Source organism: Bubalus kerabau, chromosome 4 (genome assembly GCF_029407905.1).
Source record: "Bubalus kerabau isolate K-KA32 ecotype Philippines breed swamp buffalo chromosome 4, PCC_UOA_SB_1v2, whole genome shotgun sequence".
Classification (NCBI taxonomy): domain Eukaryota; kingdom Metazoa; phylum Chordata; class Mammalia; order Artiodactyla; family Bovidae; genus Bubalus; species Bubalus kerabau.
Window position 1 is genome coordinate 25,312,921 of NC_073627.1, and position 132,212 is coordinate 25,445,132.

The window sequence follows — 132,212 nt, forward strand, 5'->3', positions numbered from 1 at the left end:
CCTAAAGAGTTTTGTCTTTTTTTTTTTTTTTTTGGCCTGCCCTAATTTCTGATGTCAGGTCCCCAGGGTATCTGTGCTCTGCCTCCTTCTCAGTGAATGTATATTTTATACAGTGTGATCGCACTTTGAACTAAAATAGACCATATCTAGAAATCTGCTGGTATGGCTTCCCAAGGACTAAAGAATATGAATAGTCTGAATTGCTTTTTGTTTCTGTGGCTTCTTCTTGAGTCAATCCACAATACAGAGATGATACCCTCTAAATTTTATTTTGGAAAAAACAGGCACCAGATCTCAAAGGCTAGCCTCCATATTCCAAGACTATTTTCCTAGAATAATGCAGAACATCTGCAAATGAAAGGGGACTAGATGCCTACCTTTCGATCTCTCTTCCCCTCTGGCATTATTATTTTATTCATTTTTTATTGAGAACAAGATAACTTTCAGTTCAGTCCTGTGCATAAGCAGACCACAAGCTAATTTCTAGCTCCCCCTACACTTTTTAAGTGTTTATTTATCTTGACTCCAATGCAAATTCTGTAGGGAGCCTGGCAGCAGCAGATTTTCATCCTGTTATTTAAGATATGGCTAAAATTTCAAAGGCAGGTTGGCAGGCCTTAGTATTTTGAGTGTCTTTTCTTCACCCCACCCTTAACCTAGGGTTAGACATGGGTGAGATTATTCTCTTTGAGGTAAGGGGTCAAGACTTAAGGGAGGACTAATTCTGATGTAAATTATTCTTGTCAGGGATTTAAAAAACAAATAGAAATAGAGCCAAGGGTGGAGAAACTGAGGCTATGTGACTGTTGCTAAGTTGCCGAGACAATGCTCTTGGCTACTTCACTGGTCTAGTTCAACCTGAGCTCTCACTTATTTCTTTGGGATTTGAAGTCAAGACAACACCATTGCTAAGTTAATTCTAACATGCCAGCTCCAGAAGAACACTGTAACCTTTAAAGACATGTGATTTCAAGGGAAATGTTGTAGCAGCATTCCAGGGGCCCACGCATCAGACACAGATATATGCATTCTTCCCTGCAGCAGAGGGCGTTGGCCTTATTTTCTAATTCATGTTCTGCAAGAGTCTGGTCACTGACCCTTCATGAGAGGACAGGGCCAAACAGGCTCATCTCAACTTGAAGATCATCAACAAAGGGCGTGCGTTTAGTCATAGAGTTGCCCAGTCACTTGGGATTGCTAAATAATCCTGGACTGGTGTTAGTGCAAAAGGACGCAGAAGTACTCGGAAAGGAAAAAAAAAAAAAGAGGGGAGGTGCTAGAAAGGAAGTTAAGACAGGTGGAGGTGGAAATGCATGACTTTTTCAACTTTCTGATGGAAAGATACCAAGAGAAATAAAACTCTTTCCAACTCTGAGGGCCTTTCTTTGGCCATATTTGGATGTATATAATGTCATATTGCCATCCTCAAATAAATAAAGGAATGAATACATACAGACACACATACATATATCACCTGTTATGTATCATTATTATCCACATTTTAAATAAAGCATATGGAATTAATCTACTTCTCTTTAATGAAGAACACAGGATAGGTAGGCAACATTCTATCTACTCCCCAACGGTCATTCCAACAGCCATTTTAAGTCACAGAAAAGAGTGAAGGCTGGGATCTCATGGCATCAGCTACCTATGGATTGCTCTCCAACTTTTTGTTTCCCTGGTTTTTGGAACCCCTTCACCATCTTCCGCAGGTAAGACTCTACTTAGTGGAACTAGAGTTACAAGTTCAAAACTGACATTGAAGCCTATAATTTCTAAGTCAGTGAAACTAAATGGTTACAATAATGATTTACTTTCATGTAATGTGGGGAATATTTTGGATCCATAACCCAGTTCCTTCATATTCTCTTTGCTGTGAAACATCTCCTTCAATGACTTACATTTGCCCTATATAGTTGACCCTTGAACAGCATAGAGATTAGGGGCGCTGACTACTCCCTCCAGTCAAAAAAATCTGTCTCTTAATATAACTTTATAGTCAGTCCCCTGCATCTGAGGATTCAACCACAGATCATGTAGTCGTATAGTTTGTATTAAATGAAAAAAAAACAAAACAAAACCCAAGTATAAGTGGACTGCTGCTGCTGCTGCTGCTAAGTCACTTCAGTCGTGTCCGACTCTGTGCGACCCCATAGACGGCAGCCCACCAAGCTCCCCCGTCCCTGGGATTCTCCAGGGAAGAACACTGGAGGGGACTAGCATAGTTCAAACTTGGGTTGTCCAGTTAGGGGCCAACTGTATATCCTTGTACTCCAACTGGTGCTATGAAGATCATTCTGATATTAAGAACATGACAGATTTTTTTTTTTAGAAATTCTCAAACCACAAGTGAATATAATACTTTTCTTTGAGAAAAGTATACATTATGCACTTATCTGCTTTAAGGCCATTATTATCAGTTAAAGAGAGAAGCCAAGAAATCTGTTGGAAGTGCTGCTAATGACCTTGAGATACATTGCCTTTTCCATTCTTTCTGAAGCCCCATTAGAAGGAAATTAATTTCTGAGAGCCTTAAACTTCATTTAAGTTATCCCAGAGAAGACTGTCTGGAACATATGTCAGATCCTTAGTCTTTTTATGGGAACTATATGCTATCTTTCATTCCTCTATCCCAGGAAGCCTGGGTTCAGTCTTGACTTGCTGCATTGGAACCTCTGGGTCATGGGACTAGGGATTGGGCCAAGTAAGTTTCTCCCCTTTATCCTCAGCAGGGTCACAATTACTGTTGCCATGAAGTCCATTAGCCCTGGTAGGTTTTGTGTTTTGCTTTTCAAAAATCATTCCTGTGATTTTTATAAAAGAAAGTTGCCTCTAGCCTTAGGTTCACATAGTTTCTCTATGAAGCACACAAAACAAAGGGTTTTTTTTTTACCCTTCAATACAAAGGGTAAAGTATTATCTCTTGGTCAACTGGTTAGTCAGGTCAATAACAATTGAGATGTACTTTGTGCAGGGCTCAGTCCTGACAGTTACAGGAGAAGTCAAGCTCTTGCATCTTACATCTCAAAAAGATATGTATATAAGACAAATTAAAATGACAGAACAAGTACAAATAAGTCAGCAAAAGCAGTATGTGAGAGATGATGGGAAATGGGTTACAGCTGGGTGGAGTCAGTCAATGAGGACTTTCTGGAAGAGGTGAGTTTTGAAGGAAGGGAGGGGCATGGGTTTGCGAAGAAGGATGAGGAGGTCTTTCCAAGCAATAATGCATGAGCAATGGTAAAGAAGAGATAGTGAGCAAGCTCTAAGAACCAGGTTAGCTTGCTAAGACTGGAGAATCTGTGTTAAAGGGTAAAGAGAAACAAGTCTGAGAAAATGGTAATGACAGCTCATGGAGAGCCTTAAATGGTTATATATTAAATTTGCTTTAACAGAAAAAGGGAGCCTCATGGGTTCTTGCATAATGAAAATAAAGAAGTTGAGGTACAGATCAGTTCAGTTGCTCAGTTGTGTCTGACTCTTTGCGACCCCATGGACTGCAGCACGCTAGGCTTCCCTGTCCATCACCAACTCCCAGAGCTTGCTCAAACTCATGTTCATTGAATTGGTGATGCCATCCAATCATCTCATCCTCTGTTGTCCCCTCCTCATGCCTTTGGTTTTTCCCAGCATCAGGGTCTTTTCCAGTGAGTCAGCTCTTCCCATCAGGTGGCCAAAGTATTGGAGATTCAGCTTCAGCATCAGTCCTTCCAATGAATATTCAGAACTGATTTCCTTTAGGATTGACTGGTTTGACCTTAAAGTCCAAGGGACTCTCAAGAGTCTCATCCAACACCACAGTTCAAAAGCATCAATTCTTCAGCGCTCAGCTTTCTTTATGGTCCAACTCTCACATTCATATATGACTATGGAAAATCCACAGCTTTAACTAGATGGACCTTGGTCGGTAATGTCCCTGCTTTTTAATATGCTGTCTAGGTTTGTCATAGCTTGTCTTCCAACAAGCAAGTGTCTTTTAATTTCATGGCTGCAGTCACCATCTGCAGTGATTTTGCAGCTCAAGAAAACAGTCTGTCACTGTTCCCATTGTTTCCCCATCTATTTCCCATGAAGTGATGGGACCGGATGCCATGATCTTCGTTTTTTGAGTGTTGAGTTTTAAGCCAGCTTTTTCACTTGCCTCTTTCACTTTCATCAAGGGGCTCTTTAGTTCCTCTTCACTTTCTGCCATAAGGGTGGCTGGTGTCTGATAGCTGAGGTTATTGATATTTCTCTCAGCAATCTTGATTCCAGCTTGTGCTTCATCCAGCCCAGCATTTCAAATGATGTACTCTGCATATAAGTTAAATAATCAGGGTGACAATACACAGCCTTGATGTACTCCTTTCCCAATTTAGAACCATCCATTGTTCCATGTCTAGTTCTAACTGTTGCTTCTTGACATGCATACAGATTTTTCAGGAGGCAGGTAAGGTGGTCTGGTATTCCCATCTCTTGAAGAATTTTCCAGTTTGTTGTGATTCACACAGTCAAAGGCTTTAGTGTAGTCAATGAAGCAGAAGTTTTTCTGGAATTTTCTTGGTTTTTCTATGATCCAACAGATGTTGGCAATCTGATCTCTGGTTCCTCTGCCTTTGCTAAACCCAGCTTGAACATCTGGAATTTCTTGGTTCACATTCTATTGAAGCTTAGCTTGGAGAATTTTGAGCTAGGCTAGCTCAAAATTACTTTGCTTGAGTGTGAGATGGGAGAAGGCAATGGCACCCCACTCTAGTACTCTTGCCTGGAAAATCCCATGGATGGAGGAGCCTGGTAGGCGGCAGTCCATGGAGTCCCACAGAGTCGGACACGACTGAGCAACTTCACTTCCACTTTTCACTTTCATGCATTGGAGAAGGAAATGGCAACCCACTCCAGTGTTCTTGCCTGGAGAATCCCAGGGACGGGGAAGCCTGGTGGGCTGCTGTCTATGGGGTCGCAGTCGGACACGACTGAAGTGACTTAGCAGCAGCAGAGTGTGAGATGAGTGCTCTTGTGTGGTAGTTTGAACATTCTTTGGCATTGCCTTTCTTTGGGATTGGAATGAAAACTGATCTTTTCCAGTCCTGTGGCCACTGATGAGTTTTCTAAATTTGCTGGCATATTCAGTGCAGCACTTGAAAAGCATCATCTTTTAGGATTTGAAATAGCTCAGCTGGAATTTCATCACCTCTGCTAGCATTGCTCATAGTGATGCTTCCTAAGGCCCACTTGACTTTGCACCCTAGGATGTCTGGCTCTAGGTGAGTGATTACACCATTGTGGTTATCTGGGTAATTAAGATCTTTTTTGTATAGTTCTGGAGAATTAGGAAATAGGGAAGCTGCAACAAAATTTTCCAGGAGGGAAAAAAAATGGCTGAGTCTTAATGCCAGCTCTGCCATTTACTAGCTGTACAACCTTGGGCAAGTCTCTAAATCTCTGTGTGTCTGTTTTCTCATCTGTAAAATGGGGATAATGGTGTCGACCTAAAAGAATTGTTGAATGGATTAAATGAATTAGTACATGTAAAGTGTTTAGTAAGCACTCAATACATTATTATTAGATTAACAAATTATATTAGAATTATTAGTTTATGACCAAAAATGGTCACAGGAATGCATCCATGCAACAAAAGGCCCCATCTCACATCTTAGTTTGAAAGGACTGCAGCTTTTCAGTCTGTCTTAAAAGGTTTGTAGGATTCAGAGGATAGCAGGACAGGCCTAGAGTTCAAGATGGTGCTGATCAATATATTGATAATAGCTATTAGTCACATGTGACTGTTAAGCACTCAGAATGTGCCAAGTCAGAATTGAGATGTGCTGTAAATGTAAAATATACACTGGATTTCAAACTCTTATTTTGGAAAAAAAGTTGCATATATGCATATATATATATATATATATATATATTTGGCTGCGAAGCTTGTGGGATCTCAGTTTCTCCAATCAGGATTGAATCTAGGCCATGGCAGTGAAAGGAATCCTAACCATCAGGCCACCATGGAACTCTTTCATTAATATTTTTTATTGGTTACATGCTGAAATGATAATATTTTGCATATACTGGGTTAAATAAGATGTATCAATTTCACCTTTTTCCTGTTTTTGATGTGGCTATTAGAAAATTTAAAGTTAGTTAGCTAGGTTGCATTGTATTTCTATTGGACAATGCTGGTTCAGTACAGCCTTCAGCACTGAGTTTTGACAAGGGGTGCTATATAAGAAGGTTTTATAAAGGAACATGGGGATAGATAAAATCTCCTCATCCTTGACACTTTAAAACATATTTAAATATATACACATTTATGTATAATATATATTTATATTAAAAATATATGCCTCAGTGAGATGGCTATAAAACTGAGGGAGCCACAGCTAATTTACCTTTAAAGAGGCCACAATTGGTAAAAGGTCTTTTATGACTATAATTTTTTTGGCGCACTGCAGGGCTTGTGGCATCTCAGTTCCTCCACCACGGATAGAACCCAGACTCTGTGAGAGCACAGAGTCCTAACCACTGGACGGTCAGGGAATTCCCAGGTCTTTTTTTTTTTTTAAGTAGAAACAAAGATGAAACCAGAAAAAAAGTGAAACATATCTTACTTTTTAACATGAAATCATGAAAACAAAACTTCTAACTTTTGAAAGCCCTTGTTCAAAGGTCCAAATCTTACTGATTTTAGTAACCTGGATTATTACAAGATTTTCTGACAAAATTTTTCATATCATCCCTTGAAGTTATACTGAAAACAACAAGAATAATTACGGCCAAAGAGACTCCAGTCAGGGCTTTCTGTTGATCTGGAGCTAAAAATCTAGGCTGGGATTTTGCTCTAAATTGGTATTTTAACATTTTGCACTGACCAATTGCATAGGTTTCTACTCCAAAGACAGGCCGGGGGGTGGAGATGGGGGTGGTGAAGGGAATGTGGGGGGCGGGCGGGTGTGATAAGGGAGCCCTCACACCTTTTCTCTGCTTCTCAAACCCTTCCGGGCTTCTTCCGGCTCCGGGAGCAGTCCGCTGTCCGCGGCGGCGCGGACAGGTGCAGCGCCAGCAGCCCCCTCCCGCCTCCAAGGCTCGCTCGCTAACCCGCATCCTCCCGCCCAGCCGGCCGCGCCCTCGCCGCTCCTTCCCCTGCCTCGGCGCGTGCGCGCACATCGGCGGAGGCGCGCCCGCCCCGCGGGGCCGCGCACGCAGCTGCCGCCGCCACCGCCTTCCCTCCCCGCTGGCCCTCCTCCCCTTCCCTCCCCTCCGCCCCCTTCCCTGTAGGCAGCCGGCCCGCCAGCCCGCCCGCCCGCACAGCCTCCCTCCTGGCCCCTGGCGCTCGGGCTGGGTCTCTTCCCCGCCCCCAGACTCCCCCGGTCGCTCTCCTCAGGCGGTCGCCGGCGCTCGGTGGATGTGGCTGGCAGCCGCCGCCCCCTCCCTTGCTCGCCGCCTGCTTTTCCTCGGCTCTCCGCCTCCTCCCCTCCTCCTCCTCCTCAGCCGCTCCTCTCGCCGCCGCCGCCGCCTCCACAGCCTGGGCCTCGCCGCGATGCCGGAGAAGAGGCCCTTCGAGCGGCTGCCTGCCGACGTCTCCCCCATCAACTACAGCCTCTGCCTCAAGCCCGACTTGCTGGACTTCACCTTCGAGGGCAAGCTGGAGGCCTCCGCCCAGGTACGGCGACCCTCGGGCGCCGGGGGCGAGCTGCCGGGCAAGCAGTTAGGCCGCGCCCGCGGGTTGGGCTGGGGGCCCGACCGGGCGGGCGGGCCTGGGCGCTGCGGACCTGGGGCTGGGGAGGCCGGCTCGGGGATGGGCGCGCCCCTCTGGGACGGCCGCTGGGTGCCCGGTCTATGTGCTCTGCCCTGCTGGGCTGGGGCCCGGGCCGCGCGCCTCTGGGGCCAGCACACCTGTGTGGGGCCTCCCCCAGACCCTGGCCCTTCTGGGCTTAGTCGTGGTCTGGGAGAGGCTGGAGGGTGTTGGGGAGGCCAGAAGGGTCATCGGAGTCCATGCTCAGCCTTTTCCGTCGTTCTCCCTACGCTCCACGGAGGACACTTTGGAAGGGGCAGTCATCTGGGACTCCGGCTGCCGCGCGTTAAGAGAGGAGGGGATTCTAGAAGGGGGAAGAGAGTGAGAAGGGGAATGTTAATCCCGTGCAGCCTAACTGAGTTCTCCCCGCCTGCTCCGGCCCAGGGGCAGGGTTTCTAAGATGATCCGCCCCCTCCCCCTTCCCCTCTAGTGACAGTGCAGCAGTGACTTTGTTCTCTCCTAACCTCTAGAGAAGCTGAAGGAGGACCCCCGTCTCCGCTTTTCCTCCCATCTTCTAGCTTTGCAGCCTTTGAAGCAGGTGGATTTATTGCTACAGCGATGGTTGCTTAGCAGTACCCTCCTCTGCAAGAAGCCATTAGTTTTAGTATACCACTGGTGAAAATATTCCATTACTCTTCATTGCAGTTTTTGGTGAATCATGCTCCCCCGCCCCTCCCCCCGCAGATTATCTAAAGTATTGTTTGATTTTGGAGATCGTTAGTATTGATGCCCTACAAAGGTCAGGAACAATAGACATTTGTGATATCGTGTTATGTGATGTATTATGTGACGTTCCTGATGAAAAATGGGAACTGTTTACTAGTACCTTTAAATATCTTGTTGTAACGATAGCTTTAAATATCTTTTACTTGTTACCTTTAAAAAGAATGATGATAAATATATTTGTTTCATTTCTTTTCCTACTGCAGTTAGGGGGAAAAAATCAGTAGGCCTCAATCTTAAAGAACAGGGTGTATGTAGCAATGAAATAAAAGAAATGTAGACTAGCATAGCGTTGGAATGAATTGAAAGTTGGCAGTTGTATTTGAAAGCCGAGTACTCACAGGTTGAAAATGTGTCTAAAAGTGTAGAATTAAAAAGTATACTGTCAGATTTGGGGTGCTTGTAGGAAAGCATGAGGGCTCTGCATCTAAAGATGAAACTTAACCCTGTGAAAGTCAGGTGATTAAAACATTTTCCATTTAGAATATGAATCAGAATGAGTGCACCCTGGGTTTAAATTAGGATTTGAGAGGGTTATTTGGGAGACTGAGCCAAGTGACTATAGAATGTTTGATATATATTGGCTGGGGGCAGATGGGAGGGAGTGTAAACAGTAGTGTGTCTTGTGACTTGGCAGACCTGCGGGAAGAAGGACCTAGCAATGAATGAGTTCGCATTATGTCAAAAGGCTAACATTGAAAAAATCATTTTTTTTTAAACTCCATAGTTGTTTTACCCCATAATGGATTCATAATTTTGAGAAGTATACTCTAATAGGTTCATAATTTTGAGAGGTATACCCCATAATGGGTTCATAATTTTGAGAGGTATAGGGAAAATTTTCAGAAAAAAATTGCTAATAAAGGTTTTATTTAAGTTTTATGGTAGAACAGCAAGCAGTGACATGCTTATCCGTTTTCTACTTGGCCCATTTTCTACTTGGCTTTTTGAAAGAAATGAGAAATATATGGCAGGCTGGTTCGGGACCTTGAGGGAGCACATGGTAATGTACAAGGTATTAGCAGGGACTTATTAATCTGATACAAGGAAGAAAACAGGTTTTATTAAAGGAAGATTGGACTTTTTAATTGTACACATTGCCGCTTTTGAAAATGTAAAGAGGAGTTAACATTAGTAAAAAGTTAACAGTTGTTAGCATATATTGATGTTTTTGAAATAGATTGGAGCAGTAAGTTTAACCTATGGGATTAGGTGGTATCTGATTGTGGAAGTCTAAAAATGTGGACACAATTATATCTCTGGAAGCCAAGTTGATAACTGATATTGTGTCAGTCCCCTAACAGTTTGGAATTACATTGCACAAAGTATACAAGTTGCTTGGTTGCTTTAGTTGCAAAATTTTGTAATAAGCCCAGAGTATTTGTACAGGTTACATGTTAGAAATTTAGTGGATTTTTAACCAGGCCTGGGTGTGGACTCCTGGAGAAGATGAATTAGTCAGTGTGCACTGATTTAAAAAATAGTTGTCTTTTACATAAGTGTGTGTGGTCTAATTCAGCAGGTTTTGAAAATGTGTTATCATGGGCCTAGAAAAATGGGACATTCCCTTTCCCCTCGTTTTACATTAGGATATGTGAGAGGAATAGACTTTCATAGCTATTTCAAATTCTGACTCTCTTGCTTTGTAGGTAATTCATTTAAAAATAGATTACAAGTTTATGTGAGTGGTGACAGTTCCTGGTTATGAGTGTATAGTGCTTTATACAGTAATTGTGTTATGGAAATAGTTTACCTGTGCCAGAGAAATAGGAGTCAGGATATACTAAACAATCCCTGGCCTCTGCCAACAAAATATTCATGATGGAGATGACTAAATTGGCACTTTGAGGAGAGTTACAGATACAGTAGATTGTTTGGCAGACTGAAACTTGGCACCTAAATGGATGTTATTGTCAACCCTGTGTTACAGAAGTTTCTGCCCAAATTTTGCAGATTTTCTATGCAGTCATTTTGGTAGGGGTTTCTTTTTTTTTTCTTTTTTTTTTTTACTTTTAAAAAAGATAAAAGTAATTAATTTTGTCCAGCATTATGCTAGATCACTACATGGTCTTAAAGTAAATTTGAAAGATTGGTCATAAGGAATTGAATTTGTTCAGATTTCTATTATGTTTCTTGAAATGTATCATTGAGGAAACCCCCGAGTATAAGAAAGTTTTGTTTGGTAAGTTTTATCCAGTATCAACTGGCAGTGAATTCTGCGGTGAGTTTTCCAGATAAATGAAGCTTACTCTTTGAGACACTCAGACTTTAAAAAATATTTACTGATTCTATGGAAATATTTACCTTTTTAAACTCTGTGATTCCTCATATTCTAGGTTTTCTAAATACTGAAAAGCATTCTCAATATGTCACTGATACTTATAACCATAGATTACCCAGAACTATGTACTATAATTTATTAGTTTCATATTTGTTCTTTAAAGTTGTCTTGTTTTTCTTATTCTCAGGTTATTACTTGCTTCTGTTTGTTGTTGCTCCCTATTGTGCAATTTCTTCCCTGTTCTGTTTTACTAAACTTGATCTGAATAGCTCTAAGTAACCAAATAAACAAGCTTGTTTGAGCTTAAAATTTTTTTCTAAATGTGTTTGATGGATTCTCTTCTGAGTGAAAGGTATGAGCTTTATTGTATGGACTTTGTGTCATTGCTTCTGGTTTCCATAAAGGCTTTATTTTTTTTTTTTAACTTCCTGGTTCTTGATAATTGATATTGTACAATGCAGCCTACATAAATGTGGTCTTGAATAGTAAATTATCAGTGAGACGTCTCTGAACTTTGCTACATAAATGAGACTGTTCTTACTGTAAAGTAAATCTTACTGTAATCTGTATGTGAGTCAGTGTCAAAGGACTGAGCCTTCAGATAGCTGTTTTGTTGTTGAGATTAGTTCTCTAGATCTTGGAGATTCCATTTTGAACACCATACAAGTATGTAGTTCTCAGTTTATTTGGCCATTTGCAATCATTTTAATATTTTATTTTAAATTCAGAAATATTTTAAATACAGAGAAGTAACCTACCGCTTAGATTTAGCAGATGTTAGTGCTTTGTCCCCTTTGTTTTAGACTTTAGATGTTTTTTGGAAAATAAAACGTCACAGATGCCACTAAAGTCCATTTCCATCTCTTCCCACCCTCACCCTGAGCGGTAAATTCTCTTTTTTGGTAGGTGTTACTTCTATGTATGATTTTAAAGTTTTATGGTATATAAACAATAAATAGTAATGTTCTGTATGTTTACTTGTTATATTTGACTTTCTGCAGCTTGCTGTTTTTAGTGGCTCTTTTGTTAGAAAACTTGGCTCAATTTGTGTTTACTAATTATTTGCTCCTTATTGTCTTTAGAAATTATAGCATTGTTCCACAAAGGCAATGATTATTACAAAATTTTAATGATGAAATTGCTTGTTAGGCAAAGTGAAACTTGTCAAGCTTCAGACTGACTGGTTTTTGGAATTGTCAGACTGGAAGTTTCCTTTTACTAAAATCTCAGGGTTTTAGCAATCAGGAAAAAACCCTTTTGAGTCTTAATAGTACATGTAAGGTGTGTTCCTGAGTGACTGTGGTAAAGACTCATTCAGGAAAAAAATTGTCTCAGATTGCTCCCTTTCTCGCTCTTAGGAAACTTCCATTGCAAAATTGTTACCAGTGGTCGAGTTGTCTCTTCAGTAGAAACGTTACTTAGGGTGGTTTGCTTTAGTTGAAGTACAGTCTGTATGGGACCCCAAGAAGACTTAACTAGCCGTAGTTTGAATTTAAGAAAGAATACACTAATAACCCATTTATTCAGAGCACCAGATGGAAAGGTTGAAAGTAAGTTTGTTATCAATACAATTTATATGCCCACCTTTAACATTCTGCTTCTATTTTAAGCTTGGAAAGTGAAGATCTTAATGCTGAAATTCTTTTGATTTATTACTAGTTTTTTTTTTTTTTTAATTGAAGTATAGTTGACTTACATTATTACCTGTATTTTTGATAGTGGAACATACAAGCAGTATTCAGTAACATGATGATGTTAACCTGTGAGAAATCACTGAATCATCAGGTTAGAGCTCTTGTTGGTAAAGCATCAAAAAGATCAGTGTGATAGTTGAGTGCATTCTTAAGTCCTGGATGTTTTAAATTACATTCCTTGGATGGTACATAAGAGTATGCTGATATCCAATATAATATATATGTGCTTTATAATACAGCACATTATTCTTAAGTTTGCTATCCTTTTGATTAAGTGCTTTCTAAACCATTAGGTGAATGCTGTTAGATGATTTTCAGATTAATATCTTTATGAGTAGAGCACATTTAGTCTTGTTCTCTGTGCATGTGTCCGAATAATAACATCTATTAAAAGATTACTGTGTGTGAGGCACTAAGTGGTAAAAGAAACACTTTCTATGGATTATCCTGTTGTTTATAAAGTGCATTTCTAATATGAGACAGAATATACTGTCTGATTTTTGAAATTTGAGTATTGCCTTCCAGAAATGGCAGTACTCTGGAAAAAAAATTAGTTGCTGTTCAACAAGCAGCTTAATTCATTAGTATAAACTGGTCGTGGTGTTTGTTGTTCAGTTGCTCAGTCGTGGCTGACTCTTTGTGACCCCACGGACTGCTGCACACCAGGCTTCCCTGTCCTTTCTACAAACTGGTGGGTTTTCTCTAAACGCAGGAGGAATTGGAATGTACTTATAACTGGATGTTGTGTCCTGGGCCTTTCCAAAGTACAAACACTTTTCCTCAATTCGGTACAATAGTAGTGAGATAAATGTCATTTGGCATATGTAGTGTAGTACAGGTATCTTGACATGGTAGATTAATTGCTTGGCTACCATTAAATTCATTGTAGATGTTGATGGATGAAAATAAAAGTTGCCTAGGTAAAGATTAAGACATGTAACTAAACCACTGTTGTTATTCTCTATGCTAACTTCAAACCCTGGAAAGTTTTTTATTCATTTTACCCTTTGGTGCATATGCTAGAAAATGCTTTATTCCTGTGTTTCTGAAAAAAATTTTTAAAGTCAGTTTGTGAAAAGGCAAGGTTGTTTTTTTCTTTTTGTTTAAATGTAGTGCTATAAACAGTCAGTTGGGATTAAAAGTTTTAGTGTTGTTTAGATGTGTTCTGGCAAAATAAACAGTGTGAAGAAAGGAATATTACCACTTACAAAATTAAAAAACTGTTCACTGAATGGTATTTTTGTTTAGAAACAGGAAGATTTAAGAGAGGATTTTGTTTTTTATAAGCCAAAATAGTTTCTCTTTATATGTTAAGAGATTTTGACAATCTGTTATAAGTTTAATAACATACTGTCTATAATTTAGGCCAGGTAATTTTAATTTAATATTAATCATATGTATGTATTGGTTCCTAATAAAATAATTACTCTTAGGTAGGTTTTTCATACAGATTTTATATTACTCTGTTTCTTTACTTAGTGTTGTGGTCTGTTCAGTGACCTCAAGGCACTGTTGACTACAGTTGGTTTTGTTTGATCTACACAGTGTTTTTAAAAAATCTGAATTAATTGTCATTAGTTAAAAATTGGGAGATTGCACGTAAAATTTGTATTTGTGGCTTTTTAAAATTGAAAGATCTGGCAACATTGGTTTTTTTTTTTTTTTTTTTTTCCGTATTTACCAATAATAGGTTTGCTCCAGGAAATGTATACTTCCTCCTTCCTTTGCACATAGCTTTCCTTTATGCATAGCCTTCACCTGGCCTACTGTACTCACCTGTTTCATTGGCCTCTGTGGGCATTTCTTTGTGATTTAGAACATCTGTGTTTTTGTTATTTTAGATTTAGACTGTTCAAATGTCTGAAAATGAATTTGAAGTTTTGTTTAATGCAACAATTATATAAAAACAAGGTTACAACCAAATTGGAAAATGAGCAGGGGTTATGAATAAGTTGCAGAGGAAAACTTAAGGGCCAAAAAAGAAAGAAAATGAGAGAGGGAGGGAGGGAAGAAGGGAGGTGGGGGGGTGGTTGTAGAAGTTGGGGAGAGAGAGAGAAAGAGAAGAAACAAAAGAGATAACTAATGTTACTAGCGATTAGAAAAATTCTCGTTTAAACAACAGTGGAATACAGTGCAAAGGTTATACACACTTTGATATCATTTGTATAAGATTAAAAACATTGCTGTTCTTTATATATGTAACAAAATTACTAAACATATATGAGAAAGATATACATTAGCTTAGGATAGTGGTTATCTCTAAGGAATGAGGAAGAGAGGAAGGGGCATTCTTTGTACCTATATTTTACTTTTTCGGATCTAAGTCAAATAAGACAAAGCCGTAAAAGTTTATTTAATCTTGGTGGTGAGTCATTAGTGTCTGTTACATTCAAGATGTTTCTTTGGGAAAAGAAAAAATTGAGAGTGTTTTATGAAGTTTTGACATAGTTTACGATACCAGATTTCTTCCTCTATTTTTACAAAAAGAGCATACACTCATGATGGGTATGATATGCAGGTTGAGATACATAATTATTTGCAACATGTAAGAAAGGTTTCCTAATTAAAATTTGTTTGAAATTAAAAAATTTAAGTTGTTTTAAATCAAGGTTTAAGTGGGGGGAAAAAAGGCTTTTATTTAGCTCGTTGGTCAGATACTTGAATTCTGTGAAATACCTAAGTATTTATTATTGCTTTGAATATTACCACAAAAATGTGAATTGCTTTGGATATTTAGAACTAGTCATTTATTTCTACCATTGTTGCATCAGTACTTAGTTTAGGTTTTAGTCATGTCTGGATTTTTTAAAAAATTGCCTATAACATATATTAGGCCAAGATGAAGATGTACATATTAATAATCTAGGCTATTTCTGACACTGCTGACTTTTTTTTTTTTTGCCATCTTAGGTGAGGCAGGCAACCAATCAGATTGTGATGAATTGTGCTGATATTGACATTATTACAGCTTCATATGTACCAGAAGGAGATGAAGGTAAGCGCTGTTTTCCCTTTTAGTTTGCTGTCTCCATGTTTGTGTATAATATGTACTTTTGTGTGTGCTTTGGTGTGTGTGTGTGTTTAATACATACACTTCAGATTAAGATATCAATGTTTGTTACCTTCAAAATAGGAAAATTCTTTAGATGGTCATAGGAGATATTTGAATAATATGAAATAAAGAAAATGTCACAATTTTATTTCTACTTCAAACATTAAGTTATTTTGTGACCCTAGGCAGATCACATTTTCACGAGTGTAAAATAAATATAATACCATTCACATAGATCTGAAGAGTTATTTTGAAAAATTAAATACTTTGAACATGAAAAGTTTCTCAAGCAGACTAGTTTATACGTGAGTTTCTTAAAGTGTTTTTTTTAATTCTCTTAAACAATAGATTAAAATTGAGATAGTGTTACTCATAATTGGGAGAAAATATTTGCTTTATGAGATCTAATGTGAAGGTTAGAAACTAAATGATGGAGTTAGTTATAGAGGAAGAAAATGTTGAAAAGAAACATAGCATAGAATGTGTGGGAACTCAGCATCTTTAACAAAGAAATATTTTAGATCTTGTAATTACAATAAGAATTAAACTGAATAATCCATTTCTGCCTGAATTCTTATTCCACATAAACTGCTTTTGAAAAAGTTACCAAGTTTGGCATGAACTCACAAGTATATCAGTTTTGGATCTGGATTGCTCTTTACTTTTGACTTGACATTCCCTGTTAAAATGGCTTATTGGTTAGTCTTTGCTACTGAGACTTTGCCTCTTAGAAAATCTTCTCTTTTGTTATACATTCTTAGAAATTTGACCTTTTGATTTACATTCTGTATTGCTATTTCCCTTTTTCATAGTATACTGAAAATAAGCATACAAGTAACATTTTAAGGCCTGGCTATATGTGTCTCCTCAATTTTTCTTAAATTATCTTGTCCATAGAAAGATAAGATATGTATCAGTTGAACATATTATTGCCAAGAAGTACTTAAGTTTAGTTGATTGTAAATGAGGTCAACTGCTGCCATTTTAAGTTAGAGGAACAGATCCTTCAAATGGACTTTGATTGAGTGCCAACTTAAAAAAAAAATCTTTGGTAAATGAAAGAGATTATTTAATTTCTTTAACGGAGGAAAAATGGAAGCACCTTAGGTAAGCATATCAAGGCAAGCTTTCTTTGTTGTAGGTAGAGAGCGTTTAAATTCAATATAGGGTTTCAAAATGTTGTTAAGTTTAGCTAGATAGAACTAGCAACATAAATGTGTATCCTCCAGTTGGCCTAGTTACAGCTCAGGTTTGTTTTTATCCTCCTCTACTAAAGTGGCAGGAAAAGAATTCAGAGAATTTAAATGTTTGAATATGTGTAACTGAATGTGCCAAGTGCATAAAGATCTGAATCTTAAGGAAGCAGTGTTAGTATTCTTAATGAAAATTGATAGGCAATAGGATTTGGAGAGAGATTCATATAAAACATTAAATGTTTTTAGATACGTAAAATATTTTCTTCAGAACTAGCTAAGGTACATTTCTCAACTCATCCTATAGCAGTAGGAAAAACCTGGAGTCATGTGTAAACCCACTTAATTTTAGAGTATAACAGAATAGGAAGTTAAATTAATTTGATACTTTAAGGAGACAGAAACAGATTTGGCCTTCCAGATATATACAAAGCTTAATTTTGCCCTTAGATATGGAAGCATTTCTTGATCTTTATCTTATTGGGAGACTGTAGCACTGTTTCTTTAGAAACTAGTAGTTGTGAACTTGACTGTCAGCTTCTTCCAGGGCTGTAAGCTGGTGGCAGGGTAATAAATGAGTCAATAGGAGAGATAGGATTTTTTAACCCAGCTAAAATTATCCAGTACCTATTAATATTTATGATTGCCTTCTGGAAGACTGCTTTACGTATCTGTAGCCAAAATCTTGGTGCTTTAAGGTAAAATCAGAAAATTATTTGAAGGCATGAAATTGTTGCTTCTGTGTATAAATTTTTAATTGATGAAAAAGGCCATCTTGTGATATGTGCAGTAATCCAGATAGATCTACTGGCATGTCTTTTTAAACTAAGGCACTGCCTTTTAAACAGAAATAATTTATTTTAAAACCTATTTGAAATCTTACTTTGTAATTTTTAAAATGAGAAATCAGTAAGAAAAACGGCTGAAAACTGTTTTTTTACTGTTCTGCACTTCAAGGGTTGGTGAAATCATTAGCACTTAAGCCAGTGCAAGGAATGCACCTCCCTACACAGTGCAGGGATTAGTATTGTCATCAGCTTCTGCAAGAGAAATACGAAACTTTTGAGTGCCTGAACTCAGGTCCTGACAGGTAAATAGTCTTTTAATTTATCATTAATAGTTGATGGCTTGGGCATAATCACATAGAGAATGATCACTTGAAAGTTTTGTACCAACTTTTCCCTTAGTATACTCTGTCAGGTATGTGTTTGTAGAATTAGCTATGTAAGAAAAAGCTTTTCTATTGGTTACATAATATATCACGCAAAGTTCTATTATATAGTTTCAGATCCACCAGCATTGCTTTGGTTTAACCATATAAAGCATGTAAATTTTAACACATTTATTCTTGAAGTAGAATTGTGTATTTCAGTATGACGCATATGTGCATGTGTATTTCATGAAAGGATAAAACAGAAATATTGCCAAATATTAATTTTGAGTAAAACTATTCAAAAACAAGAAGGTTCCTTGCATTTGATAATAAGCTTTTATACAACTATTAGTAACCTTTATTCTTCCCTACAATTATGTGTGGATTAGTAAAAACATTAATATACCACTTTCTCTTTGTGATAGAATTGTTTATGGCATTGTTCTGAAAATACATATGTGACTAATTAAGTGCTAGCTCTCAAATCGGGAAGAGTGAAAGAAGGGAAGGTATCCTTTTCCAGTATAAATGTACTAAAATATGATACCACTATTCATATGAAAATTTTTAAAGAAATCTGAATATAACTTTAGTTATACTAATAACAATATAGGGTAGGGCCTAAAACTAATTCATTCGACAAACTTGAATGAATTGGGCTGGATGTAGGAAGATAAGAAATTGGGGCAGAGGCTGAACCGAAGAGTCTATATCTCACATAAATATATTAACATTTTAAACAGCTTTTCTGGCCAAACAGAACATTTTTGTGGGTCAGAATGCTGTTGATTTCGCAACCTCTGAAGAGGGATTTCAGGGAACTGTGGTGTGTTATGCATATTCTTTATCACTTGGACATGAAGATAAGACTTGAGCATAGATGTATCATTAAAAAGAGGAAAATCCCTTGTTAGATTCTTCTTGGTTCTTAATTGAAACTGATATAAATTATGTATAATATGCCATTACTATTAAATATGTTAAGCAAATAGTTTTAGTTTGCAATATGAGTTCCATGGTATGTATTTTTTAAAAATTCAAAATATAGCATAACATCTTTTTTTAGGTAGCTTTTAGAGTTTTTGAACACTAAAACAGCATTATTTTTGAGAACTTGTTTTTATTTTGTCTTATGTTTATTTGGGGACTTCCATTATAGCTCAGTTGGTTAAGAATCTGCCTGCAATGCAGGAGGCCTGGGTTCAATTCCTGGGTTGGGAACATCCCCTGGAGAAGGAAATGACAACCTACTCCAGTATTCTTGCCTGGAGAATCCCATGGGCAGAGGAGACTGTCCATGGGGTCACAAGAGTCGGACCTGACTTAGCGACTAAACCACCACCACTTGTTTATTTGCTATTGTTTTTTCTGGACTGCACCACTCTACTTATGGGATCTTATTTTCCAAACCAGGATTGAACCTGGGCTCGAGGCAGTGAAAGTGCCAAACCCTAGCCACTGGATAGCCAGGGAGCTCCCAGGTTTTGGAAATTTTGAACATAAAGTCTATTATGTGCTGTTACTCTTCTGAAGAATAGATAAATTATTGCATAAGCTTGCCATAGTGTCCAGGCTACATTAAGGAACCAAATATTTTCCTGGTTCTCTGGTAACTATCAGGGCAGCTTGTTTTCAGAATTAAATGTTTATTTTATTTTTTTAAATTAAAAAGCTTTAGTTTTTAGAGTTTTAAATTTAGTGCAAAATTGATGAGGAAGTATAGAGATTTCTCTTGTACCCATACGTACAGCCTCTCCCACTATCAACATCCCAAACCAGAGTGGTAAATTTGTTACAGTAAATGAGCCTACATTAATGTCATTCTCACCTAAAGTCCATAGTTTAGAGTTCACTCTTGCTGTTACACATTCCATGGGTTTTGACAAATATGTAATGACGTGTATCTGCCACTGCCATTATAGTATTGTACAGAATCTTTTCACTACTCTAAAAATCTTCCTGTGCTCTGCCTATTTACTCATCTTGCTCCCTGGCAACCACTAATCTTTTTGCCATAGTTTTGTCTTTGCCAGTTTGTCATTAGTTGGAGTCACACAGTATGTTGCCTTTTCAGATTTGCTTTTTTCATGTAGTAATAAGCATTTTTCCATGTCTTCTCATTGTTTGGTAGCGCCTTTCTTTTTATCTCCGAGTACTGTTCCCTTGTCTGTACATAAGTTTATTTATCCATTCACCTGCTGAAGGTCGTCTTGGTTGCTTCCAAGTTTTGACAGTTATGAATAAAGGTTCTGTAGAGGACATAAGATTTGAACTCCTTTCACTAGATACAAAGGAGCATGATTGCTGGATCCTATGATAAGAGTGTGTTTAGTTTTGTCAGAAATTGCCAAAATGTCCTCCAAAGGACTCTTTATCATTTTGGATTCCAACCAGCAATAAATTAGAGTTCCTGTTGCTCCTCATACTCCCCAGCATTTGTTGTTGTGTTTTGGATTTTAGCTATTCTATAGATGTGTAGTGGTGTGGCATTATTTTAATTTACAGGACCGTAATGATTTCTTGCCATCAAAATATCTTCTTTGGTGGGTATGTTCAGGTCTTTTGCACAACATTAGTTGCATTCATGCGTGCTCAGTCTTGTCCGACTCTTTGCAACCCCATGGACTATAGCCTGCCAGGCTCCTCTGTCCATGGAATTTTCCAGGCAAGAACACTGGAGTGGGTTGCCATTTCCTTTTCCAGGCGATCTTTCCAACCCAGGGATCGAATTCTGTGTCTCTTCCGTCTCCTGCATTGGCAGGCGGATTCTTTACTACTGAGCCACCTGGAAAGCCTGGCACAATATTAGTTGGAAAAAGAACAATAGAACAATATTAGCTGGATTGTTCTTTTTCTTATTGTTGAGTTTTAAGGATTGTTTATACATTTATTTGGCTCCATAGGGTCTTATTTGTGGTGCACACGTTCTTTGTTGCAGCATGCAGGCATCTCTAGTTGGTTTGTGGTGCACAGGCTCTAGAGTGCAGGCTCTGTAGTTGTGGTGCACAGGCTTAGTTTCCCTGCAGCATATGGGATCTTAGTTCCTGGACTCAGGATCAGACCCATGTCCCCTACATTGGAAGGGAGATTCTTAACCACTGGACCACCAGGAAAGTTCCTGAAGCTTTTAATTTTAATGAAGTCCAGGTTTTTTACTTCTTTCATGGATTGTGTCTTTGGTGGTGTTGTATGTGAAAAGTCTTCACCGTACCCAAGGTCAATTAAATTTTCTTGTATGTTATCTTCTAAGAATTTTATAGCTTTGTATTTTACACTTTGGTCATTGATCAGTCCCTCAGTTATGTACAACTCTTTGCTACTCCATGGACTGCAGCACGCCAGGCTTCGCTGTCCTTCACCATCTGGAGCTTGCTCAAACTCATGTCCATTGAGTCAGTGATGCCATCCAACCATCTCGTCATCTGTCATTCCTTTCTCCTTCTGCCTTCAGTCTTTCCCAGTATCAGGGACTTTTCTAATGAGTCAGCTTTTCTCATCAAGTGGCCAAAGTATTGGAACTTCAGCTTCAGCATCAGTCCTTCTAATGAATATTCAGAACTGATTTCCTTTAGGATTACACCACAGTTCAAAAACATCGATTCTTCAGTGTTCAGCCTTCTTTATGGTCCCACACTCACATCCATACATAACTACTGGAAAAACCATAGCTTTGACTAGACGGATTTTGTCAGCAAAGTAATATCTCTGCTTTTTAATACACCGTCTAGGTTTGTCATATCTTTTCTTCCAAGGAGCAAGCATCTTTTAATTTTATGGCTGCAGTCATCATCTGCAATGATTTTGAAGCCCAAGAAAATAAAGTCTGTCACTTTTTCCATTGTTGCCCCTTCTATTTGCCATGTAGTGATGGGACCGGATGCGATGATCTTAGTTTTTTGAGTGTTGAGTTTTAAGCCAGCTTTTTTCACTCTCCTCTTTCACCTTCATCAAGAAACTCTTTAGTTCCTCTTTGCTTTCTGCCATAAGGGTGGTGTCATCTGCATATCTGAGGTTACTGATATTTCTCCCAGCAATCTTGATTCCAGCTTGTGCTTCATCCAGCCCGGCATTTCGCATTATGAACTCTGCATATAAGTTAAATAAGCAGGGTGACAATACACAGCCTTGATGTACTCCTTTCCCAATTTGGAACCAGTCTGTTGTTCCATTTCCGGTTCTAGCTGTTGCTTCTTGACCTGCATACAGGTTTCTCAGGAGGTAGGTAAGGTGGTCTGGTATTCCCATCTCTTTAAGAGTTTTCTTTGGACTGTAATCTATTTTGAGTTAATTTTTGTAAAACAGGTAAGGTCTGCCTGGATTATTATTATTTTTGCATTTGGGTGTTCAGTTTCCAGCACCATATGTTGAAAAGATACATCCATTGTATTACTTTTGCTCCTTTTTCAAGATCAGTTGACTGTATTTATGTGGGTCTGTTTCTAGGCTGTCTGTTCTTTTTCATTTATCTGTTTTTCTCTTATTTCTCCAATGCCACATCATCTTTATTATTTTTAAGTCTTGAATAAAGTTGGGTAGTGTCAGTCCTCTGACTTTGTTCTTCTCCTTCTGTATTGAGTTGGACATTCTGGATTGTTTGCTTCTCCATATAAACTCTAGAGTCAATTTAAAAATATCCACAAAATAACTTTCTAGGCTTTTGATTGGAATTGGTATTGAGTCTGTAGTTCAGGTTGGGAAGAACAGATAGCTTGACAATATTGGGTCATCTTATCCATGAACATGGAATATCTTTTTCTTCTTTTACTCCTTTAGTGTCTTTCATCAGAGTTTTGTAGTTTTCTTTGTATGAATCTTATACATAGTTTGTTAGATTTATACCTAAGTATTTCATTTTGTGGGGTGATAATGTAAATGATACTTTTTTTTAAATTTCAGATACTACTTATTCATTGCTGGTATATGGGAAAGCAGTTGACTTTAGTGTGTTAACCTTGTATCCTGTGTCCTTGCTTTAATGGCTTATTAGTTGCAAGTGTTTTTTGTTGATTCCTTTGAATTTTCTACATGACCATATCATTTGTGAACAAAGATAATTTTATTTCTACCTTTCCAGTATGTATACTTTTTCCTTTTCTTGTCTTAATTGTATTAGCTAGAACTTCCAGTATGATTTTGAAAAGCAGAGGTAAGAGGACCCATCCTTGCTCGTTCTTCATCTTAGCTGGAAAACTCAGAGTTTCTCATTAAGTATGTTAGCTGTATGGTGTTTGTAGATATTTCTTATCAAGTTAAAGATGTTCATCTTCATTTCTAGTTTGTTGAGTGTTTTTATTATGAAAGAGTGTTGTATTTTGTCAAATGTTTTTTGTGCATCTATTCATTTGGTTATGTGGTTTTTCTTCTTTAGCCTAACTGTGATGGAGTACATTAATTGATTTTAAAACATTGAAACAGCCTTGCATACTAGGTTAAATTCCACTTGGTCATGGTACATAATTATTTTTATAATTTTTTTTTTCAAATTTAAACTTTTTATTTTGTATTGGAGTATAGCTGATTAACAATATAATGGTAGTTTCAGGTGAACAGTGAAAGGATACAGCCATACATATACATATACATTGTTGGATTTTATTCACTAATATTTTGTTGAGAATTTTTGCATCTGTGTCTCTAAGAGATATTGGTCTATAATATTCTTGTAATGTCTTTGTCTGGTTTTGATAGTGAGGTAATGACTAGTCTCATAGAATGAGTTTGGAAATATTCCCTCTGCCTCTGTCTTCTGTAAGAGATTGTAGAAAATGGATCAAGCCCATGTCCCTTGCACTGGCCAGTGGATTCTTAACCATTGACCACTACAGAAGTCCTGCCTTTTTATGGTTTTAATTGAACATTTTGTATGATGCCACTTTCTCTCCTTTTTTAGCATATCAATTATACTTAAAAAATTTTTTTTAGTGATTGCCTTAGAGTTTGCAGTACACATTTACTTCTAATCTAGTCCACTTTCAAATAAAAAGATAATATTTCACAGGTAGTGTGAGTACCTTATAATAATACATTCCTAATTCTTCTTTCCCATTCCTTGTATCATTGATGTCATTCATTTCACTTATGCATACGCTTCCACACAGAAGCCAACATAGTCAAATACATTGCTGCTATTAGTATTTTGAACAAACGATTATCTTTTAGATGAATTAGGAATAAGAGAAACATTTTTATTTTACTCTTATTTATTCATTCTTTGATGCTCTTCCTTTCTTATGTAAATCTGAGTTTTTGGCTTACATAATTCTCCTTCTCTTTAAAGAACTTTTAACATTTCTTGGAAAGTACGTGTACTGGCAACAGATTCCCTCAATTTTTGTTTGAAAAAGTCTATTTCTCTTCACTTAAAAAGACTTTTTTTTAAGAGCAGTTTAGATTCATGAAAAGATTGAAAGATTTTCCTACAGTTTGAAGGACGATTTTGAAAGGTATAGGATTTTAGGTTAGTAGTTTTTCTCTCTCAACACTTTAAAGACTTCATTCTATTCTTTTCTTGCTAGTATAATTTCTGGGAAGTTGAATGTAATTCTTATCTTTGGTTCTCTATACTTAAGGTATTTTTTCCCTCTAGCATCTTTCAAGATTTTTTTTTTCTCTAGCTTTTATTTTCTAAATTTTGACTCTGATATGGCTAAGTGTAGTTGGTTTTTTTTTCCCCCTCTTCTTTCCACCCCCTGCCACCTCCCCATTATTCTCTTGGTCTTTTCTGTTTCCTGGATCTGTGGTTTGGTTTCTGTCATTAATTTAGAGAAATTCTTACTCTTTATTGCTGTAAATACTGTTTCTTTCTTTTTTAAAAAATACTTACTTATTTGGCTGCATCAGGTCTTAGTTGTAGCACACAGGATCTTTCCTTACAGCATGAGGGCTCTTTGTTGTGGTGCTCGAGCTTAGTTGCCCCTTTTCCAACCAGGGCTCAAACCCATGTCTCCTGCATTGGAAGGTAGATTCTTAACCATTGGACCATCAGGGAAGCCCCTGCTTCTGTTTCTTCTTCTTGTCTTTCTGGTATTCCTTTTGTATGTACTTAATGCCTTTTGTCAATGGCACCCAACTCCAGTACTCTTGCCTAGAAAATCCCATGGATGGAGGAGCCTGGTAGGCTGTGGCCCATGGGATCATGAAGAGTCCGACACGACTGAGCAACTTCACTTTCACTTTTCAGTTTCATGCATTGGAGAAGGAAATGGCAACCCACTCCAGTGTTCTTGCCTGGAGAATCCCAGGGACGGGGGAGCCTGGTTGGCTGCTGTCTTTGGGGTCACACAGAGTCGGACACGACTGAAGCGACTTAGTAGCAGCAGCAGCAATGCCTTTTGTACTTTTCTCACAGTTCTTGGATATTTTCTTCTGTTTTGTTTTTGCTTTTTTCTTATTTTTTGTCTTCTCAGTTTTGGAAGTTTCTAGTGTCATATCCTCAAGCTCAGAGATTCCTTTCTCAGCTGTGTCTAATTGTGAGCCCACCAACATTATTTCTGTTAGTGTTTTTGATCTCTAGCATTTCTATTTCTTTTAGAACTTCCATCTCCCTGCTTGTGTTATCCATCATTAGATGTTATTGTTGTTGTTGTTCAGTTGCTAAGTTGTGTTCGACTCTTTGCAACCCCCTGGACTGCAGCATAACAGCCTTCCCTGTCCTTTACTCTCTCCCAGAGTTTGTTCAAATTCATGTCCATTGAGTTGGTGATGTCTTCCAACCATCTCATCCTTTGTCGCCCTCTTCTCCTCCTGCACTCAATCTTTCCCAGCGTCAGGGTCTTTTTCAGTTAGTTGGCTCTTTGCATCGGGTACTCAAAGTGTTGGAGCTTCAGTTTTTAGAAAGGTTACTGATCTGATAATTCTAACATTTGTGCCATATCCTCCCATATCTGATTCTGGTTTTGATTCTTGTTCAGTCTCTTTAAATAGTGTTTTCTGCCTTTTAGTATCCCTTGCAATTTTTTGTTGAAAGGTGGACATGATGTCCTGGGTAAAAGGAACTGTGATAAATAGACCTTTAATAATGCAGTGATGAGGTAAGAGCAGAGAAGAAACATTCTTTAGTCCTGTGATTAAATCTTACTCTTTTGGTGAGCTAGTACTCCCGGGCAGAGCTTCACTGGTGCTTCTCAAGTTTTCTTACCCCCTTAGGTGGGACAGGATGACTGGAAGGGCTGGAGTTAGACATTTCCCTTAGGTTAGGCTCTGATAAAACCCTAGCAGGTTAAGTTCTGGATAAAACAGTTTCTCCTGAGAGCAGGTTTTGTTAAGAAGAACCAGAGTATGCCAGCATATTTCAGAATGGTTTCTTTTCCCCTCCCCTTGCCAAAAGCTTGAGGGGATTTTTCCTGATATTCACTTTTAGGACCTTGTATAGCTCCTAGAGGTAAGACTCACAAAAGCGTGAAGGTCCCCCTATGACGAGGTCTTCCTGGAATTTTAAACTCTCTAACTTTTTCACACTGAGCCTCCAGCCCTTCATCAGTTAGTTACAGTTCAGGTTTTCCTACCCCAGCACTGGTTGCCAGAGGTGATTTCTTCTTTTGGGTTTCTGCACTGATAAGTTGTGATTTTCTGCCTGTCTCCAATTTTTCAGCAGTGGTTTACTATTTGTCCTCACTTCTCTGGTGGATCTGAGGAGAATTGGTGATCTCCAGTTTCTCCAGCTTTTTACTTGTGGTCTTAGGATGGGATGTCAGCTTCTAAGATGTTTACATGTGTGACCAGATATCAGAAATCCTCTTGGTGATTTTATTTCCAACATAAAAGGTTGTTGTTTTTAAGATGTAAAAGCAATCTGTGCCGTTTGTGGATGTACGCTTTCATTGCTCTTGGGTAAATACCTGTAAATAAAATGGCTGCATCATATGGTAAATGGAGAGTTTTAAAAGAAACTGCCCGTTTTCTAAAATCTCTGTACCATTTTATATTCCCATCAACTGTGTGAGAGTTCCAGTTGCTCCATATCCTTACTAACATTTGTTATATTCCATCTTTTCAATTTTAGCTATTCCAGTGGTTGTGTAGTAGTGTCTTATTGTGGTTTTAATTTATATTTCCCTAATGGCTATTGATGTAAAGTCCTTATTTGCCATTTGTATTATCTTCCCTTGATGAAATATCTGTTCATACCTTTTGCCAACTGGAGGAAGTTGTTTATCTTCTAAGTGAATTTTAAGAGTTTTCATATATTCCAGGTTTAAGTCTTTGGTGGATATATGTTTTGCATACTCTCCCAGTCTGTGGCTTGCCTTTTAAAAAAAAAAAATTATTTATTTATTTATTTATGGCTGCACTAGGTCTTTGTTGCTATGTGTAGCTTTATCTGGTTGCAGAGATCAGGGACTACTCTCTAGCTGCGATGCACGGGTCTCTCATTGTGGTGGCTTCTCTTGTTGCAGAGCACAACCTCTAGGCTCATGGGCTTCAGTAGTTGCAGCACAGGGGCTCATTAGTTGTGGCTCGCAGACCCTAGAGTGTGCAGGTTTCAGAAGTTGTGGCCTAGTTGCTCTACAGCATGTGAAATCTTCCCGGACCAGGGATTGAACCCATGTCCCCTTCATCTGCAGGAGGATTCTTATCCACCGTACCACCAGGAAAGTTCTGTGATTTGCCTTTTTATTTTTTGAAGAGCGTAAGTTTTAAATTTCAATGGATTCCAGTTTGTTGAATTTTTCTTTTACAGTGTATGGCTTTTTTTATGACTTAAGATGTTGCAGAATTCAAGGACATTATGATTATCTTCTAGAAGTTTTATAACTTTAACTTTTACATTTAGATCTTTTGATCCATTTTGAGTTAGAAATTTTGTTTACGTAATGAGATAAGGGTAAAGGTTCTATTTTTAATTAATTGATTAGTAATTGGTATATGGGTGTCTACTTTTTTTTAGCAATATTTATTATAGAGGTTATTTTTTCCCCCTTGAATTTCTAGACTCTTTCTGTTGTATTTTGAGTCTTGAAATCAGGTAGTGTGAGGGCTCCATACTTGTTCTTTTTAAAAATTATTTTGGTCCCTTTAATTTTCATTTTAAAATCTGCTTGTCAGTTTCTATAGAAAAGCCTATTGATGTTGTTATAGGAATTGCATTGACTCCATTGGGGAGAGCAATATTGAGGTTTACATTTCATGAAGACTATACATTTCTCCCTTTATTTAGATCTTCCTTAGTTTCTCTCAGCAGATTTTAACTTGTTCTAGAGAGGAATTTTCTTTTCTTCTGCAGACAGAATACAGCTAGGTCATCGTTTTTAAAAAATTGTGGTAAAATTCACAAAACAAAATTTATTGTCTTAACCATTTATAAACATAGAGTTCATTGGTACATGTTTACCTTGTAGAACAATCGTTCCTACTATCCATCTCCACGATTCTGTCTTGCAAAACCAAAACTCAGTGCACATTGAATAATAACACCCATTTCCCCTATCCCTCAGCCTCTGGCAACTACAATTATACTTTCTGTCTATGAATTTGACTAATCTAGGTACTTTATATAAGTGGAATCTTCCAGCATTTGTCATTTCATGACCAACTTAACTTCAGTAACATCTTTAAGGTTCATCCATGTTGCGGCATGTTTCATTTTAAAGGAAATGTAGTTTGTGTACTTTATCAATAGACACTTGGTTTGTCTCCAACTTTTACCTATTGCGTATAATGCTGCTATGAACATAAGTGTATAAATATCTCTTTCAGACTCTGTTTTAATTCTTTTGGATATATACCCCAAAATGAATGGCTTGATCATATGCTGATTCTATTTTTACTTTTTTTACCATACTGTTTTCTGTACAGGCTGTACCATTTTTCATTCCCACTGATAGTACACAAGGGTTCCAATTACTCCATACCCTTGCTAGCACGTATTATTTTCTTTTTTTGGTAATAACCATCCTAATAGGTCTGAAGTGGTAATTCATTGTGGTTTTGACTTGTATTTCCTTAATGATTAGTCATACTAGGTATCTTTTCATTCACTTATTGGCCAATTGTATATCTTGGAGAAATGTCTGTTTAAGTTCTTTGCCATTTTGAATTGGATTGTTTGTTTGTTGTAGAGTGTAGGAGTTCTTCATATACTCTGAATATTAACCCCTTGTCAGATATATTATGCAGCTACTTTCTCTCATTCTGTAGGTTGGCTTTTCGCTTGGTTGATTGCGTCTTTTTTGTTTGTTTGTTTGGCCCCACTGCATGGCTTTTGGGATCTTAGTTCCCTGACCAGGGATTGAACCTGGCTTTCAGCAGTCCTAACCACTGGAATTCTCTGTGTCTTTTGATGCACAAAAGTTTACCATTCATGAAGAATATAACATTAAATTTTGATGATATCTAATTTGTCTATTTTTCCTTTTGCTGCTTGTGCTTTTGGAATTATTGCCAAATCCAATGTCATGAAACTTTTCTCTTTTATTTTCTTCTAAGAGTTTTATAGTGTTTAGTTCCACATTTAGGTCCATTTTATAGCATTAATTCCCACATTTTGATTCATTTTTGTATGGTATAAAGGATCTAACTTCATTCTTTTGCATATGGATATCCAGTTTCCCAAATACTATTTTTTGAAGACTGCCCCGAGATCCAACCAGTCCATCCTAAAGGAGACCAGTCCTGGGTGTTCATTGGAAGGACTGATGTTGAAGCTGAAACTTCAATACTTTGGCCACCTGATGCGAAGAACTGACTCACTTGAAAAGACCCTGATGCTGGGAAAGATTGAGGGCAGGAGGAGAAGGGGACGACAGAGGATGGGTTGGTTGGATGGCATCACCGACACAATGGACATGGGTTTGGGTGGACTCCAGGAGTTGGTGATGGACAGGGAGGCCTGGCGTGCTGTGGTTCATGGGGCTGCAAAGAGTCAGACACGACTGAGCAACTGAACTGAACTTTCCCCATCGAATGAATGAATGGTCTCGGCACTCTTGTTGAAAATTGTTTCCGCACGTCAAAGAGTTTATTTCTGGGCTCTTCATTCTATTCCATTGGTCTGTATGTCTGTCTTAATGCTAGTACCACACTTTTTGACGTTAACAGTAGCTTTATTAGGGACTTCCTTGTAGCTCAAATGGTAAAGAATCTGCCTGTGATGCAGGAGACCAGGGTTCGATCCCTGCCTCAGGAAGATCCTCTGGAGAAGGGAATGGCAATCCACTCCAGTATTCTTGCCTGGAGAATTCCATGGACAGAGAAGCCTGGCAAGCTGCAGTTTGTGGGGGTCACAAAGAGTCAGACTTGTAGCTTTATTATCAGGAAATGTGAGACTTCCAAATTTGTTCTTTTTTCAAGATTGTTTTGGCTCTCTAGGGTTCTTCGAGATTCTGTATGAATTTTGGGGTGGGTTTTTAAGTTTCTGTAAAAAATGCTGTTGGGCATTTGAGAGGGATTGTACTAATCTATATTTTAGGAATCAGTGAACTAAAATGAATGGAAATGGATTATTTTAATTCAGATGACCATTGTATCTACTACTGTGGGGAAGAATGCCTTAGAAGAAATGGAGTAGCCTTCATAGTCAACAAAAGAGTCCGAAATGCAGTACTTGGGTGCAATCTCAAAAATGACAGCATTATCTCAGTTTGTTTCCAAGGCAAACCATTCAATATCACAGTAATCCAAGTCTATGTCCCAACCACTAATGCTGAAAAGCTGAAATTGAACTATTCTATGAAGACCTACAGAACCTTCTAGAGTGAACACCAAAAAAATGTCCTTTTCATCATAGGGGACTAGAATGCAAAAATAGGAAGTCAAGAGCTACCTGGAATTACAGGCAAATTTGGCCTTGGAGTACAAAGTCTGGAGAGGGGAAAAGCAGGCTTATTTAGTACTGTATACTTACTGCAAAATTCAGATTTAAATTGAAGAAAGTAGGGAAAACCACTAGGCTATTCAGGTATGACTTAAGTCCCTTACGTTTATACAATGGAAGGGACAAATAGATTCAAAGGATTAGATCTGATAGAGTGCCTAAATAAATATGGACAGAGGTTTGCAACGTTTTACAGGAGGTGGTGATCAAAACAATCCACACAAAAAGGAAATGCAAAAGAGGCAAAATGATTGTCTGAGGAGGCCTTACAAGTAGCTGAGAAAAGAAGAGAAGCAAAAGGCAAAGAAGAAAGGGAAATACATGCCCATCTGAATGCAGAGTTCCAGAGAATAGCAAGGAGAGATAAGAAAGCCTTCCTCAGTGAACAATGCAAAGAAATAGAAGAAAACAATAGAATGGGAAAGACTAGAGGTTATTGAAATATTAGAGATACCTAGGGAAGATTTCATGCAAAGATGGGCATAATAAAGGACAGAAACGATATGGAACTAACAGAAGCAGAAGAGATTAAGAAGAGGTGGCAAGAATACACAGAAGAACTATACAAGATCTCAATGACCGGGATAACCACGATGGTGTGATCACTTACGTAGAGCCAGACATCCTGGAGTGCGAAGTCAAGTGGGCCTTAGGAAGCATCACCACGAACCAAGCTAGTGGAGGTGATGGAATGGCAGCTGAGCTATTTAAACCCTGAGAGATGATGCTGTGAAAGTGCTGCAGTCAGTATGCCAGCAAATTTGGAAAACTCATAGTGGCCACAGGACTACAAAAGGTCAGTTTTCATTCCAGTCCCAAAGAAGGGCAATGCCAAAGAATGTTCAAACTACCACACAATTGCACTCATCTCACATGCTAGCAAGATAATGCTCAAAATCCTTCAAGCTAGGCTTCAACAGTACATGAATGGAGAACTTCAAGATGTACAAGCTGGATTTAGAAAAAGCAGAGAAACAAGAGGTCAAATTGCCTACACCCATTGGATCACAGAAAAAGCAAGAGAATTCCAGAAAAAGATCTATTTCTGCTTCATTGACTACACCAAAGCCTTTGACTGTGTGGATCACAACAAACTGTGGAAAATTCTTCAAGAGATGGGAATACCAGGCCACCTTACCTGCCTCCTGAGAAACCTGTATGCAGGTTCAAGAAACAACAGTTAGAACCAGACATGAAACAATGGACTGATTCCAAATTGGGAAAGGAGCACATCAAGGCTGCATATTGTTACCCTGCTTATTTAACTTATATGCAGAGTATATCATGCGAAATGCTGGACTGAATGAAGCTCAATCTGGAATCAAGATTGCAGGGAGAAATATCAATAACCTCAGATATGCAGATGACACCACCCTTATGGCAGAAAGTGAAGAAGAACTAAAGAGCCTCTTGATGAAGGTGAAAGAGGAGAGAGAAAAGGCTGGCTTACAGCCAAGAAAACCAAGATCATGGTATCCGTTCCCATCACTTCATGGCAAATAGATGAGGAAACAGTGGAAACAGTGACAAGATTTTTCTTGGGCTCCAAAATCACTGCTTATGGACTATGCCCATGAAATTAAAAGATGGTTGCTCCTTGGAAGAAAAGCTGTGACCAACCGAGACAGCATATTAAAAAGCAGAGACATTACTTTGCCAACAAAGGTCCGTATAATCAAAGCTATAGTTTTTCCAAAAGTCATATATGGATGTGAGAGTTGGACCATAAAGAAGGCTGAGCTCCAAAGAATTGATGTTTTTACCAATACTGTGGCATTGGAGAAATTTCTTGAGAGTCCCTTGGACTGTAAGGAGATCCAACCAGTTAGTCCTAAAGGAAATCAGTCCTGAATTATCATTGGAAGGACTGATGCTGAAGCTGAATCTATAATACTTAGGTCATCTGATGTGAAGAGGTGATTCTTTCCCTGTTGCTGGGAAAGATTGAAAGCAGGAGAAGAAGGGGACAACAGAGGATGAGATGGTTGGATGGCATCACCGACTTAGTGTACATGAGTTTGAGCAAGCTCCAGGAGATGGTGAAGGACAGGGAAGCCTGGCATGTGGCAGTCCATGGGGTTGCAAAGAGTTGGTCTCGACCAAGCGACTGAACAACAACATAGATTTCCTTCGGTAGTAAAGAATCCGCCTGCAGTGTGGGAGACCTTGGTTCGATCCCTGGGTTTGGAAGATCCCCTTGAGGAGGGCGTGACAGTTCACTCCCGTATTATTGCCTCGAGCATCCCCATGGACAGAGGGGCCTGGTGGGCTGAGTTGGACATGACTTAGTGACTAAGCGCAGCACACAGTTTTGTGGCAATCTTAACAGTATTGTCTTGTAATCCACAAACGGGCTTCTCAGGTGGCTCAGTGGTAAAGAATCCATCTGCTAATGCAGGAGATGTGGGTTCGATCCCTGAGTCAGAAAGATCCCTGGAGAAGGAAGTGGCAACCCACTCCAGTATTCTTGCCTGAAAAATCCCATAGACAGAGGAGCCTGATGGGCCATAGTCTATGGGTTGCAAAGAGTCAGACATGACTGAACGCATGCATACCCACACACGCACACAATCTTTGAACAAAGGATGTCTTTCCATTTACCTTTGTGTTTTTTAAAGTTCTTTGAACATGGTTTTGTAGTTTTTTGTGTACAAGTCTTCCACCTCTTTGGTTAAATTTTTTCGTATTTTATTTTTTTGATGCTATTGCAAGTGGAATAGTTTTATAAGTTTCCTTTTGACATTGTTTACTCTTAGAGTATAGAAATGCAGCTGATTGTTTTAATTGATTTTTTTATCCTGAAACATTACTGAATTCATTTATTAGTTCTAACGTGTATATGTATATAACCTTTAGGGTTTTCTACATATAAGATTTCATCTGCAAACAGAGATAATTTTACTTTTTCCTTTCCAATTGAAGGCCTTGTGTTTATTTTTGTTGCCTAATTACTCTGGCTAGAACCTCTAGTCCTGTGTTGAATAGAAGTGGCAAAATCAGGCATCCTTATTCCTCATCTTACGGGGAGAGCTTTCAGTCTCTCACTAAGCAAGGTCATCTTGGTCCTGTTGAATCCCCCCCTCCCCCCGCCCCCAATTTGCTCTTCTTTCTAGTTTGTAGCCCTGTTAGAGGTTTTTGCTAAGATTTTTCCTTTCTTTCTTAGCCCTGAAATCCAATTTCTAGTTGTCTACCATCATAAAACTGCTATAATATAGGAGGCAGTAAATATCTTGAGGGGAAGTTGAATGAAGAATGTTAGACTTTATCTATTATTCTGTTTTTCTGGCCATATGAAGACTGGCTGCTTTGGTAGTCCTGAATTCCAAGTTTTATCTCCTCAGCCTAGTGAAATCATTGCAAGCTTTATTACTCTGCTTTCTCCGTTGGCCTCTATGTTCTGCTTAGAAGTCAGCAAATGCCAACAAGGGAATAAAGAGCCTGTGAATCTAGAGCTGATCTGTGTGTGACTCACATTCAAACACTTAAAACACTTTTTAAAAATTCAGTATTTACGGTTATTCTAATACCAGCTAAGCTGCTAATAGCCAGAGTGGAAGTCTAGATGCATCATTTTTTTTTTCCTTTGTACTTCTCTGTTTGTTGTTGTTCCGCTGCTGAGTTGTGTCCAACTCTTTTGTGACCACATGGACCATAGCCTGCCAATCTCCTCTGTCTTTGGAATTTTCCAAGCAAAATACTGGAGTGAATTAGATTCATCATTTTAAAATGTGAAATATATTTCCTTATGAAATCTGTAGCAGAAGATGATATTTTACTTGATTGTGTAAGTTCAGCAGTTTACTGGCCAGATACAGATGATCATTTGGGCTTTCCAGGTAGTACTAAAGGTATTAAAGGCACCAAAATACTTAAAAGTACTAAAGGTGCAGGAGACATGAGAGCTGTGAGTTTGATCCCTGGGTCAGGAAGATCCCCCCCAAAAAAGGAAATGGCAAACCCACTCCAATATTCTTGCCTGGAGAATTCCATGGACAGAGGAGCATGGCAGGCTACAGTCCATGGGGTCGCAAAGAGTTGGACACGACTGAGGTGAGGTGCGCACGCGCGCGCGCGTGCACACGCACACACACACACACACACACAGAGATGATCATTAGGAAGTGTTTTAAAACGATGGTTTAATGATTTGAAGATTGTTATTAAAGTGTAAAATACTTTCAAAAACATTGCACAGGAACAATTTTTAAAATGAACAATTATAGGTTATGTTCTTGACACGGTATTTAATATATTGTTTTGCCTGTCTTTTAAAATTAAAAAAGAAATACATGCTTGTAATAAAATCCAACAATAGAAAATATGAGATGTGAAAGTCTTCTTCCCTCACTTTATTATACCAGGTGGTACTACCCCACTAGTCTCAGAAGTAACCCTTATTAATAATCTGATGTGAATTCTTTTTTATACATGCAAGTTTTTTCCTGTAATTACAGAAGTTAGATTATGATATATATACATAATGTTTTACAACTTGCTTTTTTAAATTTATTTTTTAATTGAAGGATAATTGCTTAACATAATTTTGCTGTTTTCTCTCAGACCCCAACATGAATTAACCATAGATATACATTTGTCCCCTTCCTCTTGAACATCCCTCCCATCTCCCTCTCCACAACTTGCTTTTTTTAAGCTAATGTGGTATACATCTCTTTTCTTATTTTTGGCTGTGTCGGGTCTTCCTTGTGGCCCTCAGGATCTTTGTTGTGGCATGTGGAATCTTTTATTGAGGCCTCTCTAGTTGTGGCACACGGGTCCCAGAATTCTTAGGCTCTGTAGTTGAGGCACACCGTCTCTCTAGTTGTGGCTCATTGGCTTTCTAGTTGCAACTCGGGCTTTGTTGTCACTTGGCATGTGGAATCATAGTTCCCTGACCAGGTGTCAAGCCTGAGCCCTCTGCTTTGGAATCATGGAGTCTTAACCACTGAACTGCCAGTGTGCTAAGTCACTTCAGTTGTGTCCAGCTCTTTATGATCCCACAGACTATAGCCCACCAGGCTACTGTGGCCATGGATTCTCCAGGCAAGAATACTAGAGTGGGTTGCCATTCCCTTCTCCAGGAGATCTTCCTGACCCAGGGATTGAACCCTTGTCTCTTAGTTTAGGTCTTTCATATTAGCAGGCGGATTCTTTACCACTAGCACCACAGGGAAGTCCTGTGTTACACTAACTATACTGAGTATGAGATGTCTACTCTTCTATCCTGTCTTCCTTGAAAAGATGAAAGTGAGACCATTTCAAGTAGAAACTAAAACTTTCTCATACCTTTTAGTCCAGATATATTACCTGTTGATCCTTGTTTTATTTTGGCCGTGCTACATGGCTGGTGGGATCATAGTTCTCCAACCAGGGATTGAGCCCAGGCCCTCGGCAGAGAAAGCTGGATTCCTGACCACTGAACTGCCAGGGAATTCCCTGCAGATTGTGTTTTGGATGCCTTGACAACTGTAAGCAATTCAGAGACAGTTTTGGAAAGTATGTTTTTGTTTTTTTTTCCCTCCCAATATTTTGCAATTTTCTATTTTAATTGAATTTTACTCTGAAGGTATATATATTCTAACATTTAAGCACTGGTTCCAAACCTACATTATGTGGCTGCTTTATAAACATTTAGCATTTTTTCTATTTGAGTCTTTTTTTTTTTCCCCCTCTTTGGTCATGCTGTGTGGCTTTTTGGATCTTAGTTCCCCAACTGAGGATCAAACCCAGGCTCACATCAGTGACAGCACCGAGTCCTAACCACTAAACCACCAAGGAATTTCCTATTTAAATCTTGCTGATGTGTAAATAAGTAATTATTTATGTTAATTATGTTAGAAGCACCTGCATACCTTTGATTATTGTGGAACTGCAAGTAATGTGCAGAAAGTTCCCCTCTATCTCTCAGGTTCTGCTTGCTTTTCAGATAAATTAGTTAAGGAAGTTTATTATTTATTTGAAACCTTTCTGTCCCCAGTGTCAAAGTTTTTTTTTTTTTTTTGCTTAAGTGGCCGTTGTGTAGTCTTTCAGGTTTTTATTTAATATTGATTTTTAAGTGGTAAGTGTGAAAGCATGTCTGAAGTATCCTTTATCTACAAGAAACTTAAAAGCAATTGCAAAAACAATAGAGATAAACAGATGACATATTCTTCAAGAGAAGAACTTATATGTGGTATTAACAATAAAATAAAACCTCACATTTTTAATTCCTTATCTTGTTGGGATTTCTGAGTGTGTCTGTGAACTGTATTCTGCTTTCTGTGCAGAATGGATCTTTTTTTTTGGCAGCACCATGGCTTGTGGGATCTCTCAGTTCCTAACCAGGAATTGAAAGCCATGGCAGTGAAAGTGCCAAATCCTAACCACTAGACCACCAAGGAACTCCCAAAATGGATCCATTTTAAAATAAGTAATCTTCGGGAGTTCCCTGGTAGCCTAGTGGTTGGGATTTCAGGCTTTTACTGATGTGGTCCAGGTTCAGCCCCTGGTAACTGAGACTCATTTGGGAAACTGAGATCCTACAAGACCTGCTGTGTGGCAAGAAAGTAAACTTGAGTCAGACTGAATAAATCTTAGAAGGAACAAATGATAGCTTTAGCCAACTCTTTTATTCCTTTTTAGTACAAATCAGAGATAAAGAACATGAAGTTTGCAATTGTACATGCTTGAATTTTTTCACTTTCACTTTAGTTGGTTTTGAATGATAGTGAAAGACTGATGAGCTGAGAAAAGAAGATAAAATAGCTGAGAAAACAAGAGAGGCCAAAGGCAAAGGAGAAAAGGAAAGATATATCCATCTGAATGCAGAGTTCTAAAGAATAGCAAGGAGAGATAAGAAAGCCTTCCTCAATGATCAATGCAAAGAAATAGAGGAAAACAATAGAATGGGAAAGACTGGATATCTCTTCAAGAAAATTAGAGATACCAAGGGAACATTTCATGCAAGTTCAGTTCAGTTCAGTCGCTCAGTCGTGTCCCACTCTTTGCGACCCCATGAATAGCAGCACGCGATTCTTGTCCATCACCAACTCCTGGAGTTCAGTCAGACTCACGTCCATCGTGTCAGTGATGCCATCCAGTCATCTCATCCTCTGTCATCCCCTTCTCCTCCTGCCCCCAATCCCTCCCAGCATCAGAGTCTTTTCCAATGAGTCAACTCTTCGCATGACGTGGCCAAAGTACTGGAGTTTCAGCTTTAGCATCATTCTTTCCAAAGAACACCTAGGGCTGATCTCCTTCAGAATGGACTGGTTGGATCTCCTTACAGTCCAAGGGACTCTCAAGAGTCTTCTCCAACACCACAGTTCAAAAGCATCCAGTCTTCAGCGCTCAGCTTTCTTCACAGTCCAACTCTTACATCCATACATGACCCCTGGAAAAACCATAGCCTTGACTAGACGGACCTTTGCTGGCAAAGTAATGTCTCTGCTTTTCAATATGCTATCTATGTTGGTCATAACTTTTCTTCCAAGGAGTAAGCATCTTTTAATTTCATGACTGCAGTCACCATCTGCAGTGATTTTGGAGCCCCCAAAAATAAAGTCTGACACCATTCAATATCACAGTAATCCAAGTCTATGCCCCAACCATTAACGCTGAAGAAGCTGAAGTTGAATGGTTCTGTGAAGACCTATAAGACCTTTTAGAACTAACACCCAAAAAAGATGTCCTTTTCATTATAGGGGACTGGAATGCAAAAGTAGGAAGTCAAGAAACACCTGGAGTAACAGGCAAATTTGGCCTTGGAATATGGAATGAAGCAGGGCAAAGACTAACAGAGTTTTGCCAAGAAAATGCAGTGGTCATAGCAAACACCCTCTTCCAACAACACAAGAGAAGACACTACACATGGACATCACCAGATGGTCAACACCGAAATCAGATTGATTATATTCTTTGCAGCCAAAGATGGAGAAGCTCTATACAGTCAACAAAAACAAGACCAGGAGCTGACTGTGGCTCAGATCATGAACTCCTTATTGCCAAATTCAGACTTAAATTGAAGGAAGTAGGGAAAACCACTAGACCATTCAGGTATGACCTAAATCAAATCCCTTATGATTATACAATGGAAGTGAGAAATAGATTTAAGGGACTAGATCTGATAGATAAGAGTGCCTGATTTCATGCAAAGACGGGCACAATAAAGGGCAGAAATGGTATGAACCTAACAGAAGCAGAAGAGATTGAGAAGAGGTGGCAAGAATACACAGAAGTATAACACAAAAGATCTTAATGACCCAGATAACCATGATGGTGTGATCACTCACCCATAGCCAGACATCTTGGAGTATGAAGATAAATGGGCCTTAGGAGGTATCACTGTGAACAAAACTAGTGGAAATGATGGAATTCCAGCTGAGCTATTTCAAATCCTAAAAGATGGTGCTGTTAAAGTGCTGCACTCAGTATACCAACAAATTTGGAAAACTTAGGCCACAGAATTGGAAAAGGTCAGTTTTCATTCCAGTTCTAAAGAAAGGCAATGCCAAAGAATGTTCAAACTGCTGCGCAGTTGCTCTCATCTCACATGCTAGCAACGTAATGCTCGAAATTCTTAAAGTGAGGCTTCAGTAGTTTGTGAACCGAGAACTTCCAGATGTTCAAGCTGGATTTAGAAATGACAGAGGAACCAGAGATCAGATATCCAACATCCGTTGGCTCAAAAAAAAGCAAGAGAGTTCCAGAAAAAGATCTACTTCTGGTTTTTTGATTACACCAAAAGCCTTTGTGTGGATCACAACAAACTGTGGAAGATTCTTCAAGAGATGGGAATACCAGACCACCTTACCTGCCTCCTGAGAAATCTGTATGCAGGTCAAGAATCAACAGTTAGAACCAGACGTGGGACAGTGGACTGGTTCCATATTGAGAAAGGAGTACATGAAGGCTGCATATTGTCACTCTGCTTATTTAACTTCTATGCAGAGTACATCATGCAAAATGCTGGGTTGGATGAACCATAAGCTGGAATTACGATTGCAGGGAGAAATATCAGTAACTTCAGATTACTGATAAAATCTCAGTTTAAATTGGTAAAATCAGATAATCACTGCAGATGGTGACTGCAGCCATGAAATTAAAAGATGCTTGCTCCTTGGAAAAAAAGCTATGACCAACCTAGACAGAATATTAAAAAGCAGAAACATTGTTTTACTGATAAAGGTCTGTATAGTCAAAGCTATGGTTTTTCCAAACTAGTTATGTATGGATGTGAGAGTTGGACCATAAAGAAAGCTGAGCGCCGAAGAATTAGTGCTTCTGAACTGTGGTGTTGGAAGACTTGAGAGTCCCTTGGACAGCAAGGAGATAAACCAGTGAATTCTAAAGGAAATCAGTCCTAAATATTTATTGGAAGGACTGATGTTGAAGCTGAAGCTCCAACACTTTGGCCACTTGATTCGAAGAACTGACTCATTGGAAAAGACCCTGATGCTAGGAAAAATAGAAGGGAGGAAGAGAAGGGGGCAACAGAGGATGATATGGTTGGATGGTATCACCGACTCGATAGACATGAGTTTGAGTAAGCTCCGGGGGTTGATGGACAGGAAAGCCTCGTGTGCTGCAGTCTATGGGTGGCAGAGTTGGACACCTCCTGAGTGACTGAATTGAAAGACTGATGAATAGTTTTTTTCCATATGGCTATGTACAAATATAAAATATATGAGTGTATCATAGTTTAAAAGTTTTATTTGGGGACTTTCCTGGTGGTGCAGTGGATAATCATCCACCTGCCAATGCAGGGGACTTGGTTTTGATCCCTGGTCTGGGAAGATAACACATGCCGAGGGATAACTAAACCTGCGCACCGCCAACTACTGAGCCCTTGAGCACGAGGGCCCACACATCCCAGCTTGTGAGCCCACATGGTGCGACTGCTGAAGTACGTGCGCCTAGAGCCTGCATTCTGCAATAAGGGAAGCTACCACAATGAGATGCTCGTGTCCTGCAAGGAAAAATAGCCCCCACTCACTGCAACTAGAGAATGCCAGTGTGCAGCAAACCTTTGTTGGCAAAGTAATGTCTCTGCTTTTCAATATGCTACCCAGGTTGGTCATAACTTTTCTTCCAAGGAGTAAGTGTCTTTTAATTTCATGGCTGCAGTCACCATCTGCAGTGATTTTGGAGCCCAAAAAATAAAGTCTGACGCTGTTTCCACTGTTTCCCCATCTATTTCCCATGAAGTGATGGGACCAGATGCCATGATCTTCGTTTTCTGAATGTTGAGCTTTAAGCCAACTTTTTCACTCCCCTCTTTCACTTTCATCAAGAGGCTTTTGAGTTCCTCTTCACTTTCTGCCATAAGGGTGGTGTCATCTGCATATCTGAGGTTATTGATACTTCTCCCGGCAATCTTGATTCCAGCTTGTGCTTCTTCCAGCCCAGCGTTTCTCATGATGTACTCTGCATATAATTTAAATAAGCAGGGTGACAATATACAGCACTAATTAACATGTCTATCACCTCACATAGTTAACCATTTTTCTGTTCCTTGCTTCATTTTGATCACCATTTTCATCATCATCTATGATCTACCCACTAGCAAGTTTTAAGCATGCAATACAACAAACACATTGCTGTACACTAGATTTCCAGAACTTAGTCATCTTCCATAACTGAAACTTCATACCCTGGACCAATATCTCTCCATTTCCCCCTCCCTCCAGCTCCTGGCAACCACCATTCTACTTTCTGCTTCTGTGAGTTTGATTATTTTAGATTCCACTTATGTGCTGTCATGTAATACTTGCCTTTTTGTGTGTGGCCTATCTCATTTAGCATAATGTCCTCCAAATTCATCCACGTTGTCACAAATGGCAGGAATTTCGTAAGTCTGAATAATATTCCATTTAGGGCTCCCCAGGTGGCGCTAGTGGTAAAGAATCCTCCTGCCAGTGCAGGAGACAAAAGAGGCGAGGGTTCAATGCCTTGGTCAGGAAGATCCCCTGGAGGATGGCAGCGCACTCCAGTATTCTTGCCTGGAGAATCCCCATAGACAGAGGAGCCTGCTGGGCCATAGTCCACAGCGTCACAAAGAGTCTGACGCAGCTGAAGCACCTGAGCAATATTCTGTTTACACATATACACAGCCACACACACAAACACATCATGTTTTCTTTATCCATTCATCCATCATTGACAGATATTTACGTTGTTTCTGTGTTATACTTATTGTAAGTAAAACTGCAATGAAGTTGGGAGGTACTGATTTCATTTCCTTTATGTATACAGAAGTGAGATTGCTGGATTATAAAGTTCTCTTTTTTTTTTTTTTTTTTAAATTTTCATTTATTTATTTATGGCTGCACTGGGTCTTCGTTGCTTTGTGTGGGCTTCCTCTAGCTGTGGCGAGCAGGGGCTGTTCTCATTACAGTGCACTGGTTTCTCGTTGCCGTGGCTTCTCTTGTTGCGGAGCACAGGCTCTGGGTACATGGGCTTTGGTAGTTGCGGCACTCAGGCTTAGTAGTTGTGACCCTCAGGCTTAGTTGCTCCACGTCGTGTAGAATCCTCCTAGACCAGAGATAGAATGCATGTCCCCTACATTTGCAAGTAGATTCTCACCCATTGCACCACCAGGGAAGTCCCTGAAAAGTAGTTCTTTTTCTAATGTTTTGAAGAATCTTTATACTGTTTTCTGTAATGGCTCTACCAGTTTCCATTCCCAGCGGTATTACCAAGTTTCCCTTTTGTACATATCCTTGCCACCACTTGTTTAGTATCTTTTGTCTTTTTTCATAATATATATGCTGTTCTTATATGCTAAAGAGTTAATTGTTCTCCAGATCAGTGCTTCTTAGCTTCCCCCCCCCAAGATATTAATAGAAAAGGATATTTTCTTGGTACACTGGAAAGGAGAGGCTCACAGAAGGGTGAGCCTCTCATTGCTCAGGATCTGCTGGCTGACCCAAAGGCCAAGGAATCAATATTTGGGCAAACCTGTAATCTATAGAACTGCCATAGAACATTGTGTGAAAAATCTCTGTTGTGAATAGTTTCAGATTTTTAGAATTGCAAGGCATCTTTGCTTTGAGATCCCTTATAATAAAATATCAAGACCACCAGGGAAACCCTCATTTTTTATTTTTTTAAAAATCCTAATTGAATGTTTGTTTTCTGTTTCGTTAACTTTTGCTCTTACCTTAATTATTTTCTTCTACTTTCTTTGGATTTGTTTATAAAACAACTGTAAGGTTTTTTTTTTTTCTTGAGATGGATGCTTGGCTTATTAATTGCTTTTCTAGTATATTCATTTGAGGCTGTAAATTTTTCTCCTAAAAATGTCCTGCTTTTAGCTATATCCCACACTTTTTTGGATTTGTTTTTTTTGGGGGGGGGGGAATTTGTTTGTTTTGGGGAAAATTCTCCAGGCAGTGACTATAGCTCTTGTTACTTGCTATTTCTGTTGCTCCTTCCCTCCTCTCCCCTCCCGCCCCCCTTATAGCTTTGTGAAGGTATATGCAATATTCATATATAATAAGCTGCATATCATAAAATGTATAATTTGATACTTTTTGACCTGTGAATGCAAGGGTCATGAACATATCCATCACCCACACAGTATTTCCTCATGCCCCTTTGTAATCCGTTTCTCTCCCTTTCCTTATCCCCAGGCAGCCACTGATCTGCCTCTACATTTTTTGATGTTCAGTTTTTATCATTCAATGAAAAATATTTTCTAATTTTTAGTATATGGAATTTTTATATGTACCTAAAGATTTTCTAGTTTAATTTACTGTATGATGTCTGTATGTGTGCTATGTGCTCAATAAGACTTGCTTTATGGCCTAAGATATGGTCAACTTTTAAAATGCTTGTGTGTGCTTCAAAAGACTATATAGCTGGGATTTCCTGGTGGTCCCATGGTTAAGAATCTGCCTTTCAATGCAAGGACTGGAGTTCTGTCCCTGGTCCAGGAACTAGGATCCCACTTGCTGCAGGGCAGCTAAGCCCAGGCACTGCAGCTATTGAGTCCTTGCACCACAACTGGCGAGCCCATGTGCTGCACCTATAGAGCCATGCACTCTGGAGCCCTTGAGCCACAACTAAAAAGAGAAGCATCTATGCTGCAGCTGAGATCCGACACAGCCAAAAATAAATAAATAAAATTTAGAAATAAATTAAAAAAACTTGAAACAGAGTATAGCTGTTGGATGTATTTTTTTATGTATGTCTTATAAAGTCATTTGTTAGTTTTGTTTAAATCTTCATTTTTTACCAATTTTTTCCTCCTGTTTGTTTTATGAATTATTGGTTAATGTTTGTATGCAATTTTTTCTCATTCTTTACCCTTCACTCTTTTCAAATCTTTATGTTTTAGGTAAACAGCTCTTTTTACTTTTTTTTCCTTTTAAAATCCAGTCTGAAAATCTTTGTCTTCTAAAGCATTTAATCTATTTACATTTAATGTAATTACTGTTATTTGGCTTTTTATGTACCATTTTCTTATGTATGTAATTTTAGAAAAGTTAAAAAAAATTTTTTTTTTTTTTAATTTGTAGTTGTTTTTTGGATGTGTGTCAATACTCTGGGAATTAACAGCTATCCCTGACTTAAAAAAAAATATCCAGTGTTGGGACTTCCCTGGTGGTTTGGTTGTTATGACTCCATGCTCCCACTGCAGGGGGCACAGGTTTGATTCCTGGTCAGGGAATTCCTGGATGCCACACTTTGCAGGTGGAAAAAAAAATCCAGTATTAATTGATCATTTTACCCTTCTGGGTAGTACAAGTATCTTAGAGCACTTAATCTCTATTTATCATCCTCTGATTTATATGGTATTATTGTGGTATAGTTTAATTTTTTTAGCTACATATGTATATTTAGCTAGTTACATGTCTTTGAGTAATAAAGACATTGTTTTAACTGTTTCTATTTAATTTGTCTTGTCCTCCATGCCAGGCTTTATTCGATTATTGGATGTTAAATTAGGAATATTGTGTCATCAAAATAAGATGATGATATTTTTTTCATCTAGGGAAGACTTTTGTTTACTTTATCTGGGAGTCACTAGTACTCAGTTACAATCTTTTTCCAGTATCAGGGCTTTAGATTTTCTGAAGTCCAAGTGGTTTCCTGTGTGGACTACTTTTTTCCTTAGTCACCTTTACTATAATGTTATCACCTTTTGAGGTTCAGATCCAAAGGAGGAATTGATTTACCTTGACCCCCACCCCGAAATCTTGACAGACCCTGAATTCCACTTTTTGTCCCAGGAGCCCACCAGATTCAGCCTTTAAGACATGTATACCAGATCAGCAAGTGACTTTAGAACAAAAGTGGCCTGGCATACAAGAGTTTCCTATTTCTGGAATTCTATTTCTTTTTCATCTTGGCTTCCTTATCTTGTTTCTTTGTGATACATTTCAGATTTTTTTTCTCCCCATTTAACTTTTTTAGTTTTAAGGGAGCTGGGTAAGTGAAGAGAAAAGTTTCTTTACATACTACTCCATTATTTGAAATAAAGTTTCTAATTGTTTTATACATAAGGAAAACAGATCCAGAAATTTAAGTAGTATTGTAATACCAAATAATCAGTGACAGAACCAGGCCTAGAATCTGTTTTTGTGTTACTCTGATACTTGCATTGCTGATAAGTCATTTTAACTAATTATGCAGCAGTCATTTTGGGTTTCATGTGTATTTGGTATATGGCTAATTCTCTTTAGAATTTTTAGATTGCTTCATAGGGTAGGATGATTATTATATAAATCCATTTCAAAATATGGAACTTTGAATCTAGGTATTGCTTGAAGTGCAACTGTGCATGCAGCAGAATGGCTTCTAAAACCACAAACATAATGATGGATAGCTTGCCGAAAAAAAAAAAAAAGCACCTCATCACATGTTTAATCTAGTACTGAACTACACAGGCTTATGAGGGCTATATAGAACTACTTAGGCTAGGTTTCCTGTTACTTACATACAGCAATGGCTTGGAGGAAATAACATTCTGAGTTCCACATAGACAGTTTATAAAGAAACCTTACAAGTACAGTTGAATTGGAGCTTCTAAGTTGAAATGTTTAGATTTTACATTTGTTCAGTTCAGTCGCTCACTTGTGTCCAACTCTTTGCGACCCCATGGACTGCAGCATGCCAGGCCTCCCTGTCCATCACCAACTCTTGGAGTTTACCCAAACTCGTCTCCATTGAGTCAGTGATGCCATCCAACCATCTCATCTTCTGTCGTCCCCTTCTCTTCACGCCTTCAATCTTTCCCAGCATCAGGGTCTTTTCCAGTGAGTCAGCTCTTCGCATCAGGTGGCCAAAGTATTGGAGTTTCAGCTTCAACATCAGTCCTTCCAATGAACACTTAGGACTGATTTCCTTTAGGATGGACTGGTTGGATCTCCTTGCAGTCCAAGGGACTCTCAAGAGTCTTTTCCAACACCACAGTTCAAAAGCATCAATTCTTCAGCGCTCAGCTTTCTTCACAGTCCAACTCTCACATCCATACATGACTACTGGAAAAACCATAGCCTTGACTAGACAGACCTTTGTTGGCAAAGTAATGTCTCTGCTTTTGAATATGCTGTCTAGGTTGGTCATAGCTTTTCTTCCAAGGAGCAAGTGTATTTAAATTTCATGGCTGCAGTCACCATCTGCAGTGATTTTGGAGCTCCAAAAAATAAAGTCTGTCATTGTTTCCACTGTTTCCCCATCTATTTCCCATGAAGTGATGGGACCGGATGCCATGATCTTAGTTGAGCTTTAAGCCAACTTTTTCACTCCCCTCTTTCACTTTCATCAAGAGGCTCTTTAGTTCTTCTTCACTTTCTGCCATAAGGGTGGTGTCATCTGCATATCTGAGGTTATTGATATTTCTCCTGGCAATCTTGATTCCAGCTTGTGCTTCTTCCAGCCCAGCGTTTCTCATGATGTACTCTGCATATAAGTTAAATAAGCAGGGTGACAATATACAGCCTTGACACACTCCTTTTCCTATTTGGAACCAGTCTGTTGTTCCATGTCCAGTTCTAACTGATGCTTCCTGACTTGCATACAGATTTCTCAAGAGGCAGGACAAGTGGTTTGGTATTCCCAACACTTGAAGAATTTTCCACAGTTTATTGTGATCCACACAGTCAAACGCTTTGTCATGGTCAGAAAAGCAGAAATAGATGTTTTTCTGGAACTTTGTATAATATAATATGAAGGCAGAATCCATTATGGATTTCATAAATGATGTAAGCACTGACAACTTTGGTTGATTTTATATAATTTTTTCCATTTCAGCCTTTTTAAAAATGTGATCTCTTGAGTGTACCACTTTGTAGTTCTCTCTTTATACTTCCTTTTCTGTGATTAAAAATTTCATTATGTTTAAACAAATGGGGAAGGCCTATTAGTTCTTGGCTCATTAGTTTCATGGCTCAACTAATGATTACCTTTCAACCCAAGATTATCATGCTCAAGTATTAATATAGGAAGACTTTTTGAATGCAGAGAGAGAGACAGAATATATATGTGTATGTAGAAGACTAACATTAAAAAGTTAGATAAAGTAAGGAAGAAGAGGTGTTGTTCTAAACTTAAAACTTACTGCTTCTGGTAAATTTTACTGGTGAAGTACCAACTTTAGTTAATTGTGACATGAGTTGGGAAAACTCCAGGAATTGGTGATGGACAGGGAGGCCTGGCATGCTGCGATTCATGGGGTTGCAAAGAGTCGGACAGGACTGAGCAACTGAACTGAACTGAACTGAGACTTCCTTCTTAATATAAATGTAGCATCTTCTGAGAAACTGATCTATACTTTGGAGCTTGTTGTAAATCAGTACATAAACAGCTTCCTCTTTTTTATGATTTAATGGAATGAATTTATAATAAATCATTAAGAACCCATACTGCAATGAGTAGTAGTATACATATCTCACATCATTTTGCACGTGTGAATAGGTCTCTAGGATAAATTCCTGGAAGGCAGTTTCTGGGTCAGGAGGTATATTCATAATTTTGCTTGATATTGTCAAATTTATAGAGATCATGTTGTCAGATTTACTTTATAGAGATTGTACCAACATCTACCAGCTTGTTAGTCAAACAGTGTGCTTATTAGCAGCCTCTCTTCTCAAATTTTTTGATCTTTTGTTAATCTGATGGTAAAAAATTTGTTACTTTGCACTGCTTTTACTTTGCATTTCTTTATACTGTAGTAAAGTTAAAAATTTTTTCATGTATTTAAAAAGAAAATTGGGAGAACATTTCATGCAAGGATGGACACAATAAAGGACAGAAACATTTGGGACATAACAGAGGCAGAAGAGATTAAGAAAAGGTGGCAAGAATACACGGAAAAACTATGCAGAAAAGGTCTTAATGATCTGGATAACCACAGTGGGGTGGTCACTCACCTAGAGCCTGACATCCTGGAGTATGAAGTCAAGTGGGCCTTAAGAAGCACTACTATGAACAAAGCTAGAGGAGATGATGGAATTCCAGTTGAGCTATGTAAAATCCTAAAAGATGATACTGTTCAAGTGCTGCACTCAGTATGCCAGCAAATATGGATAACTCACCAGTGAACTCACCTGTAAGGACTGGAAAAGGTCAATTTTCATTCCAGTCCCAGAAGGGCAATGCCAGAGGATGTTCAGACTATGGTACAATTGTGGTCATTTCACATGGCAACAAGGTTATGCTCAAAATCCTTCAAGCTAGGCTTCAGCAATATGTGAACCCAAAACTTCCAGATGTACAAGCTAAGTTTAGAAAAGGCAGAGGAACCAGAGATCAAATTGCCAGCATTCATTGGATCTTAGAGAAGGCAAGGGAGTTCCAGAGAAACATCTGCTTCATTGACTATACTAAAGCCTTTGACTGTGTGAAAGTGTTAAGTCGCTCTGCTGCTGCTGCTGCTGCTAAGTTGCCTCAGTCGTGTCCGACTCTGGGCGACCCCATAGACGGCAGCCCGCTAGGCTCCTCTGTCCCTGGGATTCTCCAGGCAAGAACACTGGAGTGGGTTGCCATTCGCTTCTCCAGTGCATAAAAGTGAAAAGTGAAAGTAAAGTCGCTCAGTCGTGCCCGACTCTTAGCGAGGACCCCGTGGACTGCAGCCTACCAGGCTCCTCTGTCCATGGGATTTTCCAGACAAGAGTACTGGAGTGGGTTGCCATTGCCTTCTCCGTTAAGTCGCTTAGTTGTATCCAACTCTTTGCAACCCTAGGGATGAGGTTCCTCTGTCCATGGGATTCTCCAGGCAAGAATACTAGAGTGGGTTGCCTGATAACAACAAACTGGAAAATTCTTAAAGAGATGAGAATACCAGACCACCTTACCTGTTTCCTGAAAAATCTGTATGCAGGTCAAGAAACAACAGAACCAGACATGGAACAGCAGACTGGTTCAGAATTGGGAAAGGAGTATGTCAAGGCTGTATATTGTCACCCTGCTTATTTAACTTACATGCAGAGTACCTCATGTAAAATGCCATGCTGGATGAATCATGAGTTTGAATCAAGATTTTGGGAAAAATACCAACAACCTCAGATATGCAGAGGATATCACTCTTAAAGGCAGAAACTGAAGGACTAAAGAGCCTCTTGATGAAGGTGAAAGAGGTGAGTGAAAAAGCTGGCTTGAAACTCAACATTCAGAAAACTTAAGATCATGGCATCTGGTCCCATCACTTCATGGCAAATAGAATGGGGAAAAGTGGAAGCTGTGACAGATTTTATTTTCTTGGGCTCGAAAATCACTGCAGACAGTGACTGCAGCCATGAAATTAAAAGACACTTGCTCTTTGGAAGGAAAGCTGTGACAAACCTAGATAGCACATTAAAAAGCAGAGACATTACTTTGCCAAGAAAGGTCCGTATAGTCAAAGGTATGGTTTTTCCAAAAGTCATATATGGTTGAGAGAGTTAGACCATAAAGAAGGCTGAATGCTGAAGAATTGATGCTTTCAAATTGTGATGCTGGAGATGACTCTTGAGAGTCCCCCAGACAGCAAGGAGATCAAACCAGTCAATCCTAAAGGAAATCAACCCTGAATATTCATTGGAAGTACTGATGCTGAAGCTGAAGCTCCAATACTTAGGTCACCTCATGCAAAGAGCCGACTTATTGGAACTGAACTGATGGACAGCAAAGAGTGACTAATCACCAGGCACATGGTAGTTCTATTTTTAGTCTTTTGAGGTCCTTCCATAGTGTTTTCCACAGTGGCTGCACCAATTTACATTCCCACCAACAGTATAGAAGGGCTTCCTTTTTTCCACATCCTCACTAGCATTTATTATTTGTAGATTTTTTGATGATAGCCATTCTGTTATAGATGTGAACTGAAAATCTCATTGTTGTTTTGATTTGCGTTTCTCTAATAATTAATGATGTTGAGTACCTTTCCATGTGCTTAAACACATATTTAGAAAAGCTTTCTCTAGCCAGAGATTATTTTTTTTATCAGTATTATTAACAGTTCCTGCTTTTACGTATAAGTCTTTGTTCCATCTGGAATTTTCCTCTTAGGTATAAGATATGATTACAGCTTTAATTTTTGCTCTGACACCATTTATGGAATATCCATCTTTTTCCCCATATCCAAATGTCACCTTTATCATATACTAAATTATGTATATATTTGATTCTGCTTCTTACTTTTGAATATGTTCTGTATTCCTGAGTTTATTTCCATGCTTACTATAATTATTATAACTCTGTAATCTGTTCTGCTATCTGGTGGAACAAGCCACCTCATTGCACTTTTCTTTTTTGAATTCACTCTATGTGTATATGTGCCCAATCACTCAGTCATGTCCGACTCTTTGTGACCCTATGGACAGTACCCTGCCAGGCTCCTGTGTCCATCTATCTTGCCTGTATACTGGCAAGAATACTGGAGTGGGTTGCCATTTCTGCCTCCAGGGGGATCTTCCTGACCCAGGAATCCAACCCACATCTCTTGCATTGGCAGGTGAATTCTTTACCTCTGAGCTACCTGGGAAGACCCTGAATTCACTGAGTTTCTCTTATTTATTTTTGCATATGGACATTGGCGTCAAATTGCATAATTATAAAATGAAAAAAATCCTGTTGATGTTTTTATTGAGATCATATGGTATGTAACTTAAGAAAATTAACAACATTTTTATATCCCTAAGAATATTATTTACCTTTCTATTATTTCTCTTCTATGTCTTTAAGTAGTGTTTACAATTTTCTTCATAAAGGTTTTTACTTGTCTTTGGAGTAAATTCCTTTTGTCATTGAAATCTGTTTTACTGAATTGGTTTCAGTTCAGTTCAGTCGCTCAGTCGTGTCCGACTCTTTGTGACCCCATGAATCACAGCAGGCCAGGCCTCCCTGTCCATCACCAACTCCCGGAGTTCATCCAGACTCACGTCCATCGAGTCAGTGATGCCATCCAGCCATCTCATCCTCTGTCGCCCCCTTTTCCTCCTGCCTCCAATCCCTCCCAGCATCAGAGTCTTTTCCAGTGAGTCAATTCTTCGCATGCGGTGGCCAAAGTACTGGAGTTTCAGCTTCAGCATCATTCCTTCCAAAGAAATCCCAGGGATTTATCCCAGGGGTTTAGTTATGTTTAAAACAGTGTAAGAAATATTTTGGGGTTAGGGTAGATGATATCCTTCTCTTTTTTTTTTTTTAAGTTGGGTGCATTAGGTCTTAGTTGAGGCTTGAGGGACCTTTTCCTTGCAGCGCTCAGGCTTCCCGCTTGCGGCATGTGGGCTCTGTAGCGGTGGTGCGTGCGCTCTGGAGGATGCGGGCTCAGTAGCTGCTGTGCGTTCAGGGTTAGTTGCTCTGCAACACTTGGGATCTTAGTTTCCTGACCAGAGATCCAACCCGAGTCCCCAGCACTGCACAGCAGATTCTTGACTGGGCCACCAGCGAAGTCTTGGTATCCGTCTGTTTTTGTATGACCCCCTCTCAAAATTTTTGAACTTTTTATTGTGAAAATTATCATTACCTCAAAAATGTGCATATAACAGTTTTATAGCTTAGTACTAAACCTCATAAACCTCTCACATGCCCCCTTCTGATCACATCCTGTCCTTCCTAGAAGAGTTACCTTACTTTTGAGGTAATAATTTCTTAATTTGCTTTATAGTGACAGTTTAAGTGTGGATCCCTGAACAATATTGCTTCATTTACCCTTTTTGTATTTTATAAGAATGGAATCATAGTAAATACTGTGTTGTTTCTTTCACTTAAAGTATTAAGTTTTAAAGGTTTATCCACATTATTTTGTGTAGCTTGAGTTTTTTTCTCTTTTGTCACTGCCCTGTATTCTGTCATAGAAATACACCAAATGTATCCATTCTCCCATTGGTGGACATTGATGAACATTTGGATTGTGTCAGTTTAGGGCTACTATGCACAATGGTGTTCTTACTTATTGTTCAGCTTGGTGCACATAAGCCCACTTTTCCATAAAGTATATGCCTAGGAGTGGAGTTGCTCAGTTTTAGTGTATATGTATCTTTGGGTTATAGCAGTTATATTACTTCCACAAGTGTGTTCCAGCTACGCTGTGTTCTCATTAACACTTGGTATTTTCAGACTTCTTGCTGTTAGCTAACTTGGTGAGTATTTGATGGAGGTTTTAATTTTGTTTTCTGATTTCAATGAGGTTGGTTACCTTTTATATGTATATTGGACATATTTATTTCCTCTATTGTGATGTATCAGTTAAAAGTTTTTTTGCCCATTGTTTTACTGAGCTTTGTGTCTTTTTCTTAGAATTTAAAAGAATTCTTTTTATGTTCTGGATATAAGTTCTTTGCCACTTACATGTTACAAATATCTTCTGCATCTTCACTTTCTTAATGATGCCTTTTAATGTACAGAAGTTCTTAATTCTCATAGGGTCAAATTTATCATTGTTTTCATTTATATTTATTTTTAATTGATTGATGATTGCTTTACAATATTGATTTGATTTCTGTCATACATCAGCATGAATTAACCATAGGTGTACATATGTTCCCTCCTTCTTGAATCTCCCTCCAACCTCCCACCCTTTCCCACTCTAGCTTATTATATAGGGCTTCCCCGGTGGCTTAGATGGTAAAGAATCTGCCTGCAATGCGGGAGACTTGGGTTTGATCCCTGGGTTGGGAAGATCTCCTGGAGGCAGTCATGGCAACCCACTCCAGTGTTCTTGCCTGGAGAATCCCCATGGACAGAGAGGCCTGGTGGACTACAGTCCATGGGGTCGCAAAGAGTCCAACACAACTGAGCAACTAAGCACAGCATAGCACAGCTTATTACAGAGCTTTGTTTTCCTTTATTGCGTTTTTGTTCATAAATTTCCCCCCATTGCACCATCATGAAGGTATCTTCCTATCAGATCAGATCAGATCAGATCAGTCGCTCAGTCGTGTCCGACTCTTTGCGACCCCATGAATCGCAGCACACCAGGCCTCCCTGTCCATCACAAACTCCCAGAGTTCACTGAGACTCACGTCCATCGAGTCAGTGATGCTATCCAGCCATCTCATCCTCTGTCGTCCCCTTCTCCTCCTGCCCCCAATCCCTCCCAGCATCAGAGTCTTTTCCAATGAGTCAACTCTTCGCGTGAGGTGGCCAAAGTACTAGAGTTTCAGCTTCAGCATCATTCCTTCCAAAGAAATCCCAGCGCTGATCTTCAGAATGGACTGGTTGGATCTCCTTACAGTCCAAGGGACTCTCAAGAGTCTTCTCCAACACCACAGTTCAAAAGCATCAATTCTTTGGTACTCAGCCTTCTTCACAGTCCAACTCTCACATCCATACGTGACCACAGGAAAAACCATAGCCTTGACTAGACGAACCTTTGTTGGCAAAGTAATGTCTCTGCTTTTGAATATGCTATCTAGGTTGGTCATAACTTTCCTTCCAAGGAATAAGCGTCTTTTAATTTCATGGCTGCAGTCACGATCTGCAGTGATTTTGGAGCCCAGAAAAATAAAGTCTGACGCTGTTTGCACTGTTTCCCCATCTATTTCCCATGAAGTGATGGGGCCAGATGCCATGACCTTAGTTTTCTGAATGTTGAGCTTTAAGCCAACTTTTTCACTCTCCACTTTGACTTTCATCAAGAGGCTTTTGAGTTCCTCTTCCCTCTCTGCCATAAGGGTGGTGTCATCTGCATATCTGAGGTTATTGATATTTCTCCCCGCAATCTTGATTCCAGTTTGTGTTTCTTCCAGTCCAGCATTTCTCATGATGTACTCTGCATATAAGTTAAATAAACAGGGTGACAATATACAGCCTTGACGTACTCCTTTTCCTATTTGGAACCAGTCTGTTGTTCCATGTCCAGTTCTAACTGTTGCTTCCTGACCTGCATATAGGTTTCTCAAGAGGCAGGTCAGGTGGTCTGGTATTGCCATCTCTTGAAGAATTTTCCACAGTTTATTGTGATCCCCACAGTCAAAGGCTTTGGCATAGTCAATAAAGCAGAAATAGATGTTTTTCTGGAACTCTCTTGCTTTTTCCATGATCCAGCAGATGTTGGCAATTTGATCTCTGGTTCCTCTGCCTTTTCTAAAACCAGCTTGAACATCAGGAAGTTCATGGTTCACATATTGCTGAAGCCTGGCTTGGAGAATTTTGAGCATTACTTTACTAGCATGTGAGATGAGTGCAATTGTGTGGTAGCTTGAGCATTCTTTGGCATTGCCTTTCTTTGGGATTGGAATGAAAACTGACCTTTTCCAGTCCTGTGGCCACTGCTGAGTTTTCCAGATTTGCTGGCATGTTGAGTGCAGCACTTTCACAGCATCATCTTTCAGGATTTGGAATAGTTCAACTGGAATTCCATCACCTCCACTAGCTTTGTTCGTAGTGATGCTTTCTAAGGCCCACTTGACTTCACATTCCAGGATGTCTGGCTCTAGGTCAGTGATCACACCATTGTGATTATCTGGGTCATGAAGATCTTTTTTGTACAGTTCTTCTGTGTATTCTTGCCATCTTTTCTTAATATCTTCTGCTTCTGTTAGGTCCATACCATTTCTGTCCTTTATCGAGCTCATCTTTGCATGAAATGTCCCTTTGGTATCTCTGATTTTCTTGAAGAGATCCCTAGTCTTTCCCATTCTTGTTTTCCTCTATTTCTTTGCATTGATCGCTGAAGAAGGCTTTCTTATCTCTTCTTGCTATTCTTTGGAACTCTGCATTCAGATGCTTATATCTTTCCTTTTCTCCTTTGCTTTTCTCTTCTCTTCTTTTCACAGCTATTTGTAAGGCCTCCCCAGACAGCCATTTTGCTTTTCTGCATTTCTTTTCTATGGGAATGGTCTTGATCCCTGTCTCCGATACAGTGTCATGAACCTCATTCCATAGTTCATCAAGCACTCTATCTATCAGATCTAGGCCCTTAAATCTATTCCTCACTTCCCCTGTATAATCAGAAGGGATTTGATTTAGGTCATACCTGAATGGTCTAGTGGTTTTTCCTACTTTCTTCAATTTCAGTCTGAATTTGGCAATAAGGAGTTCATGGTCTGAGCCACAGTCAGCTCCTGGTCTTGTTTTTGCTGACTGTATAGAGCTTCTCCATCTTTGGCTGCAAAGAATATAATCGATCTGATTTTGGTGTTGACCATCTGGTGATGTCCATGTGTAGAGTCTTCTCTAGTGTTGTTGGAAGAGGGTGTTTGTTATGACCAGTGCATTTTCTTGGCAAAACTCTATTAGTCTTTGCCCTGCTTCATTCCGTATTCCAAGGCCAAATTTGCCTGTTACTCCAGGTGTTTCTTGACTTCCTACTTTTGCATTCCAGTCCCCTATAATGAAAAGGACATCTTTTTTGGGTGTTAGTTCTAGAAGGTCTTGTAGGTCTTCATAGAACCGTTCAACTTCAGCTTCTTCAGCGTTACTGGTTGGGGCATAGACGTGGATTACTGTGATATTGAATGGTTTGCCTTGGAAACGAACAGAGATCATTCTTTCGTTTTTAAGATTTGCATCCAAGTACTGCATTTCATACTCTTTTGTTGACCATGATGGCCACTCCATTTCTTCTGAGGGATTCCTGCCCGCAGTAGTAGATATAATGGTCATCTGAGTTAAATTCACCCATTCCAGTCCATTTCAGTTCGCTGTTTCCTAGAATGTCGACATTCACTCTTGCCATCTCTTGTTTGACCACTTCCAATTTGCCTTGATTCATGGGACCTGACATTCCAGGTTCCTATGCAATATTGCTGTTTACAGCATCGGACCTTGCTTCTATCACCGGTCACATCCATATCTGGGTATTGTTTTTGCTTTGGCTCCATCCCTTCATTCTTTCTGGAGTTATTTCTCCACTGGTCTCCAGTAGCATATTGGGCACCTACTGACCTGGGGAGTTTCTCTTTCAGTATCCTATCATTTTGCCTTTTCATACTGTTCATGGGGTTCTCAAGGCAAGAATACTGAAGTGGTTTGCCATTCCCTTCTCCAGTGGACCACATTCTGTCAAATCTCTCCACCATGACCCACCCATCTTGGGTTGCCCCACAGGCATGGCTTAGTTTCACTGAGTTAGACAAGGCTGTGGTCCTAGTGTGATTAGATTGACTAGTTTTCTGTGAGTATGGTTTCACTGTGTTTGCCCTCTGATGCCCTCTTGCAACACCTACCGTCTTAGTTGGGTTTCTCTTACCTTGGGCGTGGGGTATCTCTTCACGGCTGCTCCAGGAAAGTGCAGCCATTGCTCCTTACCTTGGACGAGGGGTATCTCCTCACCGCCGCCCTTCCTGGTAACGAATCTGCTTGCAATGCAGGAGATCCCCAGTTCAACTCCTGGGTCACGAAGTTCCCCTGGAAAAGGGATAGGGTACCCACTCCAGTATTCTTGGGCTTCCCTGGTGGCTCAGATGGTAAAGAATCTGCCTGCAATGCAGGAGACCTGGGTTTCAAATCCTAAAAGATGATGCTATTAAAGTGCTGTACTCAACATGCCAGCAAATTTGGAAAACTCAGCAGTGGCCACAGGACCACAAAAGGTCAGTTTTCATTCCAGTCCCAAAGAAAGGCAATGCCAAAGAATATTCAAGCTACTGCACAATTGCACTCATCTCACATGCTAGCAAAGTAATGCTCAAAATTCTCCAAGTTAGGCTTCAAAGGTACGTGAACTGAGAACTTCCAGATGTTCAAGCTGGATTCAGAAAAGGCAGAGGAACCAGAGATCAGATTGCCAATGTCTGTTGGATCGTAGTAAAACCAAGAAAATTCCAGAAAAACATCTGCTTCATTGACTACGCTAAAGCCTTTGACTGTGTGGATCACAACAAACTGTGGAAAATTCTTAAAGAGATGGGAATACCAGACCACCTTACCTGCCTCCTGAGAAACCTGTATGCAGATCAAGAAGCAACAGCTAGAACCGGAAATGGAACAACAGACTGGTTCCAAATTGGGGAAGGAGTACGTCAAGGATGTGTATTGTCACCCTGCTTATTTAACTTATATGCAGAGTTCATAATGCGAAATGCTGGGCTGGATGAAGCACAAGCTGGAATCAATATTGCTGGGAGAAATATCAATAACCTCAGATATGCAGATGACACCACCCTAATGGCAGAAAGCAAAGAGGAGCTAAAGAGCCTCTTGATGAAGGTGAAACAGGAGAGTGAAAAAGTTGGCTTAAAACTCAGCTTCAAAAAACTAAGATCATGGCATCTGGTCCCATCATTTTATGGCAAATAGATGGGGAAACAATGGAAACAGTGACAGAGTTTATTTTCTTGGGCTCCAAAATCACTGCAGACAGTGACTACAGCCATGAAATTAAAGGACACTTGTTCCTTGGAAGAAAAGCTGTTACGAACTTCAACAGCATATCAAAAAGCAGAGACATTACTTTGCCAACAAAGGTCCATCTAATCAGGGTTTTTCCAGTAGTCGTGTATGGATGTGAAAGTTGGACCGTAAAGAAGGCTGAGCATCAAAGAATTTATGCTTTTGAACTGTGGTGTTTGAGAAAACCCTTGAAAGTCTCTTGGACTGCTCGGAGATCAAACCAGTCAATCTTAAAGGAAATCAGTCCTGAATATTCATTGGAAGGACTGATGCTGAAGCTTCAGCTTCAGCTTCAATACTTTGGCCACCTGATGCGAAGAGCCGACTCATTAGACAATACCCTGATGCTGGGAAAGATTGAAGACAGGAGAAGGGGACAGCAGAGGATGAGATGGATGGTATCATGGACTTGACAGACATGCGTTTGAGCAAGCTCTGGGAGTTGGTGAAGGACAGGGAAGCCTGGCATGCTGCAGTCAGTGGGGTTGCAAGGAGTCAGACCTGACTGAGCAACTGAAAAATAATCTACTTTTTAGGTGTAGTGTGAATCCAGATCCCAAAGCTTGGCTTTTACTCCTTAATGGGAATTCTGTTGTCTCAGTACTGCTTATGAGAACATGATCCTTTCCCCACTGCTCTGCAGTGTTCCATTTAGTAGATGACATGGAGGAAATGATACCTTTAGTATATGTTGATTAAGTTCTTGGTCAGCCTTCTGTGGATTTAGTACTACTTTGAAATAGAATTTATGTGACTACTGGTATTATTTAAATTTGAAAAAAAAAAAAAGTGAGCCACTTTAGCATCTAATTAATTTTTTTTTTTTGGCTGGACCTTATGGCATATGGGATCTTAGCTCCCCTACCAGGGATTGAAACGTGCACCCTACTTTGGAAGCATGGAGTCTTAATCACTGGATTGCCAGGGAAGTCCCCAGATAATGTTTTATATTTACATTGTCAGTGCAATAAAGAGATCAGATAACCAGTGAGACCTGTACAAAGCCTGTGCTTAATAAGAAGGAAACTGTTTACTTATTCTTTATTTTTTATATTTAATGCTTTACTTTTTAATATTTAGGTAGCATGGTACAGATGGAATAAAAGATTAAATTGAAATACAGGATTGTAAGTGCATATGTATATATTTAGAAATTTTCAGTTAGGAGAAACTCTGACCTAGATTTTTTTAATAGGGAAAACAGGAGTTACCTTATAATTCCTCATTGTGTTACTCATTGTTAATGCAAATTGGCCTTAACAGCTATAGGTTCCCACATAGGGGTAGGTGCTTACTAAATAAAAAGCATTGTATCCCTCTTGAGGCCTACTATGGCAAAGAGAGCACAGAATTAACATATTAAATGATAAAATGAGAAAGGCCAGCAGAAAGGGAGAAAATTACAATGAAATGTTTAATTTTAATATTTTTAATTGGAGGATAATTGTTTTACAGTATTGTGTTTCTGCTGTAGAACAAGGTGAATTCACTATAAGAATATAGATATCCCCTCCCTCTAGAGCATCCCTCCCACCACCCTCCTATCCTACCCACCTATGTCATTGCACAACACCCAGCTGAGCTCCCTATGTTACACAGCAGCTTCCCATGAGCTATCTATTTTCCACATGGTAGAGCATATGTGTGTGTATCAGTGCTGCTCTCTCAGTTCGTCCCACCTCTTCCCCCCTCCCCCCACCCTGCTGTGTCCACAGATCAGTTCTCTGTTCTGTTCTCTATGTCTCTACTTTGTCTTTACTTCTCTATGTCTGCGTCTTTATCCCTGCTCTGCAGATAGGTTCATAAGTAAAGTAGATTTATGAAGGGACCTGAGAATCCTGGTATTCTTTGTGGAAGTGAGCATTTTAAAGGAAAGGTACTGAACCAGATAGCATACCTACACAAATATCAAACAGAAAATAAACTCTGTATTCTAGAAGAACTCATATGAGAAAGGTTCTCAAATTTTCTCAGAGACTAAGTGGTGATTGGTCAGTTTTCATTCCAATCCCAAAGAAAGGCAATGCCAAAGAATGCTCAAACTACCGCACAATTGCACTCATCTCACACGCTAGTAAAGTAATGCTCAAAATTCTCCAAGCCAGGCTTGAACAGTACATGAACCATGAACTTCCAGATGTTCAAGCTGGATTTAGAAAAAGCAGAGGAACCAGAGATCAAATTGCCAACATCCACTGGATCATGGAAAAAGCAAGAGAGTTCCAGAAAAACATCTATTTCTGCTTTATTGACTATGCCAAAGCCTTTGACTGTGGGGATCACAATAAACTGTGGAAAATTCTTCAAGAGATGGGAATACCAGACCACCTGACCTGCCTCTTGAGAAACCTATATGCAGGTCAGGAAGCAACAGTTAGAACTGGACATGGAACAACAGACTGGTTCCAAATAGGAAAAGGAGTACGTCAAGGCTGTATATTGTCACCCTGCTTATTTAACTTCTGTGCAGAGTACATCATGAGAAATGCTGGGCTGGAAGAAGCACAAGCTGGAATCAAGATTGCCAGGAAAGTATCAATAACCTCAGATATGCAGATGACACCACCCTTATGGCAGAAAGTGAAGAAGAACTTAAAAGCCTCTTGATGAAAGTGAAAGAGGAGAGGGAAAAAGTTGGCTTAAAGCTCAACATTCAGAAAACTAAGGTCGTGGCATCTGGCCCCATCACTTCATGGGAAATAGATGGGGAAACAGTGGAAACAGTGTCAGACTTTATTTTTCTGGGCTCTAAAATCACTGCATATGGTGATTGCAGCCATGAAATTAAAAGACACTTACTCCTTGGAAGGAAAGTTATGACCAACCTAGACAAAATATTAAAAAGCAGAGACATTACTTTGCCAACAAAGGTCCATCTAGTGAAGGCTGTGGTTTTTCCAGTAGTCATGTCTGGATGTGAGAGTTGGGCTATAAAGAAAGCTGAGCGCTGAAGAATTGATGCTTTTGGACTGTGGTGTTGGAGAAGACTCTTGAAAATCCCCTGGACTGCAAGGACATCCAACCAGTCCATCCTAAAGGAAATCAATCCTGGGTGTTCATTGAAAGGACTGATGTTGAAGCTGAAACTCCAATATTTTGGCCACCTGATATGAAGAGCTGACTCATTTGAAAAGACCCTGATGTTAAGAAAGATTGAAGGCAGGAGGAGAAGGGGATGACAGAGGATGAGATGATTAGTTAGCATCACTGACTCAATGGACGTGAGTTTGGGTAAACTCCGGGAGTTGGTGATGGACAGGGAGGCCTGGCGTGCTGTGGTGGTTCATGGAGTCGCAAAGAGTCGGACACGACTGAGCGACTGAACTGAACTGAAGTGGTACAGTGATTAAGAGTGTCTGCCTTCTTTTGGTTGTAGTGAAAGCTTTTTGCACTGGTAGACTGTGGAAACAGGATGAGCCACTTCACCTTATATGTTCTCTAAGAATGTCTGTGGTTTTTGAATTATGATTGACCAGAGTCCTAAAGATCTAGGCAAGAGTGCCTCCTCCTTAATAAGCTGTACTTGGAAAGCCCAGAATGAGAACACATATTCATTAGATTTGTTTGATAAATGGGCATGCTATACAAATTTGATCAGGATCTCAAAAGGAGTATCTTTGAAAAGATTTTACCATTACAAAATTTTTCATAATTAATATGTTCAGGACCCTGGTAGGCTGCAGTCTATGGGGTCGCAAAGAGTCAGACGCAACTGAGCAACTTCCCTTTCACTTTTCACTTTCATGCATTGGAGAAGGAAATGGCAACCCACTCCAGTGTTCTTGCCTGGAGAATCCCAGGGACGGGGGAGCCTGGTGGGCTGCTGTCTATGGGGCCACACAGAGTCGGACACGATTGAAGTGACTTAGCAGCAGCAGCAGCAGTAGCAGCATGATGCCAGATTCAAAAGTTATACAGTACTAAGTAAGCCTACTTTCCCCCTCTCCAGCCTTCTACCTCTCCTGCCTAGAGACAAAGTTGTTAGGTTTGTGTGTATCCTTCCTCAGATGTTCTAAGCATTTATAGACATATATGTTCATGTGTGTCTATATATCTACAGATATCTATAGATATATGTATGTCTATATATCTGTATCTACATATGTATTGTGTGTGTGCTCATAAATGATAGCATATTGTGTATATAGTTCTGAAATTCTTTACACTTCTAAGTCAAAATTATATCAAATTATTTTTTAACTTTGTAGGTATATATTGTCATGAATAACCTTTTTTAGTCAAAGTGAGTATTGTTAGTAGTTTTGGGTATAAGGTTTTTTTGTTATGGTTTTATACATGCTATGATTATATTCAAGTTTTGCTTCTGTTTATTTGATTACTAAAATACATACTCAACACATGCATGCTTATACCCAAATATGTGTGTTTATGTCCACATATTTCAAAATGCCAGTTATGTTTAGTTTTTTTCTGAAATGTAGTGCTCTGTTGTAAGTAATTTCAGCAAGAGTTCTTATTTATACAGGTATAATGTATTAGTGGGCTTTCCTGGTGGCAGTAAAGAATCCTTCTGCCAAATAGAAGACACAGGTTTGATCCCTGGGTCCGGAAGATCCCCTGGAAAAGAAAGTGGCAACCACTTCAGTATTCTTGCCTGGGAAATCCAACGGACAGAGGAGTCTGACGGGCTACAGTCCATGGGGTTGCAGGGTCAGATATGACTTAGGGGCTCAACAACAACAATGAATTAGTTGTAGTTAACAAAGAACTGTTAGATATATTATGATCTAGAAAAAGAGTGTTCATTTTTTGAAGGTCATAACCAGACACTATGCTAAACACTTTACATAGAGTGCATTATATATAATCTTCAAATAACTAAAGAATAGGTAATGATTTTAATTTTATACATGTGACAGTGAAGGCTCAGATTTGAATAACTGCATACGCCTGATTATAAGATTACTATTCTCACATTTTAAATATTTTTTTAAGATTTTTTTGTCAAGGTTAAGTTTGGTTAAGCTTCAGTTCAGTTCAGTTGCTCAGTCATGTCTAACTCTTTGTGACCCCATGGACTGCAGCACTCCAGGCCTCCCTGTCCATCACCAACTCCCAGAGTTTACACAGACTCACGTCCATTGAGTTAGTGATGCCATTCGACCATCTCATCCTCTGTCGTCCCCTTCTTCCCCCGCTTTCAATCTTTCCTAACATCAGGGTCTTTTCAAATGAGTCAGCTCTTAGCATCAGGTGGCCAAAGTATTGGAGTTTCAGCTTCAACATCAGTCCTTCCAGTGAACATTCAGGACTGATTTCCTTTAGGATGGACTGGTTGGATGTCCTTGCAGTCCAAGGGACTCTCAAGAGTCTTCTGCAACACCACAGTACAAAAGCATCAATTCTTCGGCGCTTAGTTTTCTTTATAGTCCAACTCTCACATCCATACATGACTACTGGAAAAACCATAGCTTTGACTAGACAGACCTTTGTTGGCAAAGTAATGTCTCTGCTTTTTAATATTTTGTCTAGGTTGGCCATAACTTTGCTTCCACGGAGTAAGCGTCTTTTAATTTCATGGCTACAGTCACCATCTGCAGTGATTTTGGAGCCGAAAAAAATAAAATCTGTCACTGTTTCCACTCTTTCCCCATCTATTTGCCATGAAGTGAAGGGACCGGATGCCGTGGTCTTAGTTTTTTGAATGTTGAGCTTTAAGCCAACTTCTTCCCTGTCCTCTTTCACTTTGATCAAGAGGCTCTTTAGTTCTTCACTTTCTGCCATAAGGGTGGTGTCATCTGCATATCTGAGGTTATTGATGTTTCTCCCAGCAGTCTTGATTCCAACTTGTGCTTCATCCAGCCCAGCGTTTTTCATGATGTACTCTGCCTATAAGTTAAATAAGCAGGGTGACAGTATACAGCCTTGACATACTCCGTGTCCAACTCTTTGCAAGCCCATGGACTGCAAAACGCTAGGCTTCCCTGTCCGTCACCAACTCCTGGAGCTTCCTCTAACTCATGTCCATCAAGTCGGTGATTCCATCCAACCATCTCATCCTCTGTCATCCCCTTCTCCTGCCTTCAGTCTTTCCCAGCATCAGGGTCTTCTCCTGAGTCAGTTTTTCACATCACGTGGCCAAAGTATTGGCGTTTCAGCTTCAGCATCAGTCCTTCCAATGAATATTCAGGACTGATTTTTTTTACGATTGACTGGTTTGATCTCATTGCAGTCCAAGGGACTCTCAGGAGTCTTCTCCAATACCACAATTCAAAAACACCAATTCTTCAGCGCTCAGCTTTCTTTGTAGTCCAGCTCTCACATCCATACGTAACTACTGCAAAAACTGTAGCTTTGACTAGGTGGACCTTTGTCGGCAAAGTAATTGTCTCTGCTTTTTAATATGCTGTCTAGGTTCATCATAGCTTTTCTTCCAAGGAGCAAGTGTCTTTTAATTTCATGGCTGCAGTCACCATCTGCAGTGATTTTGGAGCCCAACAAAATAGTCTGTCATTGTTACTGTTGCTTCCCCATCTATTTGCCATGAAATGATGGGACTGGATGCCATGATCTTAGTTTTTTGAATGTTGAGTTTTAAGCCAACTTTGTCACTTTCCTGTTCCACCTCATCAAGAGACTTTTTAGTTCTTCTTTGCTTTCTGCCATAAGAGTGGTGTCATCTGCATATCTGAGGTTATTGATACTGTTTATTCATGATGTAGGAAACTGTCTACTTATAATGCTCAGTTTACATATATACAATTTAAATTATAACTGTATTAATGTAAACATTAATTTGGTAATATTGCCTTTTCTCTACTTTATTGAAGCATATCTATTGATACTTTTCATGTATCTTTAGTATTATATTAATGGCTTTCCACACTTTGAACAATCTGATTGTTCCAGAGCAAATACTATCTTCTAAGGCCTTTTTGAATTACTGTATTATGTTTTAATTGAAAATTTTCTCTCTAGCCATAAATCCCTATTCATATATCATTAGTAAAGGTATTTTTTATTAATATATTTTATATGGGTCCTATTGATGATCTTCATGATGTAATCGCCTAGAATGTTGTTTTTGAAGTGAGCTATTCATTCTGCTAATGATTACTAAACCTACTGTGTACCAGAAATCATTCTAGCATTGGAGGTAGAGTGGTGGACAAAACTAGGAGTCAACATTCCAGATACATGTATTCAATTTGGGAAGATAAGTAATAAATAATGTAATGTAATGAATGTAGTGATAAGTACTCAGAAATCACAGGAACAGAATATAGAATGAAGCCTATTGTTTAAGGTGATGGAACAGATTTCTAAAGAAATTATTTGAGCAGAGACCTGAATGACATAAAATGTGTAGGTAACTGGATAAAGAATTTTTTGTGAAGTTGCAGAAACTCTGAGGTTAGAGAATGCTTGCAGTCTTTGAGGAATGACAGTGAGGCATCAGTGGCAAAATATGAGTTCTAGTTGTTGCTCCACATCTACAACAGCATTTTGTCATATTTTTCACGTGCACGGCATTGTATTTCTACTTCTGTATGCCCTTATGGTGTGCTTACCACCAGATCGTCCCAGGACCTTTAGTTGTGGCATGCAGACTCTTAGTTGCATCGTGTGGGATCTAGTTCCCAACCAGGGATCAAACCTGGGCCTCCTGCATCGGGTGCATGTTGTCTTAGCCACTGGATCACCAGGGAAGTCCCTAATTACTTTATATGTATATAATCTCAGTGGTATCATATGGTATGTATCCTTTCTCTATCTGACTTATTTTACTTAGCACAATAGCCTCAAGGTCTGTCCATGTAGTCACAGATGACAAGATTTCATCTTTTTATGGCTGAGTAATATTCCATTTTTTGTATATCCCACATTTTAATTCATTCACCAGTGGATGGGTCCGTAGGTTGTTTCCACATCTTTGCTATTGTAAATGTGATGAACATAGGGATGCATATTTCTTTTTGAAATAGTGTTTTTCTATTCATTGGCTAAATATCAGAAGTAGGATAGCTGGGTCATATGGTAGTAATATTCTTAAATTTTTGAGGAATATCCATACTGTCTTCCATAGTGGTTATACTAGTTTATATTCCCACCAACAGTGTGTGAAAGTTCCTTTTCTGTAGATCCTTGCCAACATTTTGTTACCTTTTTTAAAAAATTTATTTTGTTTAATTGGAGGATAATTACTTTACAATATTGTGATGGCTTTTGCCATACATCAGGGCTTCTTTGTGGCTCAGCTGGTAGAGAATCTGCCTGCAAGGTGGGAGACCTGGGTTCAATCCCTGGGTTGGGAAGATCCCCTGGAGAAGGAAAAGGCTACCCACTCCAGTATTCTGGCCTGGAGAGTTGCATGGACTGTATAGTCCATGCGGTCACAAAGAGTCGGACACAGTTGAGCGACTTTCACTTTCACCGTACATCAATGTGAATCGGCCATAGTATACATGTGTCCCCCTCATCCTGAACCCACCCATCCTGAACGCCACTTCCCTCCCCACCCCATCACTCCATGTTGTCACAGAGCACTGGCCTGTTATTTTTTGTCTTTTCGATAATAGCCAGTCTAACTGGCCTGAGGGAGTATCTCATTGTGGTTTTGAATTGCATTTCCCTAAAAATTAGTGATGTTGAACATCTTTTCATGTGCTTATTGGCCATTTGTATGTCTTATTTGGAAAAAGTGTCTATTTAGTTCCTCTTTTTAGTCCATTTTCAAATCAGGTTGTTTTTGTTGCTATTATTGTTAGTTATATGTGTTCTTTATAATGTTTTGTAGATTAACCCCTTATAGGATATGTTGTTTGCAGATGTCTTCTCCCATTTGATAGGTTGTCGTTTTGTTTTATTGTTGGTTTCCTTTGCTGTGCAAAAGCCTTTTAGTTTGATGTAATCCCATTTGTTTATTTTTGCTTTTTTCCCCCTTGCCTGAGGAAATATATCTAGAAAGATATTGTACTCCTGAGACCAATGTCAAAGATTCTGTTAAAGATGTTTTTGGTTATCTGCCTTTTTATCACTGGGTTGTAGAAGTTTTTATGTGTATTCTGGATATAAGTTTTTTGCATCTATACAAAGTAAAATATTTTCTCTTTGTCTGTGGTTTGCCTGTTCGTTTTCTTCATAGTGTCTTTTGATAATTACAAGTTTTAAGTGTTTTTTACATTTATATTCTTTTTCATATTCTTTTCCATATGGTTTATCAGAGGCTGTTGAATACAGTTCCCTGTGTTATACAGTAGGATATTAATGAAATCTGATCTGTCAGTTTTTTTGTGATTAGTGCTTTTTTTGGATCCTCTCCAAGAAATAGTTGCCCATCTCAAGCAGATTTAGATTTTCTTTCTGAATATTGTAGGACTCCCATTAGAGGCTTTGATCTCGCCGATTACCCTAGCTGCTATAACGTAGACTATAAGGCAGCAAAAATGGAAACAGACCAGTTAAGAAGCTATTATAGTGACCTAGGAGAGAAGTAATGATACACAGGACTGGGCTGTAGTGGTAAAACCTTGAAAATTCTGGGATTAAGAATGTTGAACTTGCTTGTTGAATATATGGTGTTAGAGACAAAGAGACATGGAGGGGGAGGCAGTTAGGATGATTTCTTATTTTTGGCTCGCGCCACTGAATAGTGGTGGTGATGTACAAAACTACAAGTGACTGAGGTTATTTCAAACTCGACTTTTGCAAACGTAGCATGTTGTCCACACGAAGCAATTAGAAGAGTATCCCATAATCCAGGAGACTTTTAAAGAATTCAGATATATGGCTACTTTCTTTTTACTGAGAGAGAATTTTGGAGGAAATTTTGCTCTTTGTTTTATACACAGGTGTAGTTGATATGTGTACATTTGGAAGGATATGCAGTAGGATATAATCTAGCAATACAGTATTTGATTGTTTCCATTTAAAAACTGCTATTCTTTTGCTGTTCTGTCTTCATTTCTTAGCAGTTTGAAGCTTTTCTTGTGCATTTTAGTAAACTTTTATAGAGATAGTTTTTGATCAGAGTACCTTGCTGCTGCTGCTGCTAAGTTGCTTCAGTCGTGTCCAGCTCTGTGCAACCCCATAGACGGCAGCCCACCAGGCTCCCCCGTCCCTGGGATTCTCCAGGCAAGAACACTGGAGTGAGTTGCCATTTCCTTCTCCAATGCATGAAAGTGAAAAGTGAAAGTGAAGTCGTTCAGTCGTGTCCGACTCTTCGCAACCCCATGGACCGCAGCCTACCAGGCTCCTCCGTCCATGGGATTTTCCAGGCAAGAGTACTGGAGTGGGTTGCCATTGCCTTCTCCGCAGAGTACCTTAGAGGTACCATAATGCTACTTTATATCTGAGTTAGAAAAGTGCATTCTTAATCTTGTTTTAGCTTCCCTGTAGGCTAAGGAGTATTCTATTCTTGGGGATCAAGTTAGAGCAAATCTCAGATTTTTGCCAGCAAAAGTCATTGTTTCAGTAGAGATTTATTTCATCAGTATTGTATATATACCAAACTTTGAATTTCTGTTCAAATTTAGGAGCTATCTTATGATAGTAGAAAGAATTTTGGCAATAGGAATAGCAAAGGAACTGAGTTCTAGTCTAGCAGTGTGATCTTGAGTAAATCATTTACTTTATATACATCATTTTCTTCATCTGTAAAATGAGGAATAATTGATTATAAAGTTCTTTTAAAAACAAATTATAAATTTGTATTGGTTTTATAAAGATTTTGGCTTTATAAAACATGTTTGAACCATCATATTAGAAACATTGGGAATTTAATCTTTGGTAATTTACGAGAAGAGAGTGAATTGTGGGCATCTTGCCTGACTCATAGAATGTCATTAAATCTGAATCACTGTTACCCATATCAAACTTAAGCCTGTGACTGGTAAGGCTGCCTCTCTTTTAATAAAAACTTTTTGAGATAAAATTCACACACTATAGAATTCAATTCAGTGGTTTTTAAGCTACCGTCAGAATCCATTTTAGAACATTTTCATCAGCCCAAAAACAAAGTACCCATGAGCTGTCACTTTCCATTTCTGCATGACCTTCCAGCCCTAGGCAGCCACTAGTTTACATTCTGTCTGTATGGATTTACCTATTCTGAACATTTCATATAGACATGTGGCCTTTTGTGTTTGGTTTCTTTCACTTAACATGTTTTCAAGGCTTGTCCATATTGTAGCATATATTAACACTTCATTTCTTTTTATTGTCACATAGTATTCCATTGTATATCCCATATTATCTGTTCATCAGTTGGTGGACATTTGAGTTGTTTCTGCCTTTTGACTGCTAAGAACCTTTGTGTATACGTTTTTGTATGGACGTATTTATTCATTTCTCTTGGGTATATACCTAAGAGTGGAATTTCTGGGTATATAGTTAATTCTGTATTTAGTCTTTTGAGGAACTGCCAGACTGTTACCCAGAACATTTGGAAACATTTTTACATTCCAATCAGCAATGTTGTGAGGGTTCCAGATTCTTTACATCCTCCCTAAACTTATTATTGTCTTTTTGGTTATAGTTGTCCTAGTGGGTATGAAGTGGTATCACATTGTGGTTTTGATTTGCATTTCCCTGATGATTAAAGATGTTAAACATCTTTTCAAGTGCTTATTAAGGCTACCTCTTTGGGCAGTTTTTCTTTCGGAGTGAAGATGTGGGTGGGAGTTGATCTGCTTAGCTCTTTTCCTAAAGTGTCAACTAAGCATTCTGAAGTATCATTTAAATAAGCAGGCTCTTCTTACTACTACTACTACTACTACTACTAAGTCACTTCAGTCGTGTCCGACTCTGTGCGACCCTATAGACGGCAGCCCACCAGGCTCCCCCATCCCTGGGATTCTCCAGGCAAGAACACTGGAGTGGGTTGCCATTTCCTCCTCCGATGCATGAAAGTGAAAAGTGAAAGTGAAGTCACTCAGTCATGTCCGACCCTCAGCGACCCCATGGACTGCAGCCTACCAGGCTCCTCTGTCCATGGGATTTTCCAGGCAAGAGTACTGGAGTGGGGTGCCATTGCCTTCTCCACTTCTTACTACTTGTAGGAAGTAAATCAAAACCTTAATTTAATCTGCACACCTGTTTTTACCTTCCTTATTTCTATAAAATGTAACAACACAAGAATTTCAGTGGAAATAAGACTTACATCTTGTTGGAATTGTTACCTGTGTTTGAGTGGGAGAACAGAACTTTCAGCCATAAATTTGTTTTTTTGTTTTGTTTATTTTTTTGAATTATTTTTGACTGTGTTGGGTCTTTGGCTTTTCTCTAGTCATGGGGAGCGGGGGCTACTCTCTAGTTGCAGTGGGAGGGCTTCTCAGTACAGTGGCTCATCTTGTTGCAGATCCTGTGCTCTAGGTGCACAGGCTTCAGTAGTTGCGGAACGTGGTCTCAGGAGTTGCAGTTTCTGGGCCCTAGAGCACAGGCTCATTAGTTGCGTTGCATGGGCGTGCATGGGCTTAAATTAGTTGCATGTGGCATTTTCCCAGATCGGGGATCTAACCCGTGTCTCCTGCATTGGCAGGCGGGTTCTTTATCACTAACATATCTTTAACACTGAAATCTTGGCAACCTATTCTGTATTTCAAATGTTCAGGAGTAAGACTGCAACAAATAAAGAAGTATCATTATCACACAAAGAAGGATGAAGTGTGTCTGAGAATCCGGTAGAAAACCTTTTCACATTTATAGTAGCCCTATTTCCTTATATCATGGAAGTTTTGTGAATTAATGTAGGATGTGTAGTTGTTTTTAAGAAGCATACTTAGGTTACATAGTCTAAAATAGGTTAGTTTGAAACGACACTCTTGTTAATAGGAGCTTAATTTATTAAATTCAGAATATTTAATTTTATTTGAGATTTTGCTCTTGAAAGTGTTAATTGCTGCAGCCTGGATTTGGTCCAGTCAGATTTGTGAAGTAATTTTTTTTTTTTCCATTCCAGAAATACATGCTACAGGATTTAACTATCAAAATGAAGATGAAAAAGTCACCTTGTCTTTTCCTAGTACTCTCCAACCAGGTAGGAGACATGGCTTTTATAAAATCCCATAATGAATAGTGACATCTTACTTCTTCCCCCCAAATTTATTGCATTTCTTTTTTGTTGTTGTTGTTTTTAAAAAAAGCTCTTTGTTTTAGGGAGATTAAGTATTAAGATCTTGGGCAAACTCCAGGAGATGGTGAGAGACAGGGAGGCCTGGCGTGCTGCAGTCCATGGGGTCTCAAAGAGTCAGACACTACTTGACAACTGAACAACAATAACAAAGTATTAAGATAGAGCTTACAACAGGCAGGTTCATTTCAACTTTTAGCCCACCAGAAAAAAGTGAAAAATGACAGTCATTCTATTCTAGAACATAATGCATTGTTTTCACTTTTTCAGTTTCAGTTTTTTAAAATTACATCTACCTAGTTCTTCTACTAATTGAATCCAAATATCTGAGGCAAATGTTCCACAGATGATTTTGAGGTACAATTAGAGAGATTAGAGAGATGCTATGCTAAGTGAGGGCATGAAAGGAAAGATTCATTGATACATTACTATATGTGCTATTTAAAAGCACAAAGAAACTAGACGTTCTGAGCTGAATATAATGGAAGAAATTATATACAAATCAGTTGGTAAAGTACTGAGACTTTGATAAATGAGCATATGAAAAACCACAGATAATATGAAAGAAAATGCAAATGAATAACAGTGTGTTAAGATATTTGCCCTCCTCGTAATGAGAAATATTAAAATAACTGCTACTGATAATACCAGTTTTTGTCTGTCATGTAATCAGAAGTAAAAAAATGAATCTAAGTATGACTGCCTTAATATTACTATTAAGAATGTAAATCCATGTGATTTATTTGGAAAGCAGCCTGGCAGTATGTGTTAAGAGCCTAAAGATATTCATGTCTTTTGACCTGGAAGTTCTGGTATTAGGAATATAGTATCCTAAAGAAAAGTCATAAATACAAGAAATACCATATGCGTAGAAGTGTCTGTTCAGACATTACTAAGATAGTAAAAAATTAGAATTAATACATTTGTCCAACACTAAAGGAATAATTAAGCTAATTATGACATATATGTATGATGAATACATCCAGCAGTTAAAAGTGAGGTTTATGAATTCTTAACACTGTAAAGTACTTATTATAATGTAAAATTGAAAAGCAGAATATAGAATTACACATACAAGGTGATGAATCATATCTCTAAAATGGTATGAATAATATATGTCTGGTTGTTGACAATTGATGATTTTTATTCTTATTTATACCCTTCTCTGTTTTCCATAATTTTTATATTGAGAATATATTCCCTCAATATGAAAGTATTTATAGAAAAATTTTAAATTGGAGAAGTTTTATCGTGGTACTCTTAAAGACCTTTCATTTTGTCTTTTTCTCACTAGGATTATTTTTGTGTGAAATTATTATAAAAACAAATGTTTGCCATAAACCTGTATTAAAAGATACTGAAGATTATAACCTGAACATTGAGAATTTCTCTCTCTGAGAAATGTTATTGTCTAGTGAATTTTCTACCTTTACTGTCTAGTGAATCCTTCCAGAAACATTCTGTGTATACCTAAGTGTATGTGTACATTTTAACCCACAAATGGGATCACAAATATCAGTGGCTTACAACAGATATTTCTTGTTTACACATCGCCCGGAGGACTGCTGATCATCTGCAGACACATTGCCAACTTCCCTGAACTCCACTGAGCTCATATGACTATTGATGCCAGGCTCTGTAGTGAGTAGCTGCTATGTGCAGCATGCTGTTCTCTCATATGGCAGAGGGGAGAAGCTTGGGGCTGGAGACAGCAACAAATCACAAACATTTAAAGCTTCTACGTGGATGGTGATGTTCATTCACATTTCATTGTGCAAAGCAAATAGCATGGCCAATCCCAAAGTTGCTGGGGCAATAATTACCAGACATTTGATAAACTTCTAAATGAAACATAAAGCAAAAAGGAAAGCAATAAGTATAATAGAAATATAGAAAATTTAAAGAAAAATGAAAAGAAAGCCCCCCCAAACCCAAACAGATTAATATCCTAAGGAGTATTACTAATATTACATTCATTAAATAAGAACAGGATGGAATAGAGTAAGAACACCTTTGGAAATTATATTAGGAGTAAAAAAAACAAAAGAAGTTTTGAGAGGTGAAATAGAGGCATCTTCCAAATAGGAAGATTGGAGGACTGATCTGTCAGGACCAGACATCCAGCTAGTGAAAGAGAGGACATAGAAAATGGGAAGGGGAAATTATGAAAAACACACAACATGAAAATTTTTTTGAACTGATGAGACAGAAGCCTTAAGTTTGAAAAAATACACTATCAAAAGGAAACTCAATAAATGTAAGAAGTCCCACACCAAAGCAAATTTTAGAATTTTCAGGGGGTAAAGTGAGGCTCTCAAAGAGTTTCTACCTGAGGCAGGGAGTTAGGAGGAAGTTACCTTCAAGGTTCAGAAATCAAAAGAGCAGTAGCTTTACAATGGAAACTCGACTCTTAATAAAGCCATTCCTTGAAAATTATAAGTGAATCTGACTCTCAATTTAGAATTCTGTGCTTAGCCACACAATGAGGTTAAAGAAAATATTTTCAGATCTTTGAAGTTATAGACAATTTTAATTCTTTGTGAAAGATATAGTAGTGGAGATGTAGTTTAGCTCAAACTTCACTTGTTATAGTAAGAAGAAAATTGAAAAGTGAAAAAAATAGCTAAATAAGCAAGGTATTTAGAAATCACAGAGTTGTTACTGAGGCAAATATAGGGAGTAAGTAGCATTGGGCATGCCTGCAGCTTATATAGGTGGGCCTGTAGAACTGTGTTGTGTGTTAGCTGCTCAGTCGTGTCTGACTCTTTGCGACCCCATGGACTATAGCTCGCCAGGTTTCTCTGTCCATGGGATTTTCCAGGCAAGAATAGTGGAGTGGGTTGTCATTTCCTTCTCCATGGAATCTTCCCAACTCAGGGATTGAACCTGGGTGTCCTGCATTGCAGGCAGATATATGAGGTTTAAAACTGTGAACTATTATTTTGATAGAAATGATAGGAAATTTTTAAAAAATTTAAAATCTGTATCATTACAGACTATATTCTGTGTTCATACTGTGAAAAGATTAAAGTCAGTAGCAAAATACGAACAAAAAATGCCTTCTCATATTGGAAAAATGATACTTCTGAAAATTAATGAGTCGAAGATTTGTTACAGGAATTAGAAAATATTTAGAACTGAATAATTAAATTGCTACATACGGAGCATGTGGGATGCAGGTAAAGCATTATTTTCAGAGAGGATATTTAGTCAGAAGAAAGGCTAAAAATTAATTAAGAGGGAATCAAGATCAATGTTAGACAAAAAGAATAGGTAACTTGAAAGTAGAAGAGAAAGATTTAAGAGCAGAAATTAATGAAATAAAAATGAGGAAGAGAGGAGCAAAAATATTTAAAGGTGGCTTAAAATAGCCTAAGAAGATACATAAACCTAGTTAGCATGTATAGAAAAAAAATAGCATAGATTCAATTGTTCAGCATTAGGAAATTTGACGTAATTTTTTAAATCAAAAATATTAGTGTGTTTATCAAAAGAAGCCAGAATACATTTGCTGGAACTCATCAGGTAAGAAAGGACATAAACTCCCAGAAGATATATGTGTATGTGTGTGTGTGATGTATACCTGTATATGAATATATGTGTGTATTATATATTCACACATGTATCTACTGAGTGCTTAATCTGTGCTGTACTGTTTTATGTACATCATAAACATTTGTTAATCCATTTTGAAATAGATTATATGATCTCCGCTTTAAAGATAAACTATTGTACCAAATGATGTATTTAACTTAAATAACTTGCCCAAGGTCAACAGCTAATATAATGGCAGTCATAGAACATAAGCAGTTTAATTCAAAACTTTGTACTACTAGCTATCACATTATGCTCCTTTTATTTTTTAAATGTTAAAAAAATATAACACATGCACATGGTTTGAAATTCAAATGATACATAGTGATAATTTGTTGGTTGTTCTATTCCTGTCTTTCTCTCAGCTCCACTTCTCCGAAGTGATCAGTTTCCTATGTATTCTTTCAAAACTGCTCCATGCTTTTATAAGCATTTATGTTTATACCATTTAAGAACACAGAAGTTAGCATGTCATATGTATTCTCTACCCTTCTTTTCTCCTTTATATATAAGAGGTCATTTATTATCAGTATATAAGAGCTACATCATTCTTGATAAGGACTTTTTACAGTAGACATGGTAAATTGTTAAGTCATTTCTAATAAAAGCAGGAACAAGTCATTGAAGATTATGACTGTTAGTATACACTATACTTCTTTCCCAGGTGACGCTAGTAATGAACCCGCCTGACAATACAGCAGACTTAAGAGACGCAGGTTTGATCCCTGGATCTGGAAGATCCCCTGGAGAAGGGACTGGCAACCCACTCCAGTATTCTTGCCTGGAGAATCCCATGGACAGAGGAGCCTGGTGGGCTGTGGTCCATAGGGGCTCTAAATAAGAGTCGGATGCAACTGAAGTGACTTAGCGCACACATACAAAGTATATTTGACAAAGTTATGGAGATTTTTAGCTAATATGATATACTTAAGTAACTAATATGAATATTAGAATTAAAAGTTACCTCATTTACAGATGTGATTGTATTAAATTATTGAATATATATAAATATCTGTTTGAAAATCATTGGCTTTCACATTTTCCTCAGATATCTGGGTCAAAGTTACCTAGTCATTCTTTGCTTTAAGAATAAATTCCTGATTTTTTTTTCAAATTTCAGTAAGTGGTCTCTCTTCTGGTAATAAATACTGAGCATGTATCAGGAGGACATTAGTAACCTTTGTGTTTAGCCGATTCAAACTTAACAGTCGTGCCAAATACTATATAACAAAGTAAAACATCTTCGTTTCTGAAATTGGCACCATTTTAGAATATAGGTTAACTTCCCATGATCATCGTAAGGCCTAACAACCTTAGAATCAGTGGTTAAGGATCCTGTAGAGTGACAATCATTTGCGAAATGCTAGAAGATATTAACATTTTGAGGAGTAGAAAACAGGATCATAAGAAATGGTGACAAAAAGTCAGAGACTTATTCTCTTTATATAAAGTAATCTGTCTTAAATTTCATAGCTAGATGCATTACATTTTTTATAATATAATTTTTAGTAATTTTGTTACTTTGCAACAAGGCAATGGCACCCCACTTCAGTACTCTTGCCTGGAAAATCCCATGGACGGAGGAGCCTGGTAGGCTACAGTCCATGGGGTTGCTAAGAGTCGGACACAACTGAGCGACTTTACTTTCACTTTTCATTTTCATGCATTGGAGAAGGAAATGGCAACCCACTCCAGTGTTCTTGCCTGGAGAATCCCAGGGACAGGGGAGCCTAGTGGACTGCTGTCTATGGGGTCGCACAGAGTCGGACACGACTGAAGCAACTTAGCAGTAGCAGCAAGCTTTAAAAACCAAAGTTTTTTGGAGTAAGTCCTAATTTTTCAGTTGTTTAATTAATAAATGAGCTTATATGTATTAAAAGGCTTATCACCCCAAGAAGATAAATATTGTATACCTTGGCTATTCAAATAAGGCATCTAATTTGAGGAAGCAAAGTCAGTTATATGTGAAAATAGGTATAAAATCAGACTTTCTGGCAATTGGTTCTTTAGTGTGGTATAAAATTAACAGGTGAAATTTATCATGAAGTCCTTTTTCCTCCTGTTTTTGCCCTAAAATTCTGTATCAAAAGCAAATATTCTATAATTAGTACTGTATAATGTGACACCAATTAAATTTAGTAATATATTAAAAAAAACCAAAAACATGTTTTGTTTGAATTTCAGGTAATAACCCTTTCCCAATAATTTGTATTTTGTAGTCTGCCACTTTTCAGAAATGGTCATTGTCAATATCTTGTTATAGTATTATGACCCTGGAGATTTAAAACTGAGTAAAAATGTGAGCAGACTTTCTTATTTAGTTAAAAGTTTTAAATCCACTGTTATTCCAAGTAGGAAAAGTCAAAAGTATATTTACCATGGAATATGAAGACATCTTAACAGTTGACTTATAGAAAAACAGACTGACCAGTTCCATTTATGGAATTGTAACATAAAATTTCATCAGACAGTTCTATTTTTAAAGAGGTTTTCATAGTCTAATAGATATTCTTTACTAACTTTATTGGGGCTTCCCAGGGGTGGCTCAGCAGTAAAGAATTCGCCAGCCAAGCAGGAGACATGGGTTTGATCCCTGGGTTGGGAAGATCCTGGGAGAAAGAAATGGCAACCAACTCCAGTATCCTTGCCTGGGAAATCCCTTGGACAAAGGAGCCTGGGTTGCAGAGTTGGACATGACTTAGCGACTAAACAACAATAACAAAAACTTGATTACTGTGAATACATATGCCTTTTTTTTTCCTAATCAATGAATTCCTAATGAAAATAGAGAAATGTTATATTATTTATAGCTAAATTCTTTAGTATCAGTCAGAATTGTTTTCAGATTCTTTTACTGTTTTTATATTTACTGTCCCAGTAATCTATCATTCTCTTAAAAAAAAAAAAAAGTATTTATTGACACCTTCAGCCAGAATGTCCGATTTAAAAAAAAATACTATCACAAATGTCTATTCAGTGGACCTTCAATTGAGTTATTTGGTTTTATTTTCCTAGCATGATTCAGGATGTGGTACTTTCTTTAGTTGTGACTTTGCTGCAAATGTCTGAAATTTTTACTTGAAATTACTTTCAGAACCAGTTTGAGGCATATTAGGAAATTAGCTTAATTACTTAATAGGCACAATTAGTGTTTTGGCTAAAAATAGATTGCAATTTGTTATTCACATAATCTGCAGACTTGAACTTTTTATGACTTGGACCTTTCCAAAAAGCAAATTCAATTTTGGAAGGTGAAGATTTGACTTTGTGAACATCCAAAAGGATATGTCAGAAAGTCAAGAACATTTTGAACGATATCAGTGTCAATGCTCTGCAAGCATTCCAAAATGTCAGTTTGAAGCATCAGGATATGAAAGTTTTGATTTAAGTGGCTAATTACTTTATGGTCATACTATATCTCTGATTTGTAAGATTCCCATGCTCTGGATTCTTTTATAAATAGGCACTTTAAAGGGATCAATTACAAAGTCAACATTTTGGGGGTTTTTTGTGACTGGATTTATAAAATGTAGAATAGGATTATTGTTTTGTCATGCATCTGAATTTAGTAGATGACACTAGATAATAGTGATAAGGTTTTTTCTGTTATGAAAGAAAGTGTAGTTGATGCTTAAACAACACAGGTTTGAACTGACGGGTCCACTTATACTCAGATGTTTTTCAGTAGTAAATAGCGTACCACACAGTCCAAGGTTGGTTGAATTTGGAGATGTGGAGGAACTGCAGATATGGAAGACCCCTGACCCAGTGGTGCCTCTGGAAGCGTTAGTTGCTTTTCTTGTGCTTGCTTAGGCTGTGCATATACTAAAATTGGAACAATACAGAGAAGATTAGCATGGCCCTGCGCAAGGACGACATGCAAATTTGTGAATCGTTCCATGTTTTTTTGGGTTACTCAGGTGGTTCAGTGGTAAAGAATCTGCCTGCCAAGGCAGGAGACCTAGGGTTCGAACTCTGGGTTGGGAAGATCCCCTGGAGAAGGAAATGGTAACCCACTCGAGTATTCTTGCCTGGGAAATCCCATGAATGGAGGAGCCTGGTGGGCTACAATCCATGGGGTTGCAAATAGTCAGACACGACTTAGCAACTAAGCACCTATAAATTATAGGTGGATTAACCCCCATATTATTCAAGGGTCAGCTGTATATATATTTGTAAAAACTCTCATTTTGTATATAAAAGAATAATGTCTCTGTGTATAACTTGAGTCACTTACTGTACAGCAGAGATTGGCACAACATTGTAAATCAACTATACTTCAATTTAAAAAACCTCCTATTTTATCTAAATTGATTTTGTTCTTATATAACAAGAGAATATGTATTCAGGTTGTATTTTTATTTGCATTTAATACTTATTGGTTTAAATTTATTTCTTTAATATTCTTAGATTTCAGGAAAGGATCAATCTATATGGCATAATTGGCAGAGAGCATGAATTTTGGATTAAACAGACCTAAGTTTTTAATCTCATTCTTGCTACTTACTAATTGTGTGACCTTGGGCAAGTTATTTAACTTTTCAGGGTTAGTTTCTTCACCTCACAAAATGGAGACAATGCCTACCTACCCAACTAAATATTTTTAAAGCACCAGTGCATAATAGCCGGTCATACATTGAATATATTTATTTCTTTTCCTGCTTTTCATGTATTGGTGATTTGAAACTCACTAGTAAAATTAAAGAACTTTCTTAGCAGTCACTCTAAACATGACTTTAAGGTTTCCTTTAGGATTAGTTTGCCATTTACTTTAGTAAATACTATATTTTCTACATTGCCAAGAGGAGTGTTTGAGAAACAAAGGAATGATTTGAACATTGTCAATAGCTATGAATTAATGCTTAATGACATACTTCTGATAACTTGTACTTAATATCTCCATGAAAGTATTTTCATTTATCTTCAATCACAGGTACAGGAACCTTAAAGATAGATTTTGTTGGCGAACTGAATGATAAAATGAAGGGTTTCTATAGAAGTAAATACACTACCCCTTCTGGAGAGGTGCGCTATGCTGCTGTCACACAGTTTGAGGTATGGTATTCTTTAAAACATGAGCTTCCCAGATGGCGCTAGTGGTAAACAGTCCGCCTGCCAATGCAGGAGACATTAAGAGATGCTGGTTCAATCCCTGGGTTGAAAAGATCCCCTAGAGGAGGAAATGGCAACCCGCTCCAATATTCTTGTCTGGAGAATCCCATGGACAGAGGAGCCTGGCGGACTACGGTCAGTGGGGTTGCAAAGAGTTGGACACAACTGATGCGATTTTGCACGCATTCATTCTTTAAAATATTATGATCTTGGGACTTCTCTCGTGGACCTGTGGTTGAGAATCTGCCTGCCAGAGGCTTCCCTGGTGACTCAGTGAAGAATCCATCTGCCGGTGGAGGAGACATGGGTTCTATTCCTGATCTGGGAAGATGCCACATGCTGTGGAACAGCTGAGCCCATGCACCACAACTATTGAGCCTGTGCTCTAGAGCCCAGGAGCTGCAACTACTGAGCCTACTTGCCACAACTGCTGAAGCCTGTGCACCCTAGAGCCTGCACATCCCATCAAAGAGTAGCCCCCGCTCGCCACAACTTGAGAAAAGTCTGTGCAGCAACAAAAACAAAGCACAACCAAAAATAAATAATGAAATAAAATTATTGTTTTAAAAACAGAAAGAAAGGATCTGCTGCCAATGCAGGGGACATGGGCTTGGTCCCTGGTCCAGGTGCTAAGATTCCACATGCTGCAGGGCAACAAAGTCCACGCACCACAGCTGCTGAGCTAGCACCCTAGAGCCCATGCTCTGCAGTAACAGAAGCCATGGCAGTGAGCAGCTTGCACACCATAACCAGAGAGTAGCCCCCATTTGCCACAAGTAGAGAAAGCCCATATCAGCAATGAAGAGCCCATGTGCCACAACAAAGACCCAGGGCAGCCAAAAAAAATCACGATCTTCCGTGAGACATTCTGACAAAGGTCTGTTCTCTTATTTGCCTGATTATTTGAGGCTAGATGCCTGTAACCATAATTGTATTAATGATTTTGGAATTTTTACTCTATATTCAACTCTTTCTATTATACAGGGGAGAGAATTAGGGATGTGGGCTGGGATTTTTATAACAGTATCAGTATTAATTTAGTAGGAAAAGCCACAGGTACAAAGTATAAAAGCAATCCAGGTGTTGAAGTTTTTTTTACCTGTATGTATGCATATATAGCTATACACAGATATATATGGATTTTATATATATATGTAAATATAATTTTGTTACCTGTGTGTATGTGAGAGTGTGATTCCAGTGCTTATCTCTAGCTCTTTTGAGCACTTCTTCATCTTGGAATGATTTGTTGGAGTGTGTCTCCAGATGATTTTTAAAGGGAGAGTATGTGGGTGGTATACTTCTTGAGTGTTGGGATATCAGAAAATCTTTCATTTGCCTTTATATACAACCAGTTTTACTGAACATACAAAAGATTTGTTGGAGGAGGGGGAAGGAAAAAAGAGCAGCCCCTGACATAAGTTGTCCTAGCACTGAAGCTAATACATGTTTTCCTGTTGGATGTAAACAGAGCGCCAGCCTCAGACAAGGTTACTACTTTGACACCATGATAAGGTGAGACAAAACAAGGACCCTTCGTAATTTCCTCCAAGCACAGACAAACAAGGTCATTTTGTTCATCACAAAAGACAAACAACTCCCTTTCTTGGTTAAAATGAGTGACTGCTGGGGTTTGTTTTTTTTTTTTTTACCAAATGCAGTCTTAGGCTTTCTCTAGTTTGCCCTCTTTATATTAACAGAAAAGATAATACTTGCTGATAAAATTGCCTCCACTTTCTGACAGCACTCAACTTAGAATTCTTTCTTCCTTAAATCGTCTCCAAATCATTCAGGCAAATTCCAAATCACATAGTAGTTTCTTACCTTTTAACTGAGACACCCCATAGTTTCTTTTGAGTGAGTTTTCCCTTCACAAGCCCAACTTCTTCAATAAGAGTGATACAATTGGCTTACAGTTTTTCTCTTTCAGAGGTGCATAAATGTTGGTCTAGGGACCACCCTGGTGGTCCAGTGGCTACGACTCTGAGCTCCCAGTGCATGGGGCCTAGGTTTGATTCTTGGTTAGGGAACTAGATTCTATGTGCTGCAACTGAAGATCTCGCATGCCACAACTAAGACCTGGCACAGCCAAATAAATAAGTATTAAAGAAACCCAATATAGTTCAGGTTAATATGAACATTTTTTTAATGTATAAAAACTTTGCTTCATTGTCGCTCCTGACTCCTTCATGCTATTACTGTCATAAAAATTTGATCTTTATATAGTACTAATACATCTAAGCCTGTCAGTCATTTTCTACTTATTACCTTATACAGTTGCCTTTTAAAGACAGATGTAAAGACAAAACAGAAAAGAATTACAAATAAAAATGTTTATGGGAATTCCCTGGTAGGCTAGTGGTTAGGACTTTCCACTACAGGGAGCTGGTCAGGGTTCAATCCCTTGTTGGAGACCTAAAATCCTGTAAGCCGTGTGGTGCAGCCAAAAATGAAAAACAGACAAAACCCAAATAAAAATATTTATGCTGTCTTTATAATTCCTATGTGTTCCCCTTCATGGTGTTCTTCATTTCTTTGTATGGATTTGAGTTACCACTTACTGTATTTCACTTGAGCTTACAGACTCCTTTCAGTATTTTTATAAGGCAGGTCTGCTAATAATAAGTTCTCTGTCTTTTGGCACAGCCTAATAAATAAATAAAATAAATATTAAAAAATATGTTCTAAAGTCTTTTACATCTCATTTTGTCAAATAGGAGGAGTCAGACTAAAATGTGTCTTCTTCCTTGAGTAACACAATTTAAAATTTTGCTATATTTTCTTTGTGATTGCTTGTTAAATTATTTCTTTGTACCTAGTGTTCACTTTTCATTAACTTTTAATAATTCGTGAACCTACTCACATTCAGATTTAGATCTTTCCTCAGTATAGCAGTATTTTCTTCTGTTGCATCTTCATTATGTTTCTGTTCTGATCTCTTCTTCAGGAACATCATTTAATAATAGATTTAGCTCTAGTGTCTATCCCCAAATGTACCTGTGATTGCTTTTATCACCTTGTCCTTTGTTTGTTTGTTTTTGGCTTAATATATATTATTGAAGTATAGTTGACATAGTGTTTCAGGTGCACAGCAAGGTGATTCAGTTATGCATGTATTATTTTTGAAATTATTTTCCATTATAGTTTATTACAAGATATTGACTGTAGTTCCCTGTGCTATACAGTAAACCTTTGTTGCTTATTTCATCTTCCTAATTAGAAATCTAGCATTCTATTCATACTAAGTCAAACAAGTGGAATCAAAATATCATAAATTTTTAGTTAGGCAAAAATTCATAAGTTTTCTAAAATATATATATCATACATACTATTTATGTGTATACATGAGCTTTTCTACTATGCTTGATAAAGGCTTGAGAAAGAACATTTAAAAAAAAAGAAAAAGATGGAGAAATTGGAAAACATAAACTAAATGAAATGGGAGGACTGAATGTGAAATAGAAAAAGTAAAACAAACTAGATAAAAGATCATCATGTAGGCCAGTTGTTTTTAAACATGACTGCTCATTAGAAGCATACCTGGAGCTCTGGAGGAAAAAGTGCAATACCTGGGCATTTGTATTTTTCAAAAAATTTCAAGATAATTCTGATAAGCATCTGGATTTTAAAAAGTGATTACAGGTTTTTCTGTAAAATTGTAGTTTTGTTTGGTGATATAGAGTTCAATTAATTTTCTGTTGACCAATCATGATACAGTGGTATAAAGTGAGTAATAGTTACATAATCACCATAGTATAAGGTGTTTATCAGTTTTCCCAATCAATAGCCAGACAAAAAATAAAAGATAATTATAATTTTAAGCCATATTGGGAACATGATTAACTTAACAATATAAAATGGTTCCATACAATTGGGGGGGGGTCACGCACAGTGATGTAAGTGGAAGTACATACATGCACTTGTTTTCATCTGCCTAGCCAGTGTATGTCTTTTGGTTGGTGCATTTAATCCATTTACATTTAAGGTAATTATCAGTATGTATGATCCTATTACCATTTTCTCAATTGTTTTGGGTTTATTTTTTGAAGGTCTTTTCCTTCTCTTGTGTTTCCTTCTTAAAGTTCCTTTAGCATTTGTTGTAAACCTGGTTTGGTGGTGCTGAATTTCCTTAACTTTTGCTTGTCTGGAAAGCTTTTGATTTCTCCATCAAATCTGAAGGAGAGACTTTCTGGGTATTCTTGGTTGTAGGTTCTTCCCTTTCATCACTTTAAATATATCATGCTGTTCGCTTCTGTCTTGTGGAGTTTCTATTGAGAAATCAGCTGATAGCCTGATGGGAGTTCCCTTATATGTTATTTGTTGTTTTTCTCTTGTTGCTTTTAATATTTTATCTTTGTCTTTAATTTTTGTCAGTTTGATTACTATGTGTCTCAGTGTGTTCCTCCTTGGGTTTATCCTTCCTGGGACTCTCTGTGCTGCCTGGACTTGGTTAACTGTTTCCTTTCCCATGTTAGGGAAATTTTCAGCTATTACTTCACATATTTTCTCAGGTCCTTTTTCTCTCCCTCCTCCTTCTGGGACCCCTATAATGTGAATGTTGGTGTATTCAGTGTTGTCCCAGAGGTCTCTTAGGCTGTCTTCATTTCTTTTCATCCTTTTTTCTGTATTCTGTTATGCAGCAGTGGTTTCCACCATTCTGTCCTCCAGGTCATTTATCTCTTCTTTTGCCTCAGTTATTCTGCTCTTGATTCCTTCTAGTATATTATTCATCTGTGTTTTAGTTCTTGTAGGTCTTTGGTAAACATTTCTTGTATCTTCATTGTTTTCACAAGATCTTGGATCATCTTCATTATCATTATTCTGAGTTCTTTTTCTGGAAGGTTGCCTATCTCCACTTCATTTAGTTGTTTTTCTGGGGTTTTATCCTGTCCCTTTATCTTTATCTGTGATATAACTTTCTGATTTTTCATCGAGATTAACTTTCTGTTTGGTTATGGTTTTTGTCTTAGCTGCTGTGGGACTGTGCTTCTTGCTTCTTCGATCTGCCCTCTGATGGAGGAGGCTAACAGGCTTGTGTAAGCTTCCTGATGGGAGGGACTGGCAGTGAGAAAAACTGGGTCTTGCTCTGGTGGGCAGGGCCTTGCTCAGTAAAGCTGTAATCCAATTATCTGATGATAGGTGTGGTTGCACTCCCTCCCCGGTAGTTGTTTGCCCTATGGTAGGGTTAATGGCAAACTCCAAGAGGGTTTACTATGCCAAGGGAGGGGCCTTCCTGGCCTGATGCTGCCAGTGCCTCTGTCCCTGTGGTGAGCCCCTGTTAACCCGTAACCTCCACAGGAGACCTTCCAACACTAGCAGGTAGTTGTGACTCAGTCTCCTGTGGGGTTACTGCTCCTTTCCTCTGGGTCTTGGTGTGTGCAAGATTTGGTTTGTGCCCTCCAAGACTGGAGTCTCTGTTTCCCCTAGTCCTGTGGAAGTCCTGTAATCAAATCCCACTGACCTTCAAGGTCAGATTTCCTGAGGATTCCCAGTCCCTTTGTCCAGTACCCAGGCTGGGAAGCCTTACTTGGGGTTCAGAACCTTCACCATAGTGCAAGAACTTCTTTGGTATTATTGTTCTCCAGTTTGTGGGTCACCCACAACTAGATACAACTAGAGAGAAGCCCACCCACCACACCAAAATATCCTGTGTGCAGCAACTAAGGCCCAATGCAGCCAGATAGATAAATAAACTTAGATCTTACTATCCGTGTCATTCATTTAATTTCCTCTAGTATAAACTCATTTATTTAGTGCTACTCCTAATTTGAATTTTTCTGTGTATTTTTTTCCTTACAGTCTACTTATTTTTTCAAACATCTTATTCACTGTTTAGTAGAATTCGTAATTTATTTAATTTCTTTGACAGTGCAGTCAGACATGTCACATTTTTCCTTCAAGAAATCCTTTTTTAAAAATATTGATTTACTGGCTGTGCTGAGTCTTCATTGCTGTGCAGGCTTTTCTCTAGTTGTGGTCAGCATGGGCTGCTCTCTAGCTGTGGTGTGCACGCATTGCCGTGGCTTCTCATTGCAGAGCACAGGCTCTAAGGCACCTGGGCTTCAGTAGCTGCAGCATGTGGGCTCAGTAGTTGTGGCTCCTGTGCTCTAGAGCACGGGCTCCGTAGCTGTGGCACAGGGGGCTTGTTGCTCCATGGCACATGGAATATTCTCAGATCAGGGATCAAACCCTTGTCTCCTGCATTGGCAGACGAATTCTTTACCACTGAGCCACCAAGGAAGCCCCAAGAAATCCTTTTTCAGAAGTATATGTTTCCCTGGCAGGCCAGTGGTTACGATTCCACACTTCTACTGCTGGGGGCATGAGTTTGATCCCTGATGGGGAACTAAGATCCCACATGCTATTCATGCAAAAAAAAAAAAATAAATTTAAGAAGCAACAGTTAGAACTGGACGTGAAACAACAGACTGGTTCAAAATTAGGAAAGGAGTACGTCAAGGCTGTATATTGTCACCCTGCTTATTTAACTTATACACAGAGTACATCATGCAAAATGCCAGGCTAGATGAAGCACAAGCTGAAATCAAGATTGCCGGGAGAAATATCAGTAACCTCAGGTATGGAGATGACACCACCCTAATGGCAGAAATTGAAAAGGAACTAAAGAGCCTCTTGATGAAGGTGAAAGAGGAGAATGAGAAAACTGGCTTAAAACTGAACATTCAAAACACTAAGATCATGGCATCCGATCCCATCACTTCATGGCAAATAGATGGGGAAACAGTGGAAACAGTGACAGACTTTATTTTATTGGGCTCCAGAATCACTGCGGACAGTGACTGAAGCCATGAAATTAAAAGATGCTTGCTCCTTGGAAAAAAAGCTTATTGGGCTCCAGAATCACTGCGGACAGTGACTGAAGCCATGAAATTAAAAGATGCTTGCTCCTTGGAAAAAAAGCTATGACAAACCTAGACAGTGTATTAAAAAGCAGAGACATCACTTTGCCAACAGAGGTCTGTATAGAGTTGTACCATGAAGAAGGCTGAGCACCAAAGAATTGTTGCTTTTGAACTGTGGTGCTAGAGAAGACTCTTTTGAGAGTCCCTTGGCCAGCAAGGAGATCAAATCAGTCAATCCTAAAGGAAATCAACCCTGAATATTCACTGGAAGGACTGATACTGAAGCTCCAATACCTTGGCCACCTGATGGGAAGAGCCAACTCACTGGAAAAGACCCTGATGCTGGGAAAGATTGAGGGCAGGAGGAGAAGGGGGCAACAGAGGATGAAATGATTAGACGGCATTATCGACTCAATGGACATGAGTTTGAGCAAACTCTGGGAGATAGTGAAGGACAGGGAAGCCTGGTGTGTCCATTGGGTCACAGAGAGTCGGACGTGACTGAGGGGCTCAATAACAACAATATGCCTTCTCTACCTCTGCATATTTTGTTTGTTCTTTTTAAGATACAGAATCTTGTCAGCGGTTCTATTTCTATTTTATGAAAGATTCTTTTATAACTGATATTCTGCTGCACCACTAAATCTTAATTTGTTTTAAAGTTTATTACTTTTTTTTATGTTTACAGAAAGAATGAGATCTCTTTAAATAAGTGGGTCAAATGCTGACAGTTTTATGTGTTGTATATGAAAGTGCTACCTTGTATTTTCTTTGTTATCAGTGCCTAGCTTATTGCCTAGCACTAAGTAGAAAATAAATATTTGAAAAAGTGAATGAATGAATGATAGAAAGAAATGGTTGTTACATGAAATAGTCCAGTAGGTTCATTCAGTGATAGTTCATATTTCATATTCTTTTTTTAAGGCTACTGATGCCCGGAGAGCTTTTCCTTGCTGGGATGAACCTGCCATCAAAGCAACTTTTGATATTTCATTGGTTGTTCCTAAAGACAGAGTAGCTTTATCAAACATGGTACGTATGTGTTAATGAGTATTCTTATATTTTGAATAAGCATTTAGCGTATTTTGTTTGCTGATTAGATGGGATAGCATGGAACTACCTAGTCACCCAGCACAGTACTTGACACATAATGGGAGCACAAATGTTAGTGTTCTTAGTTTCTTATAAGCCCTCTTTTTTTTTTATTGCCTCATTTGGGGAGTTTTCCCACACCCTGGAAGAAATTGCTTGTAAGCTATGTTAACAAGATTACCTGCTTTCTTTAATTTGGAAATCTAAGTAAGAAATGAACTTAATAACTATTACTTGAGAGAAAAAAAATCTGATATTCGTACTAAATGCCAAAAGTTATAGCCACGTAATGAAGTGTATTTAGGTTTTAACTGATTGTGTTCTTGGATGTGCTCCCTTCACTGATGTCATTGAATGTCATTCATAGTAGAATAAACATTTACTACTTGAAATGTGTTGTCTAAGACTGCCTTATTTAAGACATAGAGTAGCCGGTAGACTATAATAGGAGTCTAGGGAACTTGGAAACACCTACTGGACCTGAAATAACTGGCTTTTGCTTCCTTTATTAGTGGAGAGAATTCCATAGATTCTCTTCTTAAAGATGCTTTTCTCAAATGTTCTTAGAGAGGAAGCTAATAAATTACACTGAAATGTTCATTTGCAGTTTAATGCAAATGAATTTATCAGATCAGTTCTCGAATAAGTCTTACTTGGAAGAAAAAATAGCAAGAACTTGAGGAAAGTGAGAGCCTGAATAGGAAAAAGAGGGAAATTAGGGAACTCTCCAAAGTAAATGAGATTTGTCACAAATTTGCTTAGAGCCAACCTTCATACAGAATATGCTCTAAATCTAGAAATCTGTGCCCTTTGAAATGTCCGGTTTCACAACTACATTTTATTTTCATTAATATTTGTTGTCTTCTATCCTTCGTTCACTTGAAAAGTATTAAAGTCTTAAAACATCCCAATACCTGTTATGTTAATAGGTATTCAAGAAAAGTTGCTTCTTTTACCTTACAAATCCTTGGTAGTTTTAACACTTCAGCTCCAACTTCTTAGTGTGTATGCTTCATCAGTTCACTTTCTTTATTAACAGGAAAAGCCTTGAGAGTGTAATAGTACTGGGTAAATTAGGATAGAGAAGTAAGCAGTGCTGGAAAGGGGGAAGAAAAGGTTATAAAGCCTACAGTTTGGGGGTAGTGTTTGCTTTAAGGTATTTAATGTAAATCTGTTAAATTTTCCTTTTTTTTTTTTTTTTTAAAGAATGTAATTGATCGGAAACCATACCCTGATGATGAAAATGTAGTGGAAGTGAAGTTTGCTCGCACACCTGTCATGTCTACATATCTGGTGGCATTTGTTGTGGGTGAATATGACTTTGTAGAAACAAGGTCAAAAGATGGTGTGTGTGTCCGTGTTTACACCCCTGTTGGCAAAGCAGAGCAAGGAAAATTTGCGTTAGAGGTAAATGTACTTGAAGAGGATTGTTCCAACAGTCCATAACTCCAGGTTGGGGAATTTACATTTCTGATCAATTATTAGTACAGTTATTTATAATCTAATCTGAAATATCTTATGCTACTTTGGTTTTACTTTTAATAGAATCTTGGAACTAGCAACTTTGATATTAACATTTTGAAAGATAATGATTAAGAGAATATTAGAATGGAATTTATTAACCTAGAGAGTGGGGGGGGGGACATACATAATTGTACTTTTCATACTGAGTTATAAATGGATTAAAGTTTGGCTGACATATACAAAGCTTAGGGCTAAAGCAGTCTCTGGAGGTGGGGTTCCCCAGGGTTGGTTTCTTATAACTTGAGATATTTGGCTTGCAACTGGATTCCTTTGTGGATTTCTGTAGGAATGGCAATAGGATTTATCAGATGGTTCTTTTCTTTATACTTTTATAGGTTGCTGCTAAAACTCTGCCTTTTTATAAGGACTACTTCAATGTTCCTTATCCTCTACCTAAAATTGATCTCATTGCTATTGCAGACTTTGCAGCTGGTAAAGTAAATTTCACTTTATTGATAAATTGTAATAACTTTTATTTTGAATTTTATGATTTTCAAGAAGGAGTATGTATAAATATCAATAAATGTTTATATTTTATTTTATGAAGGTGCCATGGAGAACTGGGGCCTTGTTACTTATAGGTATGTTAATGATGTATTACCCTGCCTTATCTTTTAAATCACTGATTTCATGAGTGCTTCACTCCTAATTACAGTTCAGTAGCTTCTGCTTTATGATCTGCCATAAATTTTCCTACCTTCCCCCATTTCCTTGAACATTTCAAGAATGCAGATGAACACCCTCTGGTGCTACTATCTGAGAGTGTAAGATTTTAAAGTGAGCATCTGGCATTAGTAGCATTTCTAGATGTATTTTTGGCTGAGTTTCTCATTTCAGTGCCTTCTCTTCCTCCTGGTAGTTACAGAGTTACATATCCAGCTTGAAGAACTTCCCCTGATTTAATGTCTTCTAGTCAAGTTCTCCAGAGAAGGCAATGGCACCCCACTCCAGTACTCTTGCCTGGAAAATCCCATGGACGGAGGAGCCTGGTCCTAGGGGTCGCTAGGAGTCAGACATCACTGAGCGACTTCACTTTCACTTTTCACTTTCATGCATTGGAGAAGGAAATGGCAACCCACTCCAGTGTTCTTGCCTGGAGAATCCCAGGGACGGGGGAGCCTGGTGGGCTGCTGTCTATGGGGTCACACAGAGTCGGACACGACTGAAGCGACTTAGCAGCAGCAGCAGTCAAGTTCTCGGAGAAGGCAATGGCACCCCACTCCAGTATTCTTGCCTGGAAAATCCCATGGATGGAGGAGCCTGGTAGGCTGCAGTCCATGGGGTCACAAAGAGTGGGACAAGGATGAGCAACTTCACTTTCACTTTTTACTTTCATGCATTGGAGAAGGAAATGGCAACCCACTCCACTGTTCTTGCCTGGAGAATCCCAGAGACGGGGGAGCCTGATTGGCTGCCGTCTGTGGGGTCACACAGAGTCGGACACAACTGAAGCAACTTTGCAGCAGCAGCAGCAGCCAAGTTCTTACATGTCTGTCGCCACAATACAAACATGTGGGTTGTATAATTTTAAAAGCAGTGTCTGTAAACAAGTTTTGGCCTTCTACTTTCAATTGCCTTCTTCGATGAGCTAAGTTTTGGACACTCTGTTCAGTGTTCTTTTTGGGACTGTGGAATGCATCTTCCCTCAGCTTGCCACTTGTCTGCTTTTAATGGAAGAACTGTCTTCTCTTTCTGTCTAGCACAGTAATCCCTAATTCCTTCAGATAGTTTTCCTAAAATTTCAGGCAGCTATCCTAGAAACAAACTGATAATTAAACTTGTGTCACATCTTTGATCTTCTTTTGTATGAATTCAATTGGAGTAGTCTTTAATCTTCGCAGAGCTTTTTCTATCCTGTGTACTCTGAGGAAATGTTTTCTTGACATCTTTAAAGCCTAACTTGACCATCTTATTTACTGTTTGAATTTCCCTCCCCCACTTCTGCATGCCTGCTTTTATTGAAATACTTTTATTAAAAAAAAAAAAAAAAAAAAATTTTTTTTTTTTTAACACAGGGAGACTGCATTGCTTATTGATCCAAAAAACTCCTGTTCTTCATCACGCCAGTGGGTTGCTCTGGTTGTGGGACATGAACTCGCCCATCAATGGTTTGGAAATCTTGTTACTATGGTATTTAATATTTTTAAGTGCTCAAATATATTTTTTTCTTGCTACACCTTATGTTGGCTAAATAGTATTTCAGGTTTGGCTGGCACATTGTACCAAAAAAGTTTTTTTGATAGAAAAACTTTATTTTGAAAAGTTTTTATCAGGATATCCATGTTAATTAAGAACATACAAGTAATCTTTATTCAACAGAAAATACTACCTAAACTGTTCTAAATACTGCCTGAAAATGGGGCAAGTCATGATATTAATTTGGGTAAAAGGAGAAGAGTCCACTTAGATAGACAATTTCCATGCAGTGAGATTCAGCCTAACTGAAGTTTCTTGTGTCATATGTCACTAGCTGTAAAGTAACCTGATGAATAGCAAACTATCTTTAATAAGGTTGAAATGTTTTTAAGGGTCATTTTCTTCATTGCCTAAAGTTTTAAGCTGATATTTGATAGAAATGAAGGCAAGGAAACTACAGAATAACTGAAGAATATTAAAATTTCCAGCTCTCCTATTGAAGTCCTTGTTTATTGTAATGTTTGTAGTGAATGATCTCTGTCCTCTAGTCTTGACCTTTCCCTTTTACTCTAAATGAGTACTATCTATAGCAACCAACTGTGTTAGAGCTTGGAAGCACAGCTTTTAATAAGTGAACTAGAAGTACCTCTGCAAAGAAAGAACTGGAGATTGTGGAGCCAGCCAAATTCCCTGATGGCATTTTAGGCTGCCAAAGAGCAGAGCCCAACTTGGATGTTAGTTGAGACCACATGTCACAGAAATAAGCAAGAAAGAAAAACATTTAGCAACTCTTAAATGTCTGAGTTTGAGCAAACTCCAGGAGATTGTGCAGGACAGGGAAGCCTGGCGTGCTGCTGTTCATGGGGTCACAAAGAGTTGGACATGTCTTAGCAACCGAAACAGCAATGTGTCTGAAAGAGTTCCTAAGGAAAGTCAGCCCTTGAAAGTAAATCCTTTCCTTTTTGCTTTGGTTGTTTAAAATTTTGCTTAGGGGTTAAAAGGAAAAAAAAGAAAAGGTTGTTTGAAATATACTTTTACATGAAATTAAGTATGCTAGTTCCTGTGTTCAAATATGTCAGAAATGTTCCTTTATCCTAACACAGCAAATTTGTTGCTGCCAATTTTTTTTTTTTTTGCTGTGTGAGCAGATTTTATTTTTTATGATTTTATTTTTAAAGTTCCAGTATTAAATTTTAGTAGGGGAAATGTGTGCATTCTCATGTTGCTTTTAAACACCTTTTTGTTGTATTTTAGTAACTTTTAGTTATTGGATGTCAGTTTTTTCATTAACTGAAATATAGGGGTTTAGAGAGAGTTGGAAAATTACTAGCTTTGTACCAGCTTATCCCAATGGAGTCTGTTAGTTAAATAAGTACACAAAGCATGTAGACAGATAGCCATTTATCACTTCATTGAAAACATTTGATCTTTTCAGAATTTTTAAATACCCTTTTGTTTTTCACCATTGCATTTGTCCTTTATCTTGAATTCATATAGTATTGCTTTTTTAATAAGAGATTTAATCAACTTTAGTGAAAATTAGATTGAAATCTCTTTCTAGCAAGTTTATTTCTATTTTAAAAGTTGATTTTGTCTGTGACCCATTATATTCTTTGTCCACTCCACTATTAATTCTTATTATTAACAAATGAGAATTTTATATTCTATAAATGTTTAAATATCAGTTGTATTTAAACTTAATGCTATGACAATTTGTTAATTTCATGCAATTCTTGTATAAGCAATACTGCTTTTCTGTTTATCTAGAAAGTTTAATTTGTCACTCAGCAATGATTTTTTTTCCCTGTCATTATGGAGATAGTTCCCAGTTTTCCTTGTTTGGTCCTAATAACTTTCTGATTTCTTAAAGAGAGTTGTTTATTAAACTGAATTTTATATGACAGTGTAGCTCTTACACACATTTATGCACTCCCTTCCCATTTTCCATCCTGAGGGTGTTTTTCATCCCCCTTCTTCCTCCTTTTCTACCTTTACTACCAAAAAGTTACTTAGCAGTGGTGATAATGCGAGTGTCACCAGTTGGCCATTCTTGGCAATTCTTTTGTTCATAGATGTGAGTTATTTACTAAATGTTTTGAATTGAATTTTAGCTCATTAAGAGTTTTAGAGTATAATGGAAGGGACATAAGAATTTTTTATATTAGTGGAGTGACAAACATCTTCTTTTCTTTACATATTTCCATCTTCTGTTTTTAGGAATGGTGGACTCATCTTTGGTTAAATGAAGGCTTTGCATCATGGATTGAGTATCTATGTGTAGACCACTGCTTCCCAGAGTATGATATCTGGACTCAGTTTGTTTCTGCTGATTATACACGAGCTCAGGAGCTTGACGCCTTAGATAACAGCCATCCCATTGAAGTGAGACGTAATTTTCAGTCATTGGCCTTTGCTTTCACTTTCAATGAAATATGTAGTTTTTAAATTTTTCTTTGAAAAGAAAATTGCATGAGTGATGCCACTTACTTTTGTAGTTTATATTTCCATCTTGAAACTGCAGGCAGATTCTTTATTGAGTGAGCTACAAAGGAGATCCCCTTGAAATTCTACAAAGTTCTAGTTCTATTTCATTTTAAACATTTGTATCTTTGTAGAAGCAAGTTTTCTGTATCCATAAACATTCACTGAATAGATTTTTATTGAATTGTAATGGGGGAACCATACCTGTTGGGTAATATTATGATTCTGTTGTTCCAAAGAAAATTCTAAACATACTCTTTTGTTGTTGTCATTGCTTTATATATATTTTAATTCTTTTGACTTAATCTGTCCTATTTTGGCTAGTTTATATGTATAAATTTTGCTTCCAAAGAGCTAGACTTACAGTCTGCTTTGACATATTTAACCTGGGTCCTATGTAACTGTTAGCCATTACAATAAGTGCAAGAAGTCCAGTGTTTTTCATCTCTCCCTTCCTTACCTTCACCTCCCTATCTCCAAAGAGATCCACAGTGACTTGCCTCCCAGCAAAGCAGTGTCAAGACTGGAACCCAGGCCCTAAAGAGATGATGGGGATCGTGTTATGTATTCTGTTTTATTAGTATTAGTTATTACACCCTTTTAAACAATTACACAGTATGAGTCACCTAAAGGCAAAAAGTATCTTATTGAGTTAGAAGAGTTTTCCTAGAAAGCTCTTTATGTAATTCATTATTGCAGTTTGTCTGCTTCCTGTTATAACCTTGAATCATACTGTCTGCCAGGTCAGTGTGGGCCATCCTTCTGAAGTTGATGAGATATTTGATGCAATATCATACAGCAAAGGTGCATCTGTCATCCGAATGCTACATGACTACATTGGAGATAAGGTAAAAACAAACAAAAAAAATAATTAAATTATTTTATGGTGATCCCACAGAGTTTTACATGAAAAAGAAAAGTTTGATTTTATTTAGGTTAAGTTCCTAAGTAATTTTTCTAGAATCTATAAGAATATTACTCTGGCTTATCTTTATTTCTTTTTATGTTGACTGTTTTGGTCTCTTAAATGAATGATCTTGCAAATATATTTTGAGGGTTTGTGGAAGTCTGGTATAAAACTTAAAAGCAAAAATAGAAGGCAAAGCGTATACATTCTTAAACGAAAGGCAATAGACATTACTGTGTTTTAGTAAATCTAATACTCAATTAATTTTGAGTAAATTAGTTCTTGAGTACTCTGTAGTCAAAATATACTATAATTCTAAGTTCTGACTCTCCTGGATTTTAAAAATTGTGTTTTCTCAGGACTTTAAGAAAGGAATGAATATGTATTTAACCAAGTTCCAACAAAAGAATGCTGCCACAGGTAATTTTTAATAACTGGAGATAGAAATGGAGAGAATGTCGGCACATTATCCAGAGTATGATATTTTATTTTTTTCTAAATACTCGATTTTCCATGTGATGGATAGGAAATAAAGTCGACTTTTTTGAAGATATATTACATCATAGATCAGTATGAATCAGGACCTATTATCCTTTTGGTCAACCTTCACTAGTCTGCTTTTCACAGCTCAATGTTTTGCTAAAGAGTCTGAAAAGTTCTGTTTACTTTACCAGAGCTTGTTCTTTTTTGGTGATTTGTGGGTTTTGTTACCCTTAATTGACCATTGGACATTAAAATAGCTGCAGATTAACCATTTGTAGGAGTTGAACTTGTGGAACTGCAGATTTTCATTGAAGGAAATTCTTAAAATTTTATGATAGTCTATAATTTATTAGATATTAGAGTCAAAAGGAAGAATAAAGGTGTGCTAGTTGATTGATTTGGAGAAGGCAATGGCACCCCACTCCAGTACTCTAGCCTGGAAAATCCCATGGATGGAGGAGCCTGGTAGGCTGCAGTCCATGGGGTCGCTAAGAGTCAGACACGACTGAGTGACTTCACTTTGGCTTTTCACTTTCATGCATTGGAGAAGGAAATGGCAACCCACTCCAGTATTCTTGCCTGGAGAATCCCAGGGACGGGGGAGCCTGGTGGGCTGCCGTCTGTGGGGTCGCACAGAGTCGGTCACGACTGAAGCGACTTAGCAGCAGCAGCAGCAGTTGATTGATTATGAAACTGAGTCCCTTAATGAACAAAAATAGTTTAAAAAGCAAGAAGATTTGTGTAATGTCATTAATGTTTAATAGAATCCCCAACCAGGAATTTAATAGATCGCTGATCAGGGATCAAACCCAGGCTCACAGCAGTGAAAGGGCAGAGTCCTAACCACTGGACGGCCAGGGAATTCCCCTGTACTTTCCTTTCTGTACATATAGTCCGTATATTTGGAATGTTCCTTTCTCCCCTGTCTAATGAGCAACTCCTCTTCAAGATTCAGAACAAAAATTATGTCTTGTGAAACTTTATTCTTTGGATTTTTCTTTAAAGACTTTTTCCTCTGTTCATTCCTCTGTTATAGTTATGCTACATTGTATGGTTGTTTTGCTTATTCAGCTACCAGAGTTGTTTGACCATATGGCCTTTACCTCGGCCTCATCAGCATTGAATATTTTTTAACTTCTGTTAGTTAAATGGGTATAAATGGTTTTAATTTTGTGAATGATCATCTTGTAGTATTCTTGAATATGTTTCCATTTGTTTGTTCCTGTTTCTTGTTTGAACTCACCTGTTTGTCTATTGTTTATAATTTGTAATTTTTTAATAAATTGGAACAAATTATAATATAGTTCACTTAATGGCAAGGCAAGGGTAACATTAATTTGGTCCACTGTTTGTTTCCTGAACCTGAAAAAAATACAAAATTGGTCAATGATGCAGTTTCGAGTTGTATAAAATTTCTGGTTTGTTTACAAAAATAAAAATGTAAACATTTAAGATTTTCATTGTTTGTATTTATCTTCTAGAGGATCTCTGGGAAAGTTTAGAAAATGCTAGTGGTAAGCCTATAGCAGCTGTGATGAATACCTGGACCAAACAAATGGGATTCCCTCTCATTTATGTAGAAGCAGAACAGGTAAACTTATACAAAGTTCTTCAATTTGTCTGATATTACATTAAATGAAATTCAGTCGGTGTTACAAATTTGCTTTTCTGTACTTTAAGTATTCTAGGTAAGATTTAAACCAGCCCTTATACTCTTTTCTCAGTGATTTATTATCTCTATACCCAAAAGTTTGCCCCACATCTTTAAAATTATACATGGGTACGATAGAAAACAAAATATTGTCTGCCCTTACTGTCCTCGAGGAAAACACTGTAACATTGTTGATATAATTCTAAAATCACCAAAGGAGATTTATTCTAAGAATGCAAAGTTGGTTTAATATTAAATTAAGCAAGGTATTGACTCATAATTACTACATTAACAGAATGAAATTAGAAGAACCATATGCATTACTAGATGCATAAAAAAGATTTGATAAAATTCAACACCCATTTATAATACCATTCTTCAAAACTAGTTTTTAATATTGGATGGCAGTGTGATGTGACTTTAATTAGAATTACATTCATATTAGTTGAACTGTTATCTGAATTCAGACAGGTGTAGTTCAAAATGAGTTGTCCTCCAGAAGGATTGAAAATTACACATCATCCTGTAATGCACATCAGAAAGTTTGTCTTAACTTAGTTTAATTGTATGAAATTGTGAAATCTTTCTCTTAAATTTCTTTGCCATAGGAGAAGGAAATGGCAACCCACTCCAGTATTCTTGCCTGGAAAAGTCCATGGACAGAGGAGCCTGGCTGGCTACAGTCCATGGGGTTACATGACTGAGCATATGTGCGTGAGGGTGGAGGGTGACGGGTTGGTAGCAATAAACTGGTAGAACTAAAAAAAAAAAAAAATTTCTTTGCCATGGTTTTATGAGCTGCATAGAGAATTAATTCCATTCATTTTTAGGGAGGAAGATTCATAGCTCTCTTTTTGTATGTGTTTGTCCTTGTGGTTCTGCATTGTCCCTAAAGCTAATATTTTACAAAGCCTTCTCATGTGGCAGTTTAAGTTAGTAAATTTGCTTTTCTGTAATTTAAGAATCTAGATGACATTTAAATCAGCCCTTGTACTCAGAATGCACCCGAGTGCTTACAAGTTAACCTTTTAGAGACACATCTTAACCTTAAATATGACTGTATTTTATAATAAAGTATACACATTGGAGGACCTCTCAGATTGGCTGCAAGCATTTGAAAAGGCAATTTAGATAACAATTAATCCTACTTGGTGGGAAAAGATATCTAAAACTTGAGTGAGCTACCATTGTGACCATTCTGTTTCTTTCTAGTCTTCTTTCTCCACTTTGGACTAGTCTGTTATAGGAGATGACTTGATCAAACTTGACATTGACACTCTATACAGATTGACAGATGGTTTTCATTTTACCTGTTTAAAGAATAGTATACAAAGATGATTGTTGCTTTCACTTCTGGGAATTTCTATCCCTCAAAAACTATTTTGAGGTCAACACCTCAAAACTATTAAAATATTTAATGATTATACATAAAGCAAACTAAGGCCATAATTTTTTCAAGTAGAGTATACTTTTAAGAGCATAATAATTTATCAGAAGATACTAATACTGCACTTCCTCCCAATGTTATTGAGACTCAAGGAACTTAAAACATCAAGCTACTTTCAAGCTACTTTTTTTGCACTTTTTTCGTCTACAAGCATAGCCAAATTTATCCTCCTTTTTACATTACAATAAAATGCATGCCTATGACTCAGTTCTTTTACAAATAGGAGAGCTCTGCAACATAGCATCTTGATTATGATTTGTCTCTCACATTATAGTCCCTAAATTTAAATATTTTTGCTTTATTTCTGAATCTATTTAAAGGTTACCTAATAACTTTTTCAAGGAAATCTGTGTGATACGTAACTAATCAGTGATGTAGTTAAGTTCATTAGTAGTTCCTTTATGGCATTGAAGTGGCCATTGCTTCCCCACTCAGATTTTTAAGTTTTCAGTTCTATCTCTACTTGATCCCTTTATAAAGGTCATTGACCCAACTTTACGTTTGATTTAGGTGATCTTAAATCTGTTATAGCTTGTGTTATTTAAAATGTTCTACAGTATAGTAACAAACAATAAGCAAAAGATTGAGTATTGTTGAAGTATTTTTTTTAATGTACTTGGTTTTGTTGCTTCTGTTTTTTTAGTTGATTGCAGTCTCTCCCCCTGCCTTTTTTGTGTTTCATTGCAAAGCTTATCCTTTGAAATAGGTTGTGTTCTGCTTTCATGTTTGTCATTCTTTTTTTTTTTACCCAAACTTGAAACTTTTTATTTTGTGTGGGGTAAAGCCAATTAACAATGTTGTGGTAGTTTCAGGTGAACAGCTGGAGAGACTCAGCCATCCATATACATGTATCTATTCTAAATGACTTTGAATATTGAATCCACATGCTAATTTAATGTTGCCACTTTTTGGAAATGGAAAAGACTAAACATATAACCCTCCTTCATAAGTTAACTGTGTCTCCCTTTTGAAATTTTGAAGTTCTTATCTAGATACATCTCTGTTCTCATGGGCAATATTACTCAGTACCTGGCCTTTTATTTTTAGAGTATTGTTATTTTGAGGCCTTACTGAGAAATGGTGAGTTTTCTTCCATTCTGTAGTATCATCATATTTATCACCATTGCATTTTGTGTATTCAGGAGCCATTTGGCTGTACTGGTTTCACCTCTGCTTTGTCACAGAAATGTCTCCTCTAAGGAAAAAAAGTGTTAATGCTCCTACAACCTTTGTTTTGTTTTGCTTCTTTAGGTAGAAGATGACAGATTACTGAGGTTGTCCCAAAAGAAGTTCTGTGCCAGTGGACCATATGTTGGTAAGCAAATGGCTATACATGGGAGCTAATCAGTGAACTTGGATACTATACCAGTAGTGTTCAAACTAATAATAAATAATTATCCATGTGAAAATAATAGAATTAAATAGAAACAAGGAAATGGCAATAGAATAAAAATGATAGGGAAGGAAAAGGAGGTTCATGGGGTATTGTAGTATTCTGCATCTCTGTGTTATTGGAGGCTATAATGAATGGATAAGGATATGAACATCAAGAAATGATGTCTCTAGCCTGAATCCCTGAAAGAAAACTTGGTATGCAATTTTGTACCAAGTCTTATGCACCTGTGTACTAAGTACGTTTGGTATACTTGTGTACCCAGTGTATACACAGTGACTTTTTAAAAAAAACTCTTGGTCATAGTAAGTAACTAAGCAGATAAAGCCCAATGGTTATTTAGATTTATTTTGTACCAGTCTTTGTGCTAATAAGCACTATAGCCGATCCTTATTTCATACTCTTACCAACCCTACTAAGTGGGTCATATTATTTCTATTTTGCAAATGAGGGAGCTGAGGCATAGCTAGGTAAGTTAGATTGTCCAGGATCACCTATATAATGAGTTAAAGAGTAGGAATTCAAATGAAATAGTTGCATTATATAAGTTTATACTCTTAACTGCCACTCAACTGTGCTTTTTCAAATATTTCTACATGACATTAGACTCTTGTACCCAGGGAATTAAAGATAAATTGAAAAATTAAGAAGTATTTTTCTGCACCTTTCTCACTTCCTTTAAATAGTTCTCAACAGGGAGAGAGGTTCATCAGAACCACCAGTGCCTTTTCATGTTCGACCCACCAGATGATGATGCGCCCTATCAAGGTTACAGCCTTCAACTCTTAGCCTTGCCAGCATCGAGAATTGCTCTCTTAGTAAATGTGTCTGACAAGTCCAACGACAGGTTTATTATCTAAATAAATAATATCGCAGATGCTATTTTCCACATATACCAGCAGTCTACATTGTATGACTGACAGGTTTTGCGGGGTTTTCTAGTGCTCTATAACCACTGTAGGCTGTATTAAAACCTGAATTATCCTAGCATCAGGAGAGAATTTTCATTTGTGGTTTAGCCCGATAGCATAAAGCTATTTAAGTGATTAAGATAGTTCCATTAATGTACTGGGCAATGACTTTCTTTTGTTTGGCATCTTAATGCAAAATCTGTTTTGCTAATACTTGAGAGAGTATATGTATTTGTCTTACAAAACCTTTGGCTTTTAGCTATGACTCCTCAGTGACGGAATCTAACAGCTCCCAAGGTGTATCCTATCACAGTGTTTAGCAGTATATATACCTATTAAGGATTGCACTTTAGAGTTTGTTTAAGTGCTGTATGAGAGATTTAACCCACTCGAAATGTCTTTTATCATTAAAATCATTATCTCTATTGCTACAATCCATAGGGTCACAAAGAGTTGGACACGACTAAGCAGACTAAGTGTGTATTGCTCTGAAAAGGGAAAAACAACAAAATCATTGTATTTGTGATTTTACACAAATACAGATTCTGTTGTTCTCTTTTTTATAGGCTGTTATGATTTTGTTAGTAAGTTCTTTCTTCATTATTACTCAGGTTACCTAGAAGAGTTCATGCATCATTAAAAAGGAGCTGTTGGCTTAACAGGTTCAAGCCCATACATGGGACACCAGTCCCCTCTCTACGTTACTTTCCATTTCTTCCAGTGAAAAATTATTTTCAAGTTTTCTGTTTGTTATTCTCTTGCTTAAGGAGAAGACTGTCCCCAATGGATGGTTCCTATCACAATCTCTACTAGTGAAGATTCCAGCCATGCCAAAATGAAGATTCTGATGGATAAGCCAGAGATGAATATAGTTTTAAAAGATGTCAAACCAGACCAGTGGGTAAAGGTGAGTCCAGAAAGGCCGTTCCATTTTTATCTTAACTAAATTGATTTATTTCTTTCATTTCCTGTATGCATTTTATGGCTGGCTCTAAATTCTACTGATTCATTTTGGTCTAGGACTTGCAAAGAAAAAGACATTTCTAAACTTTCTTATGTGAAATTTAGTGTTGTCTAGATATTTGCCTTTATGTCAGGTAAGGGAGTGGTCAATAAGCAATTAAAAAGGGATAGGATTAAAGATGAAAAAAGGAGTAGTCTCTGTATAAAGTCACATTAACCAGAACATTTGTAGTCTTGCAACTTCAAACTGCCCTGTCATTGTAGTGACATGTTAACTTCAGTGATATGTTGTCATCGTGTGTGTACAACTATAATCAAGCGAGATCAGACATAATAATCAGTTTGTGTCACTGAAATGTTTTGAAGTTCCTTTTAGCTGGTGTTTTAAAGGCATTTCACAAAAATAACAGTAAATATTATTTTTCATCATTCTGTACTCTACCTTTCATAATGAAAATATCTGCTACAAATTTTTCTTCCAATTACAGATTCCTGATAGGAATTATGGGCTTCCCAGGTGGCTCAGTGAGTAAACAATCCACCTGCAATGCAAGAGATGTAGGAGACACAGGTTCAATCCCTGGGTTGGGAAGGTCCCCTGGAGGAGGGCATGGCAATCCACTCCAGTATTCTTGCCTGGTGAATCTCATGGACAGAGGAGCCTGGCGGACTATTGTCCATCGAGTCAAAGAGTTGGACACGACTGAAGTGACTAAACATGCACACATGCAATAGAATTACATATTGTCTCAGCCTTTCATGCTTGCAGAACTATTTCTTACTCTGTTTTAAATATATTTTAAAATATTCTCAGTGGTCTACTATATTGCCATTTGAAATTATAACCTGGAGCATATGTAGCAGTTTGAAATTTTTCTTGTAAGAAAAAAGTACAGTATGGTTATAATTAGGTAAATAAAGGTATTCTTCCTATAGTAAAAGATACAGGGAATCAAAACAATTACTGTATTAGAAATGTGAAGTGATTTTTAAATACATATAAATAGTAAAATACGTGTATCTTATACTGTCATTTTATCATTAAAATATTTTGTATATAAGTATTATAAAAAATATTTTTGAGTGTTGGTAAATAATGCTTTGGTCACTAAGTTGTGTCTGACTCTTGCTACTGTGGAATTTCCCAGGCAAGGATACTGGGATGGGTTGTGATTTCCTCCTCCACGGATATTGCTGACCCAGGGATCAAACCCTGGTCTCCTGCATCTCAGGCAATCTCCTGAATTGCAAGCAGACTCTTTACTGACTGAGCATAGAAAATAGTGATAGTCAATGATTACCTCACTCCAAAAATCATATGAAGTTGCCTTTTAAGTCCATATAATTCTTTAAAATCTAGGTCCTGGCAGTTGCTATTCTGTTGAGACTCTGGGTTCAGCAGATCAATGTTTGTAAAGGTTTAGTCTTCCTTGGAGACTTTATTATCCAAGAGTTTTTATAAATAGTAAATATTTTCTATGAACTGAAAACTATCCACTGATATTAGAAACTTAGCCCGATTATTTCCTCCTTTTCAGCTGTATTCTTCCCACTGTCACTCACTTTGCCTCTCACTTATGTCAAGTTTCTGTTTTGTATTGCCTCTGTTTTTATATTTGACAAGTGATTACTATCTTTATGTGTTGTTTTATTTTATTCCCTGTCTGTTAACATAAATGAGCTTCATTGTTTTTCATCCAGGTGTACTAAAGCCAAAACTCTTCATATCTACAAAAAACTGATTTAAAAAATAATTGCAACTGTTTAATAATACCTGTTGGATGTCTTTTCAGTTAAACCTGGGAACAGTCGGGTTTTACCGGACCCAGTATAGCTCAGCCATGCTGGAGAGTTTATTACCAGGGATTCGCGACCTTTCTCTCCCCCCAGTGGATCGACTTGGACTACAGAATGACCTCTTCTCCTTGGTGAGCCTCAAGTAGTATGATGGATTTTGTTGATTAAATGGTTTTGTTTTTCCTGGAATGGCTGACTAGAACATAATTAGAAGAATATAGTTCTCCCTGAGAGGTGCATGCCTTTGGGACTAAAGAAAATGACTAATTATTAATTGATATGCAAGATTGAACCTATATAAATTTCCAGAAACAAATCTCACTTTCTTAAGCCAGCTTTCTGCAACTGTACATAACTGATCATTTGTAAGGCATAAATTCTTTTCAATAGACACAGATATGAACCTTGAAGAGATTTCTCTATTGATGATTTTTTAAAAATAACTCAGTGATTTATATTTTTCTAAAATAGTGGTTGTACTTTGCTGGGAGACTCTAGAATTTTTTAAACATTCCATTACTATTCAAATTATAATAGCCCATTATCATTCTAAAATGATATTTATATTTAGCTTTGTTCAAGAAAAAATTTAAAGGAGCACTTAGTAGTATTATCTTTATAACTCCAAAACATAGGTTAGATAATTTCTAGATGTCTTTGTAATAAAATTGTCAGATTCCTCCTAATGTTCCTTTAACCGGACTTGAAATTTTCATTCCCGTCTATAGTAACTGGTTTTGGATTCCTCCTTTGTATAAACACAGATTAGCATTGATGCACAAAACCTCACATCTGCTGAGCTCATTGCTGAGGGAGACCTGTCCCAGGAGAGTGGTGTGTTTGTGCAGTTGGCTGCTGTAACAGAAGTTCTTTTTCCTAACTCTGTTAGTTAATTCTGAAAGGGATGAATTTGTAGTACCTTCCAGTTTGTCTTCTTTTAGAAATGAGTAAAGGACAGGCTGAAGTTGACACAGTTTGCAGCTCCAGTTTAGAAAGCACCTCTGTCAAAAACCAAAGCCCCAACTGTTTTTGTACCTTTTCTGACAGTATGAAAATTTTCAAAAGACAAACAATACCAAGACCCTAGAAACTGAATAGAAATAGGAAGTTAACTGTTCTCTTTCTTCTTTGTTCTTTCTAAATTGGTGAAATTTTAACATTTTTAAAAAGTAGCTGTTTTATAAATAGCAAAAAAGTAAGGAATGTCATAATGCAGTTTTTACTTTATAAAATTCTACAGTGTTCTGAACTTATATAGTCTAGTCTCTTCCCTAAGGGATGACTAATTAGCATAAGACAGTGCCAGAAATGCATGCTTGTGCTTTTTGTTTTGTTTTTGTTTGAAGACTAGATTGATTTATGTTTTTTCCTATCCCAGGCTCGAGCTGGAATCATTAGCACTGTAGAGGTTCTAAAAGTCATGGAGGCTTTTGTGAATGAGCCCAATTATACTGTATGGAGCGACCTGAGCTGTAACCTGGGGATTCTCTCAACTCTCTTGTCCCACACAGACTTCTATGAGGAAATCCAAGAGTTTGTGAAAGATGTCTTTTCACCTATAGGGGAGAGACTGGGCTGGGACCCCAAACCTGGAGAAGGTAATGAATGTACTGAATGCGGAAAGAATTGATCAGAAATTGGTCCTTTTTAACTCAGCTATTTGCTGCTGTTGTTGTTCAGTCGCTCAGTCATGTCCGACTCTGCGACCCCATGGACTGCAGCACACCAGGCTTCCCTGTCCTTCACCGTCTCCTGGAGCCTGCTCAAACTTGTGTCTATAGAGTTGGTGATGCCATCCAACCATCTCATCCTTTGTCGTCCCCTTCTCTTGCCTTCAGTGTTTCCCAGCATCAGGGTCTTTTCTAATGAGTCGAAAACTCAGCTGTGGTTAACAGTAACATCATCTTTGTATCTACTGGACATTACTATGTATTCAGCTAACTAGAAATTAAGACTTAGGACTTTTAAGCCTCCTGGTGAATTTACATGGGTAACCAACATAAAAACAGTGGTATGTGTATTTGTTGCTAAATATGATTTACGCACAGAGCAAATGGTGGAAATAAGTCTTGTACAGAGTTCCAAAGGCCCATTTTTAGTCAAGAAAAGCTAAAGAGGATTTTGGATTATTTTGTTGTTACCATAAATACCAGACACCTATGTACAACCTGAAATGGTGTTGAGAGACAGAGGCCAGTTTTCTGCATTAAAGGAGTTATTTGCTTTCTACATGTGTTCTCTTTATTTCTGTAATCATGTATTTATTCTTTTGCTATCATGTAAATGTTAGGAATAGTGAGTACAGGCTTTAGATATATTTTCTACCATATGCCAATAACTGAATGTTGTGTTTCCTCCTGCCCTTCTTGTTCTGGGAGTCTTTTGCAATAAGAATAATAGTAAAAATTGTCTAGAGCTCTATATCTTTCTTTCACTGATTCAGCAAGCACTTATGCACCCAGTAAATACCAGGTACTACACTAAGAGCTGGTGGTATAACAGTGAATAAAAAGTTGCCCTGTGTGGCTTTCATTCTGGGGGAAGACACAGCAAACAATTCAATAGATAATATTTTAGGTGGCAGCAAGTATCATGAAGAAAAAGTTTAGGTAATGTAGGTCAGGAGTAGGAGTAATAAGCCACTGTTTTATAGGATAGAGAGTGGATGGGAAAATGCAGGAAAACCAGTGAGGTGATATTTAACCATAAGCCGAGAGCTGTAGAAGAGAACTGTGAGGCTATGTAGTGGGGAAATGGTCCAAACCGAAAACAGCAAGTACAAGAGACCTGAGATAGAGGCATGCTTAGGTGCTCAAAGAGTAACATGGAGGCTGGTAAAGTCAGGACAGAGTAAGTGTGGGAGAGAGGAGGGTGGGAGCAGAGCAGCTCCAACAGGACCTTTGGGACTTTCACATTTAGTGGTATGAAAAACTCATTTGGAAGTCTGAAGCAGAGGAACATGACTTGATTTACTCAGCCGTGTGAAGAACAGGCTGCAGCGGGGGAGGCAAAAGAGGAAGTAGGGAGACAAGTTAGAAAGCTGTTTGAGTAATGCATCTGGGTGCTGCCTGCGACTAGCATTTGCAAGTAGTAAATTCTGGGTATGTTTTGAGGGTGGAACTAAAAATACTTGGTGGTGGCCTGACTGTGTGGTGGAGAAAGAGGGGAGTCATCAAATTTTGGCCTGAAGAACTGAAAGAGTGAAGTTACCATATACAGAGACAGGGAAAACTTCTGTAGAAGCAGGTTTGGGTGCAAAAGGGAATCAGGAGTTTCATTTTGGACATGTTAAATTTGAGATCCTTTTAGACATCCAAGTAGAGTACCATGCCTAGAGGTGCAGGCTGAGAAATACATTTAGTGCATAGATGGTATTTACAGCCATAAGATTGGATGAGACCACCTATGGCTTGAGTGTAAGTAGAGAAAAGAGGTGTGAGGACTGGGTCCTTGGGCAGTTCAGGATTCAAAGATTGGGTAGAAGAGGGGGAATCAGCAAAGGAGACTGACTGGCCAGTGATGTAGGAGAGTTAGGAGGAAGAGGAGTGTCCTAGAAGCCTTAAGCAGTAGAGGGGGAAAAGCGATCAACTGTGCCAATACTGTACCAAGTCAGGCAGAATGATGATGAACGTGGTTACGTCAACTGGGTTCTATGGCATGGTGGAAGTCCACCAGGACTTCCCTTCCTCAGATGGTAAAGCATCTGCCTACAATGCGGGAGACCCGGATTTGATCCCTGGGTTGGGAAGATCCTTTGGAGAATGAAATGGCAACCCACTCTAGTATTCTTGCCTGGAAAATCCCATGGACAGAGGAGCGTGGTAGGCCACAGTCCGTGGGATCACATAGAGTCACACACAACTGAGCAGCTTCACATGGCGTGGTGGTGAACACCACCAGAATGGAAGGAGAGGAAAAGGAGGCAGCAGTTTCAGACAACTTTTTAAAGTTTTGCTAAAAAGAAAATCAGATAAAAGGGACTAGGAGAGAGATGTGGGACCAAGGAGGCACTTTTTTTTTTTATGGTGGGGAATTTTATATATGTCTTTGTTGATGAAAATGATACAGTAAAGAAAAATTCATGATGTGAAAGAGAGGTAGCTGCTGGAGTGATGGCTGAATACTTGAGAGGAGTTGGCTTCAGGTTGTAAAACAGCAGATCCCTAAGAACAAGACAGGAAGTAGATGGACACAGATGGAGGTAAATTGATGGGTGTTGCACTTTTCTTTCATGATGATAATATGTGAGACTTCAAGGGCTCAAAAACACCTTTTTGAAATAGGGAGAATGTCTTCAGTTTTCCAGTTTTACAGATGGAAGAATGAAATATAGCAAAAAAATAAAGATTCTACATCAACACAGCAAATCAGCACCAGAATTATAAATTGGTTCTTTTAAGAACCTTAATTAGTCCCTAGTTGTGTTGTCTATTGATTTCTTATGGTCTCCTTAAACCTTCTATAGACTTACAGTTTAAATACAGCAAAACGCATACATTCAGTTCAGTGACTGGACAAATGCATAATCACATTTCCGTCACCACAGGAGGTTGTCCTGAAGCTACTTCCCAGTCAGTTCCTGCCACCCCTCTACCCTTCCACCCCCTGCAGGCAAACGCTATTCTGACTTCTTTCACCCTAGATTAATATAGTCTCTTCTAGAACTTTATATAAGTGGGATCATAATATATATTCTGTTCTTTTATCTGGCTTCTCTCAGTATAATGTTCTAGAGATACATATAGGTTGTTCATTTCTTTTTATTGCTGAGTGGTATTTCATTGTATGAATATATCACAATTTATTTGTTGTACTGTTGGAATCTATCAGTTTGTGTGCTAGTATTAACTTTTTTTTTGAGATATAATCAATATACCAAAAAATGCACCCTTTTAAATATGCAGTTCAGTCTTTTCTCACAGTGTTGTACAGCGACCACCACCACCACTATCTTAATTCTAGAAAAATGTCTTTACACCCAAAAGAAGCTCCATACCTGTTGGCAGTTACTCTCTACTCCCTGGCAACCCAGTCCCAGGCAACCACTGATCTGCTTAGTGCCTCACAGATCTGCCTGTTCTGACATTTCATATAAATGGAATCGTACTGTGTGTGGCATTTTTTATTTGGCTTCTTTCACTTACTACAGTATTTTCAAGGTTCACCCGTGTTACAGCATGTATCAGTACTTCCTTTTTATAGTCAAATAATATTTCAGTGTATTGCATGATTATACTACATTTTCTTTGTTCGTTCATCAGTGTATATATGCTTGGATTGTTTCTACTTTTTTACTGTTATGAATTCACTTCTCCAGAGTGGAACTGCTGGGTCATACTCTGTGTTTATTAACCTTTTGAGGAATTACTGGACTTTTTTTTCAAAGTGCCCACACCATTTTACATTCCTACCAGCAGTATATGAGGGTTCTAATTTCTCTCCATCCTTGCCAACACTTGGTATTGTCTTTTATTTTAGCCATCCTAATTGGTATGAAGTGGCATCTCATTGTGGTCTTGATTTGCATTTCCCTAATGGCTAATGGGGAGAAGGCAATGGCACCCCACTCCAGGACTCTTGCCTGGAAAATCCCATGGACAGAGGAGCCTGGTAGGCTGCAGTCCATGGGGTCACTGAGGGTCGGACACGACTGAGCGACTTCACTTTCACTTTTCGCTTTCATGCGTTGGAGAAGGAAATGGTAACCCACTCCAGTGTTCTTGCCTGGAGACTCCCAGGGACAGAGGAGCCTAGTGGGCCGCCATCTATGGAGTCGCACAGAGTCGGACACGACTGAAGTGACTTAGCAGCAGCAGCAATGGCTAATGGTATTGGTTCATGTGCTTATCAGCCACCTGCATATCTTTGGAATAATCCATCAGATTTTGATTTAAAAAATCTAAGATTCCAATTTAATCTCCCTGGCATACTAGTTCTGTATGTGGCCTTCCTCTAAATTTTGGGTCAAAACTGTATGATCTAAGTGTATTCCTTCCACACATAATTCTTACAGGTGTAACTACCTAGATGGAGAGAATATTTAATAAATATTTAAATAGATACAGTTGGCATTTAATAAATATTTAATAAATACAGTTGGCATAGACAGAGTCAGTGTATTTGCCTATCTTAGTGTGTTACGTACTTCATTCTTATTATTTGATAAATTTAAATCAAGTGTTCTCTCAAGTACTAAGGTAATTGATTTTGTTTGTTCAAGATTGTAGGCATGGTCTAACACATTTATACAATATCCAGGTGGCATATTTGTAAAAAATAAGCTTTTTAAGTAGTTCTGTATCTCTTTTACTTCTCAATCAGGTCACCTAGATGCACTCCTGAGGGGCTTGGTCCTGGGCAAACTAGGAAAAGCAGGACATAAGGCAACATTAGAAGAAGCCCGTCGTCGGTTTAAGGACCATGTGGAAGGGAAACAGATTCTCTCCGCTGATCTGAGGAGTCCGGTAGGTTTTCATAATAAAGTACTTTGATTTCTAGGTGTCTGCATCATTCTGTGTAGTGTGGAATGTATTTAATAATAACCAAAAATGACCTAAAGAGTCTGCTTGCAGTGCAGGAGACCTGGGTTTGATCCCTAGATTGGGAAGATCCCCTGGAGAAGGGAATAGCAACCCACTCCAGTATTCTTGCCTGGGAAATCCCATTGATGGAGGAGCCTGGCAGGCTACAGTCCTTGGGGTTGAAAAGAGTCAGACACGACTCAGTGATTAAACAACAACAAAAATGACCTAAGTAGACCTAAGTATTGACCTACAAATCATGCCTAATTCTCTTAACACACACCATCTAAGGAGCCTGTAGGCAACATCTCATTTGTGTAGTTTCTCAGTCCACACTAGGGTACTAAAAGGTGATTATCGGTGCACAGTCTCCTGTGCTCTGCTGTTACTACCTGCCATCTACCTTTCTGGTTGTTCAAGTGGGCTCTTAGATTGTTGCCATAATTTGTATGTAATATCCACACAATTTTTTTTTTACTTGCTTTCTGTCCTAACATTAGAATATTTGGAATAAGTTACATATAATCAGATGCCTTCTTTTTTGTTCCTGTATTGTCTTGTAGGTCTATCTGACTGTTTTGAAGCATGGTGATGGCACTACCTTAGACATTATGCTGAAGGTGAGTAAATTTGGAAAGGGCTCCTATTTTCTGCTTTTGAAGTTGAATTGACACAGACAGTATGACCTTGAATGGTTAAAAAAAAAAAAAGTCCTAACAAAAGAAATATATGCTGATATGCATACTGTAGGCATGCATATATTTAGGAAGCTATAGGAGAAATATCTGGAGAAGGCAGTGGCAACCCATTGCAGTACTCTTGCCTGGAAAATCCCCTGGGTGGAGGAGCCTGGTGGACTGCAGTCCATGGGGTCACTAAGAGTCAGACACGACTGAGCGACTTCACTTTTCACTTCCATGCATTGGAGAGGGAAATGGCAACCCACTCCAGTGTTCTTGCCTGGAGAATCCCAGGGACAGGGGAGCCTGGTGGGCTGCCAAACATGGGGTCGCACAAGGTCGGACACAACTGAAGCGACTTAGCAGCAGCAGCAGCAGGAGAAATATCTGCTCATCTGTACTACCAATACACATGCCAAGTCATCTCATTTATTCACTTTTATAAATCACAAGTTTATGTATCTTAAATCTTAATACTAAAATGTTCAGTTAGATTAAAAAGTCCAGTTCTTAAAAATTTTCCCATCAATGCAAACTTACTCAGGGTTCTGCCTATTTTAAGTTTATTTCTGTGCTTAGGAAAGGGATAGATGATTAGGTGCCTCAAGGATTTGGTCTATGCTGGTGCCTCTTATGAACAGACAGAAAATTAATTCACTTGCCTTCATAGCCTCTTGTAGTTTCCCAGGGTGGTTGGCATGTAATTAAACTCTGACTTAGGAAAAAACATAGATAAAACTTTCCATGTCCTTATAATGGCAGTGATCTGTTTGAAAGTCCTAATACTGTAGAACAAGTGCTGTCTCCAGTCTGTATCCATGCAGTTATTAGTCTAACCTGGTTGCATTAGAGGTGGAGGGAGCTGATTCTACTTATCAAATAAAACATGCAATACGTGCCTAAATACCCAAATCATCCATCAGACCCATTCATTAAAAGATCCACACTTAGGAATCTTAATCAGAATACTTTTCTGACCCCAAGTGCATCACAATTACAAATCTAACTTATGGTATTTTAGTTTTAAACAAATCGTATTTAAATGATTAGAATGTTTTAAAAATACACAAACTTTATTTAAGAAACTACATTGCAATTGTATTGCTTTAACTGCCTATGTTGTATAAGGGTTTCCTTTCTAATAACATAAAAAATTACACTTTGGGTTTACCTTTCAACTAAATGACATGAAGGTCTCTTCTCACTCTTAATATTCTGTGAACCTATGCACTATAAACCATGCATTTCTTTGCATGAGAAATGAGATAGTTGGTATATTTTGTCTTTTCCATAAAGATATGGGAAAAATAAGGGTTCTGAAAATTTCATGACAGGTCGTTTGACATTTTCATGTCATGGCATACGTTTAAGAATTTATACCAGTGTGTTTATTTAATAAGAGTTTGCATCTGTGTAACACAAGGGAGCCCACAATGATTCAGCTTTACTATGCAAAGAGGTCTAATGAAGGCAGAATCAGGGTTCTTCAAGAAACCAGTTAGGAGAGGTGGGGGAGGGATGGACTGGGAGTTTGGGGTTAGCAGGTGCAAATTATTATTATATATGTATAACTGAATCACTTTCTGTACACTGAAAACTAACACAACATTGTAAATCAACTATACCTATATAAAATTAAAGGAAACAAAGCCAGTTGATGAGAGATGAGGATTTTGTGTAAGAATAATGAAGCAGGCTAAATAACTAATTCAGAGTATATTTGAAATGTAGTGTTATGGTGCCATCTAGTGGACTCCTGTAACAGGTCCTCTTGGGGGTGGGGTGGGGAATGCTTCCTAAATGCCAGAGTTCAGACCTTGAATATTAGAGCTGAAAAGGACCTTAGAAATCATCTGTCCACCCCGCTCATTTTACAGATGGGGAAACTGAGACCTGGAGAGGTTAAGGACTTAGTCAAGATCACACAGCTAGTTAGAGGCAAAACTGGGTCTAGAACCCAGGTCTTCTGACCTCCTATCTATTTTACTACACTGCTGCTCAAAAGAGTCCAAAGGAAAGGAAGAGGAAACTGGGAGCTGTGATGGGGTCTCCAGACACTGGTCAGTGTTAACTCTTCAGAGGGGAAAAAAAAAGGTCAAGAGAGTCGATAAATTAAGTTGTCTTAGAGAAGTATCTCATATACATTTGAAGTTCTGATTTTTAAAAAACATAATAATGTTTTGTTTCTAATTATGAAAAGAGATTTTGGTATACTCACTATGGAAGATTTAGAGGCTAGAAAAGTATAAAGAAGAAAATAGAACTTGTAATTTTAAAAAGATCACAAATATAGCATGTATAATATGATCTTATTCATGTTTTGGTTAATGTAAATATAGTAATTTTTTCTTTATGCTTTTCTATTTTCTTAATGCTCTGCATTCATAATACTTTGCAGTTAAAAATGTGATACTGCATAATCCTACTGATCAGAGACCATTATTAATGTTAACATTTTGATGTGTTTTCAGGGTTTTTGTCTCCCCTTCTCATTAAATTTTTTAAAATTTAGAACCATTTTGCTTTATATCCCTTCTTTCAATTAATATATCAGTGGCATGTTTATGTCATCAAATATTCTCAAAATATTACTTTCAGTAATGCTTCCTGTATTTTTTACTGATGAGTTGAATTGATTTCCAGTGGTATTAGTAATGATTATTTTGCCTATCTAATATAGAACATTGGTCAGACATCAATGAATAAAGAATTTGGTCATGACGGGCTCACCCCTTAGATCCTGAGGTTGAACTGCTCGGAACTGATGACAAGCTATTTATGTAGTGAGCACTTAACACTTAATGATTTACTCTAGGGGCACAGGACAAATTTAGTGCTCAAACCTCTTGAAAAATATTCTTTTGTTAATTTCATATCCTGCAGTCTTAGCCAATGAGAATGTAAAGCAAAAGTTTCACCTTATTCAGGGAGAAATTAATTGTCTCTTTCTGTATTTTTTTCACTATAGCTTCACAAACAAGCAGATATGCAGGAAGAGAAAAACCGAATTGAAAGAGTCCTTGGGGCTACTCTTTCACCTGAATTGATTCAAAAAGTCCTCACGTTTGCACTTTCAGTAAGTTACAGTGAAAACTGCTTTTAGAGGGAATTGTTACCAACTGATCTATAGCAAGTGTCCTTGATTCAGTGTTCTCTTGATCTGTCTTAATCCTAGACTAAAGGCTTCCTCTTTCTTGAAAAACTGGAGTAAGCTTTTGTTACTAGCCACTATATTTCCCTCTAGCGGTAAGAATCAGAATTGTTGGGAGCTGAAATAAACTGTAAGGTTGGCACATCCCTGTGCCTACTTCCTGTCTCTTTCTTTCTTTACCCTAGAGCAGGTATCTATTGAGCAACCATCTATTGTACCCATCTCAGTGCTTCATTCTCAATTTGGCTGATCTGTAGGTTAAACATTCTCCTCTTTGCTAGAAGCTTCTGGTGCCAGTTATTCCTGAAACAAGAAGGGGATTACTTGGGTCCCTCAACAGCATTGGCCCTTTCTGGCATCAGACAATATTCTGGATAGGTAGACTTGTAGTTCTTTTTTTTTAGGAAGAGGTACGTCCACAGGACACTGTGTCAGTAATTGGTGGAGTGGCTGGAGGCAGTAAGCATGGAAGGAAGGCTGCTTGGAAATTCATAAAGGACAACTGGGAAGAACTTTATAATCGATACCAGGGAGGATTCTTAATATCTAGACTAATAAAGGTAGGTGAAAATGTTTGAGTAGCTTGCTTATCATGGATATTATTGAGAGACATTCATGATTCACTCAACCCATAGATTATTGTCTTTGCTTTTTAAAAGTTTCCTTAAGTAGTTACTAGCTTTACTAAACAGTTTCTCCATAGCCCTTCCTGTACCCTTGTAGAATAAACTGAAGTTGGGAAAGAGGGGAATGATTTGTTTTTATGGTAAATGGAAGTTTGTTCCTAACCTCTTAGTTGTACTTACTATTTATAAACCATTATTTTTTCAGCTATCAGTTGAGGGATTTGCAGTTGATAAAATGGCTGGAGAAGTTAAGGTAAGGAAAGTACAGTTTACTTTTCACTTTTCAATCCAGAAAATAAAAATACTAATCAATTATAATCATAGATTATTGGGGTGATGTATTTAGTAGTGTCTCCATGTTTTTCTGGGAGAAAGGTTAGGTTGTATCCTTAAGGCCTGAAGAATTTAGAGTTGGAATCATCTTTGAGGGCATTAAAGTGGTTGAAAGAATGTGGACTTTAGAGTCAGTCAACCTGGATGTAAATCTGTGCTCTGCCCCTTGTTAGTTGCGTGACTTCAAGCAGGCTTTTTAACCTCTATGAGCCCGTCTCCTCTTCCATAAAATGAGGTGATAAGATGTCTACACTAAGTAATATAGGGGGCCTGGAACATAGTAGATCTTTCATATTAGTTCTTTTTCCCTTCTAATACCTTTCATAGGTCTTTTATGTGCACAGAGAGACAAGATGACTACGTAGGGACTCTACTCCTAGCCCTTTTAAGTGTCACTTCCACCTTCATTCTTGAAAGCAAGAAGGTTTCAGGGGTGAATTTGGAAATTCTGAGAGCTATAATGTTTGGTTCACATTATGAGTTAATTTACTCAGTCACAGGTTAGTACATAACAGAGAGTCTAGATCAAGATTCAATATTATGCATTGTATTATGTAAATAATTACTTTATTGTAAAGGTAATAAATATTCCTGAAGGAGAAATACATATAATTAGTTCAGGGGGAGGCCAGTGGCCAAGTTAAGGCTAGTGTAAGGTAGAGGCCTGACTGAAGAGGGCCTTGTAGGCCATATGAAAATACTCCTAAGAATGGGAAGCCCTTGAATGGCTTATAAACAAAGGGGTGACTTAATCTGGTTTATATGATAAGAATTTCAATCTGGCTGCAGTATAGAGAATGCAGTTTGGAAAGGGGAGATAGCGGGAAGCAAAAATGATAAAGTAGCTTGGAGGAGATGGAGTAATGAAAGAGATTCAGTTCAGTTCAGTTGCTGGGTTGTGTTCGACTCTTTGCGACCCCATGGACTGCAGCTCGCCAGGCTTCCCTGTCCATCACCAACTCCTGGAGCTTGCTCAAACTCATGTCCATCACCAATTCCCAGAGTTTACCCAAACTCATCTCCATTGAGTCGGTGATGCCATCCAACCATCTCATCGTCTGTCGTCCCCTTCTCCTCCCACCTTCAGTCTTTCCCAGCATCAGGGTCTTCTCAAATCAATCAGTTCTTTGCATTAGGTGGTCAGAGTATTAGATTTTCAGCTTTAGCATCGGTCCTTCCAATGAATATTCAGGACTGATTTCCTTTAGGATGGACTGGTTGGATGTCCTTACAGTCCAAGGGACTCTCAAGAGTCTCCTCCAACACCACAGTTCAAAATCATCAATTCTTTGGCGCTCAGCTTTCTTCACAGTCCCAACTCTCACATCCATACATGACTACTGGAAAAACCATAGCTTTGACTAGACGGACCTTTGTTGACAAAGTAATGTCTCTGCTTTTTAATATGCTGTCTAGGTTGGTCATAACTTTTCTTCCAAGAAGCAAGCATCTTTTAATTTCATGGCTGCAGTCACCACCTGCAGTGATTTTGGAGACCCCAAAAATAAAGTCTGTCACTGTTTCCATTGTTTACCCATCTATTTGCCATGAAGTGATGGGACCGGATGCCATGATCTTAGTTTTCTGAATGTTGAGTTTTAAGCCAACTTTTTCACCCTCCTCTTTGACTTTCATCAAGAGGCTCTTCAGTTCTTTGCTTTCTGCCATAAGGGTGGTGTCATCTGCATATCTGAGGCTACTGATACTTCTCCCGGCAATCTTGATTCCAGGGCTTGTTTAGTTAGTCTTTAATACAGCCAATATTTATTGAATGTTTTGTCTGTATTGTGAACATATCTGGGGGAGGAAGAAGGAAGTAGTCAAGGATAATTTCCAGGTTTCTCATATGTAAGCAGTGGTACTATTTGTTGAGGTAGAATGAGAAGAAGTCTTACTCAGGCCCTAAGAACCCAACTGTGATGGGAGCCTTGGAGCAGGAGCCATTGTCATCCATGTCAATAAAGTGACGGATTTCTAAGAGGTTTAGACTTAATCTGATGAATTAGTCATTCTCTCTTATAGACCTGTGATGACTCGTTCAAAGGAAAGACCTCCCCCCCGTCCCCTGGTCCCCATCCTTTTGCTGGTTGATATTTTCTGTGAAACCAGGTGTACTTCATTAGAAAATGGTTTACTCAACCTTTAATCAATAAGTACTGCAATAATTACAGTGAACTCTGAAGTAGTTTACTGTATGAAAATGTGTCTATAAAATTTTAAATTATTAGAATATGGCAGCAATTTAAGCTTCTTAGTTTTATTATCCCTTACAAATTAATCTTTATTGGAAGTAGCCAAAATGTGTTGAATCCTTAACTACTCTATGCCAAGTATTATATTTTCTCATAGATGATAAAACAGAGCAGTTAATTTACTTAGTCACACTTTAGTACATGATGGGGGCTAGATCAAGTCCCAAGGCTGATTTCAAAGTCTATACTTCAAGTAGGTTTTTTTAACCCCTGTGAATTGGGTGATTGTCATTTAGATGAAGTAACACAGGGGGCTTGGTCCTTGATAAACGTTCTGTTTTACTTTTTTTGCTGCTTGGACAATGAACCTTAAAGAATATAGGTTCTTTTTCTGTGATTAGGCTCTTTAGCATATACATTAGGGGAAGAACCCTGCAGGTCTAAGGTGCAGCTTGTTTTCTTTTAGCCTGGCAGTGGTCAGTTTTCATGAGCGAAGCTTATGAATCCTTCGTAGATGGTGGGTATTTTTTCATGACCTGTGATAATTAGCTTCTTACTATTGCTAGTAATGATCCTACATTCTGGTTTGTCTTATGCCAGGCTTTCTTCGAGAGTCACCCAGCTCCTTCAGCTGAGCGTACCATCCAGCAGTGTTGTGAAAATATCCTGCTGAATGCTGCTTGGCTAAAGCGTGATGCTGAGAGCATCCACCAGTACCTCCTGCAGCGGAAGGCCTCGCCGCCCACAGCATGAACCTGAGCACACCGCCACTGCGGTTCTCCTGCTCTGTGCAGGGAGAAGGTGGAGCGACTGAACAGCTGATTCACATGCCAAGAATTTGGAGTCTTCTTTCAAGCCAGTGGGGGTTGGACAATGAATGTAGTTAACTGGTTCCTGCTCACACTCCAGAATTAAATTCTATTGAAAAAGGAAAATCAGCAATTCAGCAAAAAAATAAAAATGTAAATATGATAGTAATAAAATAGAGCATAACGAAACTGTGAAACTTCCTGAAGCCTTGTCAGTGGTTAAAAGTATTTAACACTCTCCTGTTAATGACAGATGTTCTGTTTTTATAACCTACGAAAAGGAAACTAGAGGCTTCTGTAAAGAGGATTTTTGTGAAGTGGGTTCTCCAAGCAGCCTACAAGCCAAGTGTCCATTGCTGGGAATGGTTAACATTAAAGGCTGATAGCTGGTATAATATAGAGTCTGTGCATAATCTCAAGTGGGGTTTCTTGTTTTTTGTTTATTTGGCATGGGGACTGATCAGGAAGATATATTTTCCTGCATAACTCAATCTGAACCAAGGATTGTAGTTTTCCTCCTTGCCTTCCCTTCTGTGTGACCCCTTGGCAAGAAAAAAAAAAAAAGTTTGAAAAAAACAAACAAAACCTATCCTGGTCTGGGTTTTTTCCTTCCCTTAGTTCCATCCCAACCCACCACCCCGGTGTCCTTCTTAGAGATAAATAATAAGGAAACATCTTTTATAGCCACATTAAATAAGAGAAACTGATATACATTATTTTTTCTTTCTTTTTTAAGATGACTTTTAAGAATCCTGAAATGCATATAGGTGAGACAATAGAAATGAAAAGTTTTCAGCCAGGCCTTTCTGAAGGAGGTATTCTGCTGAAAATGGTCTGACAGGCCAACTGTTGACCCTCTTTCTGACAGTATCAGCACTGGTTTCTGGTTCAGTTAAGCCTGTAAGAAGTCAGTGGTTGCTGATGCAGGGCCCATGTATTAGTGGTAACTGGTTTAAAAAAAAGACTGTAAGCCTGTGTGTGCCACTCTGCTTCCACAGTGTATCCTACTAACAAGCCTCACCAACCTAATCCAGTGAGTTTTAACTCTAAATCTCATTCCTTTCCTCTTTCCCTACTTTTTTTCTTTTCTTTTTCTTTAAAAAAAAAAATATTTTTGTGTGTTATTAACAGGAATTCATATTTGGTGTGGCTTAACTGTATTTCAGAAGGTCATCAGATTGTGAGACTGCTTCCTTGAAACATTTTTGTGCTATTGTTTTAAAAAAATAATAATTAAAAAAACAGTTGGCGTTAATAAAAATGTCAATGTGAAATTGATGTCCTGATGTTCTTTATTCTCTTCGGTAAGCAACTAAAATCTTTTCTGTCATTCAGTAGGATTATAAGAAGTTTTACTACCATAGGGTTTTTTGAGTCTAAGAAAATCCAGTGGCTGAATTTCTAATGAATGGTACCTAGCCAGAAATACCCTAAGATTCCTCCTAAATTACTTCTGGATTAACTCAGAAACCTCTTATAGCTCCTTAGAGTCAGCATTCAGGAGCTAACCTTAGCCTGCCAGTTCCTATGTCCTGAGGCTTTCTCTTATCTAGGCATGTGCTTATGGTACCAGCAAAGTAAAGACACCAAACAGACTGAGAGAAATTGTTTTAATGAAAGAACTCACAATCAAATGCTGGAAAGAAGTGGTCTCAGTTTTAGCACACATGCAAGTTGTGTGTATATAACAGTTCAGTGGTTTGAATCGTGTTGGGGAGCAGATGGTGCTGGCTGCATTCCTCTTCAGAACTGCTGCTCATCCTGTTTTGTGTCCCAGGTCTTGACCCCTGTGGACTGCATCAACAGGTTCCGTTGCCTCTGACTTCAGGTTGTGTTGATCCAATTAGTAACATCCTCAGACGATCAAAAGGCTGAGGAATGGATATTTAGAAGCCTGGGTATTTATTTCCCTGGCTTCTAAGTCACCAGGTCACATAGGTTGTCTGTGTTCCTCTACCAAAGACTGTGACTCCTAACAAGCAGCCCTCTTCAGCTTCCAGCTCCTTCTCTCTGCCCCTTTAGATCTAGGGATAGAATGGACCACTTATTTACTAGCTCCTGAACTCTGCCCATGTCTTTGTGAACAGTCCCTTTATTAAACCTTCCTCAAATTACCCAGTTTTAGTGTATTCTCTGTTTTCCACTAATATCTTGATTGATTTGGGCATCATAGTCTTGATGCTTTGGATCTCTAAAGGTCTTAATCCAGCCTTTTCCATGTCAGATATTTTGTTTTGTTTTATGTGGCTGTGCCGTGAGGCTTGTGGAATCTTAGTTTCTCGACCAGGGATTGAACCAATGCCCTCGGCAGTGAAAGCATGGAGTCCTAACCACTGGACTGCACAGGAATTCCCTGTCAGATGTTTTAGTTTATTGTTTGTCTTCCAAATAGCTCCCTATCCTAGGTAATATACTCATTTTACAGATGAGAAAGCATTAGCTTTCAGAAAAATTAGCTAGTTAAACAGCAAATAATTCTCAGTCCTAGTGGTCAACTCAAGCTTGCCAGTCTGCACAAACCTGTGTTCTTCCAGCTGATTGTTAGGTTTCCACAATTAGAAGATCATGCAGTCACAATGGATACAAGCAATAGCTTTAAAAATACTTAATGATTCTCCTTTTCCCTAATGTTTGTGAAAGTTGCTCAGTCGTGTCTGCCTCTTTGCGGCCCCATGGACTGTAGTCCATGGAATACTCAAGGCCAGAATACTGGAGCGCGTAGCCTTTCCCTTCTCCAGAGGATCTTCCCAACCCACGGACTGAACCCAGGTCTCCCGCATTGCACACAGATTCTTTACCAGCTGAGCCACAAAGGAAGCCAAGAACACAGGAGTGGGTAGCCTATCCCTTCAGCCTATCTTCCTGATCCAGGACTCGAACCGGGGTCTCCTGCATTGCAGGCGGATTCTTTACCAATGGAGATATCAGGGAAACCCCTTTTCTGTAATATCCCTTGGTTAAAATTTTTAGAAATGAGAAAGTTGGGAAGAAAGACAAAAGTGTTAGTTTCTTATAGAAAATGTTATTTTATATTCATGGGAAGCAGTAGAGGCTTTTGGGACAGTGGGCAGTGGTGGATGAATTCTTATCTGGCATTTTCTAAGAATGAGTTTCAGGAAGTAAGGAACCCTTTTATAAAGAATGTATCTCTGTAGTGTGCAATTTGGGGAGTATGAGGGGGTTTATAGCTTTAAATCAAGTCTTTCAACTCTGTTATCCAAATGAGTCCTGGACTTGGAGCCACATTTGTAGGGCTAGTGATTCTTTTCTCAGCAAGAAAATAAGCTTTTGGTAATATAATGTTGACTTTATACTTACAGTATCATATATGACTGAAGAATAAATCTGCTGTTACTAGTTTTAGGATCTCAGAGTTGTTTTCAATAAGACTCTGCCTTCTCTGGGCTTATACCAGGTGGCTCAGTAGTAAAGAATCCACCTGCCGATGCAGGAGACTCAGGTTTGATTCAGGAAGTTCCCCTGGAGAAGGGATAGACCACCTACTCCAGTATTCTTGCTGGGGAAATCCCATGGACACAAGAGCCTGGCGAGCTACAGTCCATGGAGTAGGGTAGCAAAGAGTGCATGACTTAGCATGCATCTTTTCTGGTAATGCAAAATACCCACCCCAAATTGACCTGCCTTCTTAGAACAATCCTAGTACAATTGAAGTGGTCAAGGTGTTTGGTTTCTAATGCAAGAGTGAGACAGGGGACCCTGATAGTAAGGAAATGTGTAGGCCAAATAACTTCCTTTCCCTAGGAAACCAAGTCAGAGGATGATTGGTCCTTCTAATGGTTTGATGGTTAACTTTGTGATGAATGGTAGTGTCAGGAAGGAAAGTTGATTGGGTTGTTACTGCCACTTGTAGATAACTCTTGCTGTTGTTCAGTCGCTAAGTCGTGTCCGACTCTTTTTGACCCCATTGACCGCAGCAGCCAGGGTTCCCTGTCCTTTGCCATCCCCCGGAGTTTGCTTGAATGTCGTTGAGTCGGTGACACCATCCAACCATCTCATTCTCTGTCACCTCTTTATCCTGCCCTCAGTCTTTCCCAGCATCAGGGTCTTTTCCAGTGAGTTGGCTCTTCACATAAGATAGCCAAAGAGAACTCTGCTTCTCTCATTTCACTGCTGATACCTGGCAGCTGTAGCTTTCACTCCTGAACTCCTGGTCCAATGCTGGGGTGGAATTAGCAACAGAGAAGGAACATAGCTTACTATCTGTTGTAACTTGTGCTTTCTCAGGAAGCTGCCGCCAGCTGACAGTAGATATGCTATACACCAATTAAAATGAAAACCAAGAAGGGAAAAAGAGTCTCGCCATAGTTTGGCTGATCATATCAATATGGTCCTCTGTGACATCCACCTCCTCTCACCTCCAAACAACCTTAACCTTTATCATAAATTTGACAGATTGTACAGGTATACATTACACTGCAATCTTAACCCACTCTGATTCATTAGGTGTTGATTACCTTGGATTATGTATACTAACCTTATGGATATACTCTTCTTCATGCTTATTAGACTTTTTAAAGACATTAAGAAGAAAACAGTACACTGAATGGCTGACGGTTTAATAGGAGAAATCTCAAGACAACACAGGATACCAGATAGTGGAGGAGAGGTGGAGAGAAACAGTTTATAAGAAAAAAAATACAAAACATTAAAAATATTTGACATGAATGAGGATGGGTGAGATGACTGCTGCTTTCCTAATAGGTCAGTGGCTCTTCTATCAATGGAGCATTTAAAGTCAGGAGACTACGAAGGATGTAGAAGGACGAAGTTAATGCTGTGGCCTTTACAAGTGTAAAGTGCCTCCTCTCATGTCATCCTCGAAACAAAAAGACTATCTCCACTGGATAGACAGCATTCTTACAGAAGATCTCTTGGCTACCAAAACTGGTCTTTCCCTGCCTCTGCTGACACTTTGCTCCCTATAAATGAAAAGTTCTAGACCTGTGTGTCCAAATACTGTAGCCACCAGCCATATGCAGCTATTTAAGTTTCCCATATGCAGCTACTTAAGTTTCCCATATGCAGCTATTTAAGTTTAAAGTAAGTTCCACATTCAAGTGCTCAGTAGCCACCCATGGCTGCTGCTGCTGCTGCTGCTAAGTCGCTTCAGTCATGGCTGCCATGTTGGGCAGTACAGATATAGATCATATCCATAGCCGAAGACAGTTCTATTTGAGCACCCTGTTCTACACCCAGTATGTGCAAGTGTGTGTTTTGTGTATGGTAGAGAATAATTAGATAGTCTATGCTCTTCTTTGGGCCTCCCAGGTGGCGCTAGTGGTAAAGAACCTGCCTGTCATTTCAAGAGACATAAGAGACGTGGGTTTGATCCATGGGTGGTGATGATCCCCTGGAGGAGGGCACGGCAACCCACTCCAGTATTCTTGCCTGGAGAATCCAATGGACAGAGTAGCCTGATGGGCTGCAGTGGGGTCACAAAGAACCGGACAGGACTGAAGTGACTTTGCATGCATGCATGCTTTTACCAACCTCATTGTAACAATTTGCTATTCATCTAACAAAGTATCCCCTTAATATTTTAATTCTGTTCACAAATGTAATACATATCCATTTTCCAAATTTTGAAATGAAAAAAAAAAAAAAACATCCCAGAGAATGACTATCCCTTTTTATAAATCCACCTCCTGAAGACAATCATTCTTGCCAGATAAGTTTGGGGCATATTCTTCCAGCTATTTTTTTATACACTAGGCATCTAATTATTTTTAGTACAAAGACAGGCTGTGCCCTCTTTGCCTGTTCCCCTTTGTAACCAGTGCCACAGAGTTTCAGTCTTTGCCTTATGCATCTAAGTGTGCCAGGCATACACCTGCAACCCCTGATGTCAAGCTCTAAGTCATGGAGCTCACCACCAAAGATGACTGGAAAACAAAGAAACAATTGGCAAATGCACACCTTGAGAATATCTTCCTTGTTTAGATTCTTTGGTTCACGAATGTTTTCGTCAGCCTGACTGCCTGACGCTAAGTGCCAGTTCTGTGGAGTGTACATATTTGAAGAATGTGGCTTTAAGCTCTTGGGTTCAGTTAGTTTAAGTGGTTCATGTAATGAATTCACTCAATGTTCTTTCCTCACTGGCAATGTGAACTGCACTATATTTGGAACTAACATTTGCAACCTTATACACCACTGCCTGGCTATCTAGCCACACATTTTGATTACCACGAACTGGACTGAGGAAGGTATATGGTGATGGATTTCACGAAGACAGTGCTAAGGAGAGAGATAGCTGGCTTGAAAACCCACAGGGAGGTCAGCTTGCTGCAGCTGTTGAAATAAGGCCGTGACTTCCTCCCACTGGCCCCTGCTTTCCTGCTTGATGCCTGCCTCGCCAGCTTGGGCCACTGTGTTACTTCCACTCCTGTGCTTGTACCACTAATTTGGTAACTGTACCTCACTGCTTCCAATATGGAAAACGAATGTGCCACACAACTCTAAAGGACCCACCTGTGTGCATCAAACCAAGGCAAGACCTGAGACAGGAGTAGTCTGAGTAGCTTTCAATGTCCCTGTCATCTGTGATCCACCCTTGACTATCTCAAAAGGGTGCTGGGCAAAGGTGGTCACTGGTACAGGAGCATCACAGAGACAACCGAAGAGGTGAGAACAGCACCAGTCTCTTCTAGTCATTAACAAATACAGTGGCACTGTGCTCCAACCTCACCACCTGCTATTTGATGCAGGAGGTGTGCCTTTTGGTCACAAAGGACCCTGATTATTGTAATATCAGAAGAAGCCCCACAGCACTGGACTAGAAGGCAAGGTTCTGAGACATTAGTCCCATGGCCATGGAATCCAGACAGCAGACTCGTTACAAAAGCATTCAGAGTAAAAGTATATTATACAAGGCACAGAGCAGGAACAAGAACTACTGAATGAATAATTTATGCTTTTATTTTTGGCTGCACAGGTCTTCGTTGCTATGTGGGCTTTCTCTAGTTGCAGCAAGCAGGGTCTTCTTCTCTAATTGCAGCGCATGGGCCTCTTGCTGCAGTGGCCTCTCTTGCTGTGGAGCACAGGCTCTAGGCGAGTGCGCTTCAGTAGCTGTGGCAGGTGGACTCAGTAGCTGGGGCTCGCATGCTATAGAGCATGGGCTTAGTAGCTGTGGCACACGGGGCTTAGTTGCCCCACAGCATGTGGGATCTTGGATCAGGGATTGAACCCATGTCTCTTGCATTGGCAGGTGGATTCTTCACCACTGAGCCACCAACGGAGTCCTGAATGAGTCTCTGGAATGGGAAGTGCTGGGTGGTACAAGGGATGTTACTGGCAAGTTCCACGTAGCCTCAATGTTTAGGAAAGACTCCCATGAAGAAATGTTGTTAAACTGAGACTCAAAAGATGCTAGCCAGGCAAAGAGGACAGGGAAGAGTGTTCTAGATGGAACAAACAGCACATGCAATGCCAGGCCTGTGGCTCGAGAGAACCTGACCTATTGAAAGAACCAAAAGAAACCCAGAACAGCTAGAACAAAGCGAGTTCCCGGGAAGGTGGTGAAAGAGGCTCTGGAGAGGAAGGGAAGGCCAAGGCTAGGGTGGGACTTAGGCCACGTTGAAGATTCTAAACTTTAGCTAAAGGACAATGGGAAACCATCAGTTTCCTTATCATAAAGTGAGAAATAATAATCTCAGAGTTACCAGGAAACAAGATGAGAAAAACACAAGTGAAAGGTCTTTGTAAGTTACAAAGCATGATAGGAATGTTACTAACATTGCAATATCATTAGTAGTAATAATAAGCAGGGCTACTTTCTCAAGTAATAGAAGTAACAGTACAAATCTTCTAAGTGGGAACATGAGGCAGTCATTTCCACCCCACCTCCCCAGCCATGCTGTGCAACTTGCAGGATCTTAGCTCCTGGATCAGGGATCGAACCTGTGCCTCTCCACAGTGAAATCAAGAGTCTTGACCACTGGATAGCCAGGGAAGTCCCTGAAATAGTCTATAGAGTATAAAACTCTGACTTATGCTAGGGAACTGACAGAAAGGTCAGAAGTTTATTTTAGTTGAAACTTGCAGTGTGAGGTTCATGAAACCCAGGCGTTAGCTCAGCTCTTTGGAGCAGGATCACACCATTTATGGCCATGTGTGTTTCTCAACTCCACACTGACTCCCCAACACCACTTGCAGAAAAGATCAGTATTCTGCCTCCTTCTCAAACCCACCAGAGCAGAATGGCTGACACATTCTTTCCTCTTCCTTTCTTCCAGCCAGAGCTGGCTCCCAGTATCTCCTTCCTAGGTCAGCTTTTGTGGACGCTGTCACTGTTCCCAAAACATTACACTCTTCTGAGCTCTTCGTGGCAAGATAATTATCCCAGTAGCACCTGCATTACATTTTACAAAAAATTTGACACCTTTCCAATTCTGTGACGTTTTACTTTTACAATGGTTCTGTGAAGTAGGCACAACTGAATATCACAGAAACGGTGCGAAACCGGGAGCTCTCCTATCTGACTGGCACAGATATGCTACCAGTAGAACTTAATGGTTCATTTTAGGCCATTTCCTCTCTGCCTGCAGCACATTAAGTTCTATCCAATGATAGAAGGGCAGAGTTTCTGCAAGTGTAGCATTTGATCTGGTCAACCAAACCAGACCTAATTCTTCCCCAGAGGTCAATATCATCAATGCTCCACACTACCACACACCAGAGGTTGCAAACTTGCATTTTTGTCTTTGACATTCAGAATATCTTTAAAACTTTTTGAAAATTTTAACGCCAGTTTTTAAAAGTCAAATTGCACATCAAAGTTCAGATTTCTAGCTTTTCCCTTTTAAAAAAATTTTTATTGGAATATAGTTGATTTACAGTGTTAAGTTTCAGTTCTATCCAGCTTTTCTTGAAAAATCAGATCTGACATCAGTCTTTGGAGCAGAGTCTTCTGACCAACACACTCTACCTCTGTCCCTACTCTGACTAGATCTTTTATGAAGGTCCCATGACAGTTCCAGAATATGAGTTTGTATACCTACCCCCATACACACCAGGCATCATGAATATGGAATCCCTCCTTTGTGACTCTTTCATATGCATAGGGCTTATTCTGTTTGGATGCAACTTTGAGAATGTTTTGGAGATGTTAGTGTAGATGAGAAAAAAAGGCCATGGCCACTCCAGTCTACCGCTGGTGGGTCTTAATTATTTGCAGCTACTTCCCAAGGGTAAAGATAAAAAACTTGATCCCACCAGACTTCTGTTAGGCCACTCCTTTCTGTTGTCTCTTCTCTGGCCCTTTTTTCATTCATTCAAAATTCAGAACCTTTTTAAAACATATATATATATATATATATACTTAAGAAGGTGCCGAGACAATGGCCTCAAATCATTTTTTGAAATTGTATTTGTTCACTCACTCATGCATTTAATTTTGGCTGGGCTGGGTCTTCACTGATGCCTGTGGGCTTTCTCCAGTTGCAGTGTGCGGGCACTGCAGGGGCTTCTCTTGTTGCAGAGCATGGACTCTAGAGCTTGGGCTCAGCAGTAGTGGCCCACAGGCTTAATTACTCCAAGGCATGTGGGATCTTCCTGGACCAGAGACTGAACCCATGTCCCCTGCATTGGCAGGTGGATTAACCACTGGACCACCAGGGAAGTCCTCAAATCATTTTTGTAATGAGATGGAGAATTTTAAAAATGTCTTACTAGAATCCCTCTTCCAGTATATATCCAAAAGAACTAAAAGCAAGATCTCAAAGAGATATATATACACCCATGCTCATAGAAGCATTACTTACATAGCTAAGAGATGGAAGCACCCAGGTGTCCACTGATGGATGAATGGATAAATAAAATGTGCTACATACAACATAATATTGTTTGGCCTCAAGGGAGGAAATGGATGAACCTCGAGGACATATGCTAAGTGAGATGAGCCAATCACAAAGAGACACACACTGTGTGACTCCCTTACAGAAGGTATCTAGAGTGCTCAAATTCATAGAGACACAGAGTAGAATGGGGGTTGCCAGGGGCAGGGATGGGTGAGGGGAAAGTAGAGAGTTGTTCAATGGATATAGAATTTCAGTTTTGCAAGATGAGTAAGTTCTAGAGAGCCATAACCCACAACCATGTGACTATACTTAACACTACTGAACTATACACTTAAAAATGGTTGATGGTAATTTAAACCATATTTTTTTTAAGTGTTTTTTTAATGCATCATTAGAGATCTGAGTTCTGCTAGGGGGTCCAACACTGACTTCTGTGACCTTAGGGAAGGCACTCTCTGAAACTCAGGTCCTCTTCCAAAAAATGAGAGGGGAGAAGAGAGAATAATAAAAACACCAGCCTTGGTGTGGGGCAGACAGATACAACAGTGCAGGGTGAACAACTGAATGCTCTGCAAATATTAGACATGCTCATCAACTCAAACCGTGGTCTCTGTGGTGACTTAATCGTAGGTTAAAAAAAAAAAACCCAAGGTCTGTATTAAGTGCCAGAACCTTACAGAGGAAAGAACAAGAGCCTGCCCTCAAACTACTCACAGTCTAGTGGAAAAAATTAAAACAGAACTAGAAAAAAATTTACCATGTGTCACAGGTCAGTCTAACATATAACAGATTCAAATATACACAACTTAATTCCCTATTAATGGGATGAAGGTTGGACATACACTATGACCTGTTGTTTGGGTAAATCAACAGTCTCAAATTAGAGCACAAGTTTAAATCTAGATAATCTTTTCCAGGTGTTTAGTGTAAAAAGGAAAAAAAAATGTGTGTGCGTGTATACTTTCGTCCATAGCCTTTTGCTTAGATGCACTTAACTGATATTTTAATTCTTTAATTAGTTTATTAATGTACTGATATTAATTGCATTTAATCAACTTGATTCCCATTTAAACAAAAGAAGCCCCAGACAGCTGGAACAAAGAGCACTGGACCGCAATCTACAAGGAAGAAAGCCTGAAGTGTGCGGGTTGATGGAGACCAGCCTCCATACTCTGTTGACACAATTACGTCTCCATAAATATTATCCACAGCCAAGCCAGTCTATTGTGATTAAGCTTTGGTTTTCAGTTTTTTAAACTATTTTTTTCATGGAGTTAATCATTAATTAAAAAAAAAAATTTGGGGGTGCACACTTAGATTTCCAGGTCCCTATAATGAATTTTTTCTACCATCACCAAAAGTGTAGATATTTCCTATGTTAATTTCGTCTAATTTCCTGGAGACATCCCTTATGGGGCCTTCTGTCCTCCTGCCCCAGTGCTGACTGATTACTCTGGAAGGCCTGCAGCCAGGTTATGTCACCCTAGGATTTCATCATTATCGTGAGAATTCTCTTCACTTCTCACCTCTGTTGAATATCCTGTTTCCAGGATCACATGTCTTCTTGTTTCTTGATTTATTGTCTCATTTTGGCATACCACATCCTCCGGTCGTTTCCTGAGAAGGGGTACATAGGTAGGAAGTAAAATTTTTTAAGATTTCGCACGTCTAAAAACATGCTTACATTACTGAATTAACAATTTGACTAATTCATAAAGTTATAGGTCATAAATAATTCGAAAGCATTCCTCTGCTGTCTTCCAGAATGCCTGACAGGAAGCATGGTACCATTCTGACAACTGTTCCTTTGAATTTTAATTGCTTTTTCCCTTAGAAGGTTTTAGTAACCTTTCTCTATTTACTCAACAAGCTGAAATATCTGATTTCTTTTCCATCCACTGTTGACATCACTTTGCTTACAAAGGTCTGTATAGTCAAAGCTATGATTTTTCCAGTAGTCATGTACAGATGTGAGAGCTGGACAATAAAAAAAGGCTGAGCACCAAAGAACTGATGCCTTTGAACTGTGGTGCTGGAGAAGACTCTTGAGAGTCCTTTGGACTGAAAGGAGACCAAACCAGTCAATCCTAAAGGAAATCAACCCTGAATATTCACTGGAAGGATTGATGCTAAAGCTGAAGCTCCAATGCATTGGCTACCTGATACAAAGAGCCGACTCATTGGAAAAGACCCTGGTGCTGGGAAAGATTGAGGGCAGAAGAAGAGGGCACCAGAGGATGAGATGGTTGGATGGCATCACTGGCTCAATGGACTTGAGTTTGAGCAAACTCTGGGAGATAGTGATGGACAAGGAAGCCTGGCAGGGTGCAGTCCATGGGATCGCAGAGTCGGACATGGCTGAATGACTGAACTGACTGATGTTGGGCACTCAGTGGGCTTCTCATTCTGGAGATATAATTCATTCAGTCCTGATTTGACTTTTTTAAATTTTCCTTTTTCAGCTGTGTCAGGTCTCAGTTGTGGCGCCCAGGCTCCAGGAAACATGGGCTCTGTAGTTGCGGCACTCAAGGTTAGTTGCCCCACGGCATGTGGAATCTTTGTTCCCCGAGCAGGGACGGAACCCATGCCCTCTGCATTGGAAGGTGGATTCTTAACCACTGGACTCTTCGGAAAGTCCCAACTTGATTTCTTGAATTATCCCTTTGATGATTGCTTTCCCTCCACTTTTCATACATCTGCTCTATTTCTCTGTAACTCCTAAGATGAATGTTAACCCTTCTGGGTTATTTCCAGTTTTAAAAAATCTTTTCATGCCCATTTTCCAGCTTTTTTTTTTTCACTTTGGCCACACTGTGCAGCTTGTAAGATCTTAGTTCCCCAACAAGGGATCAAACTCAGGCCCTTGGTAGTGAAAGTGAAGTGTCCTAACTACTGGACTGCCAGGGAATCCCCCAGTGTTTTTGTCTTTATTTAATATAAGGATAAGTCCTCTATAATACTGTGTTTCTGCCGTACATCAACATGAATCGGCCACGGGTGTATGTATGTCCCTTCCCTCTTGAACTTCCCTCCCACCCCATCCCACTCCTCTAGGTTGTCACCGAGCACTGGTTTGGGCTCCCTGAGTCATACAGCCAATGCCCACTAGCTATCTACTTTACATATCATATGTTTACATATGTTACAATCATATGTTTACAATGCATATGTTCCCATGCTACTCTCCCCATTCGTCCCAGCCTCTTCTTCCCCACCATGTCTACAGCTCTGTTCTCTATGTCTCCAACTGCTGCCCTGCAAAAGGTTTACCAGTACTATCTTTCTAGATTCCATATATAATATGTTAATATATGATGTTTTTCTCTGACTTACTGCACTTTGTATAATAGGCTCTAAGTTTGTCCACTTCATCAGAACCAACTCAAATGCATTCCTTTTTTAGCTAAGTAATATTTCCTTGTGTATATGTACCACAACTTCTTTATCCATTCATCTGTCAAAGAACATCTAGATTGCTTTTATGTCTTCAGTTCAGTTCAGTTGCTCAGTCATACATGGAACAACAGACGGGTTCTAAATTGGGAAAGAAGTACATCAAGGCTGTATATTGTCACCCTTCTCATTTAACTTATTTATTTCATGCCCTAGCTATTGTAAATAGTACTGCAATGAACACCAGGCACATATGTCTTTTTCACTTGTGGTTTCCTCAGGGTATATGCCCAGTAGAGGGACTGCTGGATCATATACTTTTACTGCTAGTTTTGTGTGTGTGTGTTGTTGTTTTTTTTTACAGAATCTCCATATTATTCTCTGTGAAAGTGAAATCACTCAGTCGTGTCCAACTCTTTGCAACCCCATGGACTGTAGCCTACCAGTCTCCACAATCTATGGAATTTTCCAGGCAAGAATACCGGACTGGGTTGCTGTTTCCTTCTCCAGGGGATCTTCCTGACCCAGGGATCGAACCCAGGTCTCCCGCATTGCAGGAAGATGCTTTACCATCTGAGTTAGTGACTGTATAAATTTGCATTCCCACCAATAGTGCAAAAGGTTCCCTTTTCTCCACAGTCTCCAGCATTTATTGTTTGTAGACTTTTTTTTTGGTTGTCAAATAATCCTTTATTTTTCTTTTTCCTTTGCTGTCCTTAACTAGCTGGGCACTCCACCGCACCACTACTGATGTTATCTATGATGTGATGAGGTGGCGGCCAGCAACACTGCAGTCCATAGACTGGGCAGTCCCCAGGATCTCTTTAATGGTTCCAGAAAGTTCTCTAGCTAGAGACTGATGCCGCATATGCTGGGCAATGTTGATGATATCATCAAAAGTGATGTTTCCACTGTGCTTAATGTTTTTCTGCTTCTTTCTGTCTCTTGGTGGTTCCTTGAGGGCTTTGATGATCAGGGCAGAAACAGAAGGTACCGCCTCAATCTGGGCCTGTCTGAATGGTCAGTTTCACTGTAATCCTCAGACCCTTCCAATCACCAGTTGCCTTGGTGATGTCATCACCGACCTTTTTTGGAGACAGGCCCAGGGGACCCATCTTGGGGGCCAGGGCAGACGTGGCACTGACTTCCCCACCAGTGCACTTCAGGTATACGGCTTTGATCTCGTTGGGGTAGCACTTAAATAACATGGTGGAGGCAGCTGGTGTCGGATGGATCTGGATTCGGGAGGACCAAAGAAAGTTGCACCTTTGCCTCCTCTGAGCCAAAAGCCGAAAGTTATTGTTTGTAGGTTTTTTGATCATGGCCATTATCACCAATGTGACATGATACCTAATTATAGTTTTAATTTGCATTTCTCTAATAATGATGTAGAGCATCTTTTCATGTGTTTATTAGCCATCTGTATGTCTTCTTTGGAGAAATGTCTGTTTAGGACTTCTATCCACTTTTTGATTGGGTTATTTGTTTTTCTGGTATTGAGTTGCATGACCTGCTTATATATTTTGGAGATTAATCCCTTGCCAGTTGTTTCACCCAGATTTTTTTTTTTAAAGGATATTTTCTCAATTTTATCTTTTAACCCTTTGTGGGTTTTGGGTTTTTTTTTAGTATTTATTAGCCCCAGGTCTTAGTTGCAGCAGGTGGGATCTTAACTATTGCATGTGGGATCTAGTTCCCTGACTAGAAGTTGAACCTGGGCCTCTTACACTGGGAGTACAGAGTCTTAGCCATTGGACCACCATGAAAGTCTTGTAACTCCTTGATTGCAGTTATTGGTTATCAAATTTTTAAGGTGTTTTATTCCCTAATTTTT

At 38.6% G+C, this 132,212-nt stretch overlaps 1 protein-coding gene, 1 non-coding gene and 1 pseudogene across 3 annotated transcripts; 2 read left to right on the forward strand and 1 right to left on the reverse strand.

Annotated features, from left to right (window-relative positions):
- Positions 1–7,243: 7,243 nt before the first annotated feature.
- Positions 7,244–118,444, forward strand: NPEPPS (aminopeptidase puromycin sensitive). Of its 2 annotated transcripts, XM_055576049.1 has the most exons (23): positions 7,244–7,642; positions 15,383–15,467; positions 70,334–70,411; positions 79,032–79,153; positions 86,998–87,105; positions 88,372–88,572; positions 89,025–89,121; positions 89,237–89,270; positions 90,705–90,819; positions 93,043–93,207; positions 94,050–94,154; positions 94,573–94,633; positions 96,178–96,287; positions 99,046–99,109; positions 100,866–101,005; positions 102,855–102,989; positions 104,237–104,456; positions 109,180–109,322; positions 109,943–109,999; positions 113,028–113,135; positions 113,615–113,770; positions 114,042–114,089; positions 116,962–118,444. In XM_055576049.1, exons 1-23 carry the CDS (start codon positions 7,385–7,387, stop codon positions 117,112–117,114), a joined length of 2,763 nt encoding a protein of 920 aa, XP_055432024.1. In that variant the 5' UTR covers positions 7,244–7,384; the 3' UTR covers positions 117,115–118,444. The 2 variants fall into 2 exon arrangements, with proteins under 2 accessions (XP_055432024.1, XP_055432025.1); XM_055576050.1 differs by lacking the exons at positions 7,244–7,642; positions 15,383–15,467 and adding an exon at positions 17,675–17,807.
- LOC129651859 (U6 spliceosomal RNA) lies at positions 77,902–78,005 on the forward strand. Its single transcript, XR_008714366.1, has one exon. It is a non-coding gene; the product is annotated as a U6 spliceosomal RNA (small nuclear RNA).
- Positions 118,445–131,094: 12,650 nt separating the features above from the next.
- Positions 131,095–131,706, reverse strand: LOC129650823 (60S ribosomal protein L12-like; annotated as a pseudogene).
- Positions 131,707–132,212: the final 506 nt, after the last annotated feature.

Excerpts from the sequence above, each read along its gene's own strand:
- NPEPPS (XM_055576049.1), top strand. The coding sequence starts at position 7,385 with ATGTGGCTGGCAGCCGCCGCCCCCTCCCTTGCTCGCCGCCTGCTTTTC. Across the intron at positions 87,106-88,371 it reads GAGTAGCTTTATCAAACATG|AATGTAATTGATCGGAAACC; the intron begins GTACGTATGTGT and ends TTTTTTTTAAAG. Across the intron at positions 94,634-96,177 it reads ACAAAAGAATGCTGCCACAG|AGGATCTCTGGGAAAGTTTA; the intron begins GTAATTTTTAAT and ends TTTATCTTCTAG.